Genomic DNA, 123,143 nt, shown 5'->3' on the forward strand with positions numbered 1-123,143 from the left:
ACTATTTTAAATAAATAAATATAAAAAATAAAGTAAATTAAAATTTTATACTACCTCCGGTCTTAATTATAAGAGTCAGTTGACTAATTTGAGGAGATTAAGGAAGTAAGTTGAGTTAGTTATTTGTCCTAAATAGGTGTTGTCTTTCTTAAAATAACTTTGCTAATCAAGTATATTGACTAGAAATATCATTGTTAGAAGGGTTATTTTGAAAAAAAATGTATAAATATGAGAAATAAAATATATTGGGTTTTTATATTTAGGATCAAAATAAAAGTTAAACATGATTTTATATTAAGGACCGAAAATAGTATATAAGGTAAAATCAAAAATCAAACAAGTTATTATAATAAAAAAAACAGAAATAGTTTTAAATATTAGATATTTTAAATATAAGACATGATTACTGTGGTAGATCAGTAGATGCCGTGAGACTTGGGCGGTCTTTAACTCTGCATTTAAAGAGGTAAGGCGGAAAGTGTTTAACCTACTTGGAGAGTGGGGAGAGAAGGAGAAATTGATGAATGATTTAACAGGCATATAGAAAGTAGAAAGGAAAAGAGGATGACGAGGGGGGCGGGGTTACGGACTTACGGCACAGTACGGAAGGTACGAAGCGTGGCAAGAGGGAAGGAATGGGATGGGAACAAATGTCACGTGATTCCTCCCCCCGCTTCCTGCTTCGTAACGTGCGCCTTCTCTTTTCATTCCCCAATAATCCCCTCCCCGCCTGTCATCCTTTTTCTTTCTTTAACCGTAAGGAAATTTTAAATTCTTCATCATTAACCCCCCCAAAAAAAAAATTAAGAATGATGTCAATATTTTAATTACAATTCCTTAAAATTACATAGTAATTTTCTCTATTTTGAATTAAAATCCTTGTGTATTTTGATAAAAAATATCTTCGAATCCCAATTGTCTCTTGTAATTTGTAAAAAGACTTAGAGGTAGCAGATATAATAATAACATCAATATTATAAGAAGTGCAAAATGTCAGGAAAAAATATTTTTGATACAGTAGATAAATAAGACATTGGAAATCAGAAAAAAATAATTTTAAAGAAATAGTGTTACCACTTCATTTCACTTTTTCTGCAAAAGAAATTACTTTCACTTTTAGGAACCCAAATTTTAATTTTTAAATGCATCGACTTTTAGGTTTTACCGTGTTCTGAAAATTCAAATCTCTGGTACCGCCCGTACACGGATGAGACTATTGTACGATAATAAAAAAATGTTCACATTTTCCTTTTTGTTCTTTTCATGTCTGTTAGGGCTGTGCAAAAACCCGGTGGTCCGGTATGGTCCGGTCCAACCCGAACAAACCCGGTCCAGTCCGGTCCAAAAAAAATTGGCCCGAAACAAGACTGGACCAGACTGGACCGGACTGGTCTCATCGGGCTGGACTGGACTAGGGACTGACCCCTCAGACCAGTTGGTCCAGTCCAGTCTAGCCCGATTTTTTTAAATTATTATTTATATAATTTTAATTTGATTTAATTTTTCTATATAAATTTTTTATCTATTCAAATAATTAAGATTTATCTATTAACTTTCAAAGTAATGAGCATGCATATATATTTTCTACAATTTAAGATTTATATTGATGAGAATTAATTAATAAAACATGACTTCATTGGGAAATTGAAAAGGAATGATCAAATTTGATAAATTTTGAATTAAAATATGTGTAAAATTTTATATAGTAAGTTACAATCTTGCCTCTTATTGAAGAAAAAAATTTTTTAAAAAAATTAAAATTAGCTCTGGACTCCCTGGACTGGTCCAGGCAGTCCAGAGGACCAAGTCCAGTCCAACCCGACCTCGGGTTGGCACTGGACTGGACCAGACCTCGGGCTGTTTTTTTCAGCCCGAGGTCTTTACTAGACCAGACTTCGGGTTAATAACAAACCCGGTCCAGTTTAGTCCATGCACACCCCTAATGTCTGTGATAGTTCATCTGTTAGCACATCATTTCTCCCAAAGGCTACTGAATAACAAGTAACAACTAATGCGTGAGAAATAATAATATTTGAAAGAGTGTAAAAAAATTATTCACTTCTTATTTTTTAGTTTTCTGTGACAAAATTTCCCAAATACTCATTTAATTATATTTAAAAGATACTTTTAGTATATTTTACCCGTGAGACTCTAAGCCACTAATTTTCTCTTAGAATTTAGTATTTTTTTAACTTTACTTCTATTTAACATGCATTCCTGTATATTTTAATAATTTGCTTCCTTGAATAATGAATAGAAGGTACAATTGTATATTAATGTGAAAATTGGTTGGTGGTCACCTACGACTTACTGAGGTCAGTTAACCCGGTTCCTCCTTTCTTGCGTCTTACATCTGCTATTCAACGGTATTCTGCATTTCTGCTATTGGACTACATTTATATCTCACGTGGGTACATTTGTCATTGGATTTTAGTTATTATATTTTTTTTTTACCAAAATCAAAATATATTCCCCTTATATTTAATGTAAAAACTTTTTAACTAATTTGATTATACTAAAAAAACTAAGTAAATTAGTTAATTAAAAAAATATGACGTGTTTTTCTTAAAACACTATAATCATCTTTCTTAATATCTAATCTTTTTCTCCTCCTTAATTATGGTTGAGGAAGTATCAATAGAAATAATTTAGAAAAAAATAATAGATATGATAATTAGGTCTTATATCTATGACCAAAACAAATCAGCAATAAGGTCTTACGCTAAGGACAGGAGGAGCATATAATTTTGGAAAAATTACAAAAAAGACCTTAAAAATAAAAAAGTATATATAGGGACCAATTACAATATTAGTATGGTTTTGACAACAATTGATAAATAAATGAAAACAATTTTTGTTGATGAGTCATGGTCTTTCATGCGATTTTTCCTATAATTTTTAGGTCTCTATAGATTTTTTCCAGAGACGGTACTGCATTAATTATATTGCTTTTTAAAAATATATAATTCGTTAAGAGATATACACTCTACCAAAGCTATTTATCATGTTTTAATTGAAGGGTCTAATGACAAAGATGTTTCTTTTTTGCTATTTTGTTAGGCATAGTTATAAAATGACCACATTTTAGGGTGTGTTTGGGTGACATCTCAAACCATGGTTTGGGGAATAAATCACCCAAACACCCACCCAAAAACCAAAACCATGGTTTTGGAAAAAGTAAAAATTTTTTGCTTTTGGAAGAAAAAGGGAGAGTGTGAGAGCTTATAGGATATGTATCTTGTTATTTTTTTTATAAACATATTTTTTATAAACATATTTAATCTAATATTTTATAAATATATATACATATTAATTAATTATTAATTATATTATCTTATGTATTATTAATTATGTTGGTAAAAAATATATTATTAATAATTTTATTCCTTCAAATTAAAATATATCATAAAATCTATTTTTTCTGTAATTATCATATTAACTCATGTCTTTTTTTTAGTAATTGTTATATATAAAAAGTGCTTCTGATAACAACTGTTTAAACACTCTCACTTCTCAGAATCACTTTTTTACAAAATTTATTCTTCACAAAATCTATTCTTCCCAGAATCTATTCTCCAGAATCACTTTTTTAAATCACGGTTTGGTTTCATCCAAACACACCCTTAGTTGTCTAAGATTCAATTTCTTTCCTTCTTTTTATTTTAATCACATAATAACCCAATATCTTAAAGTCATGTTCAACTTTTATTGGTTCCAGTCGGTGAGCTAAGAAAGCTAAGGACAACAAGAAAAAGTACTTTGAGAAAGTAGGGTATATGGGACAATCACCTTTTCTAACTAATATTCTGAGAGAGAAAATATTGAATAACTGATTTTTTTTCATTGATTTTTTTTAAAAAACTGTTCTAGCTTTTAAAATTTTATTCAATAAATGACAAATAAAGCTTCTTTGCGGTTTCCTCTTCCTGCGTGGTCCACTTATTTTTGGACAGAAAAAAAAAGCCACACCAATTTGATATTTATAAATAATAAATAAAGAAAAGGTTGAAAGAGTGATGGCCCATGTGGGCTTGGAAGGGATAGACATTAAAATGAAGAAGGATATGTGGAGAGAGAGAGAGAGAGAGAGAGAGAATAAAAAATAGATATTGGAAAGACAAAAAGGCGATCTCGAAAAAAGCTAAGCCAGGGGAAAGTGACATGCTCCCTCACGCTCATGACTTTTTGTGGCAAGGTGAATAATTCACCTTAGAATCATTTTGATTCATAGTATAAATTATTTTTTAAAAATTTGTTTTGATTTTAAATATAAAATCAGTTTGTAATTTTTTTGGCCAAATCCTTTGTATGTAATCAACGAGCCAACTTTTATTTAATATGGTCTTTAATTTTATTTTTGCATCCTTAATTAGTGAGCCAACTATTATTTTTTTATCAATTTTTTAATCTAAATCTGGACTTATATCATAGAGTAGAGTTACTCTCATAGTCTTGTTTATAATTTATTTTTCAACATATTTTATCAGAATAAAAAATATTAAACTTTCTTAACTTTGTCTTCCAACTGACCAATTTTCCCTCTATTTAACATACACATTTTCAACTCCTCTAGTTCACAATTTAAATCATTTTAATAAATTTATTGGAATAAAAATATTAGTTAACTCATCAAATCAGTCAAATTAATTTTTTTAAATTTTGTTCTTATCAAATAAGGTTATGATGGAGAGACAAATATACAAAGAGTTATATAGGCATAAAATTGACAAATAATCGTTAACTACACTGCAAGTTATTTTGTACCAAAAAATTACTTGTGTTATATCGCAGATGGACTATCTAATAATATATGAAGGGTACCCTGGTACCCAAGTACATGCATGCAAAAAGTTTTATTCATATTGTGCTTAATATATGATCTAGTTAATTAATTTGAGTAGATTATAAATATTAATTAAATTGGTTAATACTACCTTCGATCCTAATTATAAGAGCTAGTTGACTAATTTGAGGAGATTAATTAAATAAGCTAAGATAGTTATTGTAATAAACATATATTGTCTTTCCTAAAATATCCTTGTTAATCAAATATATTGGCCAAAAACTACTATTGTTGGAAGGATTGCTTTAGAAAAAAATGTATAAATATGAGAGATAAAGTAAATTAGAGTCTTATATTTAAAATCAAACTAAAAGTTAAATAATATCTTGTATTAGGGACCGGAGGTAGTATAATAGTTTGTTTTTTCTAAATCACCTTAAAACATCTTTCTTAATTCCCTCCATTTTTCTCCTACTTAATTATTATTGAAAAATATCAATAGAATTGATTTGAAAAAAATAATAAATATAAATAAGTCTTATATACAGGACTAACATTAACTCCTTAATTATATCTTACTACTTTCGGTTCTTGATATAAAAGCTTGTTTAACTTTTAATTTAGTTCTAAATATAAGACCCAAATTCACTTTATCTCTCATATTTGTCTATTTTTTTCAAAGAAACCCCTATAGTAATTACATACGTTAAAAATTCCATTAAATGATAGTTCTAATTAACACGCATAATTAGTAAGTATATTTTAGGAAAGATAACACATATTTAATACAAATAACTAACTTAACAAACTTTCTTAATCTACTCAAATTAGTTAATTAACTCTTATATTAGTAACTAGAAGTAGTATATTAAGCACAGGAGGAATACTATGTACTCTCCAGGTTCTAAATATAAGACTCTTATACTCGTGAGTATAAGGGTCTTATATTTAGGATCGGAAGAGTAATTTGTAAATAGGACAAAAAATTTTGTTGTCTTACTGTATGAATAGAATTAGAGGAGTATATTTTTACCCTTTACTTGTTTTTTTTAAGTACTTTTATATTTTCTCTTCATTAGAATTTTGTGTGTGTGTGTGTTTTTTTTTTCCACGTCCTCTCTACATTCAATCTATTTTTATTAGGTAATTACAAAAACACGACTATGTGAGAAGATGCTATAATCTTTGCTTTATGACTTGTTTGGTGGGTCGAAAGCGGAAGTTACGTAGAAAATTAGAAACAAAATATGTGCAGGTGTAGATTTGACATGCACCAATCAAAGACTTCAAAGGATGGCCAAAAGAAAATAAACAACTTTAAAGGAAGTAAAATTTCAGCAGGGTTTGTTTCAACTTTTTAGAAGTATTTTTAATTCATATATTTACTTTATATATCATAAAATCACTTTACAAATTTTAATACAAATATTTTTCATATTTATTTTGTAGAATAGTGTTTGGTTCTAGGAAAATAAATCCATTTTGGCATAGGGTTAAAAAACCGGATTAAACCAACTAATTTAGCCTGTAACCGGTCCCCGGGGGTGTTTATGCCCAAAGAATTGGTTTCCAATCATGCCTTATTATTATTGTTGCTATTATTTTATTTTGATCTGATCTGAGTATCAAATGGAATTTCCAGGAGTCACATGTTTACATGTAAAGCACTATCCTAACCCCGCGGGGTTAGGTCGACTGGTTGGGGTCGTCCTAGCTTAACCACGGATCTCGAGTTCGAGACGTGGGAACGCAGCACTCCAAGGAGCCAGGGCTGGGATACCGGATGGAGTAATCCAAAAAAAAGAGTACTATCCTCCATGGAAAAACGTAAAAGAAAACTAAGAAATGGGCATGTGCGGGTGCGGCTTTTGATCTTATGGACGACCCTCATATGCTCAATAATTGTATTTTGCCAACAGCGCGCGCAATACTCTATTTAGATTTCATCTCCCTTTTTTCTCAGGATCATAATTTATGATATTACAGTATTATATTTTTTGCATGACTTTTAAATAATAACTCTAAATATTTTCTGGTAAAAAAACTATAATTTTTAGCTCTAGTTATATTCCACAACAATACTAAGGGTTTATTTGAAATGAATTAAAAATCATTTTTCAATCATAATTTACGAAATATGAGATAAGTATGCGAGATGAGTTTTATCTGAATTCATATGAAAACGTGTAAAAGTGCTTATAATTGCTTTTGGATCGCAGATTAACAAGCAATAAATTCCTCCGCTGGATAAAGAATAATAAAAAAGCCTTTTATTTTTATTAAGAGATATAAAAATTTGTTCTTCACGAAGTGTTTGCGAAAAATAAGTTTGCTTGTGTTAAAATTTTCAGAAAATATCACTAAATCAATTGAGATTGTAATAATTTTTTTAAAATCTAATAAAATATTCAGGAGGTTTGAAATAATCGACATAAAAGAAACATTTACTGTTAAAAATAGTTATGGTTTTAAAAAAAATTTTAATTTAAGACATACTAATATACAATACAATTTTATCTATAAAAGAGCTCATCATCTTACGTTATGGCCAAGAGGGGAAAAAAAGGAAGAAGAAAAAACCTCTTTTTTAAACGTTAGCCCACCCACTTCCTCTCGTATTTCTACCAAACACACGACCATTGCGTTGCGCCCTTCCGGATTTTCTTGGAGGGGTCTTTGAATTTGACTGATTTCTACTGATATACACTAGAAAAATGAAAATAGGCATTAAGAAAAGGGAAAAAAAATGTTTTGTAATTTCGAGGTGATACGGTTCAGGTTCAGGGTCATGTGAAATTAAATTCGGACAAAATTCTAAAAATATCTTAATATAATATTAATAAAAAAGAAATAAAAATTTGGCTGTTACAGCCTGCTCTACTCCTTTATAGCGCCCGTACTGGTAGCCATAGCGGTTTTACTCTCTGGGTTCTGCGTCGCTTCTTTCTGCAGATTTGCTGTTGCCCTTGTTGTTGGGCATTGCTCGTTGCTTTCTTCGGTCCAAGGAATCTGGGGTCAGAAATCAAATCAGTATAAGCCTCTTCAAGCCATAGATATCCTCTTGTCCTTGTATGCTCTGTCTGCTCAGTTCTACCAGGCACCAGCTATCACGGTTTATGCACCGTGTTTATCTCTCCAGCTCTTGATTTTTGAATGGTCTTTTAGAGAGAGAGAGAGAAAGAGTCGAGATGGCGGAGAAGTCTGAAGTATTGGAGGCTGTTTTGAAGGAAGCTGTGGATTTGGTAATAGATCTGAATGGCTTTGAGCTTCGTGGCCTTCATGGATGTTTTTGGCTTCCTGCTTGGTCGGTATTTTGATTTTTTTCCCCCTTGAATGCAGGAGAACATACCCATTGAGGAGGTGCTTGAGAATCTGAGATGTAGCAGGGAAGGTCTCACCTCTGACGCTGCTGAAGAGAGACTGACCATCTTTGGCCACAACAAGCTTGAGGAGAAGAAGGTTTAGTCGTCATCTGAGCTCCTTGCCTTCTTCAAGCCATCTCATTTTGAATGTTGAGCGAGTGGGGGGGTTTGTGTTTCTGATTTTTATTTTCCGGGAAATTTTTCAGGAGAGCAAATTTTTGAAGTTCTTGGGATTTATGTGGAACCCTCTGTCTTGGGTCATGGAGGCTGCGGCTATAATGGCGATAGCGCTGGCCAATGGTGGGGTGAGTATATTATACAGGCTTCAGTGTAAAATTTAATAATTTGTGCATAATTGAATCCTTCTTCTCACATTTTTAATGCAGGGGAAGCCTCCTGACTGGCAAGATTTTGTGGGTATCATTACGCTGCTTTTCATCAATTCAACTATCAGTTTCATCGAGGAGAACAATGCGGGTAATGCGGCGGCGGCTCTCATGGCTCGCCTCGCTCCAAAAGCAAAGGTGTCAAATTTAACTAGTGGTTGTTTTATTCATTTCATCTCACGGAGACCGTGTGAGACTTTATTAGCTTAATATTTATGTGAATTTGACATTGGTGCAGTAAAAATTATGCTTTGGGTTCATGTCGTTTCTCTCCCCTGTATTGCTTGTCCTTATAAGTTTCTTCTCTTGTGTCTACGTTGCAAAGGTTCTCCGAGATGGCAGGTGGAATGAGCAAGATGCCTCGGTTCTGGTTCCTGGTGACATAGTCAGTATTAAACTTGGGGATATTATTCCAGCTGATGCACGTCTACTCGAGGGGGATCCATTGAAAATTGATCAAGTGGGTTCTCTGATAGTTTTGATTTGCGTTTATTAAAATTTTACAATGTTATCCGTAAACATGCATGCTACAGCCTTCTTTCCCCTTATTCTTCTATGCTTCGCGCTTTCCAGTCTGCTCTTACTGGAGAGTCCTTGCCAGTTACGAAGGGACCTGGTGATGGTGTATATTCTGGTTCTACATGCAAACAAGGAGAGATTGAAGCTGTGGTCATCGCCACTGGTGTTCATACCTTTTTTGGGAAAGCTGCTCACCTTGTAGATACCACTAATCAAGTGGGTCATTTCCAAAAGGTAACATGGGAGGAGGCATCTTTTTCTGCTCTTAGATGCCCAATTCATGTTTCAGAGTTCTTTTGTTCTTATTTATTATTTTATGTAGGTCTTGACTGCAATTGGGAACTTCTGCATATGTTCAATTGCTGTGGGGATGATTATCGAGATTATTGTCATGTATCCCATCCAAGATCGAGATTATCGCCCTGGAATTGATAACCTTCTTGTACTTCTGATTGGAGGAATTCCAATTGCCATGCCCACTGTTCTCTCTGTGACCATGGCCATCGGTTCTCATAGGCTATCTCAGCAGGTTGGTTAGATTCCTTGCCATATATTGAGCATTCTTGTAATATATCTGTATTAGTCCTAAACTAGTGGTTATAATGTTTGCAGGGGGCTATCACCAAGAGGATGACGGCTATTGAAGAAATGGCAGGCATGGATGTACTTTGCAGTGATAAGACTGGAACTTTAACTTTAAACAAGCTAACTGTTGACAAGAACCTTATTGAGGTGAGATGATGAATGATGTTTTTTTCCAGTTTATTTTTGTCGGTGTCATATCCTCTAGTAAGAATTCTTTTTATTTCAACCTCCAAGGTTTTTGCGAAAGGAGTGGATGCAGACACTGTTGTGTTGATGGCAGCTCGAGCCTCAAGACTTGAAAATCAAGATGCAATAGACTCTGCCATTGTTGGGATGCTGGCTGATCCAAAGGAGGTTAGTCATTGATTTATTATTTTCCACAGTTCATATGTGATAGATTTATAGACTATGCCTGCAAGCCTACAACGAGAGTTTTTCCAGTTTGTTCTTTTGTGATCAAGTTAGTGACACATTTCCTTTTTCTAACTCGATGCTTCTGAAGGCACGTGCTGGCATTCAAGAAGTACATTTTCTTCCTTTCAATCCTACTGATAAGCGGACAGCATTAACTTATATTGACCGTGATGGCAAAATGCACAGAGTGAGCAAAGGTGCACCAGAGCAGGTGATGCCATCAGTGTTTACAACATTTTATGTTATGCTTATGACTCATTCTGATTTTGATTGGTAATGAATGATTTTAGATTCTTCATCTTGCACACAATAAGTCAGACATTGAACGTAGAGTTCACGCAGTGATAGATAAGTTTGCAGAGCGTGGTTTGCGATCTCTTGCTGTAGCATACCAGGTAATTGAATTATTTGATGCTCTCATGCTTGCTAATGTGTTAAATATGTATACTTGTAGGCTATGCCATATGTCTTACTTCATGTTTGAAATGTTTACAATATAAGGTGTTCCCATTTCTTAACAGGAAGTTCCAGAAGGAAGGAAAGAGAGTGCTGGAGGTCCATGGCAGTTTGTTGGTCTTATGCCTCTGTTTGATCCACCCAGGCATGATAGTGCTGAAACAATAAGGAGGGCACTCAACCTTGGAGTAAATGTCAAAATGATTACAGGTCTGTTTTATGCACTACAGTTAAAATCTTTGATTTGGTTGCTCTGTCGTAGTGAAGTCAGTCGCTGTTCTCTGTGGCTGATGAGTGATGAGTATCTCAGAAGCGTAGGAACAAACTACTGGGTACAACCAAACTATGGATATGCTCCTAGTCTTGACATCTGAGTTGTATTCCTGATCATTATTCTGGCAGCCAGAAAATACGGTTGCCCTAAAACTTGTGATATTCAGGGTTGTAATGAAATACCACGTGGCTAAAACAAAGCCTTATCAATGATGAAGGATTGGTTTCCATGTTATTGATCCGGAAAAAAAAAACATCATCTCCACACTAATATAGTGAGAATTTATGTGATCCATGCTGCCGTTGGAAATTGGCTTTTCTTTTGTGCCTAATGATGGATCTTATTCCAGCATGACTGTGATATCAATCACTGTTATGTCCTTATCACCTCAAATCTCTTTTTATTTTACTCATCAGTTTCCTTCCTTTTCATCAGGGGATCAACTTGCTATAGGAAAGGAAACAGGCCGTCGCTTGGGAATGGGTACCAACATGTATCCCTCATCAGCATTGCTGGGGCAGGACAAGGATGAATCCATTGCTGCTTTGCCTGTTGATGAACTAATCGAAAAAGCTGATGGATTTGCTGGTGTTTTTCCTGGTATGCTTCTATCTTGATCACTGTCTGAGCCTTTTCCTAATTATTTGAGTTTGACATGTATTGAATTGTACTAATGTATGTTTCCGTTCCCTTTTCGAATAATTTTAATGGTGTTGTCATGTTAATAAATTATTTACTCATATAATTGTATAATTGTCCAGAGCACAAGTATGAGATTGTGAAACGCTTGCAAGCTAGGAAACATATCTGTGGAATGACTGGTGATGGAGTGAATGATGCGCCAGCCCTTAAAAAGGCAGATATTGGCATAGCTGTTGCTGATGCCACTGATGCAGCTCGTAGTGCATCTGATATTGTTTTGACTGAACCTGGTCTTAGCGTTATCATCAGTGCTGTTTTGACTAGTCGGGCTATCTTCCAGAGAATGAAAAATTATACAGTCAGTAATTCAACTACTGTGATCTCTTCTCAATACTTGAAGTTTCTCCGTCCCCCCTTTCTTTAACAGCCCATGTTACTACCACTTCTGCCACTACTACGGTTCTGTGTTTTTTTTTTTTAAAAGAAAATTGTGCAGTGTTTTTGTGCTTCGGGTTAAAATTGGTATTAGACGCTAAATAAACAAATGTTAACTAACCAATTTGTTTTTTCCCCTCCAGATTTATGCTGTCTCAATCACAATTCGTATTGTGGTATGTAAATTGTTTTTCCGCTCTGTTACCAATTTGTTACCTGGCATGAGCACGGTTGATAAATTTTTTGTCTTCTAATGTTCTTACCCTCTTCTACATGTTTGACATGGTGTTGCAGCTTGGATTTATGTTGCTGGCTCTCATCTGGAAGTTTGACTTCCCACCTTTCATGGTTCTCATTATCGCCATTCTGAATGATGGTTTGTTGTTTTTTTTCTGTTACCGTCTCCTCTTTTTGTCTTGTGCGGCATGATTCTATCAGTCCTGATTTCTAATTGATATGATTACATCATTTTAGGTACTATAATGACAATTTCAAAAGATCGAGTAAAACCATCTCCTCTGCCAGATAGCTGGAAGCTAGCAGAGATATTTACCACTGGAATAATACTTGGAAGTTACTTGGCAATGATGACAGTGATATTCTTTTGGGCGGCATACAAAACAAACTTCTTCCCGGTATACCTGCCATTTCATTCCATGAATATTTTCCCTGGGCATGTCAACTTTTGTCTACAATATGGAGCTTTTGTTTGTTTTGTATGCTTAGATGGTCTATTGATCCGCTTATTTTTCAGCGAGTATTTGGGGTCTCAACTCTTGAGAAAACTGCTCATGATGATATCCGAAAACTTGCATCAGCAATATATCTTCAAGTGAGCACTATTAGTCAGGCCCTTATATTTGTAACTCGGTCTCGAGGTTGGTCATATGTTGAGCGTCCTGGCATACTGCTGGTAACTGCTTTTGTGATTGCTCAGCTGGTAAGCAAGTAGCTAAATGTCATTTATTATGTTACCTTTCTTTCTCAATAGCATTAATGATAATGACATCGGAGATGGATTTGTTCTGTGCAGATTGCTACTTTGATTGCAGTCTATGCAAACTGGAGCTTTGCTGCAATTGAAGGAATAGGTTGGGGTTGGGCTGGTGTAATATGGCTGTACAACATAATATTCTATATCCCTCTTGATTTCCTTAAGTTCTTCATTCGCTATGCTTTGAGTGGGAGGGCTTGGGATCTTGTCATTGAACAAAGGGTAAGTATTAGGTGGGGTTTGTTGAGGCATCTTATTAAAGGTCTTAGCTTCCAGCTCTGTGCTTACTGGATTGATTGACATGCAGGTTGCTTTCACAAGACAAAAGGACTTTGGGAAGGAACAAAGGGAACTTCAGTGGGCACATGCACAGAGAACACTGCACGGATTACAAGCACCAGACACCAAATTGTTTACCGAGCGCACACATTTCCATGAACTCAATCAAATGGCTGAAGAAGCAAAAAGGAGAGCTGAAATTGCAAGGTACACAGAGTCATCTCAGCACTTTCGTTTCTTTCCTCACCCGGAATTCAGAATCACAAGGGCCCTGTGCTACTAGGAAATGAAATGAAGCAAGATATATATGTATTTCACCCTTGAACTTGATGATCATACGCTGTAATCATGTGTTTATTTGTGTTCTGGTGACTATTTGCAGGTTGAGAGAGCTGCATACACTAAAAGGTCATGTAGAATCAGTTGTAAGACTGAAGGGGCTCGACATAGAAACAATTCAGCAAGCATACACAGTCTGAGGTGCTTATCCATTTGCAGGCTGATACCGTAAAGGTGGGTCACATTGTAATGGCGCTGAGAGTAATGGAATGTAGTGAATGATTGCACTGAGTAACTTAAATATCCTTGTTATTGTGATGTTTTGTTTTGAGCACTTAAAGGAGTGCTTTGTTAGCCCTATGTATATGTGCTTTGTTTCTCGCTACCAGTTTACCTCTATTTATCTCCCAGTTCTCTGAGGCCAGAAAAGATTAGGGATTCATCTTGTTATATGCCTAATAGATTCTCTGTCGATCTTCAACTTAGGATTTAATTATGGACACATGAATAAATTTTGAAGGGAAAAAGCATGGGATATCTCTAGTTATTTTGAATCTGACCGGTATGATATGTACGATTTTAACTTTTTTGTCGTGAAACTCGCAAAACTTTGAGTAGGCAGTGTGTCTAGTGTGTACTTGCGTTCCGTGTACATCGTTATAAATGTAAAACAAAGCATGAGAACGAAAGTAATGCTGATGGCGAAATTTGTACTTTAAAATTCTGTACAAATGCCGACGTTTTTGTGGTTTAGAGGCATAAAAAGCGTTCCTTTGAAAGTTAGGAGGAAAGAAATTAGGACAGAAAATGTGAAAAAAACAAATGAGGAAAATGTCGGCATTTCTCGTCTGGTTGAACAGGAGAAAATTGAGGGGGAAAAAATGAGCAATATGTGGATGGCTAAAATGTCTTTACCCCAATATCAAAATATATAATGATGAAAAATAAATTAAATATCACAATAAAAGTTATATTAATATTTACATAATCAAATTTTTTAAAATCACTTGGTAAAAATATATTATTATGCTATTATATTGCAAAATCAATTAATTTATTATTTTTTATCAATAATAATGTGTTTGTTGAGGACCAATGAGAAGCAAGTTGAGTTTCCCACAGTTATAAATCTCAAAGTCCTTACGGATAAAAGAAGTTAATTTTTCATAATGTGACGAATTAAAATTCAAATGTTAACTGAAAAAGTGCCTAGTGTCGGGTAGTATCTTGAAAATGATTAATTCTCATAAGAAGATATTTGTGTTTAGTAAAATAAATAAATATAAAAGTCCTTATCTTTACAACGCTTATAGTGACGGAACAGAGGCAACGTGCAAGAAAGAGGTAAGGAGGTTGAGTTGGACCACAAGGGCACTAAGAGGGAATATGTGTTTTCTTCTGAGACTCGGGAAATTTGGGAGGAAAATAGGATGAGTCCCACGCTTTATTTTTTTGTTGCCGTGACTGAAACTCATATCTAAAAGATGTTTTATGATGGCCAAGGACGTATGGTAGCATTCCAGGGCATCACTAAAACAGAATGGGCCCCGAAGCATGAATTGTTGGGCTCTATACGTATGTTATTTTTCCTAGCTAGTTTGTTAAAAAGAAATCCTAATAAATAAATGTTTCAGAATAAATTTTTCTTTAGCTAAAGCATCAGCAACAAGTTGTGCTTCCAAGATGTTAGTATCACCAAATAGGGATTCTGTGGTTTTTGAAATTTTCATCGAAACAGAATCCATAATAAATTCCATAACTCTGCTGGACAAGGTTCAGGTTCAGCCACATGTGTTTTGCATAAGAGCAGTTTGAGACCACACACTTGGCCACGCCAGGCATGAACCCCCAACAGTTCATTTTGATTGTCGACGTCAAAGCATGCCAAGCATCATGCCCGATGAGAGGGCCCAATTAATATGTCTTTAATTAAACTAAACACAAAACGCCTGTCTCCTTTTCTCAATATGATCATTTCATATCTAATACTATCTCCGGTTCTAATTATAAGAGCTAGTTGACTAATTTGAGGAGATTAAGGAAAGAAGTTAAATTAGTTATTTGTAATAAATGGTGTTGTCTTTCCTAAAATATCTTTACTAATCAAGTGTGTTGGTTAAAACTAAAATTATTAGAAGAACTATCTTGAAAAAAATTAAGTAAATATGAGAGACAAAATGGATTGGGATTTTATATTTATGACCAAAATAAAAATCAAACGAGGTCTTATATTATGGACCGGAAGTAGTATTAGTTTTTTGAACCATTTGCGACTCATGCATGTGTGGGTGTTATCCAGAATAGTTGGAAGCCTTGTCGTTTTAGGGATCAAAAGTCATATTTCCTTATTGTGTTTCATTTGAAGGCGTCGCGGCTTGTTCTAACAAGTATTTGAAGACTATGCTTCTCTCTCTCTTCTGCATATAATATAATCATCACAATGCACTTATTGCTTTTGCTGACCCCTAACCACTACGCATTATTTCTAACCTACTACAAGCCCTGTAGGTAGCCATGTGAAAGTGATGAATTCCCCCCCCCCCCCCCAAAAAAACGATACTTTTTGATCGATATTTGTTTCAACTAGATTGTTCCTTAATGTTTACTTACACACTATCATGATTGGCAAATTTGCCTTGCACGGGCAAGATGCTGAGATGACGTTGTAGAAATCGGTGTCTTTACAGGGACCAAAATCCATATTTCCGCAGAAATCTGTCCTTTACCTTCAAACGCCATTAGCAGATGTTTCTGTTTTTTTGGATTCAAGGCTACTTCTGCCAGTTTCTTTATACTTGTACCACGTTGCACATAGTAAAAAGTAGCCGAAGTTTAAAACTTCTATAGCAGCAACAACGTAGTAAAAGTAATCTAGTCTGCCTTTGTTAAGATCTTCTGGTATCCAATTCCCAGTTGAAGATTTGGATGTGATCTGGTGAACGATTGAAATCAGAAGAGTGCTCAAATAGCTTGATCCTGCCATTCCACAGAAGAAAAGAGACCCTGCAATGCTTCTCATGTTCTCAGGGAATTGCTTGTAGTAAAACTCAACCTGTCCTACTGATGTAAATGCTTCAGCAAGTCCAGATAATACCAACTGTGGAATAAACCATAGACCTGACATTGATGAAATAGCACCTTTTCTAGGTTCTACTCCTATAGGCTTTGTCAGAGCGAGAGTCCTTCTATGTTCTTCCACTATAGCAGATACCAGCATGCAAATTATAGCCAGAAACATCCCAATTCCCATTCTCTGAAGGAGTGTGATGCCAGTATCTTTCTTGGTCAGCCTTCTGAGTCGAGGGACTATTTTTCTGTCATATAAAGGCAACCATATGGACATTGTCAGCATGGAGAAGATACTGTAGGTTGCTGCTGGGATCTTGAACGTGCTATGTCCAAACCTTCTGTCAGATTGGACTGCTTGGAACACCAGCAAAGTGTTCTGTTGCACACCCGCCACGAAGAATATAAGGGCTGAGAACCATATGGGAATCACTCTTAACAAGCATTTCACCTCTTCCACTTGCTGCACACTGCAGAGATTCCATGGATCAGTTGGAGAACCGTCATGGTTTATCTGATCCTTTGGGGTCATAATCGCTGCTTTGTCAAGCAACCTGTGATGCAGTACAAGGTCTTTTCAGAGTCAATCATATTAAAGAAGAAATCATCAAATTTTACATACTCAGTTACTTATGGTACCTGAACTGGTATGTGTAAGCAAGCTCGGAGTTCATGGACTCTGGAGGCATATAGGAAAAGAGGGAAACCGATGGATTTTCTGGAAGCTTCAGATGCCTCTTCTTAATAGCTACCACAATCACTTGCACTATGCTTGTTGCTGGACTTCCTGTTGGTTCCACTTTGACATAAACTTTGGACCCCATGTAGAAGACTACACAAGATAGGAGCATCAAAGCTGCAGGAATTGCTAAACCCACTGCCCAACTCAAGTTTGATTGTATGTAGACTATTAGTGTCAAGGACACAAAGACGGCAAAATAAATTGTGACAAAGTACCAATTGAAGAAACTGTTGATCCCTTTCTTTCCAGACTCTGTGTTGGGATTGAACTGATCTGCTCCAAATGCCAAGTTGCATGGTCGGATTCCTGCGGCTCCTACCAGTAGTGATCCAAATCCAGCCAACAGAAATGCCATTTGCCCTGTCGTTGGCCCTTCACATGTGCTGCTCTCCTTTATACAGTGAGGTGGATGCAGATTCTTAATGGCTGCTGTTAGCTGTATCATTAGCAATCCCTGTTTCAATGCATAGTAGATTCATGAGTTGGGTGGTTGAAGTGGTCAGATCCAAAAGGAGATGGTTTATTGCAGATCTACAGTCACATTTTGTTTTGAACCTATTTTAGTGTACATTTGCTTTGATATGGTAGATTTTCTTTCTTGACTCAACATCATACGTGTCGGTAATTGAACTCAAATTTTTTGTGTTGTGCACTTAATGCTGTTAAAGTGAGAAATGTCCAAGGCAATAGTGTAAGTACCAAAAAGGAAGCAATGGTACAGAATCCCAAAGTCTTGTAGCGACCAAAGTAAGTATCAGAGAGAAAAGCTCCAAGCAAGGTAGCGAAATTGGTGCAGCCATTGAAGATGTTGATCATATTTGTAGCTGCAATGCTTTTCAGGTTAAACACAGTCGTGAGGTAAACCAAAAGGTTGGCTAAGGTTCCAATAGCTCCAAGCTTCTCAAAAGTTTCATTCCCTGGGAGTTTTGCAGATAAGTCACACAAAGTTCATGCAGAAAAAAGAAAATACAAAGTTGGGGGGGGGGGGTGGGAGTTGTAAGGAAATACAATGTTTGTTTCTTTTGCTTACCTATGATGTAGGGCATGGCTCTCCATCCTCTGTGGTTGAACTTGGGAATATCATCTGTCAAAGTTTTCTCATTGCTTTCCACTTTTTGCTTCTCATTCTTTTCCACAATTCCTATCCTCGTTTCTTTCTCCCCAGTAACGCTCATGATTATGCAAGTCACTACTTTAATGAAGACAAGGAAAGCGAAGAGTAAGCGGGAAGTTCTGGCCAGATTTGAACTTCCTCTTCCTCTTCCTTATCTCATTCTGGCTTCTTCATCTGCAGGATGGTTTTATAAGAGTTCTGAAGGTGTGAAAGGCCACCTTTTCTTTCCTATGTGCTGTTGGACCACTAAATTATCATTTCCGACCTAAACTCCTATGCTAAATAACAAGCTTTCTTTTCTCCTCTTTCTCTGTTTTTTCCCCCTAGGAGGGGGAGGGGAGCAAATTGAATGGCTAAGATGTTCTCTGTACAAATATCTTTTAACAGAACATAGAATTAGATGAATTCATATTGTTATTTGTTAAAGAAAACCCCATAAAAATTTTAGGTTTAGTTGACAAATAGGAAAAAAGACCAAAATCAGTTAAGAAATTGCATCCAAACATGTATAATGGAATTCACCTCAAAGATACTTGTATGTTTCTTCATTATTAGCTTGATTAGTCTATCTTTTTTAAGGAAATTTGGAATAATTTTTTTTTAAAAAAAACAAGAAGAATAAAATAAAAAAGAGAAAGTGATTTTATAATTTAGAATTCTTGTATGCCCCCGAATAAAAAATAATGAGAGAAGTGCCTGTTAAATAATGATAATAAGGGCAACGTAATAGATACTCCTCCTGTCCTTAATATAAGACGTATTTAACTAATTTGATATAAGACCTATTTAACTAACTTGATTAGATTAAGGAAGTTAGGTGAGTTAGTTAATTATAAGAAATATGAAATATTTTTTTTAAAATACTATAATCATCTTTCTTAATATCCTTCCTCCCTCACTTACTTGATTATGGTTGAGGGAATATCTATAGGTGTAATTTAAGAAAAATTAAAAAATATGAGAAATAGATCTTATATTTGGGACCAAAATTAATTTAACAATTAGGTCTTATATTAAAAACTGGAGAGTATCATATATTTCTTTTTTTTTTTTTTTTTTTGTGAAATAGAAAAGGAGTTCTTTACGGTTGAGTAGAGGGCAACATCCTCTGAATGTGCTTGGATTTAGGAGAGTGAGGGAAGGAAGGAGAATTGAAGTTTTAATTCTAATATTTTCTTTGGTTTGGATTTGATCAAGTGTGTACACATAAACTTTTCTCCGTTCATTCATTCTCTTCAATCTGAATACACCAGCGAAATAAAGCCTCAATACTAAATTTCTATTTCCTTCCATTTTCGTCCTTAAACATATGAAAATCTATCAAGAATAATCCATGGTCGTCAGAGCAGATGAAAACAACTTCATTCAAATGATTGCTTAAAATGTCAAACATATCCAAATCAACATCCATGAGACGCGTCATTTCCCTGTCAAAAAATGCAAGGTGCTCACACTAGATTTGTTGGACTGTCTAGAACCATGTGATATGTTGTTCCCTGACAATCAATTTGCACCAGAGCTAACAGTCAAACTCAGCTGTTTGCCAGCTTCTGCAAATTTTCATTTGGGAAAAAAAGAAAAATGAAGAAAAGTTAACATAGTATCAGAACCAGAAACAGAAATTATAAAACAAAAAAAAAGGGTTAAGGTGCACCCAGCACCCCAAACTATTTTCCCATATGCCCTCAGTGTCCTAAAGTAATTTTTGATGCATCCAGTGTCCCAAACTAATCAAAACGGTGCATCCATATCCCGGGCTAACAGAAAAGTTAAGATTGACCGTTAGTTGACCGAAAAATCTGACGTGGCGGACACGTAGGTATCTTATGTGTATTATTTTGACGAGTTAAGGTGCACCCAGCACCCTGAACTATTTTCCCAGGTGCACTCAGTGTCCTAAAGTAATTTTTGATGCATCCAGTGTCCCAAACTAATTAAAACGGTGCATCCATATCTCAGGCTAACAGAAAATTTAAGTTTGACTGTTAGTTGACCGAAAAATCTGACGTGGCGGACACGTAGGTATCTTATGTGTATTATTTTGACGAGTTAAGGTGCACCCAGCACCCTGAACTATTTTTCCAGGTGCGCCTAGTGTCCTAGAGTAATTTTTGGTGCATCCAGTGTCCCAAACTAATTAAAACGGTATGTCCACATCCCAGGCTAACAGAAAAATCTCGTAAGACCGTTACCTTGCTGATTCAGCTGAAGGCTGACTGAAAAATCCTACATGACGGACACGCAAGCGTTTGATGTGTATTATTTTGACTAAAGCTCCTGAAACAAGCCCAGTGGAGGTGGGTGTTTTCTCGGAAGGCGATGACAATGTCAATGGAGTGACCAAGGGGAAGTTTACTGTGTTCTACGAGGAGGAAAGCAAATGTGAGTCAAATGAGGAGTCGACAGAGATGCAGATGGAAGTGTGCTGTGACAGCGATTGTGGTTTCAAATCAGAGTGATGGAAGAAATGGGATAAAATGTTAAAGACGAGGATGAGATTGAATGGGTGGTACATGTACCGGGATTTAAGAGGGTGGATCGGTGGTCTTTTTTTTTTTTTAAGTTTAAAAACTGGTAGAAGATAAATGTTAGAAGAGGAGTTTTCAGTCAAAATAATACACATCAGACGCCCTGTGTGTCCGCCATGTAGGATTTTTCGGTCAACCTTTAACTGAATCAACAAGGTAACAGTCAAACGAGACTTTTCTGTTAGCCTGGGATGTGGACACACCGTTTTAATTAGTTTGGGACACTAGATGCACCAAAAATTACTTTAAGACACTGGGCGCACCTGGAAAAATAGTTCAGGGTGTTGGGCGCACCTTAACTCGTCAAAATAATACACATTAGATGCTTATGTGTCCGCCACGTCAGATTTTTTGGTCAACTAACGGTCAAACTTAACTTTTTTGTTAGCCCGGGATATGTATGCATCGTTTTAATTAGTTTGGGACACTGGATACACCGAAAAATTGCTTTAGGACACTAGATGCATCTGGAAAAATAGTTCGGGGTGCTAAGCACACCTTAACAAAAAAAAAGGTGGAAAAAATGAAGACAAAAAAAAATTATCAATCGTTATCAGTACGAAAATCTAGAACTAAGGAGGATCCAACTTGCCAACTGCCTTATATTAATGCCACGGCAATTATTGCCACTCTGCAGATTAAGGAGAAATTCTTGTATACACCGCGCTCACCACACCATTCATGCTCTAACCAGTAAAAATATGTTACGACACTAATTTTAATCCTACTTGTAAGCTTATGTGTCAGACTTGAAATTTATTTTAGACTGACAATTTAATTTAACAACTGTTTTCAGAACTCGTGCCTACCCCTTTCATTTACCCCTCTCTGTTCTCTCTTCATTTTTGTCTGTACAAGTATCTCTTTCTTCTTGGGCGAGCCCATGGAGGAAAGGAAGATATTCCTGTAGCTTTGAGAACTGAACAGTAGCGTCTCTCAGAAGAAAATGTTAACAAGAAGAGAGAGTTTGAGAAAAAAGATAAAGGTTGAGCAGGAAGAAGACGGACCAAAAAAGAGGAGTATGAACTATAAAGAGGATGAAGAGGAAGAAAAAGTTAAAAAGGGAGAACGAAGACCAACGAAAATGAAGAGGAAGGAGCGAATGGAGAACTTGGGCACGGCTTCCAAAAACAATTGTTAAATTAAATTATTAATCTAAAATGAATTTCAAGGCTGATACATAAGCTTACAAGTAGGATTAAGATTGGTAACGTGACATATTTTTATTGGTAGAACATGAATGATGTGGCGCACTGGGTACATGCAAAAATTTCTCGAATTAATATGGCGAGACAATCAGACAGGGCGATTAGTGCGCGTGAACCCAAGGGAAGTTCAACTTTCAGTTGACCATGAAAGGGAGAATTTTGATCACGGAACTTTTTCTTTTTCTTTTTTGTGGCCAGCTTTTATGTTGAACAATGGCCAAAGGCTTGCCACTTCTGTTTCAAGGAAGCCAAATTCCGTCACCCAATGACTAATACTGGAAATGCAAAAGCTTTTCATGAGGGATCGGGACACGCTCATGTTGGAAGGTAGCTAGCTTCTTCGATCATCATTGATTTGGTAAACGGAGCAAATCAATTCCAGTTTCCATTCTCTTCTTTCTTCAAAGCCAACAGTGTCTTCATTTGTCCTGTATATATGAGCCGCTATGTGACCTGTAGAATATTTGACAAGATTGCTACGAGCAGTTTCTCTTTTTTTTGTTTTTTTTCTTTCTGAGTGCAGCAATCATGCTCGCTCAGCTCTTATTGCTGTACAATCATGCGTGGGAAAGCAACTCCCACTGAGTCTTTGTACAAAAAAATCCATGACCTTTCTAGAAGGCCTATCAAAAACCGTAAAGACCTCTTCTAACTCAAAACAAATGCTGGCGAGGCAATCAGTACTAAAATTTGCCTCCCTATATACATGACTAAATTTTAACTGAGTAAACCTGTTCATCTCAACTTTACAATTTTTAGTAAACTCGAATCAGCAAACTCATCAGTCATCAACATACAAGTTTTGCAGAATATTCACAAGGGACCCTAAGTCACATTCCACAAACAAGTTAGTATCAGCAGTCTCTAAAGCTACCTTCATTCCAGTGATGACACCCTAAGTTTCTACTGTCATTGCTGAGCAAGAACCCAGCTTCCTTGTAAACTCCTTAACCCAATTCCCTCAACAATCCCTTAGCGAACCACCACAGCCCACCACTCTATTCTGCCCCTTAACTGCACTATCGGTATTGAGCTTTACACAACCATCATGTGGCGCTTCCCATTTGATATTAACTTCTTTCCTCCATACTCCCTTGTCACCCTTCATCTTGTCAATACATAAGATCTCATTTACGTAATGCTCAATCACTATTCTCAGTTGCTCTGGTTCTCTGACATCCTCTTCAAACAGAAGCTTATTTCTCCAATTCCATAAAAGCCAACATGTTATACCAAACCCAATCCTCTTCTTCCTGTTTCTACCACTTAGGTTCCATCTGAACCACTCCTTATCTTTCAGCAGGAAAAAAATCTGAATCACTTGACAGATACCCCAGCTGCTCCCAAACCTTTCTTGGCACAATACAATCCCTTATTGCATGCATAAGTGTTTCCTCTTCACATCTACATCTGTTATGGACAGCATTACCCCCTAAATTCTTGCTTCTCCTTTCAGCCGTTAGTAGCCTATTATGTGTGGCAATCCATAAAAAAAAACTTGCACCCCCATATTGAATCAGGCGGTCCATCTTGAACCCTCATGTTCCTGTAAATCTCAGAAACGACATACTTATTCTGCAAGTTCGAGCTCCATTTTATCATGTCCTCACCAAGTGCAGGATCAGGTGGAGGCACAGCCATAATCTTCCTCAATCCTTCTTCACTAAGCATCCCCTGCAGCTTCAAGAAATCCCAACTACTGTTTTCATCAATCATGTCGCAAACCCTGTAATCTGTTACGTTCTGACTACCATTCATCATACAGAAATCATCTTATCTTATTTCCTTCAGAATCTAATTGTATGGTTGATGATGTAAGCAAATTAAACAAAAAAAAAAAAAGTGGTGATCGAGGGAAGTTTAAAAACCATTTCAGACCCATCTTCCCTTAAATAGAAGAACGCTGGGGAAGTATATTTTATGCCATAAACACCATGGCTAGTGAAAGTCTGAAGGATCGTCAATATGTGTAAAGAATCTTCTAAAATACCAACAAAAATAATGACACTAAAGTATTTTCTCCTCTAACGTATTACCTCGAGTCCTAAATATAAGAGTTAAATTAGTTATTTGTAATAAATATGTGTTGTCTTTTTTAAAATATTCTTGCTAATTAAGTTTATTGGCTAGAACTACTATTATTAGAAGAATTATCTCAAAAAAAAAGAAATAAATATGAGAAACAAAATTGACTAAAATCTTATATTTAGAACTAAAATAAAAGTAAAACAAAGTTTTATATTAAGGATTGGAGGTAGTAAGATACTTAAATTACTCAATCCTTTCTTTTAGTCTAAAAATACAGTCGAGTAAGATTAATTTTATATTAAACTTGTAATGTTACAGGAATAATAGATTTAGAAAATAAACTAATTTTATACTCTCTCTGGTCCTTATGATAATATTCAAGTAACTAATTCATATATAACGAACAATTAGTTAAAAACATTAAATAGGTTAGAAATAGACTTTTGTTTCTAAATATGTTCTTAAAATAAATGAGAAAAATTATGAAAGAGATTGTGTTGGAAAATATGATAAAAAAGAAATAGTTAAGGGCAAAATTGAAAAGAAAAAAATTAAACGTCAAGATAAATTCAAATAGAAACTTATAAAATGAATTACACCCTTTACCAAATTTGAAACTTATAAATAGAACCGGAGGAAGTATTAGTCAAATACATATTCAATACTTTTATTATATAAATAATGAATGCAAAGAGATTGTGATCAAAATAGTTATACTCTTGGTTCTTATTGGGGGCGATTAGTGGAGGCTATATTTAAAAAATGGATGAGTTTCACGAAATGTGGACATCTGTCAAGGGGAAGAGTGGAATTAGCCCACTTAATTATGGTAACATACACCATAACAATAGTATTGTGCCCTAAAAAGAACAGATAAGATGGCTTGAAGAGAAGAAAAATGAAAGAAATGGAATCGATACACTTATCTCATCCAAGAAATGAAAACGAAAAGAGGTTCCATGGAAACAAAGAACCTGATACTAGTAACACGAGTTCAAGAAAGAAAGGAGTAAGTTAATAGTGCTAATTGTTAATAATTTAGCTCCTTTTTATGCTCAATCCCTTCTCCTCATCTTCTGGTCCAGACAATTCTCCATTCCTACAAGCAGTTGAATTCTGTGGTTGCACCTCTTTCATTTCAGTGCCCTGCGTGCTTGTCAAATAATGGACCGCGAAGAAACTGAAGTAGAGAAAATTCAATGCTCCCAGGGCAGCAATGATATAATAGTAGTTTTCAAGTCTAACATGGTTCAAGTCATGATGACCCAGCCATGGTTTTCTTCCATTCTCTGATGTTAATTTGTCGACAATGTTGACTATAAGTGAGCCCAAGTATTCTGCAATGGACATGCTCAGAAAGAAGAGAGCCCCTGAAACGGTCCTCATGCTCTCTGGTAGTTGCATGGTGAAAAACTCCATTATAGCAACAGCAGCAAAAGCTTCCGTTAAACCTGATAGTGCATACTGTGGCAATAGCAGCGTAAAGCGTGTTGGCGAAATATATGAATTTTGTCTTAAAGCTGAGTGCCGTCGCTGCTTCTCAACAGTTGCTGCAACCAACATGCATAAGATTGATAACAAAATCCCAATCTTGATTCTTAGCCCCATGCTCAATCTCACAGCATTTTTATAAAATTTCCTGGACAGAGGAATGTAGATGCCCTCATAAACCTGAATCCATATGGAAAGTGATAGCATTGCTGTCAGGTTCATCCACCCAGGTGGAATCTTGAAGTGGGGTCCAATGGATCTATCCATTTGCATAACTTGAAGGATCCCAAAAGTGTTCTGCTGGTTTATTACCATAAAACAGCAGATCCCAGCCACCCAGACTGGAAGAATTCCCAGCAAGCACTTGAAGTTTTGAACTTGTTCCAAGCTACAAAGTCTCCAGCCGTTCCTTGACATGCCTTGGTCATCCAGTTCAGTACTGGGGTTGGCAATTATAGCAGCCTTGTCAAGGCACTTACACCTATCTTTATAAGCATGTCCTTTATTATCCAACGGTGATTCATCCAATGTATGTGTCGGATCATAAAATGACTTCCCAGAAGGCTGAAGCTTATATTTTCTAAAGGCTGTCACAACCACCTTGGCCATGTCTACAAAGATGCTACCTTGAGGTTTCTTGTAAATGTAGGTGTTGCGACCAAGCAAGAAAATGAATGCAGAAAGTGCCAGACAAACAGTTGGAATGGCAAATCCTATAGTCCAACTGATATTGGTTTGGACATAGACAACACCAGTGAGTGCTATGACTAATGCTACTGTGAAAGACAAGTACCACCAGTTGAAGAAACTCTCTAGCTGTGCCCTGCCCTTTTCTGTCTTGGTGTCAAATTGATCAGCCCCAAAAGCAATGTTGCAGGGCCTAATCCCACCAGCTCCTATAGATAACAGTCCAAGACCTCCAAAGAGGATGCCGATCTGCCACGCTTTTGATTTCTGGCAATGAAGTGGGTCTGTGCAGGTAGGGGGTCTTAACTGATGTATTCCTGCTGTTAAGGTAATTGTCAACATACCCTGTCAAATGCAATCCAAGGAGATGATATATCCACCTGCACGAACTAATAAAAGACTAACTGAAATAATGACTTCATATTCTTGATACGGACTTCTTTTGGAATTTTGAAGAGATTAGAATTAAGTGATGTCTACGAAGTAGAGTTAGAAAGTTTCATACGCTTAAATGAAATAGGAATTGGTAACCCATTTTCAGTAGTTTGGGCGCTGGCTGCTATAATGTGACTAATGTAGTGAAATAGGTGTAAATTTTAAATTCCATCACTAGCCTTCCAAAAAGTAAAGTGAAGAACATTTGGAGCAAGTGATTAACCAAAAAAAAAATAGAGAGGAACATAGCCTAACCATCCGAGCTCCAAATTTAGAGAAATTTGAATATTGTATTGTGGGGAGAGCGGTTGGTTTTGGGATAGGGGAACCACATCCTAATCCATCCTATGATCGAAAAAATGGTTTGAGTTATTTTTCCTAATCCCGTTCCATTTCATCCAATGATTTGGACAGTAGAAAGAATAGGGGGGAAAAAATACCAATATCAAATATTTAAAAAAAGAAAAATACTATCTTCAAGTCATAGACTCATTTCTTTGACTTTAGACTTCTTGTGATGCACGGGACTCCCTTTAGAAATGGATACAAGGGGGAGTAGGGCGTGCGCACAAAAAAAGATTTTTCTTCCTTTTTTTATTCATGAAGAAAATATTTAAAAATTAGCCAGGTTAAAGAAAAGGCATGATGAAATCTCGTCTCCCAGAGGAAAAAAATCCCCCTCCAAAAAAAACCTGTAATCCTGTTATCTGTCCTCGTTCCATCTAATATTTGGATATGAGAGATAAATAGGTGACTGAAAAGAGAGAGCAGCAGAGGAGATCCTAACCATCCCAAACTCCCAACTTTAGAGAAGTTTGAAAATTGTGATGCGTAGGAAGGAGAAGAGTTTTGGGAACTCCGTCCTGGTCTACTACTTTTAAACCATTCAATGATCAAGGAAATGTTATTCTTTTTCATTCCAACCCACCCCGACCATACTATCTTCCCAACAAGTCCTTTATGCAATTACTATTAAGCTGCGTAGATTTGGGCAGTATAAAATTTATAATATGGCTATATATAGTAAACACCGGCCAAAGGCTTGTAGCTCATGGATACCCCACAACCACTTTAATGGAAGAGATTGTGCGATCAAACTCGAACATGATGCTTATTTAAACTGACTTGAACAATAAGTGATTAAAGAATTGGATTGAGAGGATTATTTACCAGAAGAGATGCGATGGAGCCATAAAGGAGGGCCCGGAACCGGCCCAGATAAGTATCAGTGATCAAAGCGCCGGCTATGGATGCCATGTTGGAGGATCCAACCCAAATTTGGACCACATTAACAACAGCAATGTTATTCATGTTGTAGTTCGACCGTAGGTACAATGTTATATTTAATATCAAGCTCATGGACGCCAGCTTCTCGAACGACTCGTTCGCTTTAATAAATTCAGAAGCAAAACATCGATCACCTTGCATGCACAATGCTGTACAAAAAAATCAATGATAATTCAGAGAAAAGAGAGGGAAAGTTACCGAGTATGTATCTCACGGATCGCCATCCTCCCGCTCTTCTAGATGTTGCAGGTGTAGGAGGTGCAAAATTCTGCTCACGATCTTCTAGAATCAGTGAGAAAGAAGAAGGATTATCGGTCACCATCTCCATTGTTCACTGACGTTGTTTGGACTCCATTAAACCCTAACAGCCTACACGTACTCCAATAGTTTGCCATATAAAAAAAAAAAAAAACCAAAAAAACGCTAAAAAGAAAGTAAATAAAATAAAGTAGGAGCTTGAATATATCGTTGCTCCCAGAATCCAGGGGATCACTCAACTGTCAGGCTTTTAGCCGATTTTGCTCAACCTCAAAGATTTTTTTTTTTTTTTGGATAAATGCATTAACTTTCAGAATAAAAAGAATTAAAATATTCGTTAAACTGGAAGGCCATGCGTGAATTGGCTACAATAAATTTGTAATATCTCGATAACATTATCATCAGATTATTACTCTACTTATGTGTTTGAACCAATGGATGGCAGTGTGAAATGTACTCAAAATTTCAATTAAAAATCGGTAGGGTTTATATTTGATTAGCGAATGGGTTTAATATAAAACTTAATTGATTGCTGGCAACGTACAGCGGGAAGAATTGGGTTACTACGTGAAGAGAAGAATTAAGGTAGGAGCATGTTCCGCTGGGGCAACATAGAAAACGGCCAGGAATTATTGTGAGGTGCGAAAACAAGATGGACCCTACGATGCTTTCTCTTGGCAATAATTTTTTTTTTTAATTTTAAAGAGGTATATAGGTATTAAAAGCTTGAAATTATAAGTGGGATTTAATTTAAGACCTGTCATTTATAGGACAACTCTGATTATACTATCTCAGTCTTTAATATAAGACCTAGTTGACTAATTTAAGAAGATTATGAAAATTTGTTAAATTATTTATTTGTTATAAACAGTTGTTGTCCTCTCTATAATACCCTTGCTAATTATTTATATTAATTAGAATTACTATTTGACGAAACATTTAACATATACAACTACTATAAAGAGTTAAGACTATTTTAAAAAAATAAATAAATATGAAAAATAAAATAGATTGTGGTCTTATATTTAAGATTAAATTGAAAGTTAAACAAGCTCTTATAATAAAAAACGGAAGTAGTATTATAAGGCGATGGGTAGGAATGAGTTCAATGCCATGTATACCACGCAAATACTTGTACACTACTATATATGCTGAATTAATGTTATTTGAATTAATAATAAAATTGCAAAGCATATGCTATAAAGACGTCCTTGTTTCTAGTGATGTCGTCTTTACTTTTCTTCTTAGCCATTGGATTGATGTGGTGGACATTTTAATTTGCCCTTGGTTCTATGATAACCTTTTGTCTTTTGGCAATCACGAAATGGGTCTTAGAACCTGGTTTCCAATTTTGCATTTAAATCCTCCAAAGTTTTGATTTTTTTTCCCCGTTTTTTTAAGGAGAAAATCAAATGATGTTTCCCTGTCATCTAATTCTAACTTCCAATCGAAATGAGTTCTCATAATAAAAGTGGAAGCATAGGTGCGGTGACTATTCGTTCACGATGATATGGACTTGTTTGTATATCAGTCTCCCATTGGATGGATTTTATTTTCGGTATTTTAATATTAAAAAATCATATTTATAAAGCTAAATGTCAACATAACAGAGCTCTTTTATAAACTCTATTAAACTCCTTGCACAGCTAATAAAATAAATAAAATATGTGGTCCTCAAGCATGGTCTCATGAGAAAACAGATCAGCGTGGAGAAGTCAATTATTGAACCGAAAGTTAACCAACTAGGGGTGTGTTTGGATGACACCCCAAACCATGGTTTGGGGTGTCAATCACCCAAACACTCCCTCTAAAAACCAAAACCATAGTTTTGAAAAAAACAAAATTTTTTTGCTTTTGGAGAAAAAAGGGAGAGTGTGAGAGCCTATATGATATGTATCTTGTTATTTTTTTTATAAACATATTTTTTTATAAACATCTTATATTTTATAAATATATATACACATTAATTATTTATTAATTATATTATCTTATGTATTATTAATTATGTTGGTAAAAAATATATTATTAATAATTTTATTCCTTCAAATTAAAATATATCATAAAATCTATTTTTCTGTAATTATCATATTAACTTATGTCTTTTTTTTAGTAATTTGTATATATAAAAAGTGCTTCTGATAACAACTATCCAAACACTCTCACTTCTCAGAATCACTTTTTTACAGAATCTATTCTTCACAGAATCTATTCTCCCCAGAATCTATTCTTCAGAATCACTTTTCCAAACCATGGTTTGGTTTCATCCAAACACACCCTAGATAGAGTTTGTTTGATGTACAAAATTTTCCTTTTAAAAAAGAATATTTTGGAATAAATAAATAATTAATTAGTCCCTCCTTATAATAAAAAATCAGCTAAAATTAGTTTAAAAAAAATAGAGCATGGCAAAGGAGAAAAAATAATTAAAGATAAATTTTTTAAAAAAAATTGCAAAATACACCTCATTTTTCCCTAAATTTTAAGCTCATAAAATGTTAAATCCAATTCTTAATATAAAAACTAGTTTGATATTCAATTTAGCCTTAAATATAATCTTTCAATCCATTTTTTTAAAATTTATCTATTCTTCTAAAATAATTCTTATAGTAATTGTATCTGTAAAAATTTTATAAAACAAGAATTTTAATTAATATATATTATTAACAAAGATATTTTAAAAAAAATACTTACTTAATATAACTAATTTAACTAATTTTTTTAAGTTTTTTATATTAATGCCCGAGGCAGGATGAAAAAAATAAGATATTGCGGAATGTCACAAAACCACTGGCAATGTTTGGGGGTGTCCTTTAGGCCTTCCCAAAGGCTCACATGTAGCTCTGACTCTGACCCTTTTCCTTTCGTTCCTTCTACTTTGGACTGTCTCTCGCTTCTCTCTCTGTTCTTCCGTTCTCTCTCGTACACACACTTGCACAAGGCACAGAGAGAATTGGTGAATTAGAGATTGCAAAGGGAAGATTAAAGATGAATTTGAGAGTGAGCAACTGGGGAGGCAGCGGCATCAGCTATAGGATGATGCCATTGCAAATCCCGTCGTCTTGCACGGGTCCGCATTTCGTCAAACACGAGGAGGCCCTTCTGCAAAACTCGCTCAAATTGCGAAGGAGGAGAGGATTGGGGATTGTGGCGTCAAGCAAAGTGGTTTCTCCCTCGGTTTGGGACGATTGGAAACCCGCGAAAGGGTCTTCAATCCCTTGCCTCAGCGACATTGTGTGGCCCTCTGCAGGTCTCGTTCCCAATTTACGCTGCTCCCACCTTTCTTTTCTTGCTTCAATTCGTAGTTCATTGAGTGATTTGAGTTTGGATGGATGGACAGGGGCATTTGCCGCAATGGCCTTATTGGGAAAGATGGATCAGATTCTGGCTCCCAAAGGGCTTTCCATGACGATTGCGCCTTTAGGTGCTGTTTCTGCTGTTCTCTTCACCACTCCCTCTACTCCTGCTGCTCGGGTACCATCTCTCTCTCTCGATTGTGCTGTTGTTTGACATTTTGGAGTTAAATTTGGTGGGTAGATGAAGAAAGCAAATTTTAGAGACGAGGATTAACATTTCAATCGTGTGTGGTATAGCATCTGATAACAGTATATATGCTTACCCACTCCAGCCCAAAAAAAAAGGACGCTCACGCACAAAAGCCTAGTCATAGCTCTTAACCTTAGGTAATCCCCCTCATTAAGAATTATAATAAAACTTCAAAAAAACTTACAAAATAAATCTTAAAAGTTATTACTTGTCCAATCCTAAATAGAAAACTCGGGAAGAGTATTTTTTATTTTGAAATCTATAATTACATGTTATAAGGTATTTAGGTTGTTATTAAAATTTTTTAACAATTATTTTCTGACACCTCCTTGCAATTCTCCCGGTTAAAAATGGTAAGTGTAGGTACGGGTCTAGAATCCAAATCCATCCTCAATTCACGCGACAAGATGTTTTCTGTTGGGAACAGTTGAAGAAAATATCAGAGTAAGATATTGGTTAAAACTAAATTGTTGCCATCATTTATTAATCTCTTTCCTTTTTCAATGAGGTCTCAAATAATTAAAAAACAAGTCCCCAGAGGTTGTCATTAAGCTTGTTACAAGATCAAGTGCTCTTGACTAATGTAATTCTCCCTTCCTTTTTCACACCTCCCATTTATTAAGCTCATTACAGATCAAGGCCTGATACCATACGATCAGTTTTTTTTTTTCGAATGGAAAGGAAATCTATAACTGGGAAAGAAGTACAAACTGTACAAAAACGGCTTGATACCATACGATCAGTTTTTGCTCTGTCATAAGTTATATTCTTCCAGACAAACGTAGCCCAAGAAGACTTGTAATTCTAAACATTTTAGTTCGTGGATTCGGGCTTACTTCTTGACCCTTTGGGGGGAAATGCCAAACAAGCAATCGGACTTCTCTGGGCCCATTCAAAATCTCAAGTGATTGGGTGTGCACAAAATTCAGACTAAAAAAAATCTCATATTGCCTCCTCCGCCCTGCCCAGTGCCAACCTCCCATCCTAAAAGTGTTGAACGAGACATTTTCAAAAGAGACATGATTTCAAGATAAACTCTATTTAGTATTTACCCCTCCAACTTTGGTCTGGCAAACTGAAAAAGCCAGTTTAAGTGTAAAATGATATTTGACACCTGATTTTTTTGTTCAAAAGCAATTTAATGTTAAAATAAATTTTGGTGGCTTCTAACTATTAACTTTTTTAGTTTTTGAACCTTCTAAAACTGATTTTTCAATATATTATCTAATCACATTTATATCAAGCTGATTTTTTTTTAATAAAATGTTATTTAAACATGAATTATATCACATTAATTAAATTTATCCCAACTTCTGTTTGTAAAAATCAGCTGGAGTAAAGGTTGCTTTTGCAATCATTAATCCAAACAAGCCCTAAAATGGTGTACTTCTTAAAACAAATATTTTCTGCTCAAACTAAACGCAATTTGTTGGGTTTTGTTCGATCTTAATTTTACTCCATGGTCCCTAATGTAGTATGGGATTAATGGTGATGCAGAAGTACAACATGTTCATGGCGCAGATAGGCTGTGCAGCCATAGGCGTGGTGGCATTCACAGTTTTTGGGCCAGGATGGCTAGCCAGGAGCGTGGGACTTGCGGCCTGCGTAGCTTACATGATCTGGACTCGGGCCATGCATCCTCCTGGTACGCTTCTTCCTCTGCCCCCACGCACTCTCATATTTCGTATCCAACCTTAATTTAGTCTCAACCATTTGCGTAGCTGCCAGCCTTCCACTGTTGTTCATTGATGGAGTTAAGCTTCATCACTTAAACTTCTGGTATGCTCTCTTCCCTGGAGCCGCTGGATGTGTTCTGCTCGCTTTGATCGTAAGTATTCTATCATGCCATGCCATTTCTCTTCTCTGCATATTTCTGCTTTTGAGTTTAGGATACTCCCTCCACTTAGTCCAGTCCTATCATATGTTTGTTTTGTGCATAAAAAGCGAAATCTGTTTCTCCAATACGGCGTAATTGCAATGCATTATGGTTTTTGCATTAAAATGTTGTATTCTATCGATGGGGTTTGCTGAAGGAAGATTTTAACTTTGGTTCCAGCAAGAGGTGGTGCAATACCTGAAGGACAACCTCAAATTTTGATCTCTGTACATTCCAAAGACCAAACCACACATCTGTCCTGAGCGAACAGGATCTCTTTCCTCCTCATTTCTTTCAAAATCTAGTTCCAAGGGAGAGGGAGACCATTCCTTGATCACAAGTGTAAGTAGTGAGGTACAGAGTCCAAAACAAAATAAATTTTTTATCTTACGGGTTGCAGGTTTGGGTGAATTTGTAATGGGATTTGGGCCTTGGGCCCCTATTGTACAAGAAAGAGAAAACAAAATAAGTAAATAAAAAAGGCACGTCTTGCAATAAGCAAGGCTCTAAATGGGAAATAGATTGATTAAAGGATGATGCAAAGCGCCACCATCATGGCCAGTTGGCGTTTGAGTGACCTGATGATGGTGGTGCAAACACTGTATTGTTGTTCATGGAAATGATTGGACCCAAACAACATTGGACAATAATGAATTGGCTGCTAAGGAGTGCATCTAACATCAGCTTTTGCCCACTTAGGTTGACCAATGTAAGTGATTTGAGGTGTCCAATTCAACATGTCAGGAACAAAAGTGGATTATTATTATTATTCCGCAGTCAAACTCTCTGCAATCAACAGCAGCGTAGTACAGCATTACTTTTGCCTGGCAAGTTTAAATATGAGTGGATATCCTATTGAACGAAAGAAGAAAACAAAAATAACATAATATTTATAATAATATTGCTCTGCTCCTCTTGTCTGCTTCAAACATACATATAACGCAGTCTTTTATTTTGTTTTTTTCAGAAAGAAAGAAAGAAAGAAAGTTGCGAGAGTTATTCTAAAATCTGAAAATGAGAGAAGAGAAATGGGGATTCCCTGGGCACTAAGTGTTAACGGGGAACACATGAAACATGAGTAAAAGGGAATAGTCAGCCGCAAGTAATGATGTTAATGGCTGTTATAATCCCTTTGTTTATTCATTTCATGCTTTCTTTCATCATCTAATGCCACGTGTTAACCCACTAACATTTAATATTAAGAAGGCATTCTTCCTTTTTTTTTTTTTTTTTTTAAAGTGCACACAATAGACACGATACACAATTTTCGTTTGAATTTTGTTGAAATTAAATATGCTTATTTTGAAAAATATATACATTTCTATATACATATACATATATATATAACAGGAGTTTGTTTAATTTCATGAAGATTCAAGGAAAGTATGTGGATTTTGAAAATGAAAGAGAAAGATATGCACGGCTTCAATAAATTTTGAGATGAGACAACATGAGAATTGGATATGAAGTTGAATTTCACAAGCCAGTTTTGGAGAAGATATATATCTCAAAAGCATTTTTGGATTATTAGATAAGTGAGTGTGCGCAAAAGTCTTTGCAAATAGGGAGAGCACCCGCGAGTGTTGTGATAAAGTGAAGGCAGCACGAGAAGGCATTACGAGAGTCGCAGTTATGATATGGTTTCCCAAAAGCTGAGGCACCCTTTAGCTCTCTGCCTTTATTATTATTGGGTTTGCTCTGGGTAGCCATTAAAATAAATTAATAAATAAAATAAGGGATTCAAAATGGGTGGTTGGCACGTAATGGAGGCTATGATATTTCCATTGTTGCCAAATGTGATGTCAAACTTGTTTAAGTGGAATCCCAATTAAACACCACCCCTCACACTTCTTCCTTCTTTTTCTTTTTCTTTTTAAAAAGGCCTGTCATTTCAATTAGAAAATCACTATCAGGATTAAAAAATATATAACCAGGTTTCAGTTTAAAAAATGATAATAGGTTTCTTTTAGTCATTGAAATTTTTTAATAATCACATTCATTTTCTTTGAAACTTTATAATGATTTTCCTTTCTAATTATACTCATATGATTCTCTTTTTAAGTCACTCCCAACATATTTATCAGAACTAAGAGAAATCTTAAATCTCATTAATTCTATCTTAAAATTTAATAGCTTTTAATTTTACTCATATTTAATATACACACACGTACTCTTCAACAAAACACCGACAATAAATAATAAATGAAGATTAAAATAATATATTTATGTTAAAAAAATGGATAGGATGACTTATAAATGTGATTAAAAAAACTTGTATCCCTATGATATAGATGAGAATAGAAGAGTATTAATTTGGAGTAGTGGTTGGTTCGTACGTGGATTTTATTATCTATTCTCCACTAAGGTCACATTCTAAGAGTCACAATTCAATCACAAAGGGCAGATCTTCTCAAGTGAATTCTGTTTCTTGCCTTCACGGACTTATCTGCTAGGTGCCTTCTTTTCAAAGGCTCTTCCTTAAACTTTCTTTCTTTAGTTCCTTCTTTACTTTCCATCTTTCAATTTGGTTTCAGAAAGAAGAATCAAACATCTTCACCCAAAGTGCTTGTGCTTTAAGGTGATGTGATGCCACCGAATGATTTTAATTTATAAATTACCCCAAAAAATATCATTCCATTTCTGTCTATCAACTTGCTGAGAGAACGGTAATACGTTAATAAAACAGAGAAGGTAATTAAGAATAATAAAACACCAAAAAAACAAAGGAGAGTGACGAATCCCATAAGTTTAGTGGGTTTAAAGTTTTGAAACATAAGAAAATATAATGTCAAAACTTTATAATATATAAATTATGAATTATGAGTTTTTAAACGTTGAGGGGAGATTCACCTAACTCCACCTATGACATTATTGAAAAATAATAAACATACAAATAAATGAAACAAACTCAGGCAGCATTTGGAAGATAAGCACATCAAAAAGTTTCCTGTGCACTTTATATATTATACTGACACACAATTTTTTTTTTGGTATATAAAACGAGATATGAGGAGATTTTTAAGACTTAAAAAAGAAAATAAGATCAACGTGGCCTGATGGCATCTTTTCCGTCTATTATTTCCGTCAGTGATTGAAAATTCAAAGCTTAGACTTATCAAAATAGATTATTCATCTCATTCTTATGTAACAATAAATTATATAGAAGTTTACAAGTTAAATAAATCATTTTGAAAAAACAATAAATATAAAGCACAAAATAAATTATAATTTTATATTTGTGTTTTTTCCGCAAGTTTATATTTATGATTAAAAATAATTTTTTAACTAGATTTTATATAAGAAGGAAATACGATTAGTCCAGAGCAGATAAATTTTACAATAAGAAAAATTCTTTTTTAAAAAAAAGGTCCGAGTATATGAAATTTAAATTCAAACAGCTAATATTTGAAAATGTCAAGGAATGAGGGTGAGACTTGAACTAGTATTTTTAAGAATGTTGTGAAACTACTTATACTCTTTTGTAGTAGGTATGACAAATATTGAATTGAAAATAACAGGTTTGATATTTTTTTATTTAATTAGTTAATCAATTAACAGGATGTGAATTGAAAATAACAAATGTTGAATTGATAATAATAATAATTAAATAGGAAATGACAAGCTTCATAAATTTTTTTCATCATTTTAGTTATTTAATTAACTAATAAGTTGTAAAATTAAAAATGACAAATATTAAACAGACAATAATAAATATTGAATTAAAAATGATAAGTTTCATAAATTTTTTTTTAATCATAGAAGAACATATAAGTAATTTCATGACATTTTTAAAATGTCACGCTCACCTAAATTAGAATTTTATAAATTCAGACTTCTCAATTTAAGCGGCATGAAGGAAGAAAAACAGAGGAGAGGTGGGAGTATATTAATAACCTCAATATTGATTAAAAAAAATTCATTACGAAGGTACTCTAATTTTTTAATATCTTTGAATTAAATTTTTAATTTTAATTTTGTTTTATTAATATTGCAACTTCATGCACAAAGGCTGCAAACATTAATAAAATGAGAAAGATAAAGACTCGTACCAAATTAAAAATAAAAGAATTTCCGCGATATAAATAATAAAGAGAGCAGGAGGGGCGGGGGGACCAAGGAAAGAGAAGGAACACGTGTTGCGTCATATTCTGCGTGTCAGCTTCGTCCAATCCTCCCCCTTTTGATGGGACCCCTCCTTCTCCCCCTTCTTATCCCCTACCTGCGCCTCCCTTTCTTTCTTTTTGTTTTCTATTTTTCTGGGAATTCTCTTTCCCCTTAACCCTAGTCCTTGTCCTCACTTCTTTTATAGACGTTTTTTTTTTTTGAGCAAAACTTTTTTATAGACGTTGATCTTTTAAATTTTCACTCGAATGTTTGAACCATAAATGAAAGGCATAAATGTTTAAATGATGATTCAGTATAAACGTCTAAATATTAATTCACACTACCTTCTCATTTAATTATAAAACCTCATTTATAATTTATAAACGATGTCTTATAATTAAGATTGAAGATAGTATAATAAAAATTATATTATTTATTGTTACCTCTAGTACTAAATATAAGATTCGTCTTGTATCACAAATAGTTATTTAATCATATATCAGGTGAATCTCATGCTAAAGAGATAAGGTAGTATTCCTCTGGCCTTTAATGTAAGACATAATTAACTAGTTTAAATATATTAGTAATGTTAGTTGAATTAGTTAATATGGTATATTTTTTTTAAAACACCCTAAAATCTTTTTAATTCCCTTCCTTCCTCTTCTACTTAATTATTATTAAGAGAACATCAATATGATTAATTTTAAAAAAATCGATAATTATATGAAATAGATTTTATATTTAGAATTAATATTAACTCTTCAATTTGTTCCCAGTGTTAAGAGACGAAGGAGTATAACATAATTTAATCATAATTATATTGAATTGATTTTTATTTTGCCAAGATTATGTTGAATTGCTTTGCTCTACCAAGTACTAAGTGACATTGGAATTGATAAAAATGTATAATGAAATCGGGGAAATAACCAAAAAAAAAATTTAGAAATTACTAAATGTCAAATAAGAAACGTTAATAAAAATTTATTACCATTTACAAATTCAGTATTATCAATTCCAAACAAAATATTACTAGCAAACTTGATTTGAGATTTAATAATTTTTAACGTTTTTTTTAATTATTTTTCCTGATGAAATTGAGCCTGACGTGTCATAATCCATCACAAGCTAACTGCTAACCATAGCATACCATATTAAAGCCAAAATAAAAAATACATATAATAAATGCAGAAAATGTTTTGGAAAAAGTTATCTTTGATTGAGCTCAACAATTTGACTTAATCGGATAGTCATATAAATATATCTGTATGCAAAGGAAAATTTATTTTGAAAGTCTTTATACCTTGTTAATTTAGTACTGATGTGCTTTTTTATTTTTATTTAATTTTAATTTTTTTCCTAATAACATAGTTAGTCCCTATATAGAGCAAATTTACAGGAATTAATAGGGCAAAATTAAAAAAATATACATTAGATGTCAAATTAAAAACTAAAACTAATATAAATATATGCAAAATGTTTTTAAGCGTAAAGAATACATAAAACCGATCAAAAGTTGGATTTTAATAAGCTGCCAATGATCCAATGTAACTTCTGATCAGGAGATGATCCGAAGCTTAAGAAATTATTCACAATCATCGATGATTTTGCTGATAATGCAATACGGATCTCTTGAATTAAAATACCATTCTGACCTTCATGAATGACTTTAGTTGAAATGGTTTGTTTCACTTTTTTAGGTTTTGAAAAGCACATTTTATGTAAATTAAAATAAAATTTTATTCACATATCTACCTCATATTATATAAGTCATGATTAAAAAATTATCTATAAGTTATTTTTAAAGGTTATAAATTAATATATTATGTTAATACATATGTTAATAAATTAATATCAATCGCTTGTTATACAACCTAAAAATGAAATGTTATATTTTTTTCCCCCCCTGCGAAATCAATATATTAATGTAACTTACTGTGATTCTCATATTACGTACGGGTCAAGGAAGACGGGGAAGAGGAAGAAGCGGGGGCTGCATGCGTAGAATTGACCAGAGGGCCCCACACAATAAGTCCAGTGGAAAGACGCCACGATGTGGCCGCGATGTCGTTGTCAGTGGGGCCCATCCCCCCACACTTGTTCAGATTCCGGTGGCTTCTTCCGCGCTATGCTCCCTTTGTTCTCTTGTTTCTTTTTTGTTTGACCACGCGCTTCCGTTCTCCTGTTCAACCAAAAACGGGGGAATGACGGCGACATCCATGCATCTCGTCCCTACACGTCACCCGTAATCGGATGGTGTGGTGGCGATTGACCGCTTCCCTAGGCAATGTCCTTCCAGAACACTGCCCCACGTGTCACCTTCTCGATGGCCCATCTTCTTTTATGTCACGCCCCTTTCCTCATCACTCCTTTTAATATTAAATTAGATTAAAAAAAAAAATGCCACGACGTCCATGTTTTCAATTAGGATTATCTCACAGATCAATACTTTGTACTTTCTTCAATTTTGTTTAAATATTATTACCTCTGATCTTGTTATATTTGCAGACTCTCACATATCTCTTTGACCAAAAAAAAAAAAAGACTCTCACATATCAATACTTAGTACTTTCTTCAGTTTTGTTTAAATATTATTAGTAGATTACGTGCTTGATCCTTCATAAATATAAAATATAATAAGTGCGTGCTGGCCGGGAAAACAAAAAGAAATAAGGGCGTGAGTTTCTTCTGCTCAGATAATAAATTAAAAAAAACTTTAAAAACTTTATTTAAAATTTAAATATAAAATATTAATTTATTTATTTATTCTATTTATGATTTTTTTAAACTAACTTATTTAACTTATAAACTTATAAGTAATCTAAAATTATGTAAAGATATTTTAGAGATATCATGTCATTTTTGTTAAAATTAAATAATTTGTTTAAATTCTTTAATATATCTAAATTAGTTAAATATTTATTAAATAATCATGGAAGGAGTATATTTTTTAAAGTGAGCTAGGAATATCTTTGGGAAAAAAAAAAAAAGATCTTCAAAATTAAAAAATTACATACAGGGACTAGTTTATAAAAATTGTTGTCATGTAGTTATCAATTATTATCAAAACCAATATTGATATTATAAAAGGTCTTTGTTTGTAATTTTTTAATTTTTAAGGTCTTTTTTTTTTACGGATTTTTCAATATCTTTTGTTTCCAAGTATTTTTGAATTAAGTTTTTCAATATTTTAATGATTGTTATTACTGCATTTAAGATGATTTAAGTTTATGCATCGTTTTCCCTAACAATAATCCTTTATATAAAATAATTATGTCGACTGATTCCTTAACAATAATCCCTTATATAAAATAATTATGTCGACTGAATTCTTAAGCTTTAAGTTATCATTGTATTTTTTTTAAAAAAATTCTTTATGCTTACTATTTCATTGGACCCATCATATCACACATGAATAAATGAATGGATGAATGATGAGAGAATTTCTTGTTGAGAAGCACAAGAAACTAAACACTAAATTTTTTATAAGGAGAATTTCTTAAAAATTTTTGAAATTACTAAATCTCAGACAAAAAATTCTTAAAAAAAAGTATTGTTATTTGCAAGTTCAAGTTTTATTAAACCCTATTAAAGTATTACGAATAAGTTGTTAATTGTGATAGTAAGTAGCCTCACTCTTATAAGACGAAGAGTACAAGTTTAAATTTCAAAAAGCATAATTATTAGGAGAATTTTAACATTACGTTTTCGAACAAAGATTAGTTTCAAACCCAATTTAAGAATATTTTGAGTTATAAAAAAAACTATTAAAGTATCCAACTATCCAAGTTCAAGATAGCCTACAAAAGACAAATATTTTTTTTATACCCTAAAACATCAATAAAATTTAAAATTTTTATTCTGGTAAAATATGCAAAAAATAATTTGTAAATAAAATGAGAAAAATGTAGTTTTTTCCCCCCCCCCCCCCGAAGCATAGGTGATAGCGGATTTGCCGTGATGGCTATTAAGTGACAGCTCATGGCATTATCCATAATATTTTATGGTGAGAGTTGAGATAGAGAGAGGATGCTAAGCTAAACTCGATTGTAAATTTTGGGATTAGAAAAATTGAAAGAGAGTTATAATTAACCATGGTACGAAAAGTGGACCAAGAAATATGAAATGGGAGCCACAAATTAAAAGTAATTAATAGCAACAATATGTCACCATCCAAATGGAACCGTCATTGGGATTATATATCTACTTGTTTACGCATGATGGGATCATCTACGCCACCTGTTGCTTATATAGTGCGAGGCAACAGTTTACTTCCTTCAAAATTCAATCCCATATATATATATATATATATGCAGAAAATCCAATATGGGGGGTATCGTCTCAAGAATCCAATGTGAGCCGCGGGGTCCTAAACTGACCACCTGGCAATCCCCATTTCTGTTCGTCCTCTCCTTAATTGTAACGTTTCCATACTCATTTAATGCACATGCAATTAACACAATAAATTAATAAAACTTATAACAACGTGTTCATTCAATTCACCTTTGTTTTATGACCTATAAAATGTATAATTAAATAATTTTTTTTATTAACCTGTCATATAATTTTCACGTTCATATAAATATTTTTTTTAGGCCTTTGTCCGTCCTACTTAGTAGGCCTATCAGTCCCCACAAAAACTTGCTCGTTCGAGCGTTCGAATGATAGAAAGCTTTTAGCCTTTTACGCAAGATTTGCATTCCGACTTAATGTGTTCAATCAATACTTTCATTTGAAGAATGCTTTAGTACCTACTCAAGCTTCGCGTTTGAAACAACCCACCCACAAGCTGCATTTTCCCAAGAGAAGAACAAGTTTATTTAATTACATTCAGCCCAAAAACTTCATACATAACACACTATTGACCCCCCAACGGTAAACTACCATTTCAGCCCGAAACTCCCCATGAATTTCAGAACCAGGGTGCCGCTGCTAAAGACTTGTTTTATTACTAACTCACATCTACCGATATCGCAAGCTCTGGACACATGGTGAAAAGACTAACAAGCACAGATGTATAAGACAGAGGGTCTAGTCTCAGTAAGACCAGGACCAAAAGGCATCATGATCTTCAGCTGGGAATTCAAAGCAGCATGAACTTTCAGACGGGTCGGAGTAGTCCACGTCTTCAAGCTTGGGAAATATGACGTATGGAGGAAACAAGTTCCTGCTCAAGTTGTCTTCTTCATCCTGAGATAGATCTGACTGATCAGGTTCAAATACGTAGGAGGAATCCCCAGGCTCCAACAGCGCAGAGTGAACTCCATCAGTGTAATGTGGGCTATCTGCATCAAATATGTCACTCCTGGCTGAACATCTGTCTTCTTGTTTGCATGCCCCAATAGAGACTTTGGAACCTTCACCATCAGAAGTAGCAGTAGTGTCACACAAGGGCTTTTGCTCTTGTTCTTGTTCTTTAACTTTGCTCGTCTCATCCTGCTGGTACTCCCCCTCTTGTTTCTCTCTTAGAAGCATCTTCTCTGTGAGATTTGCAACCTGAATTGAGAAATTTTATCAGTAAGATGTAAGGCTCTGAAGTTATGCAGTTTTCAACAAAAGAGAATCATGAATTACCTCAGCTTTTAATTTATCTTTCTCTTTGAGAAGATTATCGTAGTCAGCTTTAAGACTCTCATAGCTAGCCTGCAGAGATTCAAAATCCTCTCCAGCTGTTTTGTCTTCCATCGCGCGCGCGATTCTGAAACCAAATGGCAACTTGCCGAGGCTGCAAGCCAACGTCCTTGGCTAGTTGAATTTTCCTCTCTGGCTCAAGCTTGTTCTCTACCTCGAAGCTTTTCTCAAGAAAATGGACTTGATCAGAGGTCAGCCGCCTCTTCTTCTCAGGTTGATGAAAAGTTCATCAAAGTCTTCATCTCCGTTTTCATCATGATCAAAGGGCTAAAGAATGACTGATTACATCCTTTCCCTCGTTTAACATCTTCAAAGCTCACCATGGATCTTGAACCTGAACAAGCAACACAGTAAATCAGAAAGATCATCAAAAAAAGCCATCAATATCATGCTCGCCCAATTTCCTATCCTTTCTTGAATTGATATTCATATAGTTCATTCCATCCATCAGAGTGTTTTGCACAAGTCATTGTTTAACATTTGAGAGCTCAAATTGACAATCAGAAATTTCATTAGTGCTCGTTAAATCTCCGCTTCTATCGCCGCCATCCTCCTAAAAATTAGTTTACATCTTCACTTCGATCGCTTAAATTAATGCTCCATGTGTAAAGTTAACCTTGCAAGCCAAATTAAAAAATTCAAGAGGTTTTCCTACTGGAACAGCAACAATAAGACTTCACGGAGAGTCTTGGGGAATACAACAACTAAAGCATATGAAAGCAGGAACACCCAATAGAGCATAACCAGAGTGAAATCATTATAATCCAAAATCTATACGACACAAATAAAGACAGTTGAGGAACAGAGAAGCAAGTAAAAGCTGAGAGAGAGAGAGAGAGAGAGAGAGTACCAGGGAAAGAAGAGGAAGAGCCAGGAAGGAAAAAGGCATCAAGAGAGTCAGAAGAGGAAGGAGCGGCTTGATTTGGAAGCAAAAGACTCAAATTGGAAGCGTTAGTAAGAGAACCCATGAGGACCCTTCCACCCGTCATTTGAGGAAGACTCCGATCGAAACTCTCAATCAGCATAAAGCTGGTCAGGCGATCCAAGAGAGTAGAATTGGCGCGAAGATCTAAGGCTTGTGGCGGGAAGAAGCTGGTGATTATGATCTCAGTGATGTGGGAGGTATGGGAGCAGCGGTAGCACATACCCATCACTCAGAAGAAGAGGAGCGAAGGGTAAACTCGAGGACAAGTATTGGAGAGAGAAGGAGAGGCAAACAACAATGGCGTGTGGGAGCTGTGAGAATAAAGCACTTATTATGGTCGTTATTGATGAGAAATAAATTGCATTAGGAGGTGAATAAATTTTTTCACTAAACATTGCATAATTTTCAGTACATTTTTTAATTTGGAAATTGTATGTTTATCAATTCATTATGCTTTTCATATTTGTCTATTTTTTTAAAATAGTCTTTCTAATAATTACATATGTTAAATGTTTTATTAAATAATATTTTTAAATTAATACACATGATTAGCAAGAGTATTATAAGAAAGATAAGACCTACTATCTCCGGTCCTTAATATAAGACTTTATTTGACTTTTATTTTGATCCTAAATATAAGATCCCAATCCACTTTGTCTCTCATTTATGCATATTTTTCCAAAATAGTCTTAACTAATACACTTGATTAGTAAGGATATTTTAGAAAAGACAACACCTATTTGTTACAAATAATTAACTTAACTTTTTTTCTTAATCTCTCAAATTAGTCAACTAACTCTTATAATTAGAACTGGAGGTAGTACTTGTTACAAATAACTATTTAACAAATTTTCTCAATATATTTAAATTAGCCAATTAATTTTTATATTACCGGCTTATCATAGTGTTAGTTACAACCACACTTCTCAGTAGAACTAGAAACAGGAACCTTGATTTGTCAAATCAAGATGCGCTAATCCCTCGGGGACCATGAATAGTTTGCAGAGAAAGAGCGGAGGATAAGGGAAGGGCAAAAATAGTAAAAAGCGGGGTAAAGAGGGGATGACAAGGAGGGGAAGAGCAAAACGGGGGGAATCAAAGGCCCAATCACTCGCTTTCTTGCCTGACCCCACCCACCACCACCCCACGCCACGTTCACAATCCCAGTCGGCTTTCCCCAGCTTCCTCTCTCTTGATTTTTACAGTTTTCTATCGCACTCTCCATAATTAATTTTGTTTGAACAAAGTTAGATGAATTAATTTAGACCGTGACAAGTTTTTGTGGCTTATGATTATTTTTAGGCACATTACCTCCTCCCACTTATTCTTAATTTTTAAATCATATTATACACAACCAACCCATAATTGTACACAACCTAATTGGTTACTATTCAAAGGATGGAAAGCCTTCTATGTATATCTCCTCTTTTTCTCCGTGAATACAATATATATTTTATTTATTTAGAACTTGAGACAAATTCTATAATACTGAAAGTATTGAAAGTGAAAACCCTCTCAATAAATATATTTTTTAATATTAGAACTTATATTTTCTCATTTACTGTGGATATCTCCTTTGTCGTTGGGCACCTGAATCCCATAAATCCTAGTATATTTTTGTTTATATAAATGTATAGACGTAAAGGACGGGAAATGTAAGAACTTTCATATTAATTCATTTTAAGAAATACGAAATTTCACAGAATTGGATTCTGTTGTACATTTTTCATTTGACGTGGTTTTCTGACTATAGAATCAAGACTTAGGCCTGTTTGATTTGCTGGAAACGAGGGATCTTCCTAAGAAAAAGGAAACAGAGATGGATTTCTGGTTGGCATCAATCTGATGCCTTGAGTAGGCAATTTCCATCCTTTTCAAGGACATCATTTCCACTGACCAAAATGCCCCTCCCTTTTTCGAAAATACTTCCAATCTCCTCCTGTCAGCTTCCAAAATGAAACAGGGTTTGTTTGGACTCACCATATTTGTCTAAGTTAAAATAAAACTCTTCTGATATATTTATATCATATTTTATAAATTATGATTGAAAGCTGTTTATGAACTAGTTATAAGCCACACAAACTTTTCCAAGGTTGTTCGAAACATGGCCCTAGGTTTACGCGTGGCCTGGCATCTTATTATATTGATTGGGCCACCTGTCCATCTCAAGTCCATGGCCCAGGGACAGACAAATCTGCCACGAAACCGCCCCCAAAGTCACCTCTTTTTTTCCCCCGCATTAAAAAAACGAGGAGGACACAACAATTCAACAAAGGGGGGGACTTAATTAATGGATTTAAGAAAAACTTGTGGGAACAAATTGAGAGAATGCATTAAAAACTCTTGTGACCTTTCAAAGAGTGACACTAGTTCAATCCAACCAATCTTTTTGATATATCTTCTTGTTCTTTAGGTGGAGAGACTATTCTGTAGGAATAAGATATATGTTTCGCATGCTTTGAATTAATTTTTCATTTGGACAGATGTTAAAGACACATTCTCTGACATCATTCTTGCGTTTAGGATATTTGGTCAGACAAGGCATCGGAGGATAATGGTTAAAAAAAAAGGGGAATTAGAAGAGACTTGTACGACATATGGGACAATTCTCATTTTTATTATACATATATTTGATGAGCTAGGTCAGTTTGGCCTCCGTCAACATCTCCAGCTATGAAAAGAGACCCAGAGAAAAAAGTAATCTCTCTGTTTTTTTTTTGCCCCTCAAAATGAAGTAGAGACTTCTTGTCAAGAAATAAGCTTTTGGTAAAAGATATTTGATCCTATGGAGCGATCAGAGGGGAAGGTCGTAATAGGATGGCCAATTGGGCTGAACTGAGAAGGCCCAATGTCGGGCCTGACACATGTGCACCTCTGACCATCCTGTAAGGCGGATTCTTCACGACTAATGAATTATGTGATTTTTTTTTTTTCCCAAGTAACTCAGGACTTAAGGTTTTGTCATATAAATACGAAGAATGTGGGCGAAATTTATCTGTGGTTCTATATGCAACGTGTCATTTCCCTCGGAAAAAGCTTCTTCAAAACATAGGAAATGATAAGCTAGGGATAAACCCACCAATTTATTATTGTTCTTTGTTTACAGTAAACAACTATAAAAGGTATGAGAGGTGACATCCCTCGTCAGGGGATGTAGCTCAGATGGTAGAGCGCTCGCTTAGCATGCGAGAGGTACGGGGATCGATACCCCGCATCTCCAGTTTTCCCCTTTTTAACCTCTGTGGGCCATTGCTTTTACCCACTTTCTTGGGCCTAACTCTGCATTTTGGGCCATACATCCCACCCGATCCACTTTCTTGGTCAAACTTTCCTCAATGTTTTCTGAAAATGAAGGCGCCGCCTAACACTTTCTTAGTTGTCCATCTCTTAACCAAATAATATCCTTTTTAATCCGATAATCATATTTAAGCATTAAGCCGATTCGTTTTTTTTTTCCAAGTTATGGGAAAAATCAGATTTTCAGAAAAAATAACATGAGAAATTATTATTTCATGTTGTTCATATACTCCTTTGATCCTTAATATAAGACTCATTTAACTAATTTGATTAGATTAAAGAAATTAGGTAAGTTAGTTAATTATAAGAAATGTGACACGTTTTTCCTAAAACACCATAATCATCTTTCTTAATACCCCCTTTCATTCTTCTATTTGATTATGGTTGAGGGGTATCCATAGGGATAATTTAGAGAAAATTGATAAATATGAAAAATGGGTCTTATATTTAGGATTAAAACCAACTCAACAATTGGGTCATATATTAAGGACCTGAGGAGTATATTACTTCTTATTCTTAATATAAGAATTAATTGGTATTAAATAGAATCATACTTATAAGATTTTAATTCATTTTGTTTCTTATATTTATAATTTTTAATTAATTTGCTTAATTTAAACTGATATATAATCTAAAATTATATAAAAATATTTTAAAAAGATCACGACACACATTTATTATAATTAAATTATTGAATTGGCTTCTTTAACCTTCTACTCAAATTAGTTAATTGGATAAAAATTTTGAAAAGAGAAATAAAAATAAACAAAAACACAATAAAAACTCATTATTTCTGGATAATTTTTCTGATACACTTTTCTTTGTAATTTTCACTACTCACATCATTAATCAGCCTCTTGCAACCCGCCAAGAACAACGGACCCAACAAACAACCCAACAGCCCCAACCCCGAAGGCAGCAGCCACGATCGCCTGAACCGCCACCAGCCCCGCCGAGTCATCGGGGATCAGAACTATCGTTGCCACGGCCGCCACCAACGCTGGCAGTGCCGCCGATGCCAGCACCGACGGAGAAAATTCCGCCGCTTTCTCCAGCAAGCTGAGCAATCCGAGCTCCTCCGCCTTGGAGAACACTCCCAACTTCTCGATGGATGAGAGCGTAAACCCTAGCTCCTCCGCCTTCGATAGCAATCCCGCCTTCTCCACATTGCTCAGCACTTTCCTTTGCTCCAGCTTCTTGAACACGTCTACCTCCACCTCCTCGCTCCCTTCGTAGAATATTCCCGGCCCGAACCATTCTTTCTTCCAATTTTCATCGTACTTGTTCACCTATTCCATTTCATCAACGGTCCTCATAATTTATCGATCTTGAGATCCAATTTGCGTTATGGAAGCTAAAAGAAATGAAACCTAGTTGATTTTTTGAAATAATTCGTGCTGGATTCTGATTGAGACAGGCTAGCTAGCTACGTAATTTCATAATTTCATGAAAGCAGAACACCGATGAAATGAAACGGAATTTGCAGATAAGGTACGTTACCTTTCTTTTGGGAGCCATAGCCACGATGAATGGAGATTTCTTGGCAGGACACAAGCGGGGGTAGCGGAATTTAGAGGAAAAGAGTTTGTTGCTGTGGAGGCCTCGGAGATAAGAAGTTGAAGATGGTGCATGAACCGCCATGGATTGACGCGAAGCTAAGCTCGCAAGGAGGAATTTTTCTGCAACGGATGACAACTGCCACGTGGGACAGGTAGAGAGAGAATGAGAGGACTTTTTTCTTTTCTTTTCTTTTTTGGCGCATAATGTGATATCTTGTTTTGCGGCTTACGGGATCCTGGGATATGATTTTCCACCAATCATGTTGGTGATCGCTTTATCCTCTAATGGAACGTGGTGTTTTATGGCCCAAAAGTTTTTATTTTCCATGAAAGATATCTATAAAAATGAGACCTTTTTTTTGAGTAAATAAAAATGAGACCTTTATTTTTAAATTATGGACTAAAAATTTGATCCATTGTCAGTTTTCTCCTAAATATTTATTTTTGATTCACTGCTACATGTCAAGACTTCATTATGAAGTGCTTGAGTGTCACCCTACCATGCGAGTCATGCATCCATACCTTGTGCCCTAACCTTCTTTTGGGGGAAAAAAATAATTGAATTGCTAAATGATATAATTTCTATTTTCTATTCATATCTTTGATATTGACCAAATATTATTTCTTCATGTTTAAAGTTAAAACTGAACAGTTGGCCAAAAAAAAGAAAAAAGGAAGAAGTTAAAACTGAACATATGAAGCCCCCTGTTCAGAATTCATAGTTATTGCTAAAAATATCCAGATATCTTAACAAAAGTTATTATGTTAATCGTGCACTGTTTTTTTCTTCATTTTAATCAAATAGTTGACACAAATTGGCATACTTAATGGACACACAAAAGGCCTTTTTTTTTAAAAAAAAATTTCTCTCAAAATTTCTGATGTAGGATTAGCAATAAGGTAGTGTTGGGCTCAAGGGAGGGGAGGGGTTGAACTTTAGTGGTCTCTTGTTGTTGGTGACGGACATTGGACAGTAGACGCCGAAATAAGAAGGCTTTTTTCTTCTTCTTCTTTTTTTTAAAATAATTTAATCGCAGCAGGAAGTAATTTCGGAACAACACAAAGTTAATTAGGGTATTTTAGTAATAAAAATAAAAAATTTGTTCCCTGCCTTCCATTTTTCCCAACCAAACAGTTTTCCCTCCTCTCAACCGCGGTCCGCCTCAAAAAGCCCCAGCCAAACACGCCCTAAAAGCCTTTTATATGCAACCTGGCCAATGGAGGTAACAAATCTCAGAACTTTGTATATATTCTGGTTCTGGATATTTCAACATAATCAGATGTCTTTTAACTTTAGTGTTAACTTGTATCTTTAACAAGCATATCTTAACAGGGAATAACAAATTCAATGACCAAATCATAAAACAAAATTATGCAGGGAAATGCCTAGACTTGTATAATGTACATTGATTGATGCGAAGAGCAGATTCACTGGGTTGGGTTTTCTGCACCTTGTTTGGCTTCTTCAAGCAGTTTGAGGATCTCCTCTTTCTTAGCCTGGAGGGCCTGGATCTTGGAATCTAGTTTTTCAAGCTTTGCCTGAAGTTTTGAAGGATCCTTCTTATCTGCAGGGTTCTTCTTTTCCTTGTCCTTACATTTTTCTTCTTCTCCTTCACCATTCTCACTTTTCTCTTTCTTTTCTTTCTTCTTCTTTTTTTGTCCTTGCACTGTTTTTTCCTCATCAGCAGCTTTATCTTCCCCACCTTCGTCTTATCTTTCTCCTCTTTCTTCATCTTCTGCACCATCCTCTGCTTTGTCTTCCTTTTTCTTCTCAATTTCACCTGCATCTTTAACGTGCTCTTCAGTCTCTCCCATATTTAAATCAAGCGTAGCAGTAGATTTTTGACTTGGTTTCCTGGGAAAAATCATGCATAGGTTTGTTAAAACTGGTTACAAGCTGTTCGAACTTCAAACTATTGATAGCATACCCAATTTCAAGATCAGGGAACGATAGATTTATTCTAGATAACATTACATTCACTGCTCTTACAGTCTTTAAAAATCTACCCGTACCACTCTTGTTTTAAAATTTCCCAGAAACTTCTTTTGAACAGAATTCCAAATGAAACTCGCACCTTATGTTTCTCCTCTTTGAACAAGTCCAATAGCAAAATTAATGAAACACAGAGAGATCAAGTTGATGCTTGTAAAAACTTATAGTAGGAGAAATTAATTTAACATGATCAACTCCAAACAAGAAAATTATTATCATGTGTTTTACAATTTTCAGAGAACGTTCTGGCATATGCATCGAAAGTGGATTATACCAGTGGAAGAATGCATCACCTGATGTCTCGAGTCACTTGGTATTTTGTACAAGGTCAGAAAGATCGATCTGCAACCTTAAATATGCTCCAACAAGCTGGAGAGAAGTTTCATTGGTGGAGCAAAATAATCAACTACCGCACACTAATTCTCAGGTTTGCAGCAATTTTAGCACAAAAGACTAATATCCACCCATTGCAAGCCATTAACGAAAGCTCCCTTTTTTAACTTCTACTATAAATAAACACACCAGGCTTTACCACATGATTACCATTAGTTTTTTGCGTCTCATCTGTCCCCACTTTATCTATCATTGGTTTGGTTCCAATAATTTTGTTTAGCTGCCATATGGAGAGGAAGAGGAATTAAATGAATATCAAAACATTTATTAATTATTAATATAATGATTATGATATTTTTATTATCTCTGCTCAACACATACATATTAATTTCTGATGGTCAAAACATACGTATTAATTTCAAGTTCAAATGTCTTTTCTGCATGATCCCATCCAGCAGTCCAATCGTAATTATGAAGTTGGGCATACTGAGGCACACATTAATGCGTCCAGTGGCGTGTACAGAAATGAATCAAAGATGTCAAAATATTCTGAAGAAGTGAGAATCAAATATATATAAATTCAGGTGTTCTTGCTTCTGTTGAATTGTGTGGCTCCTAAACTGTGACACTGACCCTACAAAGTCAAAAGTTAAAGCTGCCTCAACAGCTACGGTTTTGTTTCAAATTTCCAAGTTGTGTGCAGCTATATCACGTGCTCACACTTTCCTCACTTTTTCTCCAGACGCGTCCATACTATAGTACACCTTCATCATGCCATGTAGTTGGATCCAGTTCAAACCAGAATTTTTTTAAAAAACCCAAACGGAAAAATTAAGAGGATCTTTGTTTAACTGATGGGAATTTGCTCTAACAATATGAGTTAATCCTTATAAATTTTCACTGCAAGAAGTATACATATTTAATACTAATAGCGTCTCGAAAAATTATTTCTAATAAAAGAATATCTATGTTTAGGTAAAAAAAAAAAACCATATTTTCTAAGGTTGGTTGTAAGACACATGATTATGATAACATACAATGATTGTGAGAATTAGAATAGAATGTTACTTTAAGTTCACTTATTTTATTCATGAACAGTAACAAATCGGAACCCTTTCATCCCCACATGAAGAAGCCTTTTTGGTAAAGTAAGCTCATCTTGACTCCAAAACCAAAAATCTGATTGATATTACACAACATATGTAGTGATGCAGAAAAGGAACCGTAAATGCCAATAATTTTTTCTTCTTCTTTTTCTGATATTCCAGAGTAAAAAGAGATCCAATATCATATGCTTTCCCAAACATAAAGCCCCAAAATTTTCTACACTCTCCAAAGCAGGCTATTTGCCCCCAACATCCTTTAACTTATTTCGAGTTTAGAATAGTGACATAGTCAATCCATTCGATAATCTCAAAAAGCGAAAACGTGATGACAACTTGTCACTTTTCTTCATGATCCCCCTACACCCTTTTTCAGATCCTTGATAGTTGTTCCTTTGTCTCACCTCCTTCTCCCTATCTTTCGCTCCACTATTTAGATCTTCACGTCTCAAAAAATTGTCACTGTCAGTCATTAAAAAAAATTTAAAGAAAAGGGCAAGAACAAAAAATGTAGTCCCTTAAATCTACATTAACCGATCGGACATGCTTGGAAGTCGCCGGAAAAAGTTCAAGCTCGCCGGCGGCATTGGGTCCCTAAACATGGGATGACGAAGGTAGTAGAACCCTACGGCCACGGCCACCATTTTTGTGGGCACCACAAACATTATCATTGCAATTACCAAACACACCCCGATGAATAATTTTGTGGCCCTCGGGTCCCTCCAGCCCATCAAGGCTTGTATTCTCTCCCCTTGGGTGGCCAGATCCCCCAAAACCTTCTGGACCCGGGCTGACACCAACCGTAACCTGTCATACCGGATCCGAACTATATCGGGTGGTTTTGAACTCGGGATTGTGTCAAACTCCTCATCTAGCTCATCCGGGTCAACCGTGTCCGCTTGTGACATTCGGGTGTCCATCCCAGCAGGTATTTTGGGCTTGAACCGGTAACACCAAATTCCGATTAGGACCACGTAGAGGAAGGCGAAAGGGACAATCAAATCCGGGTAACAAACAAGCACAATGTATATGAAATGAAAGAATATGGTTGTGGTCGGGTTTTTCCACCTTTTGATATTGTCCACCCATTTTGTCAACCCGATAGCCCATGCTAGAATCCCCACGATCCGAAACCAGTTGGCCTTGCTTTTTCTCATGCTCCAATTGTGTGAGTCCGAATCCAGCATATACCGAACCACCTCATGACCCAACGGTGGATCTTCCTGAGACATCGACTGGATCACCATCTTTGTGGCTGCCCCACGGAGGGCCTCTTGTTGCGCCACTCCAATTGGCCGGAGATAGTGCATTCGAGGAAGCAATGGCTGCCCGTAGACCCGAAACGTGTCGGGCAAAATTGACGAGTAGGCAAATCGAACCGCCAGCTCAATCTCACCCATTTTCTTCAACCCGGTTCTTGATAACACCATTAAAGGAAATGAATTCGTGTATATCTTGTTGCTCTCAAGAGTGGATATTCGTATCCGTACCTTGCCCATACGACAATCGGGCTTATCTTCTGACACGTCGGCAAACATGCGCCAGTTGTCAAACACCCCAACAGTCAAAACTGTACAAGGGTCGTATACCTGCCACGTGTACTGCTCGTTCCAGCGTGGATCAAAGCTGTCCGTGATGGTTCGAGTACGGACCCACTTCTTTCCGTACTTGGCCACACAGTAAGCATCGGTGGACCCCTTTTCCGCGCCTTTGGTTTTCATGGGAAGAAGAGCATGAGCCCCCATTATGCCCAGCTCCAGAATTCCGATCGCCGGCTTCCAGAGATGCTTCTCCGTTGGTCGGAAGTCGCTGCACACGTGCGCCGCTTCGTCAAGCACATGATACCCACCTTCCAGCACAGACGCAGATAGACACGCGCCCACAATAGGACCCACCCTCCAATGCGAACCATTTCGGTGCCACGTGGCGCTCGTCGATGCGTCGCTCGATGGAACTCAAGGGCATTACAGTGCGGCCGAGTGGGATGAATTCGTTGCCGGTGCGTGCTTCTACGACCAAGATCACGGAGTCTGTCAGAGGCTCGCCTGCGACGAACAAGAGGTCTTCATTCCAGTGGAAGGAAATGGCAGGGCGGTTCATCACGGAGCCTCGCATTGTTCGTGCTGACTGAAAACCCAGTTGGACCTTTACTCTAATGTCCGGCGGCGTCAATGGAGGTAGGTTGGCAGTGATGTTGAGGTCTCGAGCTTCGATCACGTTCACCCGCAGGTACCATAGCTTCGGGGATTGGTACACTTTGGGACGAGTGTGAGCCATATACGGCGTGTCCGAGCTCCTAGCTTTTGGGTAAGCATCATCGGCTTGTGTGCCGATCCAGATGGAAAGCTGAATGTCGCCGGAAATCTTCGTGGGACTCTGACCGGAGTCGGCGCCTTCTAGGTGGTACCATTGCGAGGCCACCGGTCTATGAGGAGTGTTTCGCACGGGCACGTCAGAAAGATCGAAGCAAACACCTCCTAGAAATTTCTCAGTTGGAGAGTCCCAAACAGAAATCTCTAAGTTCGCGTTCCTAGAATCGGCGCTGTATCCCAGCGCAAACACCTGGTTCCATTCCGGCGAATCGTGGCGGTCCTTAGGTCGGTAAGTTGCAGGTTTTGATCTGACGAAACGACTGGGCGTACAAATCTTTACATAGGGATTGTCATTCTGAGCAAGCCCACGGGCCTTAATGGCTCTGACGAACAGGTACCGCATCTATGAGGAGTGTTTCGCACGGGCACGTCAGAAAGATCGAAGCAAACACCTCCTAGAAATTTCTCAGTTGGAGAGTCCCAAACAAATCTCTAAGTTCGCGTTCCTAGAATCGGCGCTGTATCCCAGCGCAAACACCTGGTTCCATTCCGGCGAATCGTGGCGGTCCTTAGGTCGGTAAGTTGCAGGTTTTGATCTGACGAAACGACTGGGCGTACAAATCTTTACATAGGGATTGTCATTCTGAGCAAGCCCACGGGCCTTAATGGCTCTGACGAACAGGTACCGCATCGGCTCCACAAAATCATACCGTGGAACCCTCTCCGGTGGCGGTGCCGGTGCGGCCCCGGCAGCCCTGCCGGGCGCAACCGGACGAAGGTAATCATCTCCGATAGGCTTCTTCATATTTCTCACTCTCTCTCCTGCTCCCATTCGGACTGCCTCCAAAATTTTCACTTCTGGAGGGTCTTGGATCTCTGAAACAGTCGCGCCTCCCAATTCTGTCAAAAGTTGATCCTCAGGAAGATTGACCACCTGCGGCGGTGATTCTTCTTCTCCTTCTCCTTCTTCTTCAGTAGCCAAACGGGAGGCGATTCAGAATGCTCTTCCGGTACGTAATGCTCGATGGGAACAGGTTCCTCGGAAACCCTTTCTTCCTCAGCCACTAGAGTGGGAGGAGATTTCGTCTTCGCTTTCGTCTTCGTCTTCGTCCTTTCTTGCTCTGTAAGTTGCTGCTGCGGGATTATCTGCTCCTGATGAATCAACTCATCGTAGTAGTAAATCTTGAGGCCAATTTCGCCCCTAACCCAGTTGAACATGCTCTTTCTCTCCAAAGCAAAATAGTCCAAACTCTCCTCCCCTCTCCTTGCAAACTGGGTGCCATACAGCTTCACTCTACCCAGAAACTGATTCTTACGGCCAACCCCATTTCCGTACTTCTTGTCGTTGAAGACCTCGATCTCTAGCACTTCGTACTCCATATTTTCTGGGTCAGATGCTATGAACTCGATAGCCTCGTTCCAAACAGGGTTCATCTCTTTGAATCTGGTGGTGGTTCTTTTCTTCTGTCCGTCGAACTCGGCCATGACGTAAGGGCTGGAGCTTCCCTGGCCATCCTTGGGAAGAAGATCGCGGGCCTCCACTACTTCGACGACAACCTTTCTAACGGCGGTCGGCGGCTGAGGGGACGTCGTCATGTTCTCATTGTGGGGAATGTGGGATGTAATTTAGGCTCCCTCTCCGGTGAGAGGTGTAGAATCACAGCCCAAAATTTCAGGCTTTTTGGAGGCACACAGTGGCCGTTAATAGCGCCGAACACAGAGAGAGAAGAACCGAAGGTGGGTTGCTTTTCAAAGGTGATTAGTGATTACTTACTCTCCCTTTATTTTTTTATTCATTTATTCTATGAACTAGCGCGCCAAGGAAATTTTCACTCACTTCACAGTTCACATCCTTCATATATGAAGTAAGCAATTTTAAGGATTATAGGATTATTTTTAAAGATAAAATTATTACCAAACGTTAAAAAAATTATCATTGAGTTTTTGAAGTAGGGAAAAGTCTGAAGCAGCTTTTCTCAAATGCTGTATCATCATTCGCAGGTACAAACATATAAGCTTTTTTTTTTTTGTTACAAAAATATATAAGCTTTTGGGATTATGTGATTTTAGATTTAGATTAGGAGAGCATATGGCCTTTATATATATGTATCATTCCCTTTTTTGAAGCCCTCGTGCATCCCTTTTCAAATGCAGTACTATCTCCCCATTCCCCAATTCCAATCCAACCCCATTCTTTGCCTTGTTTATTGGGAAGCTATGGCCATACTTGCCCTTTCCTCTCTCCTCCATTTTATCTAACTATTTTTTTGAGGACGGACCTCTTTTCTATTTCACACGGATTAAGAAAAGTATCTGTCTTTTCTCAATTTCACACGGATTAAGATGAGTGGTTTTCTAGTTCCCTAAGAATCAAATCATAATTTTAAAAATAATTTTATATTATACAAAATAAATATATAAAAAATTTTTATCTCAACTTTTATGAAAATGGTTTTAAAAAGTTTTTTTTTTGGAATTTCAAACTCCTAAAAAGCATTTTTTAAAATGTGAGAGGAGTTTTATGCATATCTAACTCATTTAGTTAGGGAGTTTAAGTTTTTTAGGCTACGGAGCTTATCTTTCTTCGGTTTAAGTTCTAAGGACAAAATTTAAAGATTTTTGAACAATGTACAGTGCTATGTTCAGGTTTTTAGTTTTCAGGGATTCAGATTGTGGCTTTAAGTGTGATCTTATAATATGTTTTTTTGACCTGAATCTTATGATATGTTGATAGATAATTAAAAATAATATTAATCACTGCCCACAAGGAATTAAAATTTAACTTTGATTTATTTTAACTTGTTGTGTTGAACTATAATTAAACACGGATGCTTTTAAGCATTTGATTTGTTGGCATGATTCTTAGCATATAGTGAGTAGGGAAAGGAACAGGATACCAGAATTGAAGGTAACAAAAAGGGCATTTCCTTTTATTTATTGGTTTTGGACCATTAGGTCACAACCTTTTATACATGTCAAAGCATCTTGGGGCATTTTTTAAATTGGAGGCTCTTCATCTGTAATCCCATCGTCTGAAGAGAAATTTCTTGTTATTCTTAAAATACTAATGAGGTGTTCATTATTCACGTACGCACGCCTTCCTGCTTTTAAGAAGGTGCTTCAATTTTATATGTAATCATAATGTAATATAAAGCCCTTGAGGTTTAAGATTTTGATGCTGGGGTTCAGGGACAACTTTGGGTCTTCAAACTTCCTCGAAAAGAACAAAAATGAAAATTGAGACCTAAATGATTAAGAAAAGGTATTAGTATCTCTTGGACTATTGTAAAAAAAATCCCACCTACCGCAAATATCTTTATACCAGCACAACATAAATTCCTACAATTTGTCGTCAGAGACAAAGAGATACTACTTATAGGAATCTTAATGATATAAAATCATGGGTGATTACAATTCTCTTGGTTTGGCACAAAACCATTAATATGTTACCTTCACTTGTCATAAAGTGAGGGCTTGTGTTCCTATTTATATACATTTTCCATGAACAAAGAATGCAACGTCAAAAATTCGTATGCACAGAAAGAGAAACAAAAGGCTGGGCTGTATTCCCTCACAACGATTCATTTTGCGTGTATGTTACCTTCTCTTGCTGCATATAGATTTGTGGCTGCCACTATGGATTTGATATTTGGTTATATATGCATGTAAAAGACAAAAGTGGAACAATTAATGTTCTGAGTAAAGAAGAAGAAGAAATTAAAAGTGATCAATGGAAGGAAATAACAAGGCATTAATGACAGTTTTGATATGTGCAGTTATAGTAATAGGGAGGGTGAGAGGAGAGTACGATGAAGAATGGAGAAGACGATCTGAGGAAGCCAAGAAGGACGCACGAGAAGGAGAATGCAATATATATCTTGTGTATGTTGATTCGTCTTTTTTTGGGCTTTCTGATAGATGAAAGTACAATTAGAATGTTTGAACCTGATAAGGTGCAAATATGCGTCTGAATCGTGACAAGGCAGGGCTTTGCAAGGGATCAGCAATACCAAAGGGACTTGGCTGACAAAAGAGGAAAACACAAAAATGCGTGCATGGCCACTAACCCCATCGACCAATGCTGGCGATGCGACCCAAACTGGGCCAACAACCGCAAGAAGCTCGCCGACTGTGCCATCGGCTTCGGACGTGGCACCACCGGCAGCAGCCGGCCAAATCGACGTCGTCACCGACCTTCCGATGACAACCTTCTCAGCACCAAACCAGGGACATTACGATTCGCCGTGATCCAACCGCAGCCACTGTGGATCATCTTCGCGCGCAGTATGTTCATAAGTCTGACCCAAGAGCTATGATGACCAGCGACAAGACCATTTACGGGCGTGGAGCCAACGTTCACGTCAGCAAAGGAGCTCAGATCACTATCCAGTTCGCGAACAATATCATCATTCACGGGCTTCACATTCATGACGACAAAAGGCGAAGCGGGGAATGATCTGAGACTCGGCGGATCACTTCGGCATCCGGACGCAGAGCGACGGCGACGGGATATCCATGTTCGGAGCTACAAATATTTGGATAGATCACGTTTCGCTGTTCAACTGCGACGATGGCCTCATAGATGCCATCCAAGTTTCCACAGCCATCACCATCTCCAACTGCCATCTCACCAATCACAATGACGTACGTACAATCCACATCTCTGGTCGTTGGAAGAACAAATAGTAAATCACAGAAGAGAGACTGAAGCATACGATTGTGTTTGTATATAAATGCTTGCAGGTGATGTTATTTGGGGCGAGTGACCGGTACAGAGGGGATTCAGTGATGCAAGTGACGATAGCTTTCAACCATTTTGAGCAAGGATTGGTGCAGAGGATGCCGAGGTGCCCATGGGGTTTCTTTCATGTGGCGAGCAATGATTATACTCATTGGCTAATGTATGCCATTGGAGGAACCTCGCATTCCACCATCATCAGCCAAGGCAACCGATTCATTGCTCCTTCTGAAGCTCCCTGCAAAGAGGTGAGGAAGAGGGATTATGCGCCTCCAGTGTGTGGAAGCGTAGGGTGTGTACAAGGTGCGTATACCCAATAAACCCGTCTAAGCTTGCAGAAAAAATACCTGGCCTAACCCAACAAAAACTGTCCAGAACAAAAATAGGTATTTTTGGGTCCAAGCTGATTCCGGCTATACTACTCTTTTGGTCTTGTCCGAAAAAATATATAATTATATATATATAATATATATTATTTTAAATAATTATCTCTTTTATTTTAGTTTAAAAAATTAGATAAATTAAAAAAACGAAAAAACATAAAAATTATAATTATATGAAAGAACCAAATATCAAAATATAAATTAAATATACTAAATTGTTTCAAGTCAAATTTCTTTCTTTTCCTCTTACCTCTAATTTCTTTTGCAAAAAAAATAAAACTTTCACTATGCTTTCAGTGACTATAAGAATCCGCCAACTATATAAATGAACTAAAGAATTGAACTACCAAATTAGCTCAATTATTAAATGTTTTAATTATTAAATATTTTTTTTACCTCCTATAAGAAATCAAAGGTTAAAGAACAAGACTGCATAAGCCTTGTATATATATGAGTAATTGAGTCATTCATGATAAATTTTTTTCCTCTCACTTGTTTCAAAGCATGATAATTAAATTTTTTTTACATATGATATGAGTAAGATATCACTAAGTTGGGTAGAAAAACCTATCATACCCAACCCATTCTTGCTCAGCCCAAAATGATTAGGGCATCTACGGGGTACCGATTGAGTAGCGAGCTGCAAAATGCAGCTCGTTCATCTTTCGGGTTGGGTATCGGGTACGAGGCTTGCCCTTCTCATTACTACTTATGTGCAGTCCTAATTATATTATAAATGAGTTCTTCTAATTCTAATTAGAACCAGCTTAGTTTTTTGGTTTTTGGTTGGATAATGGGGAGCTTATTAACAATTAAAAAATTGCAAGGATTGTTTTTCACGTTTTCAGCCGTATGCATGAATGCTTGGGGGACTGGTTCAGTAATCGTTTGGAGGGCAAAGTTTCTGTGAATTCTGGGTTGTGCAGCAGAGAAAAAGTAAAGGGACAGGCCGACAATTACCTCGTTCAACGAGCTTCTTATCCGATTGCTCCTCGTTTGTTCGTCGCCATCTTCAACCAATATTGATTATTTTCTTCATAAAGGAAAAGCTTGGGTCGATCTTTTTTAATACTCTAGTTTTTTTTGTGCAATTCATCATATTATTTATGATTATAATGAAGTTTTTCGAGACTTGAAATGGCACGTCTTTTGAAGGTCGCGTTGATTGACGGGGTTTAGCTTGCGACTGATTTATCTCTCATTTTTTATCTTTAAGGCGGCAAGCATAAATGTCTCGCCGAAAACGGTTAAAGAGGTCCAATAGCTGGCCATTGTTGTTTTCGAAAGAGGAGGAGCTCAGGTCGTTCGTTTTTCCCCGAGACGAGGTGACTTTCAAAGTTTGTTCATTTTTTGATATGTTTTTGGTGTCATATGAAAGATTCATGAAGTCGTGTTCCTTTACAGATGGGTAGGATTTGGGGCGATGAACAAACGCTGGCATTTTTATCTGTGCTAGAGGAATTTCTGGTTGCCAATGGCAGTATATGGCGAAGCCCAGGATTCGAAGTACTTACCAACAAGCTGAATGGGTTATGCCGTGCCTCTTATGATGCAAACCATGTGAAAAACAAATTCAGAAATTTAAAACGGCTCTACAAAAATCGCACTGTAAGTTGTTTATGTGTTTTCAAATTTTCTTTTGCCTCTTTACCTTTGCATGTTCTACATTTTGAGGAGACGTGAGGATGGGAGAAATTTTGCTTTGTGTATGGATATGTTAAACGGGTGCAATTGGCTCTTGGTTGCTGTCTTGTTCCATGTTCTGGGTTGTATGTGTCTTCACAGTTCTTCATCCCCTGTTATTGTAAGAGAGGGCTATAATGCTGCAATTTGGAAGGCAGCTTCGGGTCATATATATTTTTGCCTATTTACCTTTGCGTGTTCTGCGCTTTGAGAAGAGACAAGGTGGTAGAAGTTTTGCTGTGTATGGATATGTGAAATGGGTGCAATTGCTTGTGCTTTGCTGTCTTGTTCGGTTGTTCCATGTTCCGGTCTGTATGGCAATTTACAGTTCTTCATCCTCTCTTTTTGAAAGAGTGCGCTGGAATGCTGCTTATGGGAAGGCAGCTTTGTTACATGTTTGTGATTTCCATTTTTTCTGGTTTTGTTTCTGTTTATGGACAATGGCGGCTAGGTGATATTGTTGTGGACAAATTCTCGGATGTTTTGGTTTTTATATAAGCCGGGACTGAAAATGTGGTCAGTATGAGGAGGAGTCTGGGAGAAAGGGGTTGGCAAAGGTTCCTGACCATATTCGAAAAGATTGTCGACTCGGCAGGATCCACCTTTTCAGGTGCAGGACCCTCCCCTTCAGGAGCAGCAGCCTCTTCCGTTAATATGGCGGGATCCTCCCCTTCAGTTGACGAAGCCATGCAGAGGCTGAATAGCTTTGGTGGTCTGGACGCTGATCACTATGGTTATTGCAGCCGGAGCTATTGTGGAAAAGGAAAGCTTCAGAGTGAGCTTTATGAGGATCGATACGGAGGAACGACTAGTTTCATTTCTTGATAATTATAAGATAGAAAGGTCCTGAGAGAAAGGCAGAATGGGACCATTTGACATTGTTGTTAATGTGGGAAGGAATTGGAATTGGAATTGGAGATCAGAGGGGGATTTGTTCGTGAATGGCGCCTTCTTCACTCAGTCTGGAACTGCTACACAATTTCCTTCCAATCACATCGCAGCAAAACCAGGCGCTATGGCTGCCTTCCTCACTCGCTTTGCTGGCGCTCTCAGTTGCGTGCAAAACCAGCCATGTTGATACATTCACATTTCAACGAGGAGCATCGCATAGAATCCCAACCCTTTGGCCCGTGCTTCGTTCAAGGGTCATTTTCATTTTCTTACTCCTTTTTCCTCCTCTCCTTCCTTGTAGCTTACGTTGAGAGCAGAGTTAGAAGTGATTAGAGGAGTTTAGATGTATACATATTTTTAAAAAATTAATATATATCATATATGATAATTGGAGACGATACTTTAGTAGCAAGCATGCAAAATCAATCTGCAATAAAAGCCGTACTCAAACCATGTGTAGTAGGCATTGCTTATTCAGTTTATATCCTTGTATTAAAGAAATCGTAAGTTTGAAGTTGATATTACAGAGCGAGATTAGTAGAATTTAGGTTGCCTCCAGCATCCTGTGTTCGTTTAACATAAGCCGAATGTCAACGACAGCCGATTTTGATTTGAAAGCTGCATCATTTTTAAGAATGGATAGAATCGTCGCGTTACACTCAAAACAGCGCATTATCTTGACAAAGTTGCATAATGGGGTAGAAGGGCAGATATAAGCCAAAATTAACAATTTAGCCGACTTCGTATGTGGATCATACACCATCATAATCAAGAGAAAACTGAGCGCGTCACGAAGTATACAAATCAATTGCGTTTCTGCTCGACTGCTGGTGTCAAACTGATAATTATGCTTTTGTCATGATTAGCAGCTTTGACAGAGCTATTGGAGGTCCTTCAGGGACATCCGATAAAATTGTAAGGAGAAGCTTGGGGGACGGGGAGGGGGAAAGATATCCACTATGGTCACCAGACTAGTGCTTCTCTATGGTGTAAGCTGAGGTACAGTGAATGGCTAACATATAACAAATAGCACACAGCACGTGCCACCGTATCCCTAAAGAAGCTGGAACTTCAGAAGGCTGTCGAGTCAGATCCTAATCATATTAAAACATCACGTCAAAAAACTCCCTTCGTTCAATTGTTCTTCACAAAAACCAGCCTCTGGTCCTTGACTGCTATTCCGCTTTGCTAATATCAGAAGGCCACAAGCAAAGAGTGATCAAAGTTTTGCCTTTAAGAAGGGCCAATCAAAATAGCCACTTCGCAGCACTACAATTATAAAGTCATATTTCGAGAACAGCAAACTCTGCTTAGAAGCATCAGAATACAGAACCCACCTCCCACTCCCATCTTCACCGAGAAGCGGATATCAGACGTGAGAATATAGCAGACGTGAAGGATGCCCAGAAAATGCAAACCCCTACGTGATCTTCAGGAACCGAATTTCTCTAAAATATGACAATAGTAGGCGCATGTCACCCAGCACATAGCCATTGAAAAACATCCAAAGATGACTCCAATTTCCCTTCTGGTCCTTCTTTGCAAACTTGATCCCTAAGTGCTCTACCAGTATTTGTATGAAAGGAAGTTTAATCAGAAGCCGAGGCTGAGACTATATTTTCTCTTTCCCCACAAGCCAGTAATTCAACTTCTTGTTTTCACATTGATCAATTGAATGCAAGAAGCAATAATAATGCAACATCCATCATGTGAGAACAGTAACATTAAGCATCCCGGAATTCTCCATCAGTCCTCATCAACATCAAGTCCACTGATCCGTTGCCGTCTCCTGTCAAATACTGCTTTAAAGGATTCACGCTCAGCCCGGATTCTTTCTTGGAATATGCTATACTTCTTTGGCTCTGCACTGTTATGGGTTGTTGGACTCTCCCCTTCAGTTAATGGATTTGATTTCTGCAAATCAACACGTAATATAACTCTGCTAAAAAAAAAATCTTCCCAAAATAAATAAAAAGTAAACAATTTTGACAATACTCCATTTGGAAAATTTTTCCTAGAAGGAAATAATTTCACAGCAAAATTTCCATTGTCCATTTGGATCACTTTTTTTTTTTTGGGGGGGGGGGGATGATCTACGGTGGTGGCAGGCAAGTGGAAGGTGATGATGACAACAGCACAGATCGGGTGCAGGTCTGGGATCATGCCTGGATGTGTACTTGCATGACGACGTGTATGCACATTCACATGTATCAGTGTCCATGCTCAATGTGTACGTTTTTTTCCTCCTCCTTTTTTTTTTTTTGGGGGGGGGGGGGAGAGTTTGTAATTGTGCGCAACCACGAGCACACATCTGTATGCACAGCAGTATGGTGACAGTTCCTGAGTCTTTTTCAGTCAAGATTTTCTTTGAAAATTGAATAAAATTTTGACGCTATTGGAAAAGGTTCCAAAGCAAAATACCTTTTTGACATGACAAATATTTTCTGTCAAAACAAATGATGCTATGGGGAAGTAGCTATTATAATCACAGTACAGATAACAGCAAACAGAAAGGAAGATTAAAAAACATCCTGAAATTTAAGAAGCAAGATAGTCAAACTGACCAGATTGTACCCAGCACCCGGTCCAATCACTAAAGATGAAACATTAGCCTTCTTTGTAGCGCTTATTGAAAACCCTCTATTGCCAATCTGAAGGAATAATCAAAAACGAGGGGGGATAGATGATGAGACTAAGGATATGTTTATAATTTACAGTGAAAAAAATAAAAATAAAAGGGCAACAAGACATGACATTAGAATTGAAGCCTAAAGAGAAATGCAATGACCTACAAATGTATGGAATGGAATAGACTTCAATATACACTTCAAATTAAAATATCAAAAACCAGAGGCATCAAATACGTATAATACCTCATCAGCCCAATGTACAGATTTTCCTTCCTTGCCATATGCATGAATTAACCCAGAAAGAGCACTAGCGTTACCCTTCCCCACTTCAGTTCGATCATTCTCATCTTCGTCAAACTCTTCTGACCATTTGCTCTTGCCTAATTCCCTGACCTCTGTCGGATGTTCTTCTTCAGCATCCAATCTCTGCCCTTCAAGTAAGGAACCTAAAATATTTTGTTTGAAAAACCAGGGTTGGCGGGTGGGGGAAGGTCAGACAACATGGAAATATTGCAAATAAAGATTTAAGTAAATGTGTTTACTTCATTTAAGTTAACCTACAGCTTATTTTTCTCCAAATTAAAACCTCACCCTCACTCAACAATAATTTTTAAGGCAAATTGCGCATAGCATAATGACTCTTTCGCATCAAACATAATAGAATTACAATATAGTTCTGTCATCATCATTCCAGAACCCTCTTATGGTTGATAGCCAAAGAAAGGAATGCAGCAGCGCAATGAAAGAGTTAGCACGGACGTCAGAAGGTTTAGGATGGAATGGGCAGGTGTCTAATGATTATATAACCAAGTTATTGGGGTAGGTTCATTGGGTAACAGTTCTGTGTTTATGCCTTTCATAGTTAGTTATTTTTAGTTATGTCGTAATATCAGGTTTCTTTGTGACTATTATGTGTGATTATACTTATTAGGACTCTGGTTTAAGGATGGCCTATGAATGAAGTACAATATACAGTACAACGGAGATCTTCCTAGTTCCTGACTTTGTTTAGATTATTATTTAGATTCTGACTAAATATTCGATAGATTCTTCACCTTCCGACACTTTTTCATATTCTAAATCCTCTCTAATGCCACAGATTAGAGGATTAAAACACTGAAAAAAATTAACTTTAAGACACACAGAACTGTATATGTAGCAGGATACAGGTTAAATCACACCAAGTGCAATTCAGATGACGCCAGAACCAAGAGTCAGAAATTACCATCACTAGTATCATCTCTGACGGAAGAGTCAACAGTTTTCTCATCCTCTCTTGCTTGCACCACAGGTAAGGCGTCACTAATATCATCTTCCATATCCATATCTACCTGAAATACATGACACGTGAAACCAGAATCTCCAGTTGAGCCATAAAAAACATGTGTAGTAAACATTGATTCAGCTCAGCTATCCTTCAGCAAGTGCGTGAAGAAAAATATCTTATTAAATTCTGTATCACTGGAAATGATGTTCATACTTGCATGAAAGTTGTCATATTAGTTAAACATGCACGTAATGTTAAAACTAACGAGATCCAAAAGTAAACAAGGAAACTGCTAAAAGATATTAAGATTTTAAAGAAAACAAGCTTGGCAATGTAATGAAAATCAAGGGCAGCTGCCTGTACCAGTACGCAAAAACAAATTTAGACCTGTATCCTTAGAGAAATCTAGAACTAGTACGATAATCTCAAACTACCAAGCAAAACAAAAATAACATGTAAATGCAGGTCCTTTACACTCACTGACTCAAATTTCACATCAAAGATCAACAGGAAAATACACGCATAAGTTATACTAACCTCCAGAATTCTGCTTTCCCTTAAATCATCGCCATGGAATAACGACTGTCAAGTCAGGCCAGTAAAATTGAGATTAGAGTGCATGAAGACTCAAAACTATTAAAAAATAAGTGCTAAACACCATCTTATATTTGGAAATTTATGTCATGGCCTGATTGCGCCAAACATTTACTCCATTTAATCTCAAATAGGCATGTTACATTTACTGACCTTCACATCAAGCTGCAAGTACAAGGATGGAGCTTCTTCCCATTGCCCAGCCATCTTTTCTATGTCCTCTTGTGTAAATCCATGCACATTTCTGGCCGCACAACCCTGAATTCACAACAAGTGTGATCAAATCAACAGCTCATGAACAAAAATAAGAATAAACACAATCTAACAACAATGCTCAGAAGAAAGTATATATATAAATATACGTACCGCAGGGTCCTTGTAATTAGCTTCTAAAATGTAGACTTCATAACCCGATCTCTGAAAAGAAAACAAGAAAACATGAGCTGAGAAAATTACCACACAGAAAGCATTTAGGGGCTTGCTCCAAAATTCACATTAATATTCAGGCATGGGAACAGGCATAAATCATAATAGTTCAGAGGTCATTGAGATCCATGCATACACTTCAAACAAAATGAGCTTTCAATTCAGGCATAACAAGGATTGACCTTCTGTACGAGGCACTTCAGTTCTCAATAAGCAGAGGTACAGTGACTGGTAATAACCTCGACAATGTGGATTTGAAGTTGCATCCATTGCTTTGACACAACTTAAAAAGCAAGGAAGTCTATGAAAATAAAAAAGCCATGGTTCATTCTAGTTATCTACAATTAACTATAGACGATGCCGCTCTGTTAACTTCTAATATAGCCTGACAAACAAACAACATTGTAGAGCACATCCTCACAGAAACTTGTAACAATAAAAACACTTACAATTTTATGTAATTATAGCGCCTATGTAAACCAATCATACTGGCTAAATAATTGGTTTGACTAGAGGAACAGAAATGAGTATTGCAAGCAAGCAGAAACTCAAAAAATAAATCAGACAGTCTATATCAAGCGTTTGCCCTCTCCACCAAAAGTATACTACCAAACTCCACAGCCACTACATCATCTTTATGAATTTAGAATGTTATAACTCCTCCCCTCTTGAAAGAGTTCTTTTTGTTTCACTATTTTACGTCTAAAACTGGGGCAACATAATGGCGCGAATATGCAGAGCTTGAAAAGAGCAGGTAATTTAAAAACTAAGTCTGCAACTATTTCTGAGGGTAAATGAGTTGTTTTAAAGATTTCGTGAGTCCTCTTGAGCACACATGGGAAAGGTGGTGAAAAGAAAGAATTAAGGGTATACCTTTGCAGTTGCCCAAAATTGAGCAAAATCAGCTACCCGCAGATTGCGGTCATCCACTAAGACGAGGCACAAAAACCACCAAGAAAAGGATCAATTGCCGAACAAAACTGCATCTGTAGTTAGTGAAAAGTATGCAGTGCATGGGCACTGCATCACCACTTTATCTAAAACGAAACTACATCATTGGACTTATTAAATTCTGCAACACGCTAGCACAGAACCCTCAGCCATTTTATGTGACTTGCGTGGTTAAGAATTCACAATTAACCTAATCAAGCTTTTCCTTTGTATGTTACTTCAGTTTCCTTATAAAGTAATTAGGTAGATTTAAATAAATGCATCTGCCAATTAAGAATAAGTCTATGAATAGGTGAAATACTATAAAGGAGAAATAAACAAAGAACAAAGTCACCAAGGAGCAAAGAAATCGCAACATAATGCAGTAGTTCCCATCTTGATCAAAACAGTGACCTCAATTGATAATGATCCTCTCAAAAGTGGAGGCAAACTGATTTGGCTATAGTTTGTTTTTTAAATGCATACCGATTATAAAGGTGAAAGCTCCCTCCTCAACATTCTTCTTGAATGCCTTTAACATGCTTGACCGGTAAGCCTGCCACAGACAAAAAAGCATAAGCCAATCCGGACTTTAACTTCACACTTTATCGACTGATGTTATGCAAGAACCAAAAATAGTAAACTCAAAACATAGCAATTTCCCTTTATTTCCTGCACAATCATCTTTATAGATGACAAATGCCAAAAAACAGTAGCCAGGAAAAATCCTCCAATGAAGCTCATTAGCCAAATATCCCCCGCAAACCATCCAAAATGCAAACCAGCTACATACCACTAGTAAGCATTGCTTGCATTGCGTTCACCATCCAACTCCCAGTCTCATAGATCACTGAAATTCTGATTTGAAATGCATCCCTAAAAATACGCAGTGATCCCCACAATCTCTTACCACAAAGCTTTCTCTCAATCTCTTACTGGTCCTCTCCATAAATACAACTGATTTCTACAAAGGAAGATTGAACCTAACTAAAATATTATGGACTTCATAAATTTCATGCAACAAATACTAGCAGATGACCCCTAGCATTTCCTAGTTAAAATTTAAAATGACACCAATAAAGAGCTGAAAACAGTTGGACAAAAATGATCCTCGATACTAGAATGGCCATTATTACCTCCTCCATTTCAGGTTCATAACAATACTCCATGACCTTCTTCATCACAGGCTTCTTGCCTCTGCCTGAACTTGAAGATTTTGAAGCATCATTATCATCACCCTTTTAAAAAGATGAAATCGTCATTAATTTAACCACTAGAAGGCCCTTAGAAACTAATCAAGATTCAAGACCACAACAGGTAAGAATTTGTTATCATAGTGCTTATCCAAAATCAAAAGGAAGGGTGATGATGTTATTAAACCTTTTCAACTTCAGTCATAAAATAATCATCCATAGAGTGAATTCGTGGAGCATCACCACCATTTTCAACCTCTAGATCACGCAACATCTTTGCCAAGTAACTTTTCCCGCTACCTGAAAGTAAAATAATACATCCAGTAACGTTTCCCGCATAAGAAAGTAATCAATAACAAGCAAGGTGACCAAGAAAAATTCCCCATCCATGCAAAGTGCAATATTAGGTTCCCACGAGCAACAAAAATATCTCGAAATTTGCAACGCTTTTAACCTTTCACAAAATGAAACCGTCATTAATGATTACCATGGATGAATTTATATCAAGAAAGGCAACAAACAAATGATTCTATTTTACTCCCAAAGTAAATATTAATATTATTATGCTACATGTTTTCAACGAATCCCAGACAAAAACAGCAAATGAATAGACAACAAATGATACAAAGAAACAAAACTAACCAGGAAGACCTCGAAGAATTATCACAATGTGATCAGGCCGAGTAGTTCGATGTGGGTGCTTAAATAAGTGGGACGCATTGATGCACTTGGGTTTATCATCAGATAATTGCTTTAACGAAAAGGATTTGGCATCTCCCAATTTAGAAGGTTCCTGCTCAAAATCACAAGAAAAATAAATGCCTGTTGGAAAAGCGCGATCATAAGTTAAGATTCTAACAGCAAGTTAGCAAGCATACCTCAAAGGGAAACCCAGCAGAAGATTGTGGAAGAGATTGATTGGGAAACTTGGGTTGAGGCAAAGAGTGAGCTTCAGAAATTTTGGGATATGGTGAAGAAGCCACAGCCGAGGAATTGACAGAAACAGGAAAAAGAGAAGCAGGCACCTTGGGTTGGTTCATTGGTGGTTCTAACGGAAGAGGAGGTGGTGGAGAAGAAGGAAGAGGAGGCTGACCATGAAAGATCCTTGAAGCCTCCATTGGACTCCTATTCTCAGAAAAATTGCTGCTCCCAGGAGCGTAAGAATAGGGACCGTATAAGTTTCTTCCATTCAAATTAGATGTACTACGTTGAGACAGTCCGCATATATCTTGTCGTCCAACTTGTGTTTGATTTCCCTCCTGAGGTGGAAAGTTAAACTCGTGAGGCAAGGTTACATTGCTTGACGGAGCAGAGGAATGAAAATCATGTCTGACTTGAACATGTTTCGGTGTTCCATAAGATAGTGGTAGCAGTTTGTTCGGATCACCATTAGCAGTCTGCTCAGGGTAAGGTGCCGCACTTCCCTGCCAACCGTCCCTAAGAGAGTAACCAGATCCATGTGCTACCCCAGCGTCATTAGCCTGATGCCAAGACATATGCTGCTGAGAAGTTCTGAGTTGACCATGCTGGAACGGCAAAAATTCACCATTCTGAGGATGTCGAACCACATCTTTCTCATCCCTGCGAAATACACCTTGGTTTACGTCCGAATGAAACCCGTTCTGGTTAAGTCTCCCAGGTCCGCCAAGATTCTGCTCTTCAGGAGGTTTAGTAAGAGCAAGCCCATGATCACGAATTAACTTCAATCTTCGCTCATCCTCCGACAAGTTTCTCGCAGGGTTTTTATCGAAGTCATTTAAGAAAATGGCAGAACCGGAACTATCATCTCCTACCCTCGGCCTCTTGAAAGTTCGATCACCCTCATCGACATAATCGTTAGGACGGCCATGTTCATATAGTGGGGGCCTAAAACTGTCCCTAGGGTACTGGAAGGGCGGTTGCCCAGGTAAAGGTTTATCCCAATTAGGGTTTCCATGCCAGAAACTGGGATCAGCGAAGCCATCATTACGGTTCGCAACATAGGACCCATGCATTCCGGGAGGTCCTGGATAGGCTGGTCTTTGAAAGGAGGGATCGCCTTCGAATGGAAATCTAGAAGGTGTATAATATGGGAGGGGCGGAGGACAAAAAGGTAAGTGAGGGGTTGAGCAGACAGGGCAAACAGTACCTTGGATAGGTCTGGAACGCCATTGTTGATCCATTGAGGAGCAACCGTTGAATCTTAAGGGTTTATTTTGGGAACTACCCAGGTGCAGAGCTTTGTTGAGGCTGCAAGAGCGACGAGTTGGAAAAGCCTGGAACTTCCAACACCACTTGGGTCAGGAACAGGCCAGGCCAGACCTGTTTAGTAGCAAGCTAACCTGAATCTAGCCTGGCCTATTATAGGCCTTTTCTTCCAATCCGAGCTTGATCTATGTAAAAATCTAATCTGGCATGAACCTATTTAAAAAACCTGTAATTTTAAAAATTTTAAAATACATAATAAAAAATATATAGGCTAATAAAAAAATAAAAATACATACTATAAAATAATTATCTTTTATTATTATATTTTATTTAAATTTTGATGTCATAAGTAATATTTTAAATTTTAATTACGGTTAATATTATTAAAAACAAGTTATAAGTATATATTAAAATTTAAAATAAGACTATATATAAATACAAAATTTAAATTTAAATTAAGATAAATAAACAAGTCAGGCCAGGCCTGACAAGCTTAACAAGCTTTGGAAAAAGCCTAAACCTGGCCTCTTAGGCTAAACAGGCCATTAAAGAGGCTTAAACCTTTTTTTATTTTGAAACCAATCAGGCATGGTTAGGCCTAATGCAAACCAGGCCATAGACCCCTAACAAATCGCCTGACCTATTTCTACCTCCAAACATCAGTGAAGAAAACACATAAGAATGGTGAATTTTCATATGAAGGCATTGTTCAAAAATATGAATGAGTGAGAGAATGACACAAAAATAATATTTAAATTTGAAATTTTGAAAATTTTTACTTGGTTGTCTTAATAATGAAAATTTCTATTCAGGTAAAAAAAAATGAAAATTTCTATTTAGTTACATATGATCAATTTGGGATTTTGAAATCTGTTAAAAAGATTAAATTGCCCTTTTCCCCCTTAAAATCATCAAATACTTTTACTGGCTGGAGTTCCAGCACCGGCAACCACCGCTAGAATCTAGGCAGATTACTGGTCAGCTGACGACCGGTCACTGGAGGAACTATTTTTTGGGATTTTTAACTCTACTAACATGCTTAACAAGTTCTTTAACGTTATGAACAAGTTTAATATAATAGTTAACAACAGGTTTTTTAGAAAATTCAAAAATTAACGCTTTTACAATTTCAATAATATGATTAACAAGTTTTTTAACGCTATTAAGAAATTTAGTATAGTAGTTAACAACAGGTTTTTTAGAAAATTTAAAAATTGGTATTTTTATAACTTCTAACAAGTTCTGTAATACGATTAACAAGTAACAGATTTTTCAAAAAATTTAAAAATTGGTATTTTTATAACTTTAGTAATACGGTTAACAAGTTCTTTAACCTATTAACAAATTCAGTATAGTTGTTAACAAGTTTTTCAAAAAATTCAAAAAGTGACATCTTTACAACTTCAATAATATAGTTAACAAGTCATATAATGATATTAATAATACTTATAGCACCATTAATAAAATTTCCTGTGAAAGTTGATTTTTTTTTAATATTAGTTCCCTATAAAGATTGTGCAACAAAAATTTTTCATTTGTTAGAAAATCACTATGGTTATGAGAGTTGTTAACATCATTATATGACTTGTTATTAGAGTTGTTAATATCCTTACATGACTTGCTAACCTCGTTGTTGAAGGCGTAAAAATGCAACTTTTTGGATTTCTTAAAAAACCTGTTGTTAACTATTATACTAAACTTGCAAATACCGTTAAAGAACTTGTTAACCACGTCACTGAAGTTGTAAAAATGTTAACTTTTGAATTTCTTGAAAAACCCATTATTGACTACCATATTGAACTTGTTAATAGTGCTAAAGAACTTGTTAACCGATTTATTAGAGTTGTAAAACTCTCAACAACAAAAAAGTTGCCGGTCACTGGAACTCTGATGATCGGTCATCAACTGGCCGCTCGAGCTCAGGCGACGGCAACCCGCCAAACCTCAGTGGTTGCCATTGGCACCAAAACTCCAGCCGACTAGTGAGGGTGCTTGATGATTTTTTTAAAAAAAAACTTAAAAGACAATTTGGTCGTTTCGATAAATTTCAAAATCACAATTTAGTCATGTGTGACCAAATGAGAATTTTCATTATTCAAGTGGCTAAATAGGGATTTCTAAATTTAAGTATTATTTTTGTGTCATTTTTCCAGTATAAATTGCACCAAGCTAGGCTCTAACCAGGGTAACCCCACAAAAATATATAAAATGGTTTTGAAAAGTACTCCTCCCAATCTTGTTTATTTATAAGTTTTAAATTTAAAAAGAAACGTGGTTCATTTTATAAATTTTAATTTGAATTTGTCTTAATATTTAATGTATTTTTTTCTTATGTTACTCTTAATTATTTCTCTCTTATCGCATATTTCCACACATTCTCTTTTATCGTTTTTCTCATTTAGTATAAAAGCATATTTTGAAACAAAAATATCTTACTAACCTATTTATTATTGTTTTAAACTAATTTTAACTAATTATTCGTCATCTGTGAATTAGTTATTTGAAACTTATAATAAGTGCATGAGGGAGTAGTAACTTATATACACTATATGTTTTTGCTAATATTTATCATAAATATTTTAATTACAATTACATTTTTTGGCCTGAAATTACAACTCCTGTGTGAGTATATAAATTTTTTTGACTATTTTTTATCAGTTATTAGTTGTTTGAATACGCACCGAGAGGTACTAAATCCTTTTTACTCAATTCAACCACCACCACCGATAATGATGATGATGATCATCTTTGACAATTAAAAATGATCATATTGAGTTGCATTATAAATTACAATCTAGATATTGCAACTCAAATTTTTCTAAAGTTGTGTCCAGAGTTATAATCAACAAATCTTGAACCCAACCACCAATCAATTTATAGAACCCAAAACAGACACCAAACAAATATTCACCAAGTACTCATGACTTGGGAGTTACTGTAAAAGAAAGAACATTAGGACGAACAGAAGAAACCCAGACATGTGATCTCTGTCCAATTATATTCTCTATTCTGCTTATTTCAACTGAAATAGAAATTACAGACAAAGATAAATTTTCCTCTTCTTTTATTAATTTTTTTTGCTAAGTATAAGTATCTTTTTATTGGACACAGTCCTATTTAAGATGTGGGTACCAAATGTAGACGTATCTTCTAACGAAAATTCAAAACTCAATTCACCACATTATGAAAGATTAATCCTTTCTACTAGAGATTTTTTTTTTAAATGTATGCTTAGACAATCCAAATACGCATCCTGAGAGTAAAGACAGGAAAACGGGCCGAACTTGTCAGGCTAGCCGGTTTAGGTCCAAAAATTATGAGGACCGGGCTTGAAAATTTTTTTCTCAAATAAAAAACAGGCTAGCCCTGTAGGATCGAGGGCTTAAATGGGCTAGCCCGTTTATTTTTTTTTTGTTTTTTTAAATTTTGTTATGTAATTCTAAAATTATTAATTTTTTACACTGTTAATGATATTTCAAATATTTAGTTATTATTATCATTTTAAAATTAAATTTCACAGAATGGTTTGATTTATTTAGTTTTAGATAATAATTTATCTAATTAATTTTTTTAAAAATGAGTTAATTTGGATTTTAATAATGATTTGATTTATATTATATGTGTTTATATTTTTAAACTATATATATTTGATAAGAAAATATTTTTATACTTATATAACTTGTAATTTCATAATTTTGACTAGAAATTATGAGTTTCAACAACATGTCTCAAACTAAAGTAAAATAATAGCTAGACTGTAAAATTTAAAAGTGAAATTCCTATAAAGAAGGAAAACTTGATATTTTTGTTACTTATGAAGAAGAGTAATTGATTATAGTGATAATGAAGTTTTAAAAGATTAATGATAGTGTTTGTTTATTACATATTTGTACTATAGATAAAACTTTTGGATATTATTATCTTGTTAATGAATATTTTAGATGTTCTTAAATATTAATGGATATTTATATATAATGATATTTTGTATTTGTCACTTAATTTTATTCATATTTATGTCTTTTATGAATAATTTAATTAGTTTATTTTTATTTTTTTGATAGAAATGTGAGAAATATATATAAAAAAATTTCTTAAACAGGCCAAAAGCCCATGAGTCCGCCCTTAGCTTGTTAGCTTAAGGATCGAATCTAACAAATTAGGGTATTTTTAAAATTTCTATCCTATAAGACCGACCCTCTTAAATCCGTCAGCCCTGCAAGGCTGGCCCGTATTCCCACCTCTATATGAAAGATTTTATCTTGTTAGGCCTTGGTACTCAAACAAAACATTATTGTGTGTGTGTGTTCCTTTTTTTCTTTTGGTATGGAAATGAAAATAGTTCATATATGTAAGATCTTGAAAGTTATGACAGAAAGAAGGGGAAGAGAAGAAAAGAGGGAGAAAGATAAGGGAGGGGAGAGAGAGAGAGCCTAGAACCAGAATTTAAAATTCTAGGAGAAGAGGAAGTTCAAGGCAAACTGAATAATGCTTTTTATTCATCTCCCCTTTTGGCAGAATACATGTATGATATTTATAGTATGATACATAAACTGAAAATAACTACCTTCTCCTATCCATATAAAACTAACAATGACGTAACTAACGCAGGACACGTGTAACAGTTAATACAAGACACATAATAAAACATAAAACATGTAAAACATAATAATTCATCGAGCAATAAACTAGTAAAGGCTCCTGGTTCCTATCAATACCCTCCCCTAGGAGAACAGTCTTGTCCTCAAGGTGAAGGGAGGGAAATTGGAAGGCCATCAAGTCATATTCTCCCCAATTGGATTCCTCTAGAGGCCACAATGCGTGTTCTCTAAGTTATCATTTTTTGGATCTTCAGTTAACTCTAGGTGCATTAGAGAGGCAGTTATGCATCTATGACCAGGAAAAATTTATCCCCAAATCTGAAAGATAACCTTTATCTTCGCATAACTGCTTGTCAGTTTCAGAAATTTGTGGAGTAGAAGTAACCATTTGGGTTGGTCTAGTAACTAACATCATTAACTACCTTGGAATATTTTCTTTATTTTTCCATATAATTATGATTGTTGTCTGCAACACGTGGCCTCATATTCCCTTGTGTAAAATGTCTAGAAGAAGGTTGTTTCTACCAAAAATGATAGAAACATCAAAATAGAAGTAAAAAATTATGCATGAGCTCAGCCTATCACCCACAATCAGATGGTCAAATTGAGGTTTTAAATAGGTTCCTTGAAACATACCTCCGTTGCTTCACTCAAGATCAATCCAAAGTTTGGAGTTCTTATCTCCATTGGGCTGAGTTCTCTTTCAACACAGGACATCACACCATTCAAAATAGTGTATGGCCGAGATGCTACTGTTTTATCATCCTACCAGACTGGCAGTACAAAGATTGAAGAGCTTGATGAGTTTATGGACGATAGAAAGGCTATGCTTACAACTATCAGAGAGAACTTGATTCATGCTCAAGCTAGGATGAAGGCTCAAATTGATGGAAAACGTAGGGAGGTGGATTTCAAACCTGGAGATATGGTCTTTATTAAGCTGCAACCATATAAGCAGTGTTCTCTGGCTTAGAGGAAGTTTCAAAAATTATCTCCCAGGTTCTTTGGTCCCTACCCTATTGTAAGAAATATTGGGTCTGCTGCTTATGAATTAGAGTTATCTCCCACTGCTAAAGTACATCCTGTGTTTCATATGTCTCTCCTCAAGCTAGCTTATGGTTATGATTCCACCTCTCAATTAACTTCTCTTCCAATTACTGATGATTGGGAATTGAAGCTTGAACCATAAACAGTATTGGATACCAGAATTCTTGAACATGCAGATCAGTCTGAAATAGAATGGCTCATCAAGTGGCTGGGCTGTCCCAAAGAAGAAGTCAGCCGGGAACCTTATGATCAGATTGCAGATCAGTTTCCTAATTTTCACCTAGAGGACAAGGCGAGTCTCTTTGGGGGGGTAATGTTAGAGTCCAATGTCTCTTATTTGTTTATTCAAGAAAAGACACTTATGGATAAGGCTTGAAGTTATGTAAGGGTAGTTATGCATGCCTAAGTTATTTTAAGTTCGGTTATTTTCAGTTTCCTGTCTTATTTTCTTTATCACCAAGTTAGGAGGTAGTTATTTCCAGTTATTGTATTGTCAGACTATTTAAGCTACTCATGTATGCAGTATTATGAATGGAATGAGTATTATTCAATATATCCTCTTTGTCTATATCTAGAATTACAGATTCTGGTTCTGGATTCTCTCTCTCCTCCCTTATCTTTCTCTTTCTCTTCTCTTCTCTTCTCTTCCCTTTTTTTCTGTCCTAACTCTCAAGATCTAACAATATAGCACTATACAATGCGATGTATTAAAACAAAACAAAACAAAAATGAGCAGCGACGTTTCTAATACAATATACATTGAACTGGTTCTACAAAAGCCCTAGTCCAATAAGTAGTCCAACAAGGTAACGAATCTCGCGCAAATCCTATTTCTTTCCACCCTTGGTTTCACCCCTTAGTTTGTCCCCTACTTCAGCAGGCGTGCAACAAAATTTGGCTTCATCTGTCAAAGAACTAACAATTTCATCTACTAATCTCAGCTCCTCATGGAACTCTGGATAAATCACCAGTGAAGCAAAATTCACATCAAGCACCAAACCAAGACATTTCTCAATGCCTTCAAGCTTAGGAACCCAGTCGCAGGCCTTCAGACCCAACATTGCCCAAGCATTTGGACATGGGCCCACTTGTGGAAACCTCTAATATTTCTTCAACAACTTTGTTAAATACCGAATCAAACTCATCAACTCTTTGCCATTCAACTTGCTAAATGAAGGACATAACATATCTCTGTTGATATTAGATGATGCAAACAAATAATGCAGGCAAAGCTCAGATCTAGAGAACCCATCATGTTCCAGCATAAGCAAACCAGCAGCTTCCTTTGCCAAAAGGAAATTCCCCTTGCAACCCTTTGCTTTCTTCAGAGCTAACAGAGCTTGGCTCTCCCAGTCTTTCCTCACAATTTCCATACCGTCAAAAGTATCTTTTGGTGGAGAAAGAAAATACCTCAGGATGCAAAGCATTTCAGATGATCCAATATCCAATGCATGCCTAACACACAAGCAGAGCAAATCGGACCTCCTCTTCTCCACTAGTCTAGAAACCAATTTTGAATAACCAGAACGCTCAATAATACCATTAACAATGAAAATCTCAATTAGTTCCCATATCTCTAAAGAAACACACCCTTCCAAAATCAAGCCTACTACGTTTTTACCAATGAAAAAAATGAAGTTTGTCAATCAAGATCTTTGTATAATCACTATTGGATGAATCAATCCCAATTGAAACGCCTACATTGTCTCTAATGTTTTCAAGGTATAAATTCAAACTACCTACAAACTTGCCCCTATCAAAATCACTAGTCTTGAGCTTTGTCTTTAGCTCCATAAAGAACTTATTGCCAATAGCAATTTGTTCAGTATCAGTTTGTGAGATATTCCATCCAGTGAGGGGCTTTAGGACCGATGAGGAGTTTATCTCTTCACGTTCTGGCTTTAAATTTGGGATAATATTATCTGTGTTTATAAAAATTGGGTAGTCCGATGGTGAATCATGCAGCTTCGGATTGACTGAAGCATTCTCAATAACTTCCAGTAAATTCATGATGCAATCACAAGGAAAACATGGTTATCTGTGAATAAAGCAAAATAATCAGCCTCTAATTAATAAACTCACTCATATAAAAGAGAATGAAAAACTATGTCAGAGAATGATGCAATAATCACTTACGTTTCCAACTTCATATCAATTTAGTTCTCAGACGTTTAACAAGAGGGATTGAAAGTTACAAACAATTTTTCAAAACAAAACTACTGGTATAGCAATAACAAAGGACCTAACACATCATACATGCATGTTAAATCGAGAATGCGACAATCCAGGAATAACTATTTCGATAAATAAGTAAAAAGAAATACCTTTCTTCCATGAGGTTATAATGAAATGATTTCAAGGAGCTCTCATGACATTTCCATCATAAAAATATAAAGCATCAATTCTATTAATCAATTGAGCCACTCACCATATCAATAGGCGACAAATAAGCAATATAGGAATAATTCATTGAGCGAAGGAAAAGCCCCATCGAGAAACAAGCTCCCATGAGAATTATGAAGTTACAACTTCCATTGAAAACCCCAAGTTTCGATTCAGTATGCATGAAATAACCAAAAGAGAACTTATTCCTACTACAACAGAGTTAGAAAAGACTGGAAATTTGAAGCTATCACCAGCCTAATGATCCTTTTTTTTTTGGGGTTCCAACCCAATAATCTAAACAAAGATCTTGCATCTTTTTTCTAACTTTACATTTTTTTTAATTCCCAGTTGTAATCATTGAGTTATTTGCCAAGCCAATTAATTACCGACACATACTAGTGTCAACCCATTTATTTTTCCAAATTAGTTCTCACTGCTAAAGTCAAGTAAAGCGAAATAGAATTGAAGTGAAACCACAGAAAAACTTCCATATCCACTTTTCAAAACCACAGCACCATGTAAACAAAAAAGGGCAGAGAGAAACAAGAAAAAATAAACGTGAATAACCAGCAACGAGCAAAGAGTGACTAGCAGACAGAACAAAATGAGAGTAGAGAAGTGGAACCTGAACTGAAAGTCGTTTGCAACGTCGGCTGGGGACGGTGGCAGAGATGATTGTTGGGCTGGCGAGGCAGCGAGAAGAGTACAGAGGCGAGCAACGGGCAGAACAAGATGAAAGATCGGTGGGACATTGGGGCAGGAAGACGGGAAGTGGGTAGGTAGGAGAGGGGATGTTTCTTGAATAGGGCTAATTTTGTTTAAAAAAAGGAAAATAGAGGGGAGGCTAACTAATCCAAACAAGGGGATGTTTCTTTAGCTGGCAGAACTACTTTGGCGAAGTCTGTTTTAAGCTCGGTACCTATGTACCTAATGCAAGAACCATGCTACCGACTAAAATCTGCTCGGAGATAGAAAGAACACAGAGGAACTTCATATGGGGCAATACCCAAAATTCAAAGGGGTATCACCCTGTAGGTTGGCATCAATTAACGCTACCTAAATCCCATGGAGGTTTGGGGTTTAAACGGCTAGGGGTTGTTAATAAGGCTTGTGGAGCGAAACTGGCTTGGAAACTGATTGAGGGTGAGAAAGGATTATGGACCGATGCTTAATGTGTATCTTGGAGACTCTAAACTATGGAAGTTTATTTGTCAACAAAGAAATATTATTGACAGGGGTACTAGATGGCAGGTTCGTAATGGCTTGTATGTCAACTTTTTCAATGATTTATGGCTGTTTCCAGATAAGAAACTTAAGGACCTGTGTTTAAGACCTTTGACTCAGGAGGAGAATGCTAGTATTGTTGCTGACTGGACTTCTTATGGAGGATGGGATTTTCAAAAGTTAAGTGGTATTGTGAATGAGGATGTAGTCCAGAGGCTTATTGGAGTTTTACCTCCTTTAGAAAGCGCAGGTAGTGATGTAATGATTTGGAATGCCTCTCCAGACGGATCGTTCACCTTGAAAAGTGCTTATTATTTGATAGAGGAGTGTGATCCAGCCCTGGTCCACCCTACATATAAGCTAATCTGGAAATGGAAAGGAGTGGAAAGAATTAGAGTCTTCCTATGGCGGATGTTTAATGATAGGCTGCCAACAAATTTATGGAGGAGCAAATGGTCGCAGGTTTCTCCTCTACGTACATTTTGCAATGCGGAAGTGGAAGATACTCTTCATGTGTTGAGAGACTGTGTTTATGCTAAGTCTCTGTGGTTAAAATTACTCAACCCCAAATATCGTTCTGATTTTTTCAATGCAACTCTAAAAGATTTTGTTTCAGAAAATCTAAAGCAGATGAGGGGGAAAAGTGACAATGATCCTTGGAACTTAATATGGGGTGTTTCTGTCTGGAAGCTTTGGACATGGAGGAATAGATTTGTTTTCGAACCTAGAAAGGCTAAACCCCAAGATCCTGCTAGTTATATTATGACAAATTGGCGGCACTTTACTATGCATGAACAAGAGAGCCATTACGATACTATATACGTTGACAGAGGACGTGTTTGGTCTCCTCCACCACCGAGTTGGATCAAACTCAATGTTGATGGTGCCATGATTTCAGCTACTTCTACATCTGGATGTGGTGGCGCTATCAGAAATGAAGACGGGGCCTGGATTGTTGGGTTCTGCTACTAGATCGGCAAATGCAGTGCACTAGAGGCTGAGGAGTGGGCTTTGTTCAAAGGCTTAAATTTAGCGTGGGAATTTGGTTTCAGACATGTGGTTCTGGAATCTGATGCATGGGCTTTAATTAAGAAGTTGGAGATGAAAGGAATGAATGACAGAGGCAGCTTGCTATTTGTCAGGATTAGTGAAATGCTGAAATGGAAGTGGAAAGTCCTGCTGAGGTATATACCGAGAGAAAGCAACAAAGTGGCAGATGCTATGGCTAAGTTGGGTTTATCCAAATCTACTGTCTATGATACGTGTCCAAAGTCCTTGAGCGACTTGGTGGAGTCAGAGTCCTTTCGTACGTTAGCTGATCCGTAGTTTTTATTTTGGGCTTTAGCCCTCGTTTGTACAAAAAAAAAGGCGTGGACCTCTTTCAAACAACTCCCGGCAACCTGTGCCCAACAATGAGGAGGACACCTAAGGGCACGCTGGCGTGAGGGCGTAGGGTTTTAGATGACGCGCCAACTGCATATGCATTTCCCCTCTTTTCTTGATGCGAATAACTGCATATAGATTTTCTGCTAAAAAAAAAAAAAGAGCTCCATAATCTGCTGTCTATGATACGTGTCCAAAGTCCTTGAGTGACTTGGTGGAGTCAAAGTCCTTTCGTACGTTAGCTGATCCGTAGTTTTTATTTTGGGCTTTAGCCCTCGTTTGTACCAAAAAAAAAAGAGGAGTGGTCCTCTTTCAAACAACTCCCGGCAACCTGTGCCCAACAATGAGAAGGATACCTAAGGGCACGCTGGCGTGAGGGCGTAGGGTTTTAGATGATGCGTCAACTGCATATGCATTTCCCCTCTTTTCTTGATGCGAATAACTGCATATAGATTTTTTGCTCAAAAAAAAAGAGCTCCATATAGATACTTCATCAATTCCTAATGCAAAAATGAATTAATCAATTTGAATAAACTAATAAAGTTATATTATACTCTTTTGTTTCTATTTATAAGACAAAGAAAATATTTTTCTTGATCTTATTTATAAGTAACTTCGTTAAATTTTTCATATGAATGTATAAATTTGTCCTTCATTTGTTCTATTGTATATGACTATTTTTTTGAAAGATATATATATTAAATAGAGTTAAAGTTAGAAATTTGTTATCTTTTAAAAAAAATTAATGCAGTTTAAGGTTTCCGTCATCTATGTGAAATATATTAGAAGTACCCTATAAATAGGACTAGAGGAATATATCAATTAGTTTATAAGTTAGATAAATTAATTTGAAAAAAATATAATGTAATAAAAGATAAAATAAGTTAAGGTTGTGACCAACTCTAATTTACAGCTAATTTCTATATTATGAACGAAATATTCCATGCCCACAATCTGAGCTTGCATTGCTGTTTTTTTTTTCCCTCCTCATATATAGGTGTCAAATGAAGCGCACACATATTATATCAACATGTTCACACACTCAACACAGACTTGATCCCACACTCAATACAGATTTCATCCCGTGACCTCCCTCCTACAGAGGGAATTGGTGTCACTAAATTCAAGAGTCTTTGGGAAGTGTCGTTGTTAGCTCTCATGCAATTTCTTTTACTTTTTGACAATTTCTCCTCAAATCCTAATTATATCCTCCATTATCTTTCCATTTCTTTGTTAGATCACTCTTCCAATCACTCAGGCCCGAATGCATCTTACTCGGCTAAAAACTAGTTGCATATCTTTTTATCACCTCTTTATAGGATTAAACTCCCTACACTTCTTTATACTTCTGGTAAGTTTTGATTTTTATTCTCTGTATGCAAGCCACATTAATCCTAATCAGCAATTCAGGAGTGTTTGGATAAGGACAAAAGTACTTTTCAAAAGCACTTTTTTGTAAATCAACGTAAATTCTTTCATATATTTATTTCGTATATTGTAAAAATATTTTTAAAACTATAATTTTGTTCTCATTCAAACATCCTCTTAATGTCAACCTACTTAGTAGCGCTAATGCCACATTAGTGAATTAAGTTAACATGATTAATTTTATATCAATACTTGTAGAACTAATTTAAATAACACAAAGCACAAATGTGAGACATAAGGGATTGGCTGGTTGATTGATTTTTCGATGGCACACCAAAAAAAAAAACAGAGAAATACTAATTAGTTTTTTTTTTTAAAATACGTGGAAGCTTGATTTTAATTTCCACGCGGAAACATCCATAGTCCCCCCCCCCCCAAAAAAAAAATTGGGCTGGCCTTTGAACTTGTCCATAGTGGCTTTAGAAATTTCCTAGAAACAAGCTCTTCGTCCCTTTCATTTTTCAGCACATAAGAGAAATGCCATTTTTTTTCTAATTCCTGAGACGTATACTCAACGTTAATCCATTTTTTTAAAATTATAATTATTGTCCTTGGGGTAGTTTCGTAATAATGTGAATTGTGTGTGTGTATGTTTTTTTTTTAATTTTCCATGACTCTTATTATAATAAACATGTAAGTGTGAAATATTACTTTTATTTTGCATGGTATTAATATTTGGGTGAAAAACTATAATTTTAAAAATGACTTGACGATATACAAAATAAGTATATAAATATATAAAAACACTTTTTTAAAGTCAAACTTCTTTATAGACAATGGTTTTGAGATTAAAAAAAAAACATAATTTAAGCAAACTTTGTTAAATAGAGCTGAGGGGATAACAAAGAAAAGTGTACATTGGTAATAATAAACCATGTTCCGCGTATTTAGTATCTACCTTGTTCTGTTTGCTTGCTCAAGGGCAGGTACATTATAGACAAACTAATAATGCGCTGATTAACGACGCAGATAAATAAAAGTAATATAAATTCTAAGAACAAAGAAAGAAGCCGGCCCCGTCGTATCCAGCGCGAGCCTTATAAAGTGGCGATCGGATGCTTCCTCTGTTTTTTTTCCCCCACTACCTTATTAATTAATTAATTTGAAAAAATTAAGGAAGATATTAAATTACTTAATTATAATATATATTATATGACCTCTCTAAAATACTTATACATATCATTAAATTATGTATTAATTTAGAAATGAGACAAATTAGTTAAAAAAAAGATAAATATAAACACTTTAAAATAACTTAATAACTTTCTTAATTGTTTCAAATTAGTTAATTAAGTTTTATACTACTTCTTGTTCTTAATAGAAGAGTTAGTTTTACTTTCAATTTAGTCTTAATATAATTTTCTAATCCACTTTGTGTCTTATATTTATATATTTTTTTAAAATAATCCTTATAGTAATAGTAGTTTTAGCTAATACACTTAGTTAACAAAGATATTTTAGAAAAAATAATATCTATTTATTACAAATAATTAACTTAATTATTTTTGTTAATTTATTTAAATTAGTCAATTAACTCTTATATTAAATATCAAATATATACATCAATATAAAAATACTTCAATGTTTCAGTAACCTAAACGACTTTGAGCAGGCCCCAAGATACTAATGGTAATTTAATTTTTATAATGATTGAAACATCCTCGGAGTTTCCTGGGATTCAACTTCGCTTACATATATAATGGATTAAATCTAGATTACAATTGATGAGATAATTAATTTCGATCTTCAACGTTCTGAACTGATTCAAAACTCGTTAACTCGGCGGAAACAGCCAAAAGAATTTCTTTCTTTCTATTTTTTTTTCCGAAAAAAAGGATGTGAAGTTCTCAGTTCTGGTGCTTCTTGGTGGATTGCTTTCGATTTTAAGAATGGCCTTGTTTTGTTTAGCCGTCAGAATGGTTTTGTCTAACGTAGCAACTAGCGAGCAACATGTTTTGTCTGATCTCGGGCGCCAAATCGAGTTTAATATCAATGACGTTTAACGGTTCCGGCGGAATAACTGAATTTTAAAACCAAAGGTCAAAGTACGTACGATGTCGTGGCTGAACTGGCTTCCTTAAGGCGCAAGTAACACTCCCGCCACATCATAACAACTCCAATTAAATTCACCCCAAGAAAAAAAAAAAAAACTAATCCAATTAAATATCCTATAATCCATCCGTCATTTTCTTTCAGAAAGACGATGGCCTAGCTCGTAATTTAAGACAAACCCAAGGGTAAACGTTAAACACGGGAGCGTCCACGTCAGCAGTAAAGCCGCGCTTTGGGATTTTTATGGCGCAAAATCGCGTGCAAAAGTCAAAATCTTCAATTTGGTTAATTAAATTCTCAGAAATCGCAGTGATTGATGACGACTTGAAGAGTATGAATACTATAAAAACCACACCTCAGGGCTGTCTTAAATAGAGTAAACGAAGAGAAACCGTTCTTCTTCGTTTTGAACGACATGATTTTGCAGAGCGGTCTTCCCCTGCTTTTGCAACAATACACAGCGCTTTTGAAGAAGAACTTCTTGCTCTCATGGCGCAACAGGAAGGCTTCGTTCCTCCAACTTCTCTCTCCACTCTTCTTCATGTTCCTTATATTTGCCATAGATAGGGCCATTCAGGCTCGCTACTCTTCGTCTACGGCCAACGAGAGCGTCACCGATCCTGGCACGCTGACCTCTCCTCCGATTACTCCCTGTGAGGAGAAGTTCTTTGTTAAACTTCCCTGCTATGATTTTGTTTGGAGCGGAAATGGGAACCCCAAATTTCAGACCATTGTCAATCGTATCATGGCTAACAATCCTGGCCGGCCCATACCTTCCTCTAAGGTACAAATCACGAATGATTTCTTCATCTAGGCTTCGCTTCGCTTCTGGTCTATCTGTGAGATTTGGCTCTATTTAGTTTCAATTTGATTCTTTTCAAATGACACGTCTTCATAAGAGATATTCGTCTGAAAGCACATCTGGCGGTACCTCTGATTCTGTCGGTTGTAACAAGAGGACAATTGAATTTATTTGGCTGCCCCTTTGTGCAGGTTATATCCTTTGGCAATGCAGCTGAAGTGGATGACTGGCTTTTTAATGATCCTATGCGTTGTCCAGGTGCTCTACATTTCAACGAAAAAAATGCGACTGCCATTGGCTATGGTGTACAGACAAATTCAACCTTTATACAAAAGCGAGGGCGCTATGAAGACCCCACTTTTTCGTTTCAACTCCCACTTCAGCTTGCGGCAGAGCGTGAAATTGCTAGATACCTGATTGGAGGTATAAATTAATATTTATTGTTGTGGTTTTTTTTGATCAACCATCAATCTTCGTGGAATGAATGATAATAAATTCCATTGCCTATTCTGGACTTGAAAAATTTGTGATCTATCTGATGAGTTGATACAAAATCAGATCCATCCTTCAGCTGGAGCTTTTCTTTCAAAGAATTTGCACACCCTGCCGTAGAATTTTTCTCTACGGTGGGTTCAGTAGGTCCAGCATTTTTCCTTGCCATCGCCATGTTTAACTTTGTTCTTCAGATGGGCTCCTTGGTGACAGAAAAAGAAAATAAACTTCGTCAGGTAAAGACACACTGACATTTATATTATTTATTATTATTGTTTATTTTTGCGAGATTGACATTTCAAGTTTATTTACTTCCAGAAGAGACATTTTCCCCTAACCATAGGTATCGTTTCATTGGTCCTTCCATTCACAGGCAATGATGATGATGGGCCTCTATGACTCTGCTTACTGGTTATCCTGGCTTACCTGGGAGGCAGTTATTACACTCATCTCATCACTTCTCATAGTTCTTTTCGGAATGATGTTTCAATTCGATGTTTTCCTGAAAAACAATTTCGCAGTCGTGTTTCTTCTGTTCTTCCTTTTTGAACTCAGCATGGTAAGATTTTTTCCCGGAATCGTCTAACTCATTATTTCACAGTGTCTGTTAATTCATTGTTATGTCTGTTTTATATTGCGGGTGCTTTCCTTTGTTTTTCCGAGGTTCAATAACACTGTCCTTCATCACTTTTGATTCTAGATGGGATTTGCCTTCATGTTATCTGCTTTCATTCGTAAATCATCTTCAGCCACAACAATGGGATTCTCTATATTTATTATCGGCTTTATTACTCAGGCAAGGGTCTTTCTTAACATTCTAGATAAGGATTATTGATCTGATAGAATGAAAGACACTAATCTTCTTTTTGTCTGTGCTTGTTCTATCTGCAGATCGTTGTGCAAGCGGGATATCCATATGATAATGACAGCTCCCAGGCTTTCCGAGTTGTCTGGTCATTTTTCCCACCAAATCCATTTGCTCAAGGTCTAAATGTGCTTTCGCAAGCAACTTCCACTCCTGAAGACGATGGTGTTAGATGGAGTAAACGGGGAGAATGTGCTCCAAATGACGAGGATTGTTACATAACAATTGTATGCATTAATTTGACCTCTAGGCCCCAACATCTGAAATGCAGCTTCCAAAAATTAGCTATTCCCATTTAGTTTCTGTGGGCTTTCATTTTCCCTGTTTCCACTTGTGTCACTTCCTTAACAGTTACTGTTATTTCCTTTCATTGACAGAATGGTATCTATATGTGGCTGTTGGGTACATTCTTTCTGTGGTTTATTCTGGCTATCTACTTTGATAACATAATGCCGAATGCATCTGGCATAAGGAAATCAGTCTTCTATTTCCTAAAGCCCGGATACTGGATGGGAAAAGGAGATAAAGTGAGAGGTGATAAAACTTGTCATTTTGTTGGCGCTATGCATTTCTTTCTTCTCAGTTATTCTTTGTGACTGATCTAGTACTCCCTTTTCCATTTATTTGTAGAGGGTGGGGTTTGTAGTTGTGTAGGCTCAGTCCCACCACAAGAGTATATCACACCAGATGATGAAGATGTCCTTGAAGAGGAAAACGTTGTAAAGCAGCAAGCAGCAGAATGTATGGTAGACCCAAATGTCGCTGTTCAGATACGTGGCCTTGCAAAGACATATCCTGGTGCATTGACCATTGGTTGCTGCTGTAAATGCAAAAGAACTACCGCTTTCCACGCTGTTAAGGTGAATAATTTACTATTAACGTTTTGGCCTGGTATATTTGGGCACCAGAAGAAATTTTCTTCCTCTTTTTTTGTGCTATGATTTTGTATGTTGTTTCATTCGGTCAGTCACTCCTATATTTCAATACTCTCGACATAGTTTTGTTTTGTTCTTTTTTTTTTTTAATGAAAAAGGGAGCTTGAGTGAAGGAGAAGTGGAATAGTTACGGTGGGATGCAAATATTATTTATATGAAGTAATGCCATTTTATGATTTATTATTATCTGGTCAATTATTATAAATTAGGAAATACAATTCAGGTTAACGCACTTGTGAAGTTCGACTTAGGATTACTGTGTACTTTGGTTAGATGGACTTTGAAATTTGGATTTATTATTGGGCTCTTGGGGACTATTATTGAGTTCTGTTATCTGATTTCTCCCTATCATTAAAATTCTCACTCCATTTTTTTTTAAACATTCTCTCAAATTTACCTCTCTTCCCCTTCTTATTCTGTTTGTCCTGCATGAACTATCCTTATCTTACACAAAACAGGAACATGCAGGAGTATTCTTACATGAGTTTTTCTTGTTTGGATCACAGTGACTAATATGCTTCCCCCCACCCCCCCTTTTTTCTCCTGTGGTGATCTTTTCACTTTTCCTTTCTATGTTCGTGTCAACATGTCTTATTCGTCAATGCATTAGAAGATTGTTTTTGATTTGTTGATGAGTGTTACCGGTATTATGATGATAATAATTTGCTAATTATGATTGCAATTTGCAAATTACTTTCAGGGCTTATGGGTAAATTTTGCAAAGGATCAGTTGTTTTGTCTTCTGGGACCAAATGGAGCTGGGAAAACTACTGTTATTAATTGTTTGACTGGGATAACTCCGGCTACCGATGGAGATGGTGATATTCTCTAGTTCTCTCTCTCATATTCCATATTTGGATCATTGATCAATTTTACTAAATGGTTAAGAAGACTTTACTGACACTCTCATGTACCTACTCAACAGCATTGATATACGGACACTCCATAAGAAGCTCCACTGGCATGTCAAACATTCAAAAGTTTATAGGCGTCTGCCCCCAGGTGATTGCCTCTCCCTCACTATATCTCTCTGTGCATCTCTACGTGTTTGTTGCATGCAGGCATGCTTTAAATTACACCTCATTTCTTCAATGAATATTCAAGTAATATGATATGATTTTCAACTGATATGACTTCTCCATGTCATTGAAATTCTGATTGACCCTTTATTGGGTTTTTTTAATTCGCAGTTTGATATCTTGTGGGATGCATTGTCTGGTCAAGAGCACCTACATCTCTTTGCTAGCATTAAAGGGCTTCCCCCTTCATCTATCAAATCAGTATGTTCCTTTTAGCCTATACTCATTTCCCAGTTCTTGCCTTCACCCTGAATCTATTTGCAAAGGTAGCGCATAGAGTATAAACAACAACATTATTTGGTTCTACTGTTTAATTCAAGTTATTCTGAAAAATACAGTTTACTGAAAAGTCATTAGCAGAAGTGAGACTCACAGAGTCAGCCAAAGTGAGAGCTGGAAGCTACAGTGGGGGAATGAAACGTCGTCTCAGTGTTGCCATTTCCCTAATTGGTGATCCCAAGCTAGTCATTATGGATGAACCGGTATGCATGCTAGGATATTTCCTGCCAGATTTAGAAGCTCTACTGACTTGCTTATGAGATTTTTCATTTGATTTTATGCTTAGACAACTGGCATGGATCCAATAACAAGGAGGCATGTGTGGGACATAATCGAAAATGCAAAACAAGGGCGTGCCATTGTCCTTACAACACACTCTATGGAAGAGGCTGACATTCTAAGCGACCGCATAGGAATCATGGCAAAAGGAAAACTTCGTTGCATTGGCACCTCAATACGGCTAAAATCACGTTTTGGTACTGGTTTTATAGCTAATATCAGTTTCCATGGAAACAATTTTGAACAAAGTCCTGCCAATAGAGATGCAACTCCTACAAGAAATCATGAGACAGTGAAGCAATTCTTCAAGAATGTAAGTTGAATAACTATGATGGTTAAATATTTATTAGACCTGTGAAGGATTGATCTTTGACCGTTGAAATAATTTGACAGAATTTAGATGTGGTACCAAAAGAAGAGAACAGTGCCTACTTAACTTATGTGATTCCTCATGATAGGGAGGGAGTCTTGATGGTAAGCTTTCATGTTCTGGATTTTATTGGTACTACCTTTTAATCCGTTTTGTCACTGAGGGTTCGAATCTAACTGTTGGCCAATTACTGATCAAAATGGAAACATGTTTCTCTGTAGTTCTCTTGCTTATGCTAGTGCACTTGCTTGTGTCATGATGACCTCTTTGTCTGCTTTAAACTTATCAACGAGTCATCATTCCTTTCCTTAGAGGCAATAAGTGACGGCAACTTACTTGACAGAGAAGCCAATTTTATGGCTTGTTATATGAAAATTTCTACTTAATAACTCCTTGACTTACAATTCTTTACAGACATTAAATGCTTGTGTTTATGCCAAATCAATTCAATAAGGCACCCATTTTTGTTACTGAAATAACTTTTAACATCAATCTGAGGGAGGTCAAGGTGGCCTGGAAATGCAATGAGAATTAAGCAGATACAACCCACGAGTCATAACACAATGGTTCTGGATAAGTTATTTCGTAAAATATGTGCTCCATTTTTTATTTTTTTTTATGTGGCTTTTTTTCCTATTGCTTCTCAAACAGAACTTTTTCGAGGAACTTCAAGATAGAGAAGAAGAATTTGGCATATCTGACATCCAGCTGGGTCTTGCAACTCTCGAAGAGGTTTTCTTGAATATTGCAAGACAAGCAGAGCTAGAAAGTGCTACGGCTGAAGGGAGCTCGACAATTCTGACGTTGACTTCTGGTGAATCTGTTAAGGTAAGTTCCACTGTATTCTGTTGTTGTAAAGTCTGGCTCTATGAGAATTGTACTTTGGATAGGATCTTTTTGAAGTGAAAACAGAGAAGGAGAAGTGAAACTGATCTTTATGAACCCTACAAAGGCAAAAGCGAGCACTGCCTCTCCCTCTTTTTCTCTCTTCTTGCTTCAACTCAATTACACTTCCGAATATCTGGGCTATTCAAAGTTTTCGTCAGATAATTAGCACACATATCTAAACATAAAAACTTGATAAAAATGTTCACCATCTCATGCGGTCCATCCTCCATGTTTTGCCCTAAACGTGCTTGACTCTAACATGCAGATACCTGTGGGAGCAAGGTTTGTGGGGATTCCAGGAACTGAATCTGCTGAAAACCCCAGAGGGATTATGGTAGAAGTATATTGGGAGCAAGATGATACGGGTGCCCTCTGCATTGCTGGACACTCAGGGCAAGTTCCTGTGCCTCCTAGTGTTGAAATATCTGCTCCTCCATCCTTAACAAGACGTCGAAGTCGCAGGCGGTTAGCACCTGTTGAGGGCATTGTGATTGACCCCAGTCAAGTTAGTACTGTCAATTTCCAGTAATGCTTGTGATTCTCAGAGACAGTGTCGTAAACTTAGATCAATACCATCGCTCTTTTGTACACAAGACATTGGTCTTCTTGGATAGAATTTTGCCATTTGCCGTAGAGAAAATTTATTACAAACTACAGGTTTACTATTTTTATTATTCAAGCATTGGTCTTGTACTGGTCTGTGCATATGAAAATGAAGTTATGCTTATACAATTGTTGTAACTTAACAGTACACAACTTCACACACATGAGAAATACATGAAGAATGTAAAGGCATGGACAATTGTTCGTACAGAGCCGGTGTGATATCTCATGTCTGCACAATAGTGAAGCAGTCCTTGTTCATTCATGGTGCTGAGTCATCATGAAAAGATGAGCACTTCACTGGATGCTCAAACACTAGCACCTAAGTGACATGAATGTGCATGCACAATTGGAATCCATAATGCAAAAAACTTAAACATATAATGGCTAACACCCTCAAACGTCCAAATTCGGCAACAGAAGAAAGAACCTGGTGAGACATAGATTAAACGCTGAAGTTCTAGATAAATCTATAATTTTAATTTTAAAGTGACGTCTTTATTTCGTTGACTCTTATTTCATCTTTTAAGATCCCAAGTTCTTAACCATTTGAGACACAAATGTTGATATCTTTTTTTTTTATTATTTAAAGATAAATGGATGTGGCAAAACCATACTAAGGAAGCAAAGAGCGAAATCTAAAGTCTTTATCTGTCTAAAAGAATTAACCATTTACAATTATATGACTCAACATATAATAATTACGACTTAGATTAGACGAGAGACTAAAGATGCGAACAATTCTTTTTAGTGTAAGACATTTGATTATTGCAATTTACAATGCCTATCTCCTTATCAGGAAATACCTCTTATCAAATATGCTTCAACAACAGTGACAAAATGGCAAAATTATGGAAATAGGCTCGGCTCTGTGGAGGGGGGCTATCTCCAGTACTTAATACAAAAGCTCGTTTAACTATTATCGTAATTCTAAATATAAGACCTCAATCCATTTTACCTTTCATATATATTGATTTTTTTCTAAGGTAGTCCTTGTAACAATGATAGTTCTAGTTAATACACTTGATTAGCAAAGATATTTTAGAAAAGATAATACCTATTTATTACAAGTAACTAACTTAATTAATTTTTTTAATATACTCAAATTAGTCAACTAGCACTTATATTAAAGACCGGAGATAGTATGTTACAATATTTTCATTTAGCTTTCCATTCAACTCTTCAGTTTTTACAGATTATCCTTTTCTTCATATTTGTACATGCCACATTCCCCATGTAATACTAACATAGGTGGTCACCTAACAGCTTGAACAAAATAACATGCTATTGACACACAAACTAACTGCTATTATTATTTCCACATAACAATTATTTGCTTCCAAAGAATGATCTTTATTCTTGAGGACTTTAATATAAATTCACAAATTCATCGGTACAATTCAAAAACTTGATTGCTTGTACCCTTTTAACTTTTATTCTTCAGAAATTACCAATCAAACAAAATTCTCGGGCCTTTGATTAGTTCAAGAATTGTACTTTAGATTAGCTTCCTCCCGTAGCTTGTATAACATTATATTTTAATTATTCAAAAATTATTATTGAATATTTTTGAAATTTCAATAGCCACTTTTTCAAAATAAATATGAAATATAGAATTTATAATTTATAACCAACTGCTAACAATACGGTTAATTTTTTAGATTCCGTGTCATTCATGATAAAACATATTTAATCTTATAATAAATTCAAGGGAAAACTAATTTGTGAGTATTATAAATTTAACATTAAAAGGCATTAGTCCTTGAATATTAACGCTGTTTGTTTTCTGATGATGTGGCTAACAGAAATCTTACGGGGCTGGCTGACACGTTAAAATGGATCATTAAAATTATTTTATTTAAAAAATTGCCAGGTAGACAAACACGCAGCGCACAACGGCATGAAGAATCGGAGGAGATTATTCTGCCATCAAAAACTCGGTTCATGGAGTGTGAAGAAAAAGGGGATTATTTGATTAATAGGTAGGAGGATTGCTAGACGATTGGGTCCAATGAAGAGTGAGTTGTTTGGTGACAGGGAGGAGAAGCTGTTCGATGGCTGCTGAACCAAGTCTGTAATCAAAAAGCTCTTAATCTCTTCTTATCGATTAGGGCTTGTAGTCCGGAGGAAGAAGACAGCGTTGCGAGCGTTTAGAGCAGAGAAGGGAAAAAAATTTGCTTTGTCCTGGGTTTCTTCTCTCCTACTACCACCGACCTCGAAATCACAAGGAAAAGGGTATCACTTTTCCTTTAAACGTGAACCTTCTGAGAGAGTCATATTATATGCAGAAGGGGTTGATCAGGGAATTTGATTGGCTTTGATAGAACTTTCACTAAATGATCGAAGGTGGTCTGAAACTTGTACACATTTTACTACATTAGTACAGCCATGAAAATCTACAAACAATGCAATTGAATTAGGGAAAAAAAAAAAAAAAGGTATTTCAACTGATACTTAACAAAGTACTCCCTCCGTTCCTTATTATAAGAGACATTTGATACTTATGATATGTTCCTAAATATAAGAGACACTTAAAAGTTGTCTTTATTTTTTTTTGTTGATTTCCTATTTTACCCATATTTTGTCTCCAACTCACACTCTCTCCTCCTACTTCTCTTTCTTTCAATAATTAATTGTTCTCTCTCATGCTCTCTCTCCTTATTAATGAGGGTATTTTTGGAAAAAATATTATATTTTTTACACATTGATTGTTCTTAACTAATTTTAACTGCTTTTTTGATCAACGTAATTCGGTTATTCGTCTCTTATAATAAGAAACGGAGGGAGTACTGAAATAATGTGTTCATAACATGCAGTGCATACAAAAATCTTTCGCTCCTTGGATCTTTCTGTTTTTCCCCTCAAATATTGCATATGTTTTTGCAACTTTGGTATCACCTTTCCTTTTTATATGTAACGGTAAAAAAAGGTATGCTTTTCATGGTGAATAGTAGATGCACCCAAGAGACTGGATTCTTATACCTTTCGAGTTATGCAATCTTTCAGTTAAGCATCTTACATGTCTGTCAGGCATTGATTATTCTCCTACATGCTCAAATAAAAAACTATCCCTTTCTAATATAAGAAGACAAACCATTCACATTCCAAAATTCTACACACTGGATTGGCATTCATTGCCACAACCAAAAGTCTTTCTAATATCAGAAACACACACCGTCACCGAGCACCTTTTGGATCTAAATGTTTCGATGGCTCGACCAAACAAATCAGAGAAACTCAGTCTGCCTCTTCAAGCCACACAATGGATTAGGGCAAGATCCCCGAGATGCTGGAGTCTTCTATCGAGGAAACTGCCGACTCCATAAATTAGGAAAGGCCCATCCTCATAAATCAGCGATGACCTAATGATTTGGATGTAGTTAAGCGAAATCTCAAAATGGGAATGTGAGTTCGTGATGATCAGAGAGTGGTTATTTAGCATCGTTGGGATCTCGAAGCTAGCGGAGAGCGGAGCGTAATCGATGGTTTTTAGGCAACAATGGTAGTGGTGACAGTTGGAAACGGAGGAGATCAAGAACAGGTTGAGTGAGGACCAGAACGCGATGGAGATGATATTCTCCTCGTCGTCTTCCTTTGTTTTGTTTCCACGCATGATGATGCTTTGTCCATGGGAGGGTTCAAACAATTAATTATATGCTTGGCATCAAAGTTAACCCATCTGGCTACCAAATCCTATTGTTTATCCCCTGTCATCTCAGTCAACCTCCAGCTCATTAAAATTAACGATGTTATGACAGTTTTAACCCTCGAAGATGGATAGAATTAAGGGATCAAAGTATAAGGGTTCAATTTAAGAGAAATAAACTACAGGGAACTAATTTGAAATTGGAGTAAACTGCAAATTAGTTTTTTCTTAATTTAATAAGACCGTAATAATATTAAATAGACATGGGGCAATATTTACATCAAGTTATTATATCCATTCTATCAATTCTCTAATTACATATGATCATGTGTTCTATTTTTAAAATATTAATAGTTAATAGCATTTAATTATAAAGTCACATGAAAGAAAAAAAGATACATAAACATGTGTGGTTGAGAAACTTGACAGAATAGATATAAGCAATTTGATGTAAGTTTTTCCCCCATATAAATGACTCCTTGCATTTGCATGATAATTCAAAAAGAATTACTAGTGGAAAAAAGTTAACAATCTCTTTAGTTTTCAAGAGATAGTAAATAAACATTAAAAGAACAACGTTTATTTTTTTTATTTTTTTTATAACATATAAATTGCAAACTATTTATAGGGTTAATTATTTAAAAAATACTTGAATGGGTCAATGCGGCCACTTAGAAGACAACTTTGGTAGTAGGAGAGTGGATAGAAATAATTTTTCTCGCATTCAACTCTATGTTCATATGCCACGCCCATTTTAGCATCTTGATTACAACTTGAATGGAGTGGAATAATTAATTTTATCAGAAACAGTAAAATTATTCTTGTACTTTTTTTTATTATGTATATCTGGTTTTAAAAATTCAAATGAAAATGAAAAAAATAAGTGATAGTCATACCAGCATACAAGATCCATTACCCATGTTGTGGTGGATTACCATGACAGAATTCAATAAGTGGAGTAATGGACGGTTGACTTATTTGGAATGGTGGTTGTAGTGTTCAAAAGTAACTTTTGAACCGTGATTTGTAGTATATCAAAATGAGTAAGTACCTGTTTAGGTCAGTGTTTACTAACCTAAACGTGACTTAATTTTACGAGAAGCTCAATTAAAATTTTTTGTAACGTTTGGGATGGCTTTTGACAGATTGGGTTTATTGGAAAAAAGCTCCACCGGCCGTGCGGTGGGAATAAGCTAGCAAGAGGAGCTTATTTTTCAAGATTAAGAGCTTAATTTGAGGACCATTCTGGATGTGTCAGAGAATTTATTTTTTTTCTCCCTTCTGGCATTATTCCCTCGTGTTATTCACTTGCTTTTTTCTTTTTCTAGCCCTCTCACCCATTTGATTTTTTTAAAATTTTAAAATTTAATTCACTCATTAAATTTCACTTCTTCATATTAAATTATTTTAAATTCATTGTATTATGTAAATCATTTTTAAAATCATGTTTCATTATTATTAAAACTCATACTTATTTTGGTTATTTTACAACCTAACTTACTTTTACCCAAGGTGTGTTTGGATTAGCGGTGGAGAAGCAACTTTTTTTTTCAACCTGATTTTTACGGAGTCAGATTAGATAAAAACCAGATAGTGTAATGTGATTTATGTTTGGATTGAGTTTTGTAAAAAAAAAATCAGTTTGAAAAGCTGAAACTTGTTTGAATGATTAATGAAAAAGTAAGTTTGGATGTAAAATGATTGAAAAAGATATAAATTTTATTATATACAACAAATAAATGTGGATAGCATGGTCATTTTCTATGCAAATGGTACTTCTTTTGAGGCAAGAGAGAGAGAGTATCACATTTTCTTTTTTTGGTCAAAAAGAGTATCCCATTTTCATAAAGCTCATTTTTTTTTCCATCGTGAGTCCAAACAACAAATTGTGGCCAGAAGCTAGTTTTGCTGGTGAGAAATCAGTTTGGGATCACAAAAATGTGATCCCAAACACACTCTCAGTCATAATCTAAACAACTTTTTACTAATTTCATTTTTATAAACTAACTTTTCTAAACTCTAATCCAAATACAATTTAACTTATCCAATTTAACTTTTACCCTATCTTACTTTTCTAAAAATCAGATTGAAAATAAGTTACTTTTTCCACCGCCAATCCAAACAGATCCTAAATAAGAAAAATTTTATCTCGACTTATGTGAACATGATAAGCAATTTAAAATATCATGATTGTTGAATAACTAGTTTATTATTTTTGGCCTTCAATTTTTTTAGAATAAGGTAACTAGTATAAATGATCAAAGACTTATTTTTAGGTAAAAGTGCATCCAACATATTAATCTTATTTTTTAGGCATAGTGAACATCATAATTCTTTCAGTAGTGTAATTTCACTCATAATCTATTAAATTTGGTATAATCTTTGGTTACTTTTGCATGAAAGTTATTAATAATTTGATAAAAATAACTAAAATTGTTAACTTTAACAGTTAAGATGAGTTTTAAAAAAAAAGAACAATTTTAAATAAGTAAAAGAATAAGGTTTATTTTTGTCCCAAAAGTGTTCATTGAGGGGCTTTGACTATCTGGATGTTTTTTTTGACATAATGTAACCTAAAAGTTTACAAAACGTAACAATGTTGCTCTAAGCTCACTGTGCGCCTAAAATACGTCTACCCCATCGGATAAGTTGCCATGTCAGTAGCATTATGCTGAGGCGGACCACATTTTTTCTCTTATCAGGGTAGCTTCTCTTTCTTCTTCCTCCACCGTCTTCTCTAGCAAAATCCCTTCTCTCCAATGGAAATGGTCACGACAAGCATGCTTTTTTTCAAAGACAACACATATCCAATTTAGAATAAAGCATATTAAGGGAGTGTTTGGATAAAAACAAAACTATGGTTTCAGAAGTGCTTTTACGGATTACGAAATAAATATGTGGAGAAGGTTATCTCGTTTTGCGGAAAAGTGCTTCTGAATCCACGGTTTCAGAGCATCCAAACAGGCCCTAAAACATAAAAATCAAACTAAAACATGGATCGAAGATGAAAAACAATTCAAACTTGTTTTACAATAAAGTATCCCCAAACAAATAACTTGCAGAAACCTAAAAAAAAAAAAAAGAGGAAGGAATGATCAGCTACATCAAACCCATGTTTACACCATTTGAGATATACACAATCAATAGCATCAAACCAAGATTTACAATACCAAGAACCATATTCACACAATCGCGAGTAGAATCGACATTCATCTATAATTTTGCTATTATGGCTGAGAAATTGATTTGAACGAGATCAGGGGAAGAGCGATTTTGATATCTCAGAGGATGAAGATTTTGCCATCAAACCAGAACCGCCATAAACACAATGAACGGCACCATATTCCCATCTCAGACCAAAGAAAAAATGAATCTCAGATTTAGAACAGACGCAAGAAATATTGACCCCATGAGCACAAAACAAACAGAAATGGAAATCGCACCTTTGAGCTTTCAAGAGACGGTTTTGGAACTTCGAGGCTGAAAGCTAGCCGGAAGTCACATCTCTGAGCTTAATGCTATCGAAAATTGCACATTTGAGGCTTAAAGCTAACTAGAAATCGCACCTTCGAGGCTTATAGAGACCAGGCTGCTTGCATCGCTCCGCAATTGTGCCTTCGTCAATTTCGTCGGTGGCACCTCCGCTGGTGGTTTGGAGTCTTCTCTGGTTGTCCTCTACCGGTGGTCTAGAGTCGTCCCTCGTTGTCCTCCACCAGGGGCTTAAGGTCAACATGGGAAGAAGATGAAGAAGACTGTCGAAGAAGAGAGAGTGAAGAGACGGGGAGACGAGAGAGGAGGCATGAGAGAGATAAATGAGGTGGAAAATTTTGATGAGTTGGAATAACGGCTCATCAGCAAACACTTTAGAGCAAAAATAGGCCTTATCCCATAAATTCAAAAAGGGCGAGATTGTATGAATTTAAAAAATAAGATTGGAGTATTCATGCTACTTTACCCTTTTTTTTTTTTTTTTTATTAACCAGGATGTGAAGTTCTCAATTCTCACTTCTCACTGGATTGCTTCCGATTTAAGAATGGTTTGGGCGGCGTGGCAACGCGCTTGGCAACGCGCTTTGTCTGATTCTGGGGGCAAGCAGAGTTCAGTTCTTGATGACATATAACGGTCCAGGAGAATAACCGAATTTTAAAACCAAAGGTCAGGGGAACTAACACGCCAGCAACATAACAATATGAATGCTATAAAACAAAAACCCACGCCACACGGCTGCCTTGACTTGAGTCAGTAAACATAGGGGAATAGGTTCTTCTTCGTCTTCAACCCCATGAATTTGCAGAGCGGTCTTCCCCTGCTTTTGCAACAATACACAGCGCTTCTGAAGAAGAACTTCTTGCTCTCATGGCGCAACAGGATGGGTTCGTTACTCCAACTTCTCTTTCCTCTCTTCTTCATGTTCCTTATGTTCGCCGTTGATAGGGCCATGCAGGCACGCTACTCCTCATCTACAGCCAACGAGAGCGTCACCGATCCCGGCACGTTGATTTCTCCTCCGATTACTCCCTGTGAGGAGAAGTTCTTCATTAAGCTTCCTTGCTATGATTTTGTTTGGAGCGGAAATGGAAGCCCCAAATTCCAGACCATTGTCAGTCGTATCATGGCAAACAATCCTGGCCGTCCTATACCTTCCTCTAAGGTACGAATTACGAATGATTTCTTCATTTAGTTTTCGCTTTGACTTCTGGTCCCTCCATGAGATTTGGCTCTATTTAGTTTCAATTTGATACTACATCGATTACTTACTACTACCTCTGATCTTTAATATAAGAACTAATTGACTAATTTAAGTATATTAAAAAAATATGTATTGTCTTTTTTAAAATATGCTTGCTAATAAAGTAAGTTGGAACTATCATTATTAGAAAGACTATTTTTAAAAAAAAAAGATAAATATAATAAGCAAAGTGAATTGGGGTCTTATAATTAGGATCAAAATAAAAATCAAATGAGTTCTTATATTAAGGAGCAGAGATAGTATAAGAACTAGTTTGACTTTTAATTTAGGATCTCAATTCATTTTATCTCTTATATTTATCTATTTTTCTCAAAGTAATTTTTGTAATAATTGTACATGTTAAATGTTTCATAATTAGTAAAGATATTTTAAGAAAAACAACACATATTTATTAAAGGTATTTTAAAGAAAGATAATACTTATTTATTACAAATAACTAACTTAACAAACTTTCTTAGTCTATTCAGATTAGTCAACTAATTTTTATATTAACAACTGGAGGTATTATTTTTTAAATGATATGTCTTCTTAAGAGATCTTCTTATTCTGTCAGTCCCATACAAATGGAGAATTGAATTCATTTCGCTGGCCCATTGTGCAGGTTTTATCCTTTAGCAATGCAGCTGAAGTGGATGACTGGCTTTTCAAGAATCCTCTGCGTTGTCCAGGTGCTCTACATTTCACCGAAAAAAATGCAACTGTCATTGGCTATGGTGTGCAGACAAATTCAACCTTTATACAACAGCGAGGGCGCTATGAAGACCCCACTTTTGCATTTCAACTCCCACTCCAGCTTGCTGCGGAGCGTGAAATTGCTAGATACCTGATTGGAGGTAAAATTTAATATTCATTGTTCCTGTTTTTTTTTTTTTTGGATCAATCACCATTCTTACTTGAATGAATGATAATCTATTCCATAGCTTATTCTACACTTAAAAAAATTGTGACCCGTCTGATGAGTTGATGCAAAATCAGATCCATCCTTCAGCTGGAGCTTTTCTTTCAGAGAATTTGCACACCCTGCTATAGAATCTGTCTCTACAGTGGGTACAATAGGTCCAGCATTTTTCCTTGCAATCTCCAGGCTTAACTTTGTTCTTCAGATGGAATCTTTGGCTAGAGAAAAAGAAAATAAGCTTCGTCAGGTAAAGACATACTACTCCTCCGGTCCTAAATATAATACCCTTGTATAAGGGTTTTATATTTAAAACTGAAGGAGTAACATTTAGATTTTTTTTTTTTTTTTAATTTTGTCTGACTGACATTTAAAGTTTACTTTCTTTCGTAAGAGACATTTTCGCTAACCATGGGTATCTTTCCATTGGTCCTTCTACTCAAAGGCAATGACGATGATGGGCCTCTATGACTCCGCTTACTGGTTATCCTGGCTTACCTGGGAGGCAGTTATTACTCTTATCACATCACTTCTCATAGTTCTTTTGGGAATGATGTTTCAGTTTGATGCTTTTGTGAAAAACAATTTTGCAGTCGTGTTTTTTCTGTTCTTCCTTTTTGAACTCAGCATGGTAAGATTTTTTTCCTTGGATTATCGAACTCACCATTTCTCAGTGTCTGTTTATTCATTGTTTTTTCTGTTTTATATACGGGGTGCTTTCTTTGTTTTTCCGGTGCACAATAATACCGTCCTTCATCACTTTTGATTCTAGACGGGATTTGCCTTCATGTTATCTGCTTTCATTCGTAAATCATCTTCAGCCCCAACAGTGGCATTCGCTGTATTTATTATCGGCATTTTGACTCAGGCAAGGGTCTTTCTTAACATTCTAGATAAGGATTATTGAACTGATAATAGGAAAGACCATCATCTTCTTTTTGTCTATGATTGTTCTATTTGCAGATCGTTGTACTAGCAGGATATCCGTATGATAATGACAACTCCGAGGTTTTCCGAACTGTCTGGTCATTTTTCCCACCAAATCCATTTACTCAAGGTTTGCATGTGCTTTCACAAGCAACATCCACTCCTGAAGGCGATGGTGTTAGATGGAGTAAACGTGGTGAATGTGCTCCAAACAACGAAGATTGTTTCATAACAATTGTATGCATTAATTGGACCTCTAAGTCCCAACACCTGAAATGCAACTTCCAAAAATTAGCTATTCCCATTTACTTTCTGTGGGTCTTCATTTGTCCAGTTTCCACTTGTGTCACTTCCTTAACAACTTCTGTTATTTCCTTTCATTGACAGAATGGTATCTATATGTGGCTGTTGGGTACATTCTTTCTGTGGTTTATTCTGGCTATCTACTTTGATAACATAATCCCAAATGCATCCGGTGTGAGGAAATCAGTCTTCTATTTCCTAAAGCCCGGATACTGGATGGGAAAAGGAGATAAAGTGAGAGGTGATAAAACTTGTCATTTTGTTGGTGCTATACATTTCTTTCTTCTCAGTTATTCTTTGTGACTGATCTAGTACTCCCTTTTCCATTTATTTGTAGAGGGTGGGGTTTGTAGTTGTGTAGGTTCAGTCCCGCCACAAGAGTATATCACACCAGATGATGAAGATGTCCTTGAAGAGGAAAACGTCGTAAAGCAGCAAGCAGCAGAATGTATGGTAGACCCAAATGTCGCTGTTCAGATACGTGGCCTTGCAAAGACATATCCTGGTGCATTGAACATTGGTTGCTGCTCTAAATGCCAAAAAACTGCTTTCAAAGCTGTTAAGGTGAAGGATTTACTATTAACGTTTTAGTCTGGCATATGTGGGCACTCTTGAAGTGCATGTTTCTTTCAATCATCACTGCTATATTTCAATACTCTGCCATAGTTTTGTAAATATTCTTTATTCTTTTCTTCTTCTTTTTTAAATAAATAAAGGGAGAATGAGACACGAGTGGAATAGGTACGGTGGGATGCAAACATTATTTTATGGATGATTGTCATTTTGTGATTTGTTATTGTCTGGGCAATTATTAGTAGATTAGGAACTACAATTTTGGGGTAATGCCCTTGTCAAGTTATGTTTGGGATTACTCTGTACTTCGGTTAGATAGACTTTGAAATTTGACTTTATTATTTTTCACTAGTGGTTATTATTGAGTTTTTCTTGTTTGGATGACAACGACTAATGTCCTTTTTTTTTTCCCCCCTCTTTTCCCATGTAGTGATCTTTTCGCTTTTCCCTTTTATTTTTATTTCAACATGTCACGTTCTTCAATGTTAGAAGATTGTTTCTGATTTTTTGATGAGTGTTACCAGTATTATGATGTTAATACTTTTCCAATTATGATAGCAATTTGCAAATTACTTTCAGGGCTTATGGGTAAATTTTGCAAAGGATCAGTTGTTTTGTCTGCTGGGTCCCAATGGAGCCGGGAAAACTACTGTTATTAATTGTTTGACTGGGATAACTCCAGTTACTGATGGAGATGGTGATATTTTCTATTTCTCTCTCTCATATTCCATATTTTGATCATTGATCAATGTTACTAAATGGTTAAGAAGACTTTACTGACACTTCCATTTACCTGCTCAACAGCATTGATATATGGACACTCCATACGAAGCTCCACCAGCATGTCAAACATTCAAAAGCTTATAGGCGTCTGTCCCCAGGTGATTGCCTCTCCCTCACTATATCTCTCTGTGCATCTCTACGTGTTTGTTGCATGCAGCCATGCTTTAAATTACAACACATTTCTTCAATGCATATCCAAGTAATATGATATGATTTTCAACTGCAACGAATTCTCCATGTCATTGAAAGCCAGATTGATCCTTTATTGGGTTTTGTTATTCACAGTTTGATATCTTATGGGATGCATTGTCTGGTCAAGAACACCTCCATCTCTTTGCTAGCATTAAAGGGCTTCCCCCTTCTTCTATCAAATCAGTAGGTTCCTTTTAGCCTGTACTTACTCCTCACAACCGAAGATGTTTTTACTTTGCTTCTCACCCTGTATAAACAACAACAGAATTTGGTTCTCCTTCCTTTTAATTCAAGCTGTTCTGAAAAATACAGATTACTCAGAAGTCATTAGCAGAAGTAAGACTCAGAGAATCAGCCAAAGTAAGAGCTGGAAGTTACAGTGGAGGAATGAAACGCCGTCTAAGTGTTGCCATTTCCCTTATTGGTGATCCCAAGCTAATCATTATGGATGAACCGGTATGCATGCTACGATATTTACTGCCAGATTTAGAAGCTCTACTGTCTTCCTTATGAGATTTTTTATTTCATTTTATGCTTAGACAACTGGCATGGATCCTATAACAAGGAGGCATGTGTGGGACATAATTGAAAATGCAAAACGGGGCCGTGCTATTGTCCTTACGACACACTCTATGGAAGAGGCTGACATTCTAAGCGACCGCATAGGAATCATGGCAAAAGGAAGACTTCGCTGCATTGGCACCTCAGTACGGTTGAAATCACGATTTGGTACTGGTTTTATAGCTAATATCAGGTTCCATGATGCAACTTCTACAAGAAATCATGAGACAGTGAAGCAATTCTTTAAGAATGTAAGTTAAATAACTATGATGATTAGATATTTATTAGACAAGGATTGATCTTTGATCCTTGAAATAATTTGACAGAAGTTAGATGTGGTACCAAAAGAAGAGAACAGTGCCTACTTAACTTATGTGATTCCTCATGATAGAGAGGGACTCTTGATGGTAAGCTTTCTTGTTCTGGATGTTATTTCTGTACCTTTTAAACCATGTTTTCACCAAGGGTTCGAATATAACTGTTGGTCAATTACTGATCAAAATGAAAAAATGTTTCTCTGTGGCTCTCTTGTTTATGCTAGTGCACTAGCTTGTGTTATTATGACCTCTTGGTCTGCTTTAAACTTATCAGCGGAGTGATTATTCCTTTCCTTAGTGGCAATTAGTGACGGACACTTACTCAACAGAGAAGCCAGTTTATGTTGTGTTGTATGAAAATTTCCATCATATGGTTAAGAATAACTCCTTTACTGACATTGAATGCTTATGTTTATGGCAAATTAATTTGATATGGCACGCATCTTTGTTATTAAAATAACGTTTAACATCAATCTGAAGGAGGTCGAGATGGCCTCTAAGTGCAATGAGAATTAAGCGGGGCCACCCCACGAGTCATAACACCAAGATTCTGGATAAGTTGTTTGGTAAAAACGTGTTCCATTTCTTTTATGAGGCTTATTTTCCTATTGCTTCTCAAACAGAATTTTTTTGAGGAACTCCACGATAAAGAAGAAGAATTTGGCATATCTGACATCCAGCTGGGTCTTGCAACTCTCGAAGAGGTTTTCTTGAATATTGCAAGAAAAGCAGAGCTAGAAAGTGCTGCAGCTGAGGGGAGCTTGACAAATCTGACGTTGACTTCTGGTGAATCTGTTAAGGTAATTGCCACTGTATTTGTTGCTGCAACTTTGGCTCCATGAGAATTGTACTCTTCTACCCCTAGATTTCCATGTTGAGCTGGAATGTAGAAGTCTGGGTGGGATCTTTTTGAAGTGAAAAGAGAGGAAGAGGAGGAGTGAAACTGTTCTCTATGGACCCTACAAAGGCAAAAGGGAGCACTGCCCCTCCCTCTTTCTTTCTTCTTGCTTCAACTGAATTACACTTCAGAGGATGTGGTTTGTTCAAAGTTTTCGTCATATAATTTGCACACATCCCTAAACATAAAAGCTTGAGGATAAAAAATTTCAACCTCTCATGTGGTCCATCGTCCATGTTTTGCCCAAAACATGCAGATACCTGTGGGAGCAAGGTTTGTGGGGATTCCCGGAACTGAATCTGCTGAAAACCCCAGAGGGATTATGGTGGAAGTATATTGGGAGCAAGATGATACGGGTGCCCTCTGCATTGCTGGACACTCGCGGCAAGTTTCTGTTCCTCCCAGTGTTGAAGTATCTGCTCCTCCATCCTTAACAAGACGTCGAAGTAACAGGAGGTCAGAAACGGTTGAGGGCATTGTGATTGATCCCAGTCAAGTTAGTACTGTCAATTTCCAGTAATGCTTGTGTCTTGGGACATGTTCTCAGACAGTGACCCTCATGTTACAAGGCGGTTAATTGTCATTCTCCCTTAATATCACCATCGCCTTTGTACATGTGGACGTGGTTTTGGATTGGCTTTCTTGGATAAGATTACAGGTTTGTTTTAATTCAACACCTTTGTCTTTCTATGCCATTATGTTCTTCTATCAAATTCAATTGATGCGAAGGAAACACAACTTGACATGACAACTGAAGGCTCCTAAGACATGCACAATTGTTAATGCGTAATACAGAACTTGGGAGACCTGCTCTACACAATCATATACTGACAATCCAACAAACACTCAACAATAGTCAACATGCTGAAACTTTGGAAACTATTGGAGCTCGTTTGTTTTCCAGAAAGGATGAATGAATGAATTAGAAAGTTGCGAATTTCTTTAATACAATATTAAGGAGATTTATAAGTAAATTATTTTTATATTTTACTACATTAAATAAGAATAAAAGTGAAAAAAAAAAAACCCAACGTAGAATTTAGTCCTGAAATTCGCTCGTGCGTGAGTGAGTGAGCGAGAGAGAGAGAAGGCAAGCCTTTGGGATTTTCATCGTTTACATGCTCAGTCCATTGGATTTGGACTGGTGGAAGAAACAGAGGAAATGACAGTGAAGTCAGGAATCTTCATCGTTTACATGCTAATCGGTAATCACCTTGATTCTTTCTTCTTCTTTTCTGGGCTATTAATCACCTTGGTCCTAAACATTCTGAAATCCATCCTCCATTTTGTCATCAACGTCGACTTCAGTTGAATAGTCTAAGTGCCATATATGCCATCTTTTCAAGTTTTTCCCTTGTTCGGGTTGGGCAGCTTCATATTAGTCATATTAATCATGTATTCGATTTGTAAAACCATAGTTTTGAAACAAAATAAAAAAACCTAAGACAATAGATATGAATTTCAGTGTAAAAATAATAAATAAATAATGAAAACGAAAAGGAAGAATAATGAAAGATAGACAATAGTTCAGCCTCAACGAATTTTAGTATTTTAAATTTTTAATATTTCACTGAATAAGATCCAAGGTCTGTCTCAGGGTGTAAGTTAGAAAGAGACCAATAACAACCTCATATTCCTTCGAACTTATTTTCCCACACTCAAGAAGCTACTACAAAGCATAAACTCATTCTTCTGTCTGCAAGACAAAACCGCACTCCTTGCCTACATGGTTAATGTATTACTATTATTTAACCCCTGCCTCGAACTTTTACGATGAAGGTGGAGTTTCCCAATTCTTGGGGATGGGACCGACATCATAAATAATCTCTCTGTGGCAAGACCAGACAAGCCTTATCGCCTCAGGCGTTCCGATTCCTGCGCCTCTAGGATCCCCAGCAGGTCCAAACCTGTTGCCACATTATCGTTTTTCAAAGTTTTTAGGATCAAGAGTGCTATAATACATAAGAAAAACAGAATCTTAAATTCAGTTTACCAGTGGTTCTGCGGAGCTCCAGTAGTTCTCGCTCTTAGACCAGCATAAGTTGTCCCATTTACTGTTTTGCCAACGACTTCCTGCAAATTTATACATGACCACAACTATGAAGTAATGTTTTTTCATAGATAAGACAACCCGCCGTTTTATGTTCAGATCAAGTTAGATCTGAGAGAATCTTATGCAGTATCAATTCTAGAGTTGTTGAAGTCTATTTAACTCCCACAAAACTCTAGTTAGCATGCAATCAATAAGCATAATAAATCATTCATTTAGGATATGTTAGGATTTAACACGAGAAGGGAAGGGAAGAAATCCAAAGAAATAATGGAGGGAGAGAAGTAGGGAAGAAGGACAATTGACATCTTTCCTTCACTTTCTTGGGGAAACTTTCCTCCAAACTCCTCCAAAACTGAGAGAACTTAAAAGTATAAAGGAGGGATAACTTTGAATTCAAAAGGTTCGTTGAAAGTCATTCAATATCCTTCCTTCCTGGTTAGTGATTCCAACATAAGGAAAATATTTCAGCACAACTTTCCCTTCCTTTCTTTTACCCTTCATTATCCCCATCTAGCCACAACCTTGTTGTTTCAGCGCACTATAGCACACCCGCACACACAAAACCAGAATACTAGAGTTTTAAATCTTGCCTGTAAAAAGTGGGGATCATTTGAAACTACAGCAGCCGTTAAATGTGCATCCATTCTCTCCAAAGCATCTAGTACCACTGGGAGTTGATCGCTTGTATAGTCAGTAATAACCTGGGAATCATAAATTGAAGTTATATATCTCACAGAAAAAAGCAGAATAATACTCATAAAAATCCCGAAAGATTTTAATTGTCAAAAACTCCCTTAACATACCTGGAAGGGGCCAAAAATTTCTTTTGTAACAAGCTCATAATTTTTTTCCTTCACAATTTCCTCAAGAGGAATATAAATGGCAGTTGGTTTTATAGCACCATATATCGAAGGAATTGTATGTTTCTCTAAAGGCTGGCCCCCAAAGAGCAGCTTTGAACCTGGTATCTGAAGCAAGTTATTCTTGTGCTCTAGCATTGCTTCAGTTGTTACCTGTAACAAATGAGCAAAGAAAAATGAAGAATCTGAAAATGAATTCAGCACATATTGTCACCATCATCAAAGAAAAGCAAAGCAAAAAGAGATCTCTGGAAAAAAAAGAGAGAAAGTGATTTTGCAGGAAATGGTTCAAAAATTAAGTACTACATATTATAAACAATCCCTGCTAGTTGCTGAAGAAGTGAGGATAAGCAATGTTCGTCGTTACTTGCATGAAAAAATTTTGTTCAGTATAATTTAGGCCGATATAGACAGAAACAGACACAAAAATGTCTAGACAGGCACACTTACAGTCAAGACGGGACCAATGGTCAAGTCTTCTAGCTTTCTTCTCTCAGCAAGATCTTTCAACTTAGATATCAGAGAATCTTTAGACCAGTTCTGTGCAAGGAAATGTAAAAATCTGCGGTTATTATTATAATTATTATTAAAAAAGGACATGGAAATCTCGAAGACAAATGACAGAATAATAAATGCAACTTCAGCCTTGAAGAGAAGGGAATTTACCAACCTCATGAATAAATAACAATGATTGTGCCGAGCATTTCTGGCCACTACATGCATATGCATCCTGGTCACAGACCCAGGCAACATAATCTTCCTGCATTGAAGAAACAAAAGAGAAGCTATTATATAATTGCTTGCTGTGCCAGCGCATTCTGAACTCTCCAATACAAATACACCAGTACAGATAAAAGGAACCTCTTGGACATCAGGGCCCAGTATTTTCCAGTCAAATCCAGCATCTTCCAATTTAATGCGGCCCTTTAAATCAAGGGCCAATTTTTCAGCCACTCTTGAGCTACCAGTGAAAAGGGTCATTCGGGGTTTTGCCTGTATAGAAGTTGCTAGTTACCACATCACTTAATATCATTGTATAGAAAATATATATGTAGCCACAAACAGATTCAGAAGATAAGTGGGATGATAACATAGTAAATGAACAAAGTAACAATTTGTTGGTAAAAATAAAATACTGCCTTTTTGAACACATCAAAAGTGCTTCAAGTAAAGAAGAAAAATGACCTAAGATTCCGAGTATTACCCCTCTTAATTTCAACACTAATACTACGAGTCAACAATATGCTTCCCATTTTATGGATAATAAGAATATAGCATTGAAAAGGTAGAAGATGGATCATATCACATTTCACATGATAAAGGGGCTCAAAAGATGGGAAGGCCCAATAAGAGGAAAGCTAAAGCAAATCATTTAGTTAAGTAAAATCATTATCATTAGTTTATATAAAGGCCCTATAATCCTAATGAGTTTCCAGGAGAACTATGCGGGGGAAACAGAAACCTGAGACTGCCTACTCGAAACTCTAAGGACAATGCAATAAATCCCTGTTGTCTCATATTAAAGGAAAGACTGCAGGGGTAAAAAGGGTTTAGTAAATTGCGATAATGATAGTCGTTCCACTCCACTACTGATGAACCCCACTCTTTTTCAAAAGGAGACACTCCTTCTCCATAAGTGACAAGGCTCTTTTGCTGAATATATAGTAACACTAAAAAATAATCAAAAAGTAAACTAAGAATATTTCAGGAATAAATTTAGGAACCGCACCACTAAGAATGAAGTGCTGAATGCAGAAAGAGATATTAAAAACCCTACCTCCAGCAATAGCTTGTTCATTGTCTTTCCATCAGAATTGATGAAGTCAACATCTTCAACAGGCAACCCACAGCAATGAAGCAGACGTAGCATTTGGTCCATGACGATGCTCACCTAAAATAATTTCAATCAATAGTTCAAGTAACAATTACACCCTATACTATAATTTTTTTCCCTATAAACAGGCCATAAAACAATGTTAGAAGTAATTTCCTTATATACTAAATCTTCCCCATATAAAGCCATAAGCACGCACCTTGCTGTCAACTTTAAGAACTGGTTTGTTGCCCATGTAAAGTGCACCCATTAACTGAAGGACTGGTATCTCTAAGGGAAAATTAAAAGGAGTAATGAGTGCCACCTGCAGACACAAATATTACTTAGAATTTGTTGGGGAGGGAAGGGCAAGGTCATACAAAGTACTCTGAAGAACCGCTTAAGCTGAGGCTCATGAAAAAATTGTAAGAACGTCTCCATATGGCGCCACTAATCTAAACATAATGCAGGGCCATATCAGATAACATCTTACTCTTATTCCCATTCAATGATAATAAAATCACACTAATAGGACATCAGGAACTTCTATTCAGTCACAGACAGCAGCCAGCCTTAAAAATAGACTTTATTTATGCCAATGAGAAAAAAAACTTACTGGGCCATATGGCCAGCGAAAACCATGACTCTGCTGTCCAAGGTGATTTCCAGGTACTGCAAAAGACCTTGCCAAGAAACGAACCTGCCAGGAATTTCCAAAAGTGAATATTACATGAAATTCTTCAGTTGATTTACTTGTGAAATCAGATAACATAACATATAGGTTCCAAATAACTAGACATAAGGTCTGCAAAACTTTATATTTGGAATGTTTTCTCTCACAACAGAAGCCCAAACTAGATAAAAGAGATTGGAAAAATTTGATCTATACAGTGCTCAAAAGGAAATCAACGATTCAAGATTCCTTAATTCAAGTCATAGCGTATCAGAGGATACCATGCTTCCCTTAGGATTTTAGTAACACATGCTTTGATGTACCTGATCTCCCGAAAAATTCTCTAGAAACTTGCTTGTTACATAAACTTCTGCATGAGCCTGTGCATAACTCTTTGGAGAAACCCGTTGTATTAGCCTTGTAAAGAAATCTGAAACCTGAGGATTGCGCAGGATGAATGCATAAATGGTAAGGTAACAATTATATAAGTGTTCTAATCAAAAGAAAAGGTAAAATCTTGTAAGCAAACGGGGGTCAGTGTATAAAGGGGAAAAGGAAATAAAATTTCCTTTCTCCATTCATACCTTTGGAAGTGATAGCATGTGAGCTGCCTTAGCAGATATTTCTCCAAACAAAAGATATCTGCCAAACAATTTATAATGCAACATCATTTTTAGAAAGCATTGAGACGGACAGATAAGAATATATGGTCTGATAACACATTCCTAAGAATCAAAACCTAAAATTAAGTGGCTATAGTCATTTCCACAGTGTGAAAATGCCAGGTATATGACAGTATAAATTTAATGTGATCTCATACTTGCTAGAATATCAGGATCCAAACTCCCATGGATTTTAGTTCCTCCTTGTTATGTGGGAACAATGAGAGGTAGTTAATAATTGTTGGAACAATGAGAGGTAGTTAATAATTGTTAGAACAAACAACAGAATTCAGAATGACAGTCAGGAGATTTAACTAACTGATATAAAACTAGCTGATTAGTCTCGTGAATTATAAATAAGGGTAAGGGGAGATGGTACATTTCCATTATGTTTGTTGGGTAATGAAGTGAGCTTTTGGCTAAATAAATACCGATCTTCTTGGATATCTTGGTATTACTCCTCTTAGACAGGTCTATAAATAGATGGATAGAGCCCTCAACACCAAAACAACTAGCCCTGGCATCTACACCTTGCTAACCAACCATCCAAAGATGGCTTCCGGTCTCTATTGCAACCAGAAAGTAACCAAATGATTGATAATATTGACAGAAGGGTTACTATAACTTTCAGAATAGTCTAGATCATCCGCCTACGTGCATTCATTCCCAACAAAAGAATGAAGGTGGGCTAGCCACATAAGCAAAAAGAGGTGAAGACATGCCTATTGGGAACCATTTTGCCCCTCACTTGCATGGACATATTAATGCAAAAGAGAATTATCTTATTTGTTGCTGCAAAGAGGGGAAGGAATAAAAATAAGGACATGCTGAACATACCTCTCTGGTTCTTTAAAGGGATTGTGCAGACCATGTTTCGGACAGCTGGACAAGCTTTCCACAAAAGGCTGAGAATTTCAACAGATGAAAAATTTCAGTCTAGACTGTTATTTGACAAATATTGCGGAGTTTCACCCATTCATCTAAAGCTTTTATTTTAAAGTTATCCCTCCTTCCCATTTGAAGTTAGAGAATACTCAGATAAAAGAGGGTTAGGTCTTCAAACTTGCATTTCCAAAGGACAAGTGTTATGCCTTGGTCACTTGAATTTTTGAAGAGCGAGTAAGTGTAACAAATGATACAACCATAAACATACCAAGGCATATTTTTAAAAAGCAGAAAACTTTCATGGTTTAGGGAAAAAAATATGTTTCCAAAAAGCAGGAATTTTTCATGGCTTGGGGAAAGAAAGCAAGTCAACAAATAATTCATCACAAAGACCTGAATGCCCGTTTCATCAACATCAGCAACTTTAATAAAGGGCTCTCCATTTAAAGGATCCACAATAGTGTTCCACTTCGAGGATCCTATCCATTTACCTTGCACTGAAAGTAGAGAAAGTGGAGAAAATTCAATAAAAAATAATCGTCATCCTAGAATAAGGCAACAAGTTTGATTGAAAGGGGGGGAAAAAAAACAGTGAGCTCCTTCACAAAACTATGCTAAAAACATTATGTATCATTCAGTCTTTCTAATTACAAGAGGGAATCAAACCGTTACAGTATATCTATTTCAGAGCTCAAAACTCTGGTGTGAACTTTATTACTATCCCCCTGTTTTTCCTTACCTATTCCAGTGTCCAGAGACAGCAGAATTGAATTTAGTTGATACAAAAATGAACAGTTTTTCTAAAGACTAAGAAGATACTGTCTGTTACCATAAATATTTTAAAGAGTGCAAAAAGAAGCCTGCTAGCAGAAAGCTAGGCGAAATAAAACTGGGGGAAAATAACGCAAATTACTTTTAAGGTGACTCTTTTCCTCTTTTTTTCTTTTGGCACAAATTTACTCCCTCAGTGTTGTAAATTTTAAAAGGAACTAAGGATTATATGTGGACAAATCATCTTTTGGAGGAAACAGAACCTACCCAAGTTTTGAACTTCAGCAGGTCTGGAGCCTGATATCTCTTCAACTTCAACAGTTGCAAATGATGAATGAGCAGACCTGCTCATCATTAATGAATTTAGTGTTCAATAATCATAGTAAGAATTGTATTAAAAAGTAAAGAGCAAATTGTTCTAGAGATCATAACAAAAATTAAAAATAAACAGTATGAAATGCATTAGAAACTGTATATGGTTTAATAATATCATATCACAACAAACGTAGGGATGAAGTACCATCAGGTAAAGCCAATTTTTATTGTTTCTTTTTCTCTTTTCCTCTCAACTCATTCCGCTGAACAGAATAGTAATTTTCACTTCTTGCATGCATTTTTTTTTTGGGCAAAGGAATTCGCACAAATTGTGTTTGGGATTTGGAGAACTGAAGTACCCATTCAGTTTAAGGAGATAGGAAATAAATAATTTTTTTATCAACGACTGAATAGATAGACTTGGAGATTTTACTAATTGCCAGAGGCTAAACAGTAACCACATTATGTTGTTGTTTTCCTGCTATCTAGCATACACATTTCTTATCCCTAAACCATCTGATTTCTGATTCTTTTGTTTTTACCTTAAAAAACAGTTTTTTATACAATTTCGTTTCCATACCTTCCATAATTACAAAAACTCCCAGGTAATCGCCACCACTCATTTAAATATGTTCTGCAACACACGTTTTCCCTCCGACAACAATTAATTTTAAAACGCCAATTTAAAACCTTCAACGTTCGACGGAAATAAATTATTTGCAAATATATCATAGACCAGATTTTATCCCTATGCACATTGTATAAATAAATAGGAGTTACGATAAAAGACGACACCGATGTGGAAACGATCAAAATTTTAGCAATCTAGAGAACAGGTTGGAAATTGATTTAAACTGAGCTTAGGACCTATTCATCCACGCATCAGAAACGAAACAGCCTGGAAAGAAGAATGGAAGAAATCGTCAAAGCCAATCGTGAACGGAACAGTTACCGTGAGAGGCTGAAAAAGGCAAGAGACTTCCGCGAAGTCGAAGCTTGCACTCCTCTGTTTACGATAAACCTGATCATGGTAGATGATCGCCGGAGCAGTGTCCCCCAAGAGAAATGACGAAGGAGAAGGCAAAGTGAAGTGAAAGAGATAGAGCTTCGCTAGTCTCTGTCAAAACGGCTTTGAATGATAGATTCCTATTTTGATAATCCCAACATAATAAGGTTGATAGACTCACATGGACCACGTAGAGCTGACTCATGAGGATAGACCAATGCCTCCCCTCACATTTTTGTCCTTTTCTGAGGTTTTTTTTTTGTTATTATTCTTATTTTTCAAACAGGGCCCAAGGCCCAAACATTACAAACATTTTTTGTCTTTTTCTAATAAAAAAAAATTATCATGGATTCTGTGACTTGTTGCGCAATTGGTGGGGACTTGATGTGTCCATGATTAACTCTATTTTCTTTTCTAATTTTTCTTCAATTAATATTTTTTTCCACAAAAGGTCCAAACGGGCCTGGGCTAAGGCTTTTTTTTCCCCTTAAAGCATTAAGCATAGATATCATCTTATTAAAAACATTTTTAAATATGAATACTTTTGTCAGCGAGAATTTGAACTTAAGCTGGATTGAGGCTCTTAATCACTAGATAATCTCGAAAAAGAGAGGCCCATTAAATCCCCTCTAATGGCCCATTATATTACATATTTTTGTGTGAAATAAAAAAAGCTAACAAGTTACATTCAGTTAATTTGAGTAAAGCCACCAGTAGAGGTTGAGTTTAGAAGAATGGACTAGTCCCTCACAATGTGGTGAACCAAGATTTGAATTCTTATTAAGAGAGGTATTGACATTTAATATTTGCCAAGACCTCAAACTAGATCACCTCTATTAAAAAGGTAGTGGTGCCTAGGCGGGAAAAAAAACTCTATATAAGTTTTCTTTTTATGAATTTTGAAGTTGACAGGCGTTAAAGGTCCATATAAGTATTCTAGATACTAAATCCACATTTAGTATCTTAAATTTATTGCTTAGTCTCACTTTTATTAACCCAAAAAAAATAGAACTCTATATACTTACAAAAGATCTATAAGTTTTCTTTTTATGAATTTTGAATTTGACAGGCGTTAACTTAAGGGGTAGATGAAGAACAAGTTATACTATAAGAATTAGCTTTGTATAACCATATAAATTAAGGGATGAATTTTAAAATTTGGAATCTATATGGACCTATAAATTATAAAAGGTGATGCAAACTACAAATAGGAAAGCAACCATCTCCCTAATTTATCCAGAAATTTATGGCAAAATAATGGCCCGAGAAAATTTATCGTGTAAACTAAACCAAAACTAATTGAAACAATAATAACTGGAATGGCTGACTTAGTTCAATAAAATTAATCCAACAACCCCACCAAATAACCGTTCTTCCTCAACACGCATATATAATGTGATGCAATTTTGATTTGGCAGTAAATTATATTAATTTATGACAGTTTTGTAATTAATAAATCATTATATGTCTTGTAGGGCTATCCCTCTAACCTTAAGGGGAAAAAAAAAACGAAGTCTCTTGAGACGTTGGATTATCTTTTAAAATAAGTAATAAATAACCAAGTGGTCTGGTAGATAGCTATGCATGCGTACGTTTTGACTATTCGTTATTAAGTATATAGTCATAAACCTTTACAAGTAACTTCCATGTACATATATGAATATATGATGATATAATAAACGTTAACGCTGACCTAATTGATTTTATTTTATGCTTAATTGTTGATCCAAAAGGATAAAAAAGAATAGTAAATAATACCAGTTGCGCTATTAAGGAGGAATGTTAATTTGTCTTCTCATGCAATTTTCTCTCTTTCAACCGCTAGGTGTTGTTATCGTCTATTTAGTTTATTTATATTGTTAAACAAAATGGTATGATCCATACACGTACACATACACATGCAAAATTATTAGGATGTTTAGTTATTGAAATTTGATCCCATTTTAATTTTAGTCCTAAAAGCTTGAAGCCAATTGTTTTAGTTATTGAAAACTTGTTACGGGGCCAGAAATACTGTTTCAATGACAAAACTGAGGTTAAATTTTAGAAACCACAATCACTTATTTCAAATTTCATAGACTAAAGCCAAAACTATATCAAATTTCATTGATTAAAAATAGTATTAACCTTAAAATTTATGTATCTTGTAAAAGTTATAAACAGTGCAATTCACTTGTTTGGTTTAATTAACATCGACCCTGCACAAGTTTCGTCTCGTTCCGAAAAACAAAAGAAAAGGTGCAACTCATCATTCTCAACATTATGTTTGTATTAACCTGTATAATGGGAAAAGAGTGTGATGAGATATTAATGGCATTAAAGAAAGAAGTAGTCTTAAATTACATATAATTAATGAAGTACCTTTGCAAGTGTCCTGAATTATTTTAATCAAAAGAGTGTATATGTTTAAATTAATTGTTTATTAGTAAAATCACATAATTTGCTCATGTGATCCTGGCCTCCCCAAATGAACTCAAGAAGTTAAGATCATAGATTGGAGGAGAGTTCTACTAGTTGAAGGATAATTCATCGGTCCTCGTCATTTTCTTCTTCAGATCTTATGAAAATGACTGAATAATCTGCTTTACCCCTCAATACTTTTTTATCTAAAACCAAACTTCAATATTTTTATGTTAAAAATTATTTACTGTGCTGTGAAAGCTCCTCACATGATTATAAAAGGTTATCGGTTCTCCAAGTATGACGCATAAACATATTAGTAATTTTTAATAACAACATTTAAAAATATTATTTTATATATAATTTATTCTTTGAGTAAACTATATGGTTTTAATATGTGTTGCTTCAAAGAAGATAAAATTATATAAATAAACTTGAAAGTTGAAACTTGATGGAGAGGGCATGAATTAATTGAGGGAGACTTGTGACTTTTAGTTTTTTATCATCCCTTCGCCAAATTCGCTGACATGCTTTTTTGTTTTTTTCTCCTTTATATCAATTCACACCGTCGCACATTATATTATTATCCCACTAGTCAAATTTTCTCCCTCTTAATATAATGCAACTTATTGTAATGCTCAAACGTAATGGCTGTAATGCAGAGCAATGTTTATTAAAGATATAGCGCAATACAGTATCTGTAATACGAAGGTACAGCCACAGATATAATGAAAAACAGGAAACTGCAGAGTATAACAAAAGGGAAGGAATGCAGAGAATGAAATATCCAGAGAGAAGAGAAGGTCCAGAGGGAGAAAAACCTTATCCCGATCCGATACTATAGTTTTGGGGAAGCCATGAAGCTTAACAACAGTCTGGATAAAGGCATCAGCGACCTGTTTTGCTGTATATGATGCCTTTAAGGGCATAAAATGAGCATATTTAGACAAACGATCAACCACAACAAAGATAACAGAATGGCCATGTACTAAGGGAAGTGACGTAATGAAATCCATGGCAATATCATCCCAAATATTATTGGGAATGGGTAATGGGGATAGCAACCCAGCTGGATGCGTTTGGAGGGCCTTAGCCTGTTGACAAATCACACAACGACGCACAAAATCTTTGATATCCTGACGCATAGAACGCCAATAAAAATGAGTGGCAACTCTATGAAAAGTCCTCAAAACCCCTGCATGTCCCCCAATAGGAGAGGAGTGAAATTCAAGCAACAGCTTATGTATTATTTCAGAACAATCAGGAGGAAGGACCAAACGGCCTTTCCAATACAACAAAGACCCACTGACTTCATAACCAACCATGGCAGTAGGGTCTGATTGAACTTTCTGTACCAAGCCCTGAATATAAGAAGATGCCTCCAACATAGGTAACAATTCAGCGAGAAAAGTGGAAGAAATGTGTAGCATGGACATATACGTAACACGAGATAAGGAATCAGCAGCCAAATTTGATTTACCCGATCGATATTCAATTGTAAAATCATATCCCAGCAGCTTTGGAAGGTGAGCTTCCTGTTCTGGGGTCTGAATAGTTTGCCCATTCAAATGCTTGAGGCTCTCTTGGTCAGTGCGAATAATAAAACGGTGGCCAAATAAATAATGACGGAATTTGGCCACTGCTTGCGTGATGGCATATAACTCGCGCACATAAGCCGATTGTGCTTGCATCCTATTCGACAATTGTTTAGAAAAATATGCAATAGGGTGACCGTTTTGACTCAACACGGCACCAACACCAGAACCCGATGCATCAGTCTCCAATATAAAAGGATGAGCGGAGTCAGGTAATGCTAACGCAGGAGCACAAGCCAGATGAGGGACATGTAAGACAGAATTGAGATGTAGGGAATCTGAAATAGTAACCGAGCCTTTTCCAGCAATCGGAGAACCAGTACCGTTAGCAGTGGTGATATTATCATTACCAACACAGGGAAAATAGGTAACAAACATGCGAGCATCCGAGGTCATATGGTCAGTAGCACCAGTGTCAACTATCCATTTGTTGGATGTGAAGGAGGTGTGAAAAGCGGAAGGAGGAGTACCTGTATGAGCTACGGAGGCCGACGCAGCAGGGGAAGGTTGCCGTGCTGGGAGACCTTTAAGAGCAATAAGTAGTTGATGCATTTGCTCATTTGACAAGGCTGGAAGAGAATCAGACGGTTGGGAGGTTTCTGGTGATACCTGATAGCCCCAAGGCTTACCCTTTCGAGGTTTCCAATCAGTTGGTTTGCCATGGATGTCCCAACAACGTTCACGAGTGTGACCCGTTTTTTTACAGTGATCACAAGTGACTTTACCCTTCGTGGAGGATGACGAGGGCGCCCCTTTACTGATAAGAGCAGAGGAGTCAGAGATAGATGTTGGGGTTAGCATAACATTACGACGTGAACAGAAGCTCAACAGGCCTTTGATCAACTTAAGCTGGCTCTTACACATGTGTCATCACACTTATTTTGAGAGGAAATTAAAGTACGTAACACCTCTCTGCCTTTCTCCTTTGCCACGTCATTGTCCATACCCGGTTGCTGCTCTTCTTGTGTCATCACACTTATTTTGAGAGGAAATTAAAGTATGTAACACCTCTAATACTTAATACAAAGATAGTTATGGGTTGGATTTGCTCCTCAATAATAAGATTCTAATCTAATTTACATTGTCTTCCAAATTATTATTCCTATTAATTGTACATATTAAGAAAGCTTCCACTAAATTAAAAGGTAGTTTTAACACATGAGTAAATATGTTAGTTTGGAAAAATTAATACACATTGGTTACAAATTATCCACTTAACTAATTTTCTTAATATCCTCAAATTAGTTCCCCAACTCTTATATTAAGAACTTGGTTAATTCACACAACTTGGTGTAATATGAATTAACCGTCGATCAATCTTATAAGCAGGTAATTATAGAGACAATATGCGTGTCAAGTTTGACATAGACTTGGGAATAATTAGCTGGGTAGCATTGACCTTGATCACTCCAATAGAAAGATTAATGCAACTATATTATAGTTAATTAATTAAATATATATTTTCTTGCATGATGCATTCAAATGAAAGATGCTTGATTAAACTGCTAATATATACGGGGGATGGTTTCTTTATTTTGAAAGCAATATCACTCTTGACATTATTTTACACAACTTTTGCTTTGAGAAAGGAGAAAATTTATCTTAGCTTGGCTGAGAAAATTAATGTACACAAAAAGGGAACTACCTGCCATAAAAATTACAAAACACAAAAGTTAAGGTTTATAGGATAGCCAGACCCAAAAACAAGGACGGGAGTTTTGCTGACAAGAGAATATGGATTAAGTCAAATAAAACTTCTTTTTGGACAATTTCAAGTAGAATTTGGGCATTTGTGCCAGCCTCAAGTTGATAAATATACGTTTCTAAAACAAAAACAATATTATAGAAAACAATATATTCATCGTAAAATTTTCAACCCAACATTTCAAGACTCATGCATGCAGATATGCATTTCTCCAGTGCTAAGTTTTGCCCTCCTTTTTGGCAGACTCCAATGTTACCTTTGTCACGCATCTTTTAATTAATTAATTAATTATATCAATTACCATTCAACGGTCTTCGCATCAAAAGCTGTAACTTAACTTTCACATACGCAAGAGGAATATTAAAAATGAGAAAATGTAAGAGGTTTGACCTGTCGTAGGGAGGCTGTTATGATTAATTTATTCTTTTCAGAAATAAAAGTCAATAAACCTAAAAATTATCAACCATTCCGTACAATAATAAAACCTTCATCAACGATTATGAAATTATCAAATTGAATGCATTAAAAAATTCAAATCTTCAACAAAATTGCATCATGTAGCAATACGTATGGCTCTTGTTTATTTTCATTCCTTTTCTTTCGAAATGCATATATTAAATTAATATAATTTTTAATTAAAGAGGTTCTAAATTTATTGTAGTGCTCAATTACCCTAATAACAAATTTTAATATATGTAATTTTCCGCCGTTAAATTAATGGGGAAGCCAATAGATATCTGAATTATCGCGTGTTTATCTACCAGTAATAAATTGATTACCATGGAATATAATTAGGGATACCTATGTTTGCATGCAAGTGGACAAGAATTAATATTATTTGAATAGAACACAGCTAACTAGTCAGAATCTTACTTCTGATTATTATAAGCAAACAAACCATTCGGTCGCTTTCTATTGCACTTTGAAATGTTGACATAAATTATTCAAAACATAATGTTACATTCTCTAATGGGAACATTGATATTATTATTCATTTTGGGGGGGGCAAATAATGATATATTAATTAATTAATGCACAATGCTGACGACATATGTGAACACGTTTGACTTTTTTTTTCTGGCTGCTTGGTACATATGCATGATATGACTTTGAGAGGATCAAGCTAAGCAAGAAAATTATAAAAACACTCAACGTACGTATAATTAAAACTTAAAAACTTTTTGCCTCGTCTCAACCAAAAGGGGCAAAACCTAGTCAAGGATTGACATATTATACTGAAATCTCTTGGAGACCAATTAAGGTTCATTTCATTGAAACCATCTCATGAAGAACTGGCTTTCTTTCCCGTTTTAAATTAATTTTCGCCTTTATGGATAGCTCTGCATATATATGTATATATATATGGAACAAAATGATTGATGAATAGATTATCAGCTACATTTCTCTTGCGCGCATAAGTAGGAAGAAATTAAAACTAAATTATTTTTGTCCATAGAAAATAATTAATTTTCTGTAACTTTCAATTTGATTCTCTATCTATTTTTAGCAACCAGTTGTGTATATAAAATGATTCAGAATACATTTATTGAAAAACCGAGTCATTAAGCCACTAGTTGTCTTGAGGATATACTATACACATACACACAATGTACTAAATAAAAGTTAATAAAATTAAACTCATCAAAATAGTTTTCCAATTCAGATGTGAAATTAATCATCAACTCATTATCATTTAGTTATGCCAAATTTTTGAGAAAGCAGAGATTTTTTTCTTCTCACGGGGTACATTAAATTCGAGCAATGAAATAGACGTTCTCATCTAATTTTTTTTTTTTAATCATCCTTCGTTGAATGAAAGAACTTTATACACCTATCATATTTATGAATAGTCAAATTTACAACATAGAGATTTAAACTAGAGAATAGTTTATATGGACCAATGGAGAATTCTTTGTATTTTTTTTCTGAAATAAATAGATAGACCCACACGTTATACGTAGAGAGAGAAAGCACCTTTTCATCAAGTACGTCAAACTTATTTA

The 123,143-nt window shown here is 36.1% G+C and overlaps 10 protein-coding genes, 1 long non-coding RNA gene, 1 other non-coding gene and 4 pseudogenes across 13 annotated transcripts; 6 read left to right on the plus strand and 10 right to left on the minus strand.

Annotated features, from left to right (window-relative positions):
• Window positions 1-7,686: 7,686 nt before the first annotated feature.
• LOC114721714 (ATPase 11, plasma membrane-type) lies at window positions 7,687-13,962 on the plus strand. Its single transcript, XM_028907560.1, has 21 exons — window positions 7,687-8,025; window positions 8,123-8,242; window positions 8,352-8,450; window positions 8,532-8,669; window positions 8,857-8,991; window positions 9,105-9,284; window positions 9,373-9,579; window positions 9,663-9,782; window positions 9,870-9,989; window positions 10,138-10,260; window positions 10,340-10,444; window positions 10,571-10,715; window positions 11,215-11,379; window positions 11,541-11,779; window positions 12,000-12,032; window positions 12,151-12,232; window positions 12,331-12,491; window positions 12,611-12,796; window positions 12,890-13,072; window positions 13,158-13,336; window positions 13,512-13,962. Exons 1-21 carry the CDS (start codon window positions 7,972-7,974, stop codon window positions 13,606-13,608), a joined length of 2,871 nt encoding a protein of 956 aa, XP_028763393.1. The 5' UTR covers window positions 7,687-7,971; the 3' UTR covers window positions 13,609-13,962.
• Window positions 13,963-15,727: 1,765 nt separating this feature from the next.
• Window positions 15,728-18,602, minus strand: LOC114721725 (protein NRT1/ PTR FAMILY 2.9). Its single transcript, XM_028907574.1, has 4 exons — window positions 18,247-18,602; window positions 17,916-18,133; window positions 17,114-17,670; window positions 15,728-17,028 (listed from the first exon to the last, which is right to left on the minus strand). Exons 1-4 carry the CDS (start codon window positions 18,389-18,391, stop codon window positions 16,137-16,139), a joined length of 1,812 nt encoding a protein of 603 aa, XP_028763407.1. The 5' UTR covers window positions 18,392-18,602; the 3' UTR covers window positions 15,728-16,136.
• Window positions 18,603-25,132: 6,530 nt separating this feature from the next.
• On the minus strand, window positions 25,133-28,322 carry LOC114721698 (protein NRT1/ PTR FAMILY 2.8-like). Its single transcript, XM_028907548.1, has 3 exons — window positions 28,193-28,322; window positions 27,878-28,095; window positions 25,133-26,617 (listed from the first exon to the last, which is right to left on the minus strand). The coding sequence occupies exons 1-3, from the start codon at window positions 28,320-28,322 to the stop codon at window positions 25,133-25,135; spliced, it is 1,833 nt and encodes a 610-aa protein (XP_028763381.1).
• A 2,722-nt stretch (window positions 28,323-31,044) lies between these two features.
• Window positions 31,045-34,453, plus strand: LOC114721702 (uncharacterized). Its single transcript, XM_028907551.1, has 5 exons — window positions 31,045-31,499; window positions 31,590-31,723; window positions 33,293-33,440; window positions 33,517-33,623; window positions 33,852-34,453. Exons 1-5 carry the CDS (start codon window positions 31,238-31,240, stop codon window positions 33,891-33,893), a joined length of 693 nt encoding a protein of 230 aa, XP_028763384.1. The 5' UTR covers window positions 31,045-31,237; the 3' UTR covers window positions 33,894-34,453.
• An 8,032-nt stretch (window positions 34,454-42,485) lies between these two features.
• On the minus strand, window positions 42,486-44,648 carry LOC114721720 (homeobox-leucine zipper protein HAT5-like; annotated as a pseudogene).
• A 2,827-nt stretch (window positions 44,649-47,475) lies between these two features.
• Window positions 47,476-47,548, plus strand: TRNAA-AGC (transfer RNA alanine (anticodon AGC)). The gene has a single exon. It is a non-coding gene; the product is annotated as a tRNA-Ala (tRNA).
• An 839-nt stretch (window positions 47,549-48,387) lies between these two features.
• LOC114721721 (uncharacterized) lies at window positions 48,388-49,489 on the minus strand. The gene is made up of 2 exons (XM_028907567.1): window positions 49,126-49,489; window positions 48,388-48,914 (listed from the first exon to the last, which is right to left on the minus strand). Exons 1-2 carry the CDS (start codon window positions 49,264-49,266, stop codon window positions 48,471-48,473), a joined length of 585 nt encoding a protein of 194 aa, XP_028763400.1. The 5' UTR covers window positions 49,267-49,489; the 3' UTR covers window positions 48,388-48,470.
• A 1,075-nt stretch (window positions 49,490-50,564) lies between these two features.
• LOC114721699 (protein PXR1) lies at window positions 50,565-50,894 on the minus strand (the record flags this gene model as incomplete). The annotated part of the gene is made up of 1 exon (XM_028907549.1): window positions 50,565-50,894. A coding segment is annotated over one exon (282 nt), but the record flags the coding sequence as incomplete, so codon positions are not given.
• Window positions 50,895-52,703: 1,809 nt separating this feature from the next.
• LOC114721723 (protein QUIRKY-like) lies at window positions 52,704-56,649 on the minus strand (annotated as a pseudogene).
• A 2,006-nt stretch (window positions 56,650-58,655) lies between these two features.
• Window positions 58,656-63,724, plus strand: LOC114721700 (pectate lyase-like; annotated as a pseudogene).
• Window positions 63,347-71,925, minus strand: LOC114721719 (uncharacterized). The gene is made up of 13 exons (XM_028907566.1): window positions 70,539-71,925; window positions 70,303-70,453; window positions 69,848-69,960; window positions 69,604-69,705; window positions 68,954-69,023; window positions 68,411-68,466; window positions 67,478-67,528; window positions 67,265-67,369; window positions 67,055-67,099; window positions 66,476-66,581; window positions 65,494-65,696; window positions 65,185-65,271; window positions 63,347-64,534 (listed from the first exon to the last, which is right to left on the minus strand). Exons 1-13 carry the CDS (start codon window positions 71,820-71,822, stop codon window positions 64,367-64,369), a joined length of 2,541 nt encoding a protein of 846 aa, XP_028763399.1. The 5' UTR covers window positions 71,823-71,925; the 3' UTR covers window positions 63,347-64,366.
• A 6,311-nt stretch (window positions 71,926-78,236) lies between these two features.
• LOC114721730 (uncharacterized) lies at window positions 78,237-80,522 on the minus strand (annotated as a pseudogene).
• A 5,808-nt stretch (window positions 80,523-86,330) lies between these two features.
• LOC114721715 (ABC transporter A family member 2) lies at window positions 86,331-92,819 on the plus strand. The gene is made up of 16 exons (XM_028907562.1): window positions 86,331-86,748; window positions 86,958-87,189; window positions 87,325-87,494; window positions 87,632-87,817; window positions 87,959-88,054; window positions 88,150-88,350; window positions 88,501-88,657; window positions 88,754-88,983; window positions 89,759-89,876; window positions 89,984-90,060; window positions 90,249-90,338; window positions 90,476-90,619; window positions 90,703-91,008; window positions 91,089-91,169; window positions 91,717-91,893; window positions 92,219-92,819. The coding sequence occupies exons 1-16, from the start codon at window positions 86,380-86,382 to the stop codon at window positions 92,480-92,482; spliced, it is 2,898 nt and encodes a 965-aa protein (XP_028763395.1). The 5' UTR covers window positions 86,331-86,379; the 3' UTR covers window positions 92,483-92,819.
• Window positions 92,820-98,680: 5,861 nt separating this feature from the next.
• On the minus strand, window positions 98,681-99,738 carry LOC114721718 (uncharacterized). Its single transcript, XR_003738112.1, has 2 exons — window positions 99,646-99,738; window positions 98,681-98,985 (listed from the first exon to the last, which is right to left on the minus strand). It is a non-coding gene; the product is annotated as an uncharacterized LOC114721718 (long non-coding RNA).
• Window positions 99,739-100,395: 657 nt separating this feature from the next.
• LOC114721716 (ABC transporter A family member 2-like) lies at window positions 100,396-107,054 on the plus strand. 2 transcript variants are annotated; one of them, XM_028907563.1, is made up of 16 exons: window positions 100,396-100,854; window positions 101,555-101,786; window positions 101,929-102,098; window positions 102,294-102,479; window positions 102,621-102,716; window positions 102,812-103,012; window positions 103,163-103,319; window positions 103,416-103,642; window positions 104,231-104,348; window positions 104,456-104,532; window positions 104,720-104,809; window positions 104,939-105,082; window positions 105,166-105,438; window positions 105,514-105,594; window positions 106,128-106,304; window positions 106,659-107,054. In XM_028907563.1, the coding sequence occupies exons 1-16, from the start codon at window positions 100,486-100,488 to the stop codon at window positions 106,920-106,922; spliced, it is 2,862 nt and encodes a 953-aa protein (XP_028763396.1). In that variant the 5' UTR covers window positions 100,396-100,485; the 3' UTR covers window positions 106,923-107,054. The 2 variants fall into 2 exon arrangements, with proteins under 2 accessions (XP_028763396.1, XP_028763397.1); XM_028907564.1 differs by having other exon boundaries at window positions 105,517-105,594.
• Window positions 107,055-107,928: 874 nt separating this feature from the next.
• On the minus strand, window positions 107,929-115,555 carry LOC114721717 (delta-1-pyrroline-5-carboxylate dehydrogenase 12A1, mitochondrial-like). The gene is made up of 16 exons (XM_028907565.1): window positions 115,387-115,555; window positions 114,387-114,463; window positions 113,742-113,845; window positions 113,301-113,368; window positions 112,386-112,443; window positions 112,125-112,238; window positions 111,745-111,828; window positions 111,349-111,453; window positions 111,093-111,206; window positions 110,177-110,308; window positions 109,986-110,075; window positions 109,766-109,855; window positions 109,259-109,468; window positions 109,046-109,156; window positions 108,396-108,475; window positions 107,929-108,309 (listed from the first exon to the last, which is right to left on the minus strand). The coding sequence occupies exons 1-16, from the start codon at window positions 115,461-115,463 to the stop codon at window positions 108,171-108,173; spliced, it is 1,653 nt and encodes a 550-aa protein (XP_028763398.1). The 5' UTR covers window positions 115,464-115,555; the 3' UTR covers window positions 107,929-108,170.
• Window positions 115,556-123,143: the final 7,588 nt, after the last annotated feature.

Source organism: Neltuma alba, unplaced genomic scaffold, assembly GCF_004799145.2.
Source record: "Neltuma alba isolate B1F8T4 unplaced genomic scaffold, ASM479914v2 tig00012062_pilon, whole genome shotgun sequence".
Classification (NCBI taxonomy): Eukaryota; Viridiplantae; Streptophyta; class Magnoliopsida; order Fabales; family Fabaceae; genus Neltuma; species Neltuma alba.

Excerpts from the sequence above, each read along its gene's own strand:
- LOC114721716 (XM_028907563.1), top strand. The coding sequence starts at position 100,486 with ATGAATTTGCAGAGCGGTCTTCCCCTGCTTTTGCAACAATACACAGCG. Across the intron at positions 102,717-102,811 it reads TTATCGGCATTTTGACTCAG|ATCGTTGTACTAGCAGGATA; the intron begins GCAAGGGTCTTT and ends TTCTATTTGCAG. Across the intron at positions 103,643-104,230 it reads CTGCTTTCAAAGCTGTTAAG|GGCTTATGGGTAAATTTTGC; the intron begins GTGAAGGATTTA and ends AATTACTTTCAG.
- LOC114721721 (XM_028907567.1), bottom strand. The coding sequence starts at position 49,266 with ATGGCGGTTCATGCACCATCTTCAACTTCTTATCTCCGAGGCCTCCAC. Across the intron at positions 48,915-49,125 it reads CTATGGCTCCCAAAAGAAAG|GTGAACAAGTACGATGAAAA; the intron begins GTAACGTACCTT and ends GAAATGGAATAG.
- LOC114721702 (XM_028907551.1), top strand. The coding sequence starts at position 31,238 with ATGAATTTGAGAGTGAGCAACTGGGGAGGCAGCGGCATCAGCTATAGG. Across the intron at positions 31,500-31,589 it reads CATTGTGTGGCCCTCTGCAG|GGGCATTTGCCGCAATGGCC; the intron begins GTCTCGTTCCCA and ends ATGGATGGACAG. Across the intron at positions 31,724-33,292 it reads CCTCTACTCCTGCTGCTCGG|AAGTACAACATGTTCATGGC; the intron begins GTACCATCTCTC and ends ATGGTGATGCAG.
- LOC114721715 (XM_028907562.1), top strand. The coding sequence starts at position 86,380 with ATGATTTTGCAGAGCGGTCTTCCCCTGCTTTTGCAACAATACACAGCG. Across the intron at positions 89,877-89,983 it reads TCCGGCTACCGATGGAGATG|CATTGATATACGGACACTCC; the intron begins GTGATATTCTCT and ends CCTACTCAACAG. Across the intron at positions 91,894-92,218 it reads CTTCTGGTGAATCTGTTAAG|ATACCTGTGGGAGCAAGGTT; the intron begins GTAAGTTCCACT and ends TCTAACATGCAG.
- LOC114721717 (XM_028907565.1), bottom strand. The coding sequence starts at position 115,463 with ATGATCAGGTTTATCGTAAACAGAGGAGTGCAAGCTTCGACTTCGCGG. Across the intron at positions 113,369-113,741 it reads TTGATGAAACGGGCATTCAG|CCTTTTGTGGAAAGCTTGTC; the intron begins GTCTTTGTGATG and ends TGAAATTCTCAG. Across the intron at positions 108,476-109,045 it reads ATGATCCCCACTTTTTACAG|GAAGTCGTTGGCAAAACAGT; the intron begins GCAAGATTTAAA and ends ATAAATTTGCAG.
- LOC114721698 (XM_028907548.1), bottom strand. The coding sequence starts at position 28,322 with ATGGAGATGGTGACCGATAATCCTTCTTCTTTCTCACTGATTCTAGAA. Across the intron at positions 28,096-28,192 it reads ATCCGTGAGATACATACTCG|CGAACGAGTCGTTCGAGAAG; the intron begins GTAACTTTCCCT and ends AATTTATTAAAG. Across the intron at positions 26,618-27,877 it reads GCTCCATCGCATCTCTTCTG|GGTATGTTGACAATTACCTT; the intron begins GTAAATAATCCT and ends TGCATTTGACAG.
- LOC114721714 (XM_028907560.1), top strand. The coding sequence starts at position 7,972 with ATGGCGGAGAAGTCTGAAGTATTGGAGGCTGTTTTGAAGGAAGCTGTG. Across the intron at positions 11,780-11,999 it reads AGAGAATGAAAAATTATACA|ATTTATGCTGTCTCAATCAC; the intron begins GTCAGTAATTCA and ends TTTCCCCTCCAG. Across the intron at positions 12,492-12,610 it reads ACAAAACAAACTTCTTCCCG|CGAGTATTTGGGGTCTCAAC; the intron begins GTATACCTGCCA and ends CTTATTTTTCAG.
- LOC114721719 (XM_028907566.1), bottom strand. The coding sequence starts at position 71,822 with ATGGATCAACAATGGCGTTCCAGACCTATCCAAGGTACTGTTTGCCCT. Across the intron at positions 69,024-69,603 it reads ATGAACCTGAAATGGAGGAG|GCTTACCGGTCAAGCATGTT; the intron begins GTAATAATGGCC and ends TGTCTGTGGCAG. Across the intron at positions 65,272-65,493 it reads CTGTACATTGGGCTGATGAG|ATTGGCAATAGAGGGTTTTC; the intron begins GTATTATACGTA and ends TTATTCCTTCAG.
- LOC114721725 (XM_028907574.1), bottom strand. The coding sequence starts at position 18,391 with ATGAGCGTTACTGGGGAGAAAGAAACGAGGATAGGAATTGTGGAAAAG. Across the intron at positions 17,671-17,915 it reads GTACCATTGCTTCCTTTTTG|GGATTGCTAATGATACAGCT; the intron begins GTACTTACACTA and ends GCATTGAAACAG. Across the intron at positions 17,029-17,113 it reads GCTTACACATACCAGTTCAG|GTTGCTTGACAAAGCAGCGA; the intron begins GTACCATAAGTA and ends ACTGCATCACAG.